Source organism: Galleria mellonella, unplaced genomic scaffold (genome assembly GCF_026898425.1).
Source record: "Galleria mellonella isolate WM207_F2 unplaced genomic scaffold, CSIRO_AGI_GalMel_v1 utg99, whole genome shotgun sequence".
Lineage (NCBI taxonomy): Eukaryota > Metazoa > Arthropoda > Insecta > Lepidoptera > Pyralidae > Galleria > Galleria mellonella.
This window is the reverse complement of record NW_026442184.1, coordinates 4072060-4216238: the sequence shown is the minus strand read 5'-3', so window position 1 is coordinate 4216238 and position 144179 is coordinate 4072060. Positions and strand designations below refer to the sequence as shown.

General features: G+C 33.3%; 1 long non-coding RNA gene across 2 annotated transcripts; it reads left to right on the top strand.

The window, feature by feature from the left end:
- The first annotated feature begins 45777 nt into the window (after positions 1 to 45777).
- LOC128202482 (uncharacterized) lies at positions 45778 to 106105 on the top strand. Of its 2 annotated transcripts, XR_008253807.1 has the most exons (4): positions 45778 to 45994; positions 99078 to 99241; positions 101146 to 101268; positions 105845 to 106105. It is a non-coding gene; the product is annotated as an uncharacterized LOC128202482 (long non-coding RNA). The 2 variants fall into 2 exon arrangements; XR_008253806.1 differs by lacking the exon at positions 101146 to 101268.
- Positions 106106 to 144179: the final 38074 nt, after the last annotated feature.

The window sequence follows — 144179 nt, the reverse complement described above, 5'->3', positions numbered from 1 at the left end:
ATGCTACATTGACTTGTTAATTGAATATAAAGGATGGCGGATTGTATAGCCTTGAACTGCACTCCACAGATGGCGCGTCTACCACTCTCAGTTCTTTGAATGTAACCGAGCCGCGGCGGGCCAAGTGGCGGCGTCTTTGATCTGATAGCGGCACCTGTGAACTCGTCCCGCGTACGCTCCGCCTAACGCACCGTATGGAAGTCTATTTACCCACTCGTGTATGCTAATACGTGTACATAACAGTTCGTAGTGCCAAAAACATCGTTATAGATATAAGCGAGCCTAATGGCGTCGTTGGCTTTCTTGAATAAACAGGGAATTTTTACGATTTCCCAAAACCTATTTGTATGGCATATATCTCAACAAATGCACGTTGTGTGAGCATTTTTCTAGGTTTACTTTTGATTATGTATCTTGGTCAGCGAGAATTTGTCTATATTTACCTACACATAAGATTTCACGAATTTTAATAAACAGAAAATAAGTATTCGTAATGGCTTCGGGCTTGATCGTGTTTGTATAAATAAAAAAAAAAAATCAAAGGAATCACGTATCAATTGAAATTGAGGATAGCTTGACCGTTATGGCTAATTGTTTAAACATTGTAATAGTTTAATTAAAGTTTCAGGAGGTAAAAAGCAAATTGGAATTATAATCAAATTCCATTGTGAAAGTCAGTTGTTTGTCTGTTTTTAGTCGTTACCGTTTTTGGCATATTAACGGCCCACCCAATTATCTTGATATTTAGCATATACCTGCATGGTATTTGGAGAAGAATATAGATTCTTTGATACTGGTCAATTAACATCTTCCAATAGCGAACAATGTCGCGGGTAAAGCTAGTAAATTATACAACTCATAGCGTCCATCGACGACACACGGCAATATTACGAATCCTGTTTCTAGAAACTGCCGTGCAGTAGCAGCAATCATGCGTATTAAATGATAATAGTTCGTGGAAGCAGGCAGCCAATTGAGTGGACTAGATTGTGGTGCTGATGGCGGCACTTTAGACAGATTTGTTCTGAGATACACAATCAGTGAATCCTTACTAACAGTATAAATGCTCATGTAAGTTTGTTTATCTATTTATTTGTTTAATACCACTTAGTTTCTTAACCACTCGAGTAATTGTCATGAAATTTTGTATATACATAGTATTTAAAGTATGAAAAGATTGATGTATGTGAAAGAAGCGAAAGAGGTTTGTTTGAATCGAAACATTTGGCGTTTCATTGTTTTTGCCTACCCTAATGGGAGACAGGCGTGACAGATATGTATGTATATATGTACACAGTATTTGGGATTGAGAATGACATAATGTTACTTTTTATTTTCTCTTGGTCAACCAATATATAGGGTTACGCGTTCAAAGTCGCGGATAAAAACTAGTGTAGATATAAAAGTTTATGGGTAGTGGTTTTTTGGCAATTTTGTTGTCAAAACCGTAATATATGTATAAAGATATTAGGTATACTTGTTGAAAATAGTGAGATTAGATGAAACAGTACAAGAAGTCTTTATTTCTTAGTACCTGAGAATGAAGTGTCAGACATGTTTTTTTTTTATATCTTAGATTACAGAATATTTTAAACATACAATAATCGTTGAACGCGGTTACATGAATTATACTAGCATAGTTCTCAAAAATAAAAAATATATATCTGTATATCTATATATAATAAGACTTGTTCAGACCATCCAGTTTATCAATATGTGTGTAGCTTAAAAGGTTTAGGTTACAATATTTAAATTTTTAAAAATAAAATTTGCTTATTTATATGCTTTTGTACATTCACTTATAATATAGATATTAGGTTATACCAAAAATGTACACAAGTGGATTTATTCCTTAAAGGGATTTCTTCCAGTTTACCTCGAGAACCCGAAAGGAGAAAATATCTATAGGGCTTAGTATATAGCATAGATGCCCAATAAGAATATATTTCCAGAAATATCTATGATGATATTTACCTACCTGTACTGCTAGCGCAGCCACGGTATAGGTAAGTAGTAATGAATTTGAGCCGCAAATGTTTTTTTTAGATTTTATTGCGATTATACGTTGGCTGTGTGGTCCCGACATAGAATAGGCCACCCCTGCCTTTCCCGTGAGTGTCGTAAGAGCCGACTAAGGGAGGGCGAGGGATGGGCAGCAGCGTTCCTCTTAAAATATCTCTAAAGCCCTGACTGTGGTTGTCAGTCCGCCTGTCAAGCGAGGCAACCACTAGTAAAACCCCCCAAGGGGCAGGTTTATGTTCAGCAGTGGACAGTTAAAGGCTGATATGATGATGATGATATTATTTTGAAACTTATATGATTTAGGCATATACGATTTTAACAACAGTTCCACGCTGTGTAAACTACCAATTTTTTGCTCTTCACTATTAAAAAGGCTGCAATCTACATATATACATATCTGTCATGCCTGTTTCCTCAATTAGGGTAAACAGAAACAGTGGAACGCCAAAAGCTTCGATTCAAACAGACCTTTTTCCCTTCCTCCACATCTATCAATCTTTTCAAACATGCTTGCCGTTTACGGGTACTTTCAATTTGGTCCTTCTTCAGCATGTCGCCTATTTGGTGGACATATGTCCATCTAGGGCGGCTTCTATCGATATCTCTATTCATTTGTACTCGATAAATGTCTTAACCCAAGATTCTCTTTTCGATTTTTGTCACTACATCGTCTTTCAGTCCACACTTCACTAATTACACTATTTCTTACTTTATCTTTTAACGTAATACTAATCATACTTTTTGAAACTCTCATCTCTACAGCATTTATCTTGCTTTCATTCTTCTCCAGACTGCAATCTATCCTGTTTAAAGGACTCCAAATAGGTTAACGACTTAGAAGTTGACCAAATTTAGAAACAATAGACTATAAAGGTTCTTTTATTAAAAAAAAAAACATATTTTTTGGCAAAAAGAACATCAGTGACTTCAAGCGTTACAATACATATTTTCGTCGACACATTAGATTGAAAGTGTTATTTAGAACACGGAATTGTGTATTTTTGTATAAACAGATTTTGTTACGTAGTTGACAGACAGATGGTGATAGATGCTGCTGATTACGTATAAGTAGTTTTTTTTAGAAACCAAAAAGTAAATAGTCATAAAATTTATATAATAGGACTAACATGGGAGTAAATATCCACAATTTATTTCGGAATTAAAAAGATCCACAATTTATTTCGGAATTAACGAAGTGATTGCGAAATATAGGCACGAAAAATAAATACAAATAAATTGAAAAAACAAAAAATATTGGGAGCCACTTAATAATTTTTATTTCAGACTATAATTTGGTTCATTTTGTTAGCAAAAAATTCCTTACAATTTATGTTAGTAAAAAGTGAATATAATTAATGCAATTCATTCAGATATAACCCAATCAAACATGACTTAAAAAGCGCGATGTTTTTTTAATGGGAGAAAATGGTATGTTAAATTAATAATCCCGTCTGCTCTATCAGCATACGCAAGCGAGGTACCAGTGAGAGATGATAGATGTGGATGGAAGCAGTTTAGTATGCGCATCGTGCCGATTTCAACAAGAATTAACGACGATTGTTTCTAGGTGAAACCGTGACGAGGTCGACCTAATAGGATGCATTACAAGCAATGGGCCTTTTTGGCCTCATTACTAACAAACCCTTTTTCCTCTATCAGTGGGGTTATACACTTAAATTTTTAAATATCCGTTCATTTTATGAATTAGAGCAGTAAGAAAGGATGTGTCAAAAGATTAGGAGTTGCGAGTGGAGTCGCGTTAAACAGCTAGTGTTCACTAAGATTATTTGCAATTTCAATAATGACCAGGTGTTCAATTGTAATCATAATAAATGTAGTCAAAGATATCGGCGTTACTGCTTCCTATTAGTAATTACATTTGTTCAAATCAAAGTTTATTATTCATAATCATACAAACGGTCATTGTAAATGTCATGAGTCATTTGTTTTGACACAGAGACAAAGAAAATTATTAGTGTCTGCTACATTAAACACAATAATACAACAACTACGAGTACTAGAAGTGTATATACTATGTAGTGTAGTATACTAGTAGTGGAGTTAAGTAAAATGCTATTAAAGCAGTATTAAATAATTTAATTATATATTGCAGTGTACTTTATATATGTATTTGTGTAAAATTTCACAAGTAAACCTGAGTAAGAGTAAAAGGCTTAGAGGGGGAGATGTAAATTTTAAAAACTCATCATCAATCTATCACATATTTGTTATATATATGCAAGTTAGTTATATATGCAAGTGTTACCAAGATGGTACATAATTTGATATGTATTAGTCCCTTTAGATAATAAAAACTGTCTATTGAATAGTATTTTTTATTCAATAGATAATTTCTACTATTATGAGATATATGTAAATGTCAATTAATGTGAATATGGGGGGGGGGGGAAGGGACAGTTAGTAACGAGAATTAAGTGTGCCATTGTTAGTAATATAATCTATTAGACGACTTACATGCGGTTTCCCTCTGAAAATTATTGGTTTCAAGTGACCTGACTTTATTCTCTTATCATTTTCATTATTATACATAATAATTAAAGATTGTGTACCAAAAAAATAAATTAAGTTTAGTTGTGGCAAAATGCACCGCCTATTTAATTTTCTGCTTGCCTCATGGTTGACTAACGGTAACAGTAGAGAACGTCATTAGGTGTTAAGTCCGCCAGATGTACACTTACATATATGTATAATTGTGCATTGAAGTTTAAATAAATAAAGAAAATCAATTATTTTGATTTCAAAGCTAAACTACTGGACCTTTTTTTTGTTAAATAATATTTTGTTTTTGTAAAAAACTTTATGGGACCAATCTGAAAGTATATTCCTATTGTATATCCTTTTAAATAAAAAAAAAAATCAAATGGGTATACACCTGACGGAGATATGAAGTAACAAATAAAAAAAATATATATAACCGAATTGATAATCTCCTTCTATTAAAATTCATTTGGAAACCAATGTGAATGTTCTATTAGCATTATCTCTTAGCATTACAATAGTTTTATGATACCGTGTATACTAAAATCCGTGATTATGAAAATCAATTGTGTGCAATATCGTAAATCTATTGGTAAACTCACCTAAAATGGATAGAGCACGGCGGGTACTTCACAGTATGTCAAGACATGAGATAAATGTAGCTTTAGCGGAGGTTTGGATAACTACTGGTTCCTTGTCGGGCTGCGGGGCAGAGGTCACATCGTGTAATAACAATATCGTCAAAGATCGAATTTAACGTATCTACCTATACTAGTATAAGTTAATCGAGCTAGGGGATATGCAATTGTTTAAAAAGCATTCAAAACGTTGTGTAATTTTATAGATGTATAATATCTAGATGGAGTGCTGTGATAGAAATAGTCAAACTTTTTTTTTAAAAACGTTTTCTTTATACGATTAGTTTCAATTCGCGGCTTCATACGTGTGCCCGAGATAAAAAAATAGTCTATGTTCTTTTCTATCTTCAATAGGGTATACCGGGGGGAAAGGGATTGTTAGTAATGGAGACTAAAAATCCCATTGCTAGCTACACTGCTATATATACCCAACCAGGTCGTCGAGGTTCCTCCTGGAAACTATCATGGTTAATTCCTGATGAATTCATTATGATGGGCTAACTGGCCTGTTTTCATTCTCATCGATGATCACCCTTCACTGGTGCTCCGCCTGCATATCCGGGGGCGAGGGGGTTTCCTATCCATTTTCACCCATAAAAAAAAATAGCGTATACCAGATTTCATGACATTTGGTCGAATTGTTAAGGCAAAGTAACGTAAAAGTTGTTAAGGTTGTGGTAACGAACAAACAAACTTATTTACAAAATTTGAAAGGATTAGATATTTATTATTTTTTATAACTTTTGTTAATTTTTTTAACGATGTCTATACATGTATATGTACGACGGGAATTTTATAAACATATTATATTTGTCATTTTCGACAACTGTTTTGACTTTATCCAGAAGTCTTCTTCAGGGCAAGCACGGCGCTTTCCATCACACCATCTCGCCTCGCACTGCGGTCTGCAGCTCGCAGAGCATGTGAAGATGTCCCCGCCAAAGCGAGCGGGAATGGAGGGGGAGATAGCGGAAGATATTAGATACTTGGTAATTCACTAATTGCAAATTATTATTGATTTCGTGTTAGGTACGACGGCAGTTTAATTGGTAAGTGTACAGGCCTCGCCATGGCGTAGACAGTGCGGCTTTAAATTTAGCCGGTTTTGAAATTTATCAATCACACAACCATTATTAATATTGGTACAATTTTCATATTTTATTAGTATTTCTAAAACTTTTAGTTTTTAAATGGTATGCTTTTTTTTTAATCTATAATTAATATATTACAATAAATATGTTACCAGAGATTGAAAAGAGTAACTGTCGAGTTTCTTGCGGGTTCTTCTCAGCAGATAACAACATTCCGGACCCACCCGTAGATTTAAAAACAAAAATAACGATTTAAAAATGCTTTTAAATAAGTCTATTTGAATAAAGATGATTTGAATTTGAATTGTAAAATCAAGTGTTGTTGAAAAAAGAAACAGTTGAGTATTTTGCCCGTTCTTTTCAGCTGAAACTTTGATCAGAATGGGCGGTAGAATTATAAAAAATGGCTATTTAAAAATGCTTGTAATTAAGTTTGTAAAAAAATTAAATTAACCACGTTTATTAATTACACAGTTAGTCTCCTTTTTACTACACTAATCGTTATTTCATTAATGTTATATTTTCAAGATTAGATTTATTTTATTGAGGAATTCTGACATTAATGTAAACGGTATTGAAATATGGAGATCGCACAATTAAACAAATGGGACTAGAAAAGAACCCGGCTAGTTTTCGAATTTTTTTCAATCATACTTTTATTTTTATATTTCTCTAATAAATTATAGTCATAATAAAGTTGTAGCTAACAGCTATTTTAAAATACAATTAGGCATCCAATGCATTACCACTGCAACGGAGGAGATAAAAATATTATATGATTTAATGATACCACCAAAATGCACCGAATACATCAAAGGCACAAATTTATGTGTACCCACCTTGTTAGAAAATTATATTTAGTTTTTAACGACCACAAAAGAAGGAAGCTAATGGATAACAATTCGTTTTGGATAGCAAATGACATAATAAACATCACAAATGACTTCTAAATATAATCCAAAATGTGTGCTTTATACTGGCAACACGACACGCGCATTATTTCTCTGGGGAAATAAGCGAGTGAGCATTGCCACACCTTGGGTGGTGGTTTGTGGCTATCGGTAATTTATTAACAGGTTAAATTTCTAATTAAACTCCGCCTGTTTTTAATATCTATGTCGGTTGTGGTGTGTAATTTCGCTTTGGCTGTACTGTCGGAGTATTTTGTTGCATTGTAGTGCTATGGGGTCGTTACACCAGTTTGCTTTTTTAATATTATTACAGCGTTAGAACATCGCCCTAATTTTTGAGTTAATTAATTATTATGGTGCAATTTGAATAATAATAAAATAAACCACTGCGGTATTTAATATAGTATTATGTTATGTAACTTCTTTTTTAATCTATAAAATTAATTATTTTCTATTCAATTTTTAAAGAAAAGGTTATTTATTATTTAATCTTTTGAAAGTTATTTAATCATAACTAGGTTGGATGAGTATTTTTTAGTTTATTTGATTCCATTACATTTTTAAGTATATTCGTTTCTTTAAGCGATTTTTTATGTAACGAGATCTTTAATTATTTATTATAAATGAATTAATGTATACAATAATTTTTTTTCTATAAATTAATTTATTTGTTTAATGAAAAATAAAATAAGTAATGTTCCAAGTCAAGAAAAGTGGCAATCGTTGCCTTTAAGAACAATACGTGAACTCCGCTTTAACTATTTTTACACCATTTTTCTTGTGGAGTAGACAGTGAAGAACATGCTAAATGTTAATCAACAATTTTCATCCTCAGTATTCATCAGAACAGAGACTACAAAGTGAAATCAAAATCTAAATCATTGGTATTCTTTTAAGAAATTCAAGTAGAATAAGAATAGAATAGAATAGAAACATTTATTGCCAGTAAACTTACAATATAAAATATAAATGACATATACAAAAAGTGTCCCACACCCGGCAAAAGGAACCGGCTCAGCGGATGCTGTGAGTGTCCCAGCGCAATGTGAACAGCTACACAGCGCTGGTTTTCAACCAGTCCCTCTCTTATAAAACAACCAAAGTGCAGGGTACCACTGTACATTACTTTTTACAAGAATTATTTCTTGATACTAGTTAAAAAAAAATACTAATATATATATACACACACATACATACACACACACATATACATATACATACATACATACACATATACATACACACACACACATACATACACATATACATACACACATAAGTAAAATATCATATTGAGGATCAGATACTACCGATAGTTATGTTCTCCTTTATTTTGTTTCTCCAATAGTACTCGTTTTAGTCTATATTTGAAACAGAGCTGGGACATTTCCTCGTGGAGAGGCGGAGGCAGATCGTTCCAAATTTTAGCCGCGGAGAACTTAAAACTTCCTCTGTTTGCCGACTTCCTATGTATAGGTAATGATAACCCGCTGCCACTCTTGCTACGTGTATTAAGAGGATGTAAATCTCTCATCCAGGTGAGTTTGTTATATAGATACTCTGGTTTCTTTTTTTGTATCACTTTGTACACCAGGCATGCAAGATGTAGATGTCTCCTTAGGTCCATTTTCAATATTCCTTTTTTATTTAAAATAGGAGTTATTCGTGTTCGCCTCGGAATATTGTAGCAGAAACGTGCGCATGCGTTTTGAACCCGTTGCACGGAGTGAGCGGTTCGCGCTAGAAGTCTAGGCCCATACACTGTGTCACAGTAGTTGAAATGTGACAAAACCAGTGTTTCTACAAGTGTCACCCTTACTTTTTCTGACAGGCAGTCCCTCAACCCATAAAGCACTTTCAGTTTATAAAAAGCATTTTTTATTTTCATGTTTACATGTTCCTCGTACCGCAAAGCGCTATCCATCATGAGCCCAAGATTCCTCACAATACTCACTCTTTCCACTGGTTGGCTATCTATCACAATATTAGGATTGTGTTTTATCACCAAGTCACACTGGTGTCGGGGACCCAACACTATATATTGCGATTTCTTAGGATTCAAGTCGCTATTTTTTCGACCGATTTCGAAAAGAAAGAGGGTCTCAATACGGTTGTATTTTTTTTTGTTATATGATAACATTGTCGGTTGTAAATCGATTTGGGAAATTATCTTTTATCTGAAAGTATATATTGGCCCCATAGAAATTTTATTAAATCTCGTTTAGTAAGTTTTTTTTATACAACTTAGAATGGCAAACAAGCTGACGGTCCACCTGATGGAAAGTAGTAACCGTCATCTATACGAGTAGATATGAGCAGTGCTATGGACATAACAGAGTATATTGTTTCGCCCATGATACCTCCCATACATTGCCATTCCTGAGAACTCAGGTGTGTTTAATTTTTAGATTAAAACTACACACTTATACCTTGTTACAATTAAAATTGTTATACTTTTTGTGGGATTCAATTTAGTTAGTTAGTTATATCTATAGTAATATGGCTTGAAAAATGACAAAAAACATTTAATTCTCCCATATTAAAAGATCATGTCTAATCATAAAGTTAGTATTGAACATTTTTATCATTCTTCAGTTTAGGAAAAATATTCTATTTCAATAGTAGAACACGCCCTAAATACTAATGATTTCCTTATCACCCTGTATATATAGAGTTATTCATTATACACATTAATGGAAACAATATTATTAATCGCATATTTTATGGCTACTAATTATCATAACTAATGTTTTTATATGGACTTTTCTGACGTTGGTACACCGGACGGCAGAGTTATGATGTGTTATCGGTACATTCATCTTGCTTAATGTGTAATTACCGGAGTGGGCGATTGTGAGGTACAACTGCGTTAGACTAAGGACCGTAACCTGCGCAAGGGGGAACGCACAGTGAGATAGTTGTACGATAGTCGTGCGTAATCACGAGCGGTTATTGCGCTAATTAATTTATATTAATCACGGGATCAGCCGTGCGATTTGTGCCGTAGATTGAGCCGTGTGGTCTCGGCATAGAATAGGCCACATCTTTTTTCCCGTAGGTGTTGTAAGAGGCGACTAAGGGAGGACGAGGGATGGGCAGCAGCGTCCCTCTTAAAACATCTCTGAAGTCTAACTGCAGTTGCCAATCACTTGCTTTCTGAGTATGTTAAACATGTGTGAAATCCGTGATGCTGTTTGTATGTACATAGGCGATGGTGATCACTTTCTAGCAGGTGGGCTATATGTTTATCTCTTTTCCTCCACTGTATTAATTAATAAATTAATAATGTCGTAACGAAGCCGCTAGACGCGTAATGTGAGTGTTTCTGATTGTTCGAGCTGGAGGGAACACACATATTTTCCTTCACACGCAACGATAATTTGAGTACTTCACTACGCTATACCTATAACGTGCGTGTTAAAATATTCTTCAGTAATTAGGGATGGCAACTGTATATTTATTGTATGCAAATTTGCGGGATATTATTCGATTTTATTTTAATCAGACATCTTCGTAGTGTTCCTATTTTTATGTCACGTACGTGTTACCGTACAATATTGTTAAAATAACATTTCAGCTTGTAATCAATTCTGGCAACCCTAATTTCAAGATATTGTTAGCGTGGTAGTAATAGTTCAGTGCTTATTTGACAACAGGTAAATCATACTTTAATGACAGTAACAGAAAGCGAAGGAAATAGCAGCGTTATGACAACACGCACTTATTTTTATATTTTATTACTAAGTACGGATTAATATCATGTATTCAAAAAGCCTATATATATATATATATATATATATATATATATATATATATATATATATATATATATATATATATATATATATATATATATATATATATATATATATATATATATATATATATATATAGGCATTATCCTATCTATGAATGGACAAATATAAGACAAATACAAACTTGGTCGAAGACTAATTAAGAGAGTTCATAATTGAGAGGGGGAGAAGGGATTGTTAGTAATGGGAATTAGCAACCTTTTTGCTAGCAATAAAGGGTTTATTGCTAGCAATCAGGTCAACCTTCTTGGCGTTTTCCCTGGAAACCATCATGATTGATTTATCGTAAAATTTGTCAGGCTAGGCTAACTTACTTGCTTAATCCTCACCTATCATTCCCCACTGGTGTCCCGCCAGTGTATATTGATAGCGCAGGCCAGGTTACCATTACATTTTCATCAGTTAAAAAAAAAGAATATAGTAACCTTATAATTATCTAACAATTTTCAAAAACAACTGGATATTTTTTAATGTTTCTGATTGATGATTTAAACAGTGATCTGCTAGAAAAATAAAACTTTAATTACGTTGCATATACATTTTTCACTAAACACACTACACACTAACGTCTAAGTATTACATATTCTAGTTTATAGCTAGCACAGAACTTTTTGAAATTAGTCACAAACATTAAAAATTGTTAAATTGTTTTTGAAAATTGTCAAATATTTGCGACGTTGATACACTTCAGTAAATTAAAGCTATAAATGTTCTTAACGATAAAAAAGTTTTTTGCTATATTATTACAGAAATTAGATAATTCAGATACTATTGGACTAATAAAAGAGTTTTATAATTTTGTGATTGGTTATTTATAGTATTAGAAATTTTATCGTGGTTATTTTACAGTGAAAAAGTGATACAACTATACAGCGAAAGATATTTTTTTGCGGTCAATATTGACCTAAGGGGGGGAAAGGGATTGTTAGCAATGGAGTTTAACAGTCCCATTGCTAGCAATATGCCTTATTAGGTCGACCTCCACGTGGTTCCCCCTGGAAACCATCGTGTACAATTCTTGTTGAATTTGTCACGATGGGCTAACTGACCTACTTCATCTTCACCTATCATCCTTCACTGGTGCCCCGCTGGTGTATACCGATAGCATGGGTGGGGTTGCCATTCCATTATCATCCATTAAAAAAAAAATATTGACCTAAGTTTGTGAGCGAAATATTCAAAATGTGACAGTATTAAAAGTGTTTACAAATTATTAACAACTATGCCGTATCGCCGCGTATTTATCTGTGCTATTTTCGACGCGAGATCAAAGGCACGGATGTATTGTATGATTGTAACCTTTAACTAAATTGTGTCTATGACCATTTCTTGCTGATTGCGACTTGTGGGTTGCTACGAGCAATGTCAACAAATGTTGGAATTTCAATATGATAGCAATTTGTAAGTGCTTGTATAGCGTGGGCCGAGTTATTATAAGTTGATTGTAGTGCTGGTTTTGTGTAGGTTTATTACATTTTACCTCTCAGATTTTACCTACATTTCGTGATAGACTAGTTACGTAAGGTGTACATGGTATCATTAACTATTTGATAATAAATAATTAGTAAATTACGTAGTAATGGATTTAATATTACGTACCTCAGCAATAGTAATGTATAAGGTGTACTATGACCGTAATAAATTCAAATCACCTTTGTTTAAATAGACTTGTTTATAAGCACTTTTAAATCGTAATATTTTTTAAATCTACTGTAGGTTTCGGAAAGTTGTTATCTGCTGTGAACCCGTAAGAAACTCAACAGTTACTCTTTTAAATCTCTGTTAACATATTTTTTTTATAAGTACACATATCTTTATTTAAATGTATTATGTTAAAAATTACATTGTCATTAAAAACCCGTGCATCGACTAACACCGTGCACGTTTGCCATTCATATACCTAATCATTTATTGTGTAATAGGTTTTATTCAATAAGTGTTTTTAATACCAGTTTTAAATTTATTAAAAGGTAGATTGAAAATATCCCTTGGTCTTTTAATATAACATTTAATGCCCATTCCCATAGAAGAAAGACCTAATAACTTTTTCTAAACGATACTTCGGGATATCAATAATAGTATATTTTATGATGTCCATGACGCATTTAACTAGTTACTATTTTATAATTGTTTTTTGTAGAGCAAAATTTTGTATTGTCTTTTGTGTTTCTATACCTACTTTCTTTTTGTTTTTTTTAAAAAGATAAAAGTTTTTTATTATTATTGTTTTACATGCCTTTCATTTATTGTAAATAAACAGTTTATGTTTCCATTTACTATTTATTTTTAATTCTTACAATAAGGTTTTGAAAATTAAACACTATTACAATATCATCAGGTTAAATGTAAAGTCAGTAACGTGTTTTTTATAATTTATAGAAATAAGTAGTTGAAAAAAATACACTGATTATTTCTTTTGAATACATTCGTTGAAACGGTTTAATAGATTTGAATGAGATTTAAATAACAAAATGTATTATAAGATTTTTTTATTCTGTTTCTCGCGGCAAAAGAAACGGGATACAATACAATTAATATACATATATCTACATAAAATATAATGGAAGTTAATTAAAATTGTTGTTTACAAAATTATGAATTAAATAAAAAATATTACTACGTACATTGGCGGGCGTTGAGACGCATACGTCGACACTCGACGGCCACCCAAAGTGTGGGCTAATTAAAGAGCATCGGGTGCCATATGCATATGGGGCATATCCCCATTTTTATAGTTCCGTTTTGTTGTGCGTGAGATTTGTTTAGTTATTATAATAGAATGCTAGAACATATTTCTCAAGATGGCGTTAAAATGAGCCAAATTCAGTCAGCCAAACGTAATTTTTGGCTAATTGTCTTATAAGATATCAACGCGTGTCCGTTTTCAGTATTTTAAATAATTCGGCTAAGAATATCCTCGATATTTTCAATTTGAAAAATCTCCCTTTTAAAATATTAATTATTCATTCTGGTATCCTTATTCTTGTACATATGAATAATAATATTTGATCAGCGGGTCTACCATGAAATGAAATTCCGAAATTTCGAACTCAATTTCGTGTTTTTGTTTATATCAAAACCAGACCAATAAATGGAATTTAACATTTCGTTCGTCATACATCCTATCATAAAAATCTAAAGGAACAATTTTTAAAATTTTTAATATTTCCAAACGGCATGTATTATGTAATTTTAACATCAAATTTGTGTTTCGTTTGGCTCCGAAATTTCGGAAAATATTTCATGGTAAGCCCTCTGTTTTTTGGTAAAGCATTTGTTTCAAAACATTCCATGTTTTGAAACATATCCTTATGTTTGTTACCTCATTATTCTGTCAGTTCCTATCGATCTACCAAATTGGCCTCATAGTACTAAACCTATATTTTATCAATATAGGTTTAGTAGGTTAGTTCTTAGATCAAAATAACTAGTTTTCTCATAATTGAAGTCTGTTTTTTATGTGGGACACAATTTTTAATTATTTGTAAGTATTAAATTTTCATCTACAATCATTCGTTCCAGAAGCCCTAGAACGCTATACAAGTCCAGTGCAGCTGGAGGTGGACAGTGATATATGACTTAAACATTGTCTTTCACTAAAATGGTTTTCTAAATCTTGTACTTATAAGAAATATAGGTTTATCATCATTATCATCATATCAGTCTTTAACTGTTCACTGCTGAACAAAAGCATCTCCCTTGGGGGAGTTTTGCCAGTAGTTGTTACGCTTGGCAGGCGGATTGGCAGCAGCACTTAGGCTTTGAAGATGTTTTAAGAGGGACGCTGTTGCCCATCCCTCGCCTTCTCTTAGTCGTCTCTTACGATAGCTACGAGAAGGGGTGACCTATACTATGCCGGGACCACATGGCCAACCTTCACAACTGACGCGACTACAAGTCTGACTGCGCGCATCGGGTCGCTGAGAAAGAAATTATTATTATTACTTAAATAAATCAGTAACCTCTTTGCACGTAGTTTTTTTTTTAATGGATGATAATGGAATGGTAACCCCACCCGCTCTATCGGTATAAACCGACGGTATATACCGATAGATAGTGTAGGATGATAGGTGAGGAGATGAAGTAGGTCAGTTAGCCCATCGTGACGAATTCAACAAGAATTGTTCACGATGGTTTCCAGGGGAAACCACGTGGAGGTCGACCTAATAAGGCATATTGCTAGCAATGGGGCTGTCAAACTCCATTACTAACAATCCCTTTCCCCCTCCCCCCTTTGCACGTAGTCATATCGCGTTACAAAACATGTTACGCATTTGTTGTACGCTAATTGTATTTCTGACGTGGAATAGTTATAAATCATACGTAAGAATAGAAAACGATTAATATCAATAGGCTTAACAATGAACGTGTCAATTGCTGGATTTATGTTCACCACGCTGTGAGTGGGATGTAACCTGTGTTGGCAACCTGACAGCTGTCTTACATCTGAACCGTACTATTATAAATGTGAAAGTAAGTTTGTTTGTTCATTTGCTTGTTGCCTTTACGCGTTTAACTGCTCAACTAAGCGTTATTAAATTTGGTATACACGTAATATTTGGGATGGAGATGATGCGATTGAAGCCGAGGGCATAAACTAGTGGTAGATGGGGAAATGTGATTGTTCCGACATCCTTTCCTAATTCCTTTATCCATTCGTAATAATATATTCCCATTAATTTATTAACAACTCCAATTCAAATTTTCGCGCCGACCGGCGACCTCTGTGTTTCAATGTAAAACAAAAAATATCATTATGGCGGTCGCTAGTACCTGAGCTTGTGTCGCTCATACTCTAAGTGAAAAAAGACTAGAAAATCTATGGAAATTCGCGTGCCTTTTACATGCTAATTGTGAATCTAATCAGTGTTGGTGTGTGGAAAAGGAGTCAAAGCCATAGGGTGCACCCAAGGTCTTCAACTACTCGGCAAGTTAACCCGGTCGGTGAGTCCTACTTTCTCCTTTCTATATCCGTCAATGCATGCTCTTCTGCTGGATTCTAAGGATTCCTAATATATTTTATAGGCAGGTGAATAAAATCCCATAGCTTTGCTCCGAAGTTTATCGTCATAATCTACCAGTGGTCTAGGCATAGAATGAAATAGCACTTTCATTCCAGTAGGTGTCATAAGAGGCGACTAACGGAACTTATTGGTGGAAAGATGGGCAGTAACATCACTAAAGCCTAACTGCGGTTGCTAACTTAACTATTGGCAAAACTCTATAAATAATAATTAAAATTAATCATCATCATTTCAGCCATTATCCGTCCACTGCTGGACATAAGCCTCCCCCATAGACTGCCATAAGGAACGGTCCTGAGCTACCTGCATCTACTGACTCCCTGCAACGCATTTCGTCGTCACTCCATCTAGTGGCGGGTTGTTCTACACTGCGTTTACCCGTACGAGATCGCCACTCAAGAACCTTTCTCTTCTATCGGTTGTCGATTCCTCGAACTACGAGTATGTTTTTTTTTACAACACAGGGGGCAAACGAGCATGCGGCTCACCTGATGGTAAGTGACTACCGCCGCCCATGATCACCCACAACACCAACGGCATTGCAGGTGTGCTGCCGGCCTTTTAAAAAGGAATATGCTCTTTTCTTGAAGGTTACGATGTCATGTCGGTTCGGAAATACTGCTGCTGGAAGTTGATTCCAAAGAACATGTGACCAGCCCATTGCCATAAATAATATAATTATTAAAATAAATATAAGATAAGAATAATAATAATATGGTTACCTGAAAATTTTTAAATTAGATAAAAATTAAATTTCAACTTCCCCGGCCTTAAATTTTATCATGGAAGCTGTGTAGTTAATGTTATCTAAGTCATCTTAGCCAAGCCACGGATTCAAAGTCGGTGTTTTACGATTGTACTGTGTTGTTGTTTACAGCCTTACAGCCGTGTAGGACTGAATTTAATTATTCGGGTGGGTGGCATTCGATTCCTATTTGAGGCTATCGATTGAAGTGTTTATAACGACATGATATGGTGCTACCATTGATATAGTAGCGGTAGATGACGCAAGTGTTACTATTCTGATGAAAATTGTTTCTAACTTTTTTAGCGATGTCAAAGAAAAAAAAGTAACTTGTAATTCGAATTTGTGCGTTTGTTGCGTAATATTTTTACCAATTCTAAACAAATTTTCATAATTTATTTAGTCTTTTTTATTTCTATTTTTTTGTGTAGAACAAAATCTTAATTAACTATTATTATTTATTAACAGATAGTTACCACTGGTAATTCTTTTAAATTTTGTTTCGTCATTTTATATAGGAACTTCAAACTAAATTTATTTATTTATTTAACACTTTATTGCACCAACATTACAGGATTTGTTAAACAATTTTCGATAAGTATAGTGTAGTACAAAAGGCGGTTTTATTGCTAAGCAAATTTAGCCTAAATAGACATTTTTTTAAATTTATTTAGCGCAATAAGAATAGCATAAAAAGCTTAAATATGTTTTGCGACATCTATTTTAAGACATCTCAATGGACGTGTCTTCATATTGATGGCATTGCACGGGCTATATTTATGTAATACAATACTACCATCTATAGTTGAAGATGTTTATAAGGCTCAAACCCCTTTTGGAGAACTATACATAGATAAATATTTAAATGGAATACAGAAAAGTCAACTGACGTTGGATTATGGACATTTTGCTAGAACTGAAATAGGCTTTGTCCACGATGGAGTGTAGAAGTAACGTTCATTTTAATTGCAGGCCGTTATGTCCAAAGATGAGATGCGGGATACAATGATAAGGTACGACAGATGTGGAAATGTATGTTTTTACTAGCTGTGTCTCTCATCTTTGTCCGCGTAGAATAATTTAATTCTTTTCAAGTAATGTTTTATTTGTAGTCATTTATTCCCAAAGAAGGTAACATGCGGGATGAAAGGATAAGGAATCTATTAAAATATTGCAAGATCTTTTTTTTTATATATATGTTTTTAACAGCTGTTTTTCTCGACTTTACCCGCATACAACTATTTTACATATAAGTTGTCAATTATATAAAAAAAGTAATTATTTGATATTAGAATAGAAATAGGTACTTTTTTAGTTTTTGTGTTTATATGGAGATAGATATGTAATACCATCAGCTAGCTATTACCATTGGCTTCTTTCACATGAATTTGTTACCTCCTGTTTTCCTAAAAACCGTTTCTTAGAGATTTTCATAAAAAAAAAAAAACTACCTAATTGTCAACCTTTGAATTTTAAGTAAATAATTAAATTTGGACATTCTTTAGATAATTTTGAATGTTTAATATATGAAGTTGATAGAAAATTGAGGAATAGTTGAAGCTCGTTGACTGCGAAAACAGTAGTGTACCATGTACCTTGTCTTTTCTAGACATTTATGGCTCATTCTGAACAAAGCGAGGGCTCTTAATCTGTCCATCTATTAGTACTGCGGAGTTGCATACATTACCACCGTGTGTGCGCGTATTACTGTGTGGTTAACCACCTCATTGTGTGTTTGAAAGCAACTTAAAAGTCTTGGCTATTAACAAAACATGTAGATAGCTATTACAAATACTACTAGTGAAAGCAGCGTTGCCAGACTCGGCGTTTTTCTCGTATTTTTGGCTAAAAACTGTTTTCTAACTTTTGCAGATGTGAATTTCTTTGATAAATGTTAGGAAAAAATTGAAATGGGCTTGGCGACATTTGAGATTTTTTTCTCTTGGCTAAAAATCTAAATAGCATCTGGCAACCCAGTGAATACCCTTTAGTGTGAAGAGATCCGAGATTTACGTACTTATGTAAAAACTTATAAATTTTCACGGTTGTCGTTACATTGGTTTTTTGTCAATTTTTTTTCTAATTAAAAAAAATCGGGTCTTTGAACTTAAAGCTACCAAATACGCGATCATAATCTGTACCCGTTGTAGGTACTTTAAACACTATATTAATTATCTTGAGCACTCGAACGTGTACTGTCATTTCTAGCATTTAAATTACCTTTTTATTTCTTTAAAAATCTTGATCAGACTATTACGAAAATTTCAACGACAAAATTAAACCTTATTTACTTGTCTCAAATGACGCTTTTACCAACAAATAATATTTAATTTTTATTTATATAAATTACTGTCATTCTCATAAAGTGTAGTTTAACCTATGGCCTATGAGCTTTGCACTTGGTTTATCTATTAAGCTGCCGGGCTTATATATTTTTTTTATTATAATTTATATAAACGTTTCCGTGTTTCTGTCCAGAAGCAGATGTGTTTGTATGGCTGTATTTCGGTTTGAAGTGTGGGATATGGCAGTGAAATTACTGGGTAATACCATAGTCCTCAGAAATTGGAATGCATAGGAGTGACATGGGTATTACTATCCTTTATGGTTATGATGCTGTTCATATGTATAGGCAACGGTAACCATTCTCCATCAAATGTACTGTCAGTATATTTGTCATTTTTTAAATTATAAAGAAAATATACAAGTCTTTATTTAGCGTGCAATGCGGTCAGCCTTGTAGGTAACCTGTTAGTTAGCAGTGATATTAAATAAAATTATTTATTACATGTACAACATTGAAAAAAAAAACAAAATGTATAGGAGCATTATTATATACAAAATATTGCCGTGTGGTCCCGGCATAGAAAGGGTCACCTCTTCCTTTCCCGTGGGTGTCGTAAAAGGCGATTAAGGGAACTTAATCATAGAGGGATAGGCAGCGGCGCTCTCTTAAAATATTACCAAACCCTAACTACGGTGGCCAATCTCCTTGCCAAGCATGGCAACTACAGGCAGAACTTAACTTATGTGGGAGGCTTATGTTCAGCGATGGACAGTTAATGTCTGATATCAAAATAATTATATAATTTCAAAATTAGCGTAATATATGTAAATGGGTAACTCTCCTTGCAATTAAACTTATCGGCATCGTTAGATGCGCTCGCGCAACACCAACGCTATTCTACGAAGGTTATAACTAATCAACTAATGCAAGTATAATTGATACAAATTATAGGTTTACATTGAGACTGCAACTTTTGCATCATATAATTATAATACAAGTACATTTGGCTCGACAAAAAATATTTACTATTAATACATTTTTATTTTAAAACGAATAAAACACATATATGATTGTAAAGATATTTCTTTAGACATATTACTATGTAAATAAAATATTTGAACTTAAAAATGTATATCTAATAGTGGACAGAAAGGTGGGTAAAACGGATTTTTTATACGTTTCAGATTTTTTGTTCTAATTTCAATATACTTACGCTTAATACTTATCACAAAAAAAAATCTATATAAAATTATTCAAAATTTCATGGCCCACTTCCACTTCACACATGAGTCAAAAAACGATAAAAATATTTTGAGACTTTATACTAACTACGTGTGTCCAGTTGTTAGTTAGTATGGAAAACTTGAAGCTTTATGTCGTTTTGGAATCAATAAATTGCAGTCTTAATACATTTTATACCATAGATGGATTCTTAGTTTTAGATACGGTTAACGATTTCTACTTCATTTATACTGGTACATCTTATTTATGATTAAAAAGACATCGGTAGAACACCTTACTCGGCTCAATATTATATCTCACAGAAGAAATCTCCTAAAAAATACAGTAAATTACGTACATTTTTTTTTATTTCAACCATATATTTCTCAATACAAACTTCAAATTAATTACACCGTCCCATTACCGTAAAGTAACGGTTTCTATTTTGAAGTTAATGTAGAGAGAGCTTGTATAGATTGCACGAAAAATTTAAATAAGAGGTGTAATTACGTAACGATGAGAGATTTACCCAATTTAAGGGTAATAAACGGTCATAGGGATCATGGCAATGTGGCACATTTGTTTTATAATTTACCAGCGACTTTGTTCGCATGACGGGGTTATGTTCATTGGTTAAGTTAAAAAGCAGTCTATGTCTTACTACGTGCTATATAGTACATGTATACCTAGTTTTAAATGATTAGTTGTTATAAGCTATAAAAGATGCTAAGACAAACAAACCCACTTTCACATTTATAATAAACTTACCTAAGGATATATTTCTTGTATATATTTGAATAAATATATAATTAAAATAATTCATAATATATGTTTTTTTATACCACTGAGGTGGCAAACAAGCATACGGCCCACCTGATGGTAAATGGATACCGTAGCCTATGAACACCTGCAATACCAGAGGTATAACGTATGCGTTGCCAACTTTGAAGAAACCTCTTTACACCCCTTTTGAAGAACCCCATGCTGTATTTTGGGAAAACCTCGGCAGGGAGCTCATTCCATAATCTGAGTGTTCGTATGTATTCGAATAAGGCGAGCTTATATTTTGATGATAATAAATTTAAATTTTAATATAAGTGGCAAACAATTACACCGATTACTTGGTCCTCTAGGTAGGATATCTTGTATTACGAGGAATCAGGCAATGTGTATCTGAGTGACACATTGAATCCAGAATGTTTATCATATTTGATATTTTCTGTTTATAGTAATAGGTCCCGACACCGACAAATCGTTAATTTTAGACTGTACTGTTACTAGAACGGCTTATAATTAATTAATAATTAATTATAAGCCCGCCAGTATTTAATTTAAATGTGTATGTGTGTGTGTGTGTGTGTGTGTTGTATAGTACATGCGTCCCTTATGCAATATTTTAATTTTATGGATCGATTCCTTATTAATCTGTTAAATGAGAAAGTAAGTTTGTTTATTCCCTCTTGACATTTTTCCGGCTCAATTAATCATAAAATCAAGAATCAAACACGAACAAAACATTACAGGGGACACTTAAAATGTCTGAAATGTCAAAATGAATTCTACGGTACACTTCATGTGTTGCCATTCTTGAAGACTATGGTGTTATTGCCTCTAAACCCTGTAATTTCATTTCCATCTTTCAAACTGAAACACAGCCATGCACTAAATGTTTGACGGCAAAAACAAGAATGAGACAGCAGTACTAATGAAGAATAACTTTTGTACAAAGAACCCCTGGAGAATAAGTATTGGTTAAGGTTTGTATTATTAAGTTAATCATAGATGGTATTACTTTTTGTCTATGTTAACCAAAACATTTATTTAAATAACTTTATTGCCAAAAGTAAATATGGTACAAAGGGCGGATTTAATACTAGTAACAATCTCCACCAGGCAACCTTAGAGATGAACAGTAAATCACGAAAACATCCTGATCTCGTGAACGGAATCGTGCCTAAAGATTTTGGAATAAAATTTCCAACATGTATTTTACCTATACGCTCGAAGATCAATCAATTGACCCGTGTTTATATGCCTATTCTGCATGTTAACACAATGACGACATTGGATTAACATTAAATATGGCTAGTACATACAATAAATAACATTACATACAATAATCTACGTTTAACGAGTAATATACTTTAATGTTCTTATTAATCTCCTTTAATATTGGTCCGCTCTCGTGCAACAAATCATCCGGTTATGATAATACATAGGTTTAACCGGAAAATTACAGTTTAAATTGCCGACAAGGCCAAATCGCTGGTTTAGTGTTACCAACTGTTCTGATGCCATGTAAATTAGACACCTATTATGTATAATTCAAAGTGAAATTAGATAGTACAGTATCAACCGTTGGGCATTCAATTAAAAAAAACTGTGACCGTAATAGTGGTAAATTGCTTTGAAATCGTGAAATATCTTGGACATATTCTATCGGTTATTTATAGAGTAAGTCTTAAAGGTTAAACGCCTCATTATTTTGAAGTCTCGACAGAAATAAATATGACGGCAAGTTTAATAGGGCAAAAACGGCGGCTCCCGAGGCTTGAATGTGCGTAATGGCGTGGCGCATTCTAGGCGCTGGCGCTGGCACAGCGGGAATGCCAGCAGAGATGCCAAAAATGCAAAGACCAGCGACCGAGCACGCAGTTGGATGGTAACTAGTGATTTTATAGTCTCTAATTGCACTATAAAACAGAACGGCAGCCGGGAGCGGCGACACTGTCGACAGAAAAGGTGTGAGAGTTGCTAATCACGCATGCGCGCGCACTTGTACAATCTGTCTTTAGCTATTATGGAAGATGACATGAGTGATGAGACTGGCATTTTAAAGCTATTCATTAAAGCAGCCGCGCTCACACTGTAGCCTTATACATTGAAGACTGAGAAATACTTGAAATTCACGATCAATTTTATTAATAAGAAATAATATTTAAATTCAGAGAATGTTAATAGGCAACTAGTTTGACGACGCATATTATGTCGAAGTTGGTGATTGTAATTTTTATTAAATAAATAATTCGTAGTTGCTGTTGTATTATTAACTAGTGATCTAGTCCTGGCTTTGCATGGGTAGATAGAATTTTCGAAAATAATATATAGCTTATGTTACTCGTTGATAATCTATCAACAGGTGAAAGAATTTTAAGATTGGCTGTTTAGTTTTTGAGTTACATTACATATGAATATACAAACAATCAAAAGTTTTCCTTTTTACAATATTAGCATATATTAAATAATTAAATAGCTAATAAATGTTCCAAATCATTAATTTGCGAAGACACAAAAATACACTTTTTATAGAGACTTTCGATACAGGGTCTTATTTTGAATTTTCTGTTTCTTGAACTGGTAAATCATACTTGTTTCGCTTAATTGCCTCTACGTTATTCTGAAGAAGAAAAGGAATATTCTACTTCGTTAATACATGTAGTGTTGTCACTGAAACAACCTATTACAGTCCCAGTGCTGGGCGTGGGACTCACCTCGAGTGCAGTGAATTAGGTTCACAAGCAAAATATGACGATCGTCCAACCATTACCAAAGTAGCAATTTGCCGTGTTGCCTGAATAACTGAACATCGTTGCATTGGAAATTATTGCGATGTTTAAGTATGTAACAGCCCTAATTTATTGCATCTACTATTGCTTATTAATATTAATTATTTTGTGGCATTTCAAAGGAACAGTCGCTTTGTGAGCTCCGAAGTTATAATTCATGTTGTTCGAACACGGCACTTGAATAATGGTGATTTTGCTGAATCACAAATAGATAATGGTAATGCTGAATGTGTATACTTTAACGTAAATATTTAGCTAGTACTTATTTATTAAACGATTAAAGAAAAAGAAGAGATGTGTCGTGTATATTTTTTATTTTTAACCGACTTTAAAAAGAAGGATTTTTTTGCAACTTAGAATGGCAAACAAGCTGACGGCCCACCTGATGGAAAGTGGTAACCGTTGCCTATAGATATGAGCAGTACCATGGACATAACAGAGTATACTGTTTCGCCCATGATACCTCCCACGCGTTGCCATTCCTGAGGACTCAGGTGTTATTCCTCCGTACCCAGTAAATTCACGCCATATTCCACCCTTTAAACCTAAACACAACTACTTTACGGTTGAAACACGAATGGGACAGAGGTACCCAAGCAATCGACTTTTGTACAAAGTCTCCCTCTGGTAAAGAAGGTCTCAATTCGGTTGTATTTTTTTATGTTTGTCCTTCCGTCATAATTCCGTCTGTTACAAACTAATTTGGAAAATTCTTTTTTATCTAAAAAGATATACGCTGAAATTGGTCCCATAGAAATTTTATCAAAGTCGGTTCAGTAGGTTAGTTTCAAATCAAAATACATAGATTTGGAACAACCGAAATAGTTTTTTTTTTTGGAACACAATCTTATGGATACTCTCTCTCTCTTACTACTACTTTCGCTTGTTAACTACACTCTCAATATATATTGAGATTTGTTAGCCAATTAATATGAATTTTTTTTTAATAGAAAGTGATTTATTTTAGAACAGTTCTATGATAATTTCGTTTGAATTTAAGTCGGTTTTGAAAAAACTTTTTTTTTTTAATTAATAAGGGATTTCAGTGTTTTAATGTGATAAATTAGGATAATTATGATCTGCCAAATTTTATATCAATCTATTCTGCTGTTTCAGACTGTTTTAGAAAAAGACAACTAAACTTCTAAACATCTTTATAAACCTTGACATTACAATAAAAAAAAAAATAAACATTTACATTTAGAATATAAATTCAAATTGGTTATGAGTTTGTATATTGGTTTATTTATTTAGTTTTTTTTTTTATTTGTTTTGAGTTCTTCTGGTCATTAATGACCATCCATTGCGATATCACACATACCAGTCGAATGTCATTCATTATAAGCAAGTTCTTCTTTTCGATATCATATATTGGATAACTGATATCTAATTGTTCTGTTATTAGGCCAATATATGTATAGATATTGTAACTACAATATATAGATATTGCTATATATTATTCAATCTTAGACTAGTAGATAAAAATAGTCTATGGTTTGTAACACAATACGTAGAGTGCATTATACATAGATAATTTAACACGATAGACATTCTTATATTACAGTCTCGGTAATTATGAACAAATATCAAGTATCAGGATGTGAAATTAGAACTTCGTCCAAATGGATAGAGTATGAAATCGAGCATAACTACAGTCTTAACAAAATTAGGAGTTTGGGATGATAGGATATAACATGTTTGAAAATAGGTTGGTGATAGCCAAACATACTTTATTTTGTTTATCCTTTATTAGCTTTTATCCGCGACTTCTTCGCGGCGTATATTGATTGACTTATTTATCTCAAATGGTTTTTTTTTTTTATACAATTTAGAATGGCAAAAAACTGACGGCCCACCTGATGGAAAGTGGTAACCGTCGCCTATAGACATGAGCAGTACCATGGACATAACAGAGTGTACTGTTTCGCCCATGATACCTCCCATGCGTTGCCATTCCTGAGGACTTAGGTTTTATTCCTCTGTAGCCTGTAAATTCACGCCATATCCCACCCTTCAAACCGAAACACATCCATGCAAACACAGTTGCTTTACGGCAGAAACACGATTGGGACAGAGGTACCCAAGCAATCGCCTTTTGTACAAAGTCTCCCTCTGGTAAATTCTGGTACTTTCATATTAAGTTTCATGAATATCGTTAATACTGTTAATGCGTCTAGACGTAACAAACAAACAAATTTATTAGTTAACTACATAATTATGTATTTTCTTATGGTGACCTCACAAACAGAAATATTTGAGTCCCGCTGTTAATTATTAACCTTCTTAAAGTAAGTTAAACTGAACCTTGAATCTGTAGAATGATCAGCAGGGTTCCGCATATCAATTGCAATAAATTTTATTAATTAATTACAAATTTCTATTCATTATAAAGCCATAATCCCAGTAGAGGTACGATTATTATAATGAGAATATGTTAAACATTTGTTAACAATCCAAATGTTCCAACAAACAAACCAAATGTCAATGTCTATTCTGTTTCAATACGAGTAGAACTTTTTTTATACTACAAAGATGACAAATAAGCATACAGCCCATTTTATGGAAAAGTAACTAAGTTTTATTTATTTATTTGTTTAAACTTTAATGCACAGTAAAATTCTATGTACCTACATTTGGCTGAATTAATACCGGACTATGTACTCTACTATTCAACCAAGCAATAGTTGATATATTCATATATATGTTTATAATATATTTAGTCAAATATATATATATATATATATATATATATATATATATATATATATATATATATATATATATATATATATATCAAGTAAAAGGTTTTTTTTTATTTTGTTAAGATTGTAATTGTAACACTTGTAACACTTATAACACTCTGTAAATGAATTTAGTAACATACAATCAATCGATTATGCTTATGAATCGAATGTTACATTCAATCAATTGATTATTCATTTATACTCATACTGTTAGACATTAACAGACTTGTTGTTTCTTTTGGTCGGTTAAATTATTCTTTTGTTTACATTTCCCATTTAGTTTTATTTAAATCAAACGAGTTTGTGTTAATTGTGGTATCTTTTTATTATCATTCGATTTATTTCAATCGTTTTATAAAAGTATCTATTTAGCCTTTAGTGGTATTAAAACTTTAATAGCCGCTCCTCTAGTAGACGACAATTAACACGAAAACTTCTTTAATTAAAAACTAATGATTATATTATTGGGTACACAAATACCCAATTTAGTACCGGATAGATTTACACTAATGAAGCAATCTCATCAATTGTCGTAACCATCAAATTAAATGGAGCATTCTAAAAAGTAGGGTTGTCAATTGATTGGTATCGGGATATTAGATGTTTTTATGATACGATTATTTTCGATTTTTTTATTTAGTTCGATTCGATTTCGATGTTTATATTTAATTTATCTATTTAGTTTTCAATAAGAACTACGCACACTAATATTACTTACTTAATTTACTTACGACACATGTAGGCTCAGAAAATGAATAAATAGTTTGAACGGAACAATCGCTTATGCTAGTTAAAGGTAAGTTTAATATGTAGTTAAAAAAAACTATCAATAGCTATTATTAGTATTAGAAACTATGATCATCATATCAGCTTTTAACTGTCCATTGCTGAACATAGACCGCCTTCTTGGGGGAGTTTTATTACTAGTTGTCACGCTTGGCAGGCGGATCGGCAACTGTAGTCAGGCTTTGGAGATGTTTTAAGAGGGACGCTGTTACCCATGCCTCGCCCTCACTTAGTTGCCTCTTACGACACCCACGGGAAAGGAAGGGATGGCCTCTTTTATGTTGGGACCACACGGAAATTATGCTTAGTACTTTTTTTTTAAAGCAATATGACATAAAAATAATATACGTGTAATGAGTTTAATAAGATTTTGGCATTATTAACGATTTGACTTACTTTACGAATCCTGTGGTGTGACAGCCCTGTATTAGTATGTACAGGATGCGAGGTAATCGGAAATTGTATATCTTTTTGGGACATCGTGAGAGTATTTGGAAGATGTTTCGTAACTGCCCAGCCTGCGGTAATTGTTTTGTTGGACGCTTTATGTTCGATTAGGTATTGTAGCTGCTTAATGTTAATGAAGGTTAGTTAGACAACGTTTATATAAAAAAATATGCACTAAATAATTTGGTGTAAAAATAGTATAAGTTTATGTGAACTAAGTTCCCTATCTAACTTAAATTAACTTTTCATCAGGTGGACGTCAGCTTTTTGTCATTCTAAGTAATATAAAAAAGTAAACACTTTATTGATAAAAGCCTTATGGCAGTCCACCTGATAGAATGTAACAACCGTCGCCAGTAGATATCGCCTCAAAACAACAATCATCATCGTCATCTCAGCGAATACCCGTTCACTGCTAGACATAGGCTTCTCCCATAGCTGGGGGGTTTTGCCAGTAGTTGCCATGCTTGGCAGGTGGCCTTTGTACCATGTAATTTCACTGCCATAACCTACTACACCCTTTAATTCAAAATATAGTCATTTCAGTACAGCGTTAGACATATGAGTGGTATAACAGTAGTAGATACAATAATAATAGCTTCATATTTACAAATGAAAATTCTAAAACATTTTTGATAGAATATCAATGTGGCATAAATGATATGGCAAAATGACGTCACGATTTTGCGATATAATTTAAGCCACAATAATTATGAGTAGTAAATTACTTTAAAATACTCAATTTATGATTCTTATGATTCTTAATAATTCTAGGATTTTTTTTTCAAAAATGCGATCGACTTAGTCGGTGACAAATGGGATGTAGAACCAATATGAGAGCATTTAAAAAAGTATGAGCAAAGTCGAATTGATAAATTCGTCCTTTTTATATCAATTTCAAATATACAAGTCTACTGATGCTAAAAAAGGCTTATAATCCCACATTATCGCAAGTTACGATGTGGTTTTGGCTGATTGAGATCAATTGTTAAGTGTATCTAATTTGCGATGTACATGATTTATTTTGGAGGTATTAAGCGCACGCTGTATAATTTATCAAGATTTATTTCCAAGTCTTCAATTTAAAACGTATCGAATATTGGTAAAAACAACGATTCTAACGTTCTTTTTTTGGAACATAATTCACTTCTTCGGTAGGGTTGTCGATTTTTAATACTACTGTAAAAAAATACAGTGTAACGTTGCTTGATTTTTAAGAACATTTCAATTTATAATGAAATAACACATTTATTCATATAAGATTTGTTAAAAATGATATTTTTTAATATTGTTGTTTGAGAGTTTTTTTTTGTTATAGTATGACATGTGATCATACTGTTGTGAAACAACACTGAAATGTGTGGTCCATGAATCCGAACGAAAAGCGAATTATTTACTCTCTACTGTGTCCCGCATTATTCTGGCTCTCTGAATACTTTTTCACCCTTTATTTGAAGCACTTGACTTTATAGGACAAAGGGAACACGTCACAGGCAACTCTATGCCACATTTATATAAGATGGTAAATAAGCTGATGAAAAGCATTAATCGTTAAACATATGAGTAGACATTAACAATGAATTCTAAGAGAGACGACTCGTTCTGGTTATCTTATAATCTCGGATCTTTCAAATGTAGCGTGAAAAAACACTTAATGAGACATAGAATGTCTAATCGTTGAAATTAGAACATTCTTTTTTCGCTTGATCGCATTTATGGACTATATTAAAAAAAAGACGAACACAATTTCGGCCTCCGGTCAAACTGTTTATAATTACTCCTCTCCATCCAAAGGTTGCCTGGAAGAAATCGCTTCTAGCGATAAGGCCGTCCATTGTTTTCTCAGTGTATTTTTTCTTGTACTTAATTGTTATATTATTTCTTTCAATAAGTTTACTATTGTAATCTTTTGGAGGAAACAATAAAGAGTATCTATCTATCTATATTGCCCTTGTGTTTGCTAAGGATGATGTGGTCACGTGTTATACTATTATACAAAAAATAGTATTATAATATTCCTCATAAATTGCCGCCATTGAAGATTGAGGTTTTGTTAATAGTAATCAAAGATTGCGTTACCTATTTTACATTTCAGAATGAAACGTAAGAATGCATATGTCATTATTACAGCGAATTTATGACTATCATCATCATCATCATATCAGCTGTTAACTACTTAACATAGAATTTATACATATTAATTAATAATTGTTTTTTTTAAAGAAATATTTATTTATTCATACTACACACTATTTTAAAAAGTGCTAGATATAATTAATCGTAGTATGATTAACACAGTTAGCAACCCTAAATCACCCCTACAATTGTTTCCCGTCTCACGCGCGACTTGAGTCGTGACCCTGCGATTGCCCGATGAAGTCATAAATTGTATAATGCATTGGAAATTGTTTCTCGCGGTAGATAGCGGCGCTGGCGCACCTACTAATCGCTTACGGCGCGCCCGGAGCGTCCGCAAAAAAGATTTATTACGGCCGCGATGGTGTTACCAGCTCTAATATTGTAATTTTGGAGATTAGCGTGAAGAAAATAACTTTGGGATAAATTAAACGGAAGCTATCAAATAAAATAAAGTTGAAGTTAGTAATAAAATGATATTAAAATAAGTTTAAGTGGAAAAAAAAGAGAGTGGTTTTAATAAATTTTATTATCTTTCAACAATAAAACAAATGATAACTTTTTAACTCGACAATGCTGTATTACCTGCCAGAACAGCAAGTCATGGTATGCGTCCTTGTAATGGTAAACAATATTCAAAATAAGAATGTAAACTTTACTCGATTAAGACTTTTTAATTATAAAAATTGTTTATTTTTTTATTACGATTGAAGTAGAGACAAATAATAATTAGACATAAAATATATTTTAGTTATAATCGTAGTAACTATCCAATTAAATCTGCAATACTGGCAACACTGAACATAACAGGCCTCGTTTGACTTACTCATCTAACCCTACGTTATTATTGCAAGGGTCTACATAACCTGCTAAACTGATTAAGTGTTCGCTAACTGGTATATTTCCTCGGGGTACGTTGTGATGTTTAATTTCACACACTGCACCTGTCAATTTAGATTAACGTAGGAAATTCCGTATTATTACTCTTACGTTATTACTCTTTCTACATACATACATACATATCTGTCACGCCTGTTTCCCATTAGGGTAGGCAGAAACAATGGAACGCCAAATGCTTCGATTCAAACAAACCTCTTTCGTTTCTTCCACATTCATCAATCTTTTCATACACGCTCGCCGGTTACGGGTACTTACTCTTTCTATTTTAATATTTTTATTTTATTTAATAATAATAATACTACAAATAATATAATAGTATACTGGTAATCATATTAACCGTTAACTGTCCTTTGCTGAACATAATTCTTCCTCAGGGGGGTTTTGCTAGTAGTTGCCAACTTTGGCAGGCGAGTAGGTAGGTAGGCTTTTAGCGATGTTTTAAGAGGGACTTGCTTGTAAATATTTACAAACAAAAAACAGTTGGACTTTAGAACTTCTTGAATAAGATTGTCAATTATTCTGACACTTCGGTAGCCCTAATAATTATAAATAATTATGTAAATCAATTTCGATATATTTTTTTTTAGATTTTAATTAATATAATAATTTTTAATAAGAATTCGAAATTTAATTTTACGATGATTCAATCTTTTCCAAAAAACCGTTTTGTGCGAAGCAAAATCTACTGAAATATATACGATATCCTGTGTTTACAAAACGTTTCTTCGTTTATCATTGTATACCTATGTGTTTTTACGATTGAAGTCAGATAATGTACCTGTCATAATAATTTACAATCGTTATATGAATCAATCAATCGATAATTATATTTGAACGCTTTATTTGTATACCATACTTGTTTTCAAAGATGTGAATTATTTTGATGTATCGCTGCACGCTTAGTCTTTAACAAGTTTACGCCATAGATTCTACGTGGGTGGATGTTCTTATTTGTGTGCCGTGTTCTAACTGCTGTGTTTAGTTATAAATTTAACCCAATTACGTATGCACATTGTAACTATCTGTTAATAAAACTAGATATACATGTTTGTGTTGTAACAACGAGTAACGTTTTTGGTAGTTTTTTTTTGTAAATGAAGTTTTCTATTTATATTTTACTAGCAACCCGCCCCGGCTTCGTACGGTTGCAATGCTGATACTAAATACACTACAGAGTGTTTTAAAAATTAACCTTAATACTGACTAAAGTACGAACATACATTTTCGAAAAAACTGTCGCGCTGAAAAGCAGGATACTATATTATGTATGTATTATATATATATATATATATATATATATATATATATATATATATATATATATATAAACCTTCGTCTTGAATCACTCTATCTATTAAACAAACCGCATCAAAATCCGTTACGTAGTTTTAAAGATCTAAGCATACATAGGGACAAACAGACGGGAAGCGACTTTGTTTTATACTATGTAGTGATAAGATTCTATATTTAAGATAATAACAGCTTTAAAATTAGTAATTTTTAAGTATGTGAAGTATTTTATAAAATTAGGGTATGATGAGGCTGACATATCCTTCCTTATAGGATAAAAGCCTCTAAATAAAAAAGATAAAAAAAAAATTGTAATTTGCACTTAAATATCCTAGGCCAATAACAGTTATATAAGAACATATTACAAGTGTGTATTACAATTGGTTTATACCGACAGACTTCAGAGTGAGGTGTTGTAAAAAAAATTAAAGTGGCAACTAAGTATATGAATAAAATGTATTGATGAGTAAAGAATTTATTTATTTATTTAATTAAATCATTAAGTACACCTACTAGCCAATAATAAAATGAATAGAGACCGTTACCAGAGGGCGACTTTGTACAAAAGTCGTTTGCTTGGGTACCTCTGTCCCATTCGTGTTCCAACCGTAAAGCAGTTGTGCTTGCATAACTGTGTTATAACTCGGTTTTAAAGGTGAGATATGGCATGAATTTACAGGGTACAGAGGAATAACACCTGACTCCTCAGGAATGGCAACGCATGGGGGGTATCATGGGCGAAACAGTATACTCTGTTATGTCCATGGTACTGCTCATGTCTATAGGCGACGGTTACCGCTTTCCATTGTTTGCCATTCTAAGTTGTATAAAAAAAGAAGAATAGGGTGTTGTGAAAAATAAATATAAAAATTAATCATAAATTTGAGAACCTCTGGCATGTAACGATTTTTACACCCAGTGTATAACGTACATTCAGTGTACCTTGAGTTTATAAATAAAAAAATAAATGAATAAAAAAAAAAACTCTTGCTGATCTATTTGGATAGTAATATTGTACAGTATAATTTTAAAACTATAGTGTATTAATAAACTTGATATTATGTTCCAATAAATTAATATTAAAATTGGCCCGATGTATGCACAGATACGTGATCGTATTACGGGTTTAATGTAAAAATTAATATTTGTCGAGCAAGGGTGGCAATAATCGGTCGGAATGAAGCTATAAATTATTATAATAGCTTTTGCAAATTATTTTCGAGGCTTGTTTTTGATTTTCGTTGCACATAAAAATTATCCAGGGCCGGCCGCGGGCGGTGCACGCCTTTTTATTATTTCTGTTGAGTTTTAATAAAAAACAGGACTGAACTTTGACGGATTGGGAACTTGACTTCTGGAGTTACTAATGTTAGTTAGGTTAGTTGATTAGGATTTTTTTGCGTAATTCCATTACTAAATTGCGTTCGACTGTCGACGTTTGAAAATGGGCACTGTCCGCTATGAGTTATTATTTTTACTAGAATTAAAAATGTAAAAGTGAGTTTGTTTGTTAATTTGTTACCTTATAAAGCCTTAACGGTTTAATTAATCACTATATAAGTTGGTATCTTACACGTACTACATGGGATAAAGAAGGCTATTATAGCTTACTTTTTATTTCGGTCAGTAAACATTTCCCGATCACGCAGTCGAAGTCGCGGGTAAAAGCTAGCATTTTATAAAATACTAGCGACCCGCCACGGCTTTGTATTTTTTTTTTAAATAATATATAGTCCATATTTCTAGCTGATAATGTAGCTTTTTCTAGGAGAGATAATTTTTGAAATATTTAAATATTTTTTTACTTCAACCATTATAAACTAAAATCAGTTCTTTTTACTTTACAATATCAGTTTAGATATTAAAGTTGTTACAGGTAGTTCTATAAATAAAATATACACTTTGTTCAAAGTAGTAGAATTATAACCCATTATTGGTTGTAGATATGTATTTAATATTTTTTTTCTAGTTTTCAGAAACTCCTGTATAATGTCATACAAAAATATTGTATATTTTGTATCTCGTACTAATTCCATCTCTGTTACATCGTAAATAACTTAATATTTATTTACCTATACCTTTAAAGGTAAGAATGATATCTGAATATAAATATACCATATAATTAATATTAAAGTTGGTTAAGTTTATACCATTGGAATGTGCGGATGTTTTTGACTCAATTACGTATTTACAGCTGAATGAGTTTTGAGGAAATGTAAGATACAAATGGTTGTTGACACACAAATAATATTTATTAATATAATATTCTAACAAATTTTATGTGAACGTAGTTATTCGCGAATGTTGAACGTCACACTCTGTTTCAATAGAACTAATGAAGAGGTAACCAAGTTTTGTTGATCACAGAAACATTGAAATAAAATTATATTTATGAATAATTGAATGAGTAAAGTTTATATTATATTATTTATATTATACAACTAGCTGTTTCCCGTGGCACTGCCCACGTGAATCGGTATATAAAATATCCTATGAGTTAAAATATGATATATAACCTACTTTCATAAAGTGACAGCCAATTCAACTGTTCGGTTATTTTATATATATATATATGATTTTGCTAAGTAGTGTTTCTATTCACCCAAATTCATTATTTATATAATTAAAGTTATTGAAAAAAGCACCTGCTGAATTTCTTGTCCGTTTTCCTTGACTAAAAATGCGTTTCGAATGGGCGGTAGTAAAAAAAAGACTATTCAAAAATCTTTAAATCGAAGTTTACTTGAATAAAGATATTTCCTTCTTAACTCATCCCAAAATCCCCTTCTTTTTCTCGATCCAGTCCTCCATAGTGATGTCGAACCCAAATAATTAGGATATGGATGAGGATAAGGATTAGGATAAGGGAGGGACGAAGATGACGATGATTGGACGTTAGCGGACTATCTTAGATGGATCAATTATTTATTAGTATACATTTTACCAGAGGGAGACTTTGTACAAAAGTCGATTGCTTGGGTACCACTGTCCCATTCATGTTTCTACCGTGAAGCAGTTGTGTTTGCAGGCCTGTGTTTCGGTTTAAAAGAAGGGATATGGCGTGAATTTACTGGGTACAGAGGAATAACACCTGAGTCCTCAGGAATGGCAACGCATGGGGGTATCATGGGCGAAACAGTATACTCTGTTATGTCCATGGTACTGCTCATGTCTATAGGCAACGGTTACCACTTTCCATCAGGTGGGCTGTTAGCTTGTTTGCCATTCTAAGTTGTATAAAAAAAATTTTGGTTAAGTTTTATTAACAACTTTTGTTTACAGAAGTGTGGCAACGACGCAATTATCTGTCAATTTTCGAAAACAATTTAATATTTTTCATTATTTTTTATTATTATTGATTATTTAAAAAGTGTTCTGTCAACGAATTAGAAAATTTTATAAAATATTGCTACCTATTTTTCATGGCTGTACCCACCCAGGACATTAAATTCGTTCAGCCGTCTAAACATGACTGACTAACAAACTTTCATATTTCTAATATTAGTATATATTCTTGTCACAGCCGCTCATGACTAAGGATCATGAATTGACCCCGAAACTAGTCGAAATTTTTTTCCTCTAATAACATGATACATTACGGTATGGTATAGATGGTAGATATTACATGAAAATCTATACATAAGTTGTAACTATAAATATGTAAAATGTATTTTAACCGCTAATTCCAGCCCTGCCAGTGGGATCGTGTCCGCTCCGGGGTGGTCCGGCCTCCCGAGCACTCCTCTATCGTTAATACACCCATTTATAATAACCCGATACAATGTGGTATTTGCCAACAAAGCCTGATCAGGTATGATAATGCGATTTGTTTCACCATCTTGTATTGTTTGTCCATTTATCATGTATGAGGATGATATATGATCGTTTCATTAATACTGTTAAATGTGATGGTGGCGCCCTCTCGTATTTTTTATGCCACTTAGAATGACAAACAAGCTGACAGTTTATTTGATGAAAAGTGGTAACCATCGTCTATAAACATGAACAGCACATGGTACTTCTTATGGGTTGCCATTTCTAAGGACTATAATTTTTTCGGTGGATAATAATGCAATGGTAATCCCGCCTGCGTTAACGGTATACGCTGGCTGGGCACCAGTGAGAATGAAATGGCAGATCAGTTAATTCATAGTGATCAATACACCTAGAACTCAGCACGATGGTTCCCTGTGGGACCAGGTAGAGGTCGACCTGAAGGGTATATTGTTAGCAATATGACTAGTAGTTCGCATTACTAGCATTCTTTACTTCCAGGATAATGCATTTTTACACATTATAAGGTTTCCCATCCGTCAATCCGCAATACAAACGTTCAAGCAGCGCTGCAACACAAGTGGGAAATAGGTACCCATGTAGACGACTTTTGTATTATACAAAGTTTCTTTCTGCTGTTAAGGATTCCAGAGGCAAATAAACATTAGTAAAGGTTAGAGCAGGAAGTGGCAATGGGGGCGACTCTGTACGCGCAAACGCAATGTAGGACTAGACGGAGTGACGACCTCAAATGCATTGCAGGAAGTCAGCGGATGCAAGTGGCTCAGGATCATTACTTATGGCAGTTTATGAGAGAGGCCTATGTCCATCAGTGGACGGATAATAGCTGAAATAGGCTATGAGTGAAGTAAGGAGTGGTCAGGGCCAAAATTGAAATTATCAGTTATTTGTACAATGGATCGTGCTTAGAGGAATTGTTCAATATGATGCCCACGGCCACTTTCTACTATCGTACGATGACCATCTCGAACGACGAACTCGTCATCGACAGTGAGTTCACCCTTATATCCTACAGCCTAGATGGTCGCGTACAACGCGGTTTCAGAGATGTTTTCTCTCACTAACTCTCAGGTTGTGGAATGAGCTCCCTGCCGAGGTTTTCCCAAGAGACCACAGTATGGGCTTCTTCAAAAGGGGGGTAAAGAGGTTTCTTCAGGGTTGGCAACGTGCGCGTAATACCCGTGGTATAGCAGGCGTTCATAGGCTACGGTAACTGTTTACCATTAGGTGGGCCGTATACTTGTTTGCCACCTCAAAAAAACATAAAAGTATATTATTTACAGGGTATAGTATAATTACAATGAAATATTACAATAATACAATTAACCAGGGTAACGGACGGTGGTTATAAATGTTCATTAAGTTAACTTCAGTGGTGTTACGTTACATTAAAATTATTAATTTAAGCAAGTATAACATTTCTTCAACAGTTTATTATGAAAAACTTGATTTGTTTTTTGTCATGAACAACAAGAATTTGATTACTTGTATGTGATATTTAATGGAAATGTTATGTTAAATGTTATGTTCTTTATGAGGCGAAATATGAGCATGTTGAGTGCCATTATGATAGAGGACGAACCTGTCACCGTCACATGTTCAATACAATTTGGAGTCTTGGTTTATTTCGTATTCCAGATTCTGAAAGGAGACGTCTGAAACTTAAAACCAAATCAACTTTTTAACATTCACGCCTTGATACAGAAAAAAAACATTGGAGACGTTCATTGAAGCAGCATTAGCCATTCTAAGAGAGATATATTTAAAAGAAAAATACTTATAATTAGAGAAATAGATTGCTGTCGACATTTCGAAATTGTTTTTTGTTTATTATAAACGCAAATAGCAGCGATGTAATAGTAAGATGTTAATTATTAAGTCATTACTATATAAAGTCGTTTACACGAGTGAATGGAGATTACGACAGGAGAACATTATAAAAATACTTAGTGCGTTGTAGATTATTGCCTATCTAGTTTTTCATTATTTCTTTTAACAATCTTTAAACGTGTTTCGAATATAACTCAAGTATGATGGAGAAGAAAAGTTATTTTTGGACTAGATTCCTTATGGAGCACCGAGACCCAAAAGACATCATTATTGTAAGGGCTACAATATACAGCCACCATCCTAACAGCTGTTAACTATTGTACTGCTGAACATAGGTCTCCGCCATAAGAGCGAGAGGGGGGGGGGGGTGCCCACTTAGGGCACCTACGAGAACGGATGGGGTGGCCTATTATATATATATATATATATATATATATATATATATATATATATATATAAATTGGCTCAATTACGTATTTTTTTTATACAACTTAGAATGGCAAACAAGCTGACCCACCTGATAGAAAGTGGTAACCGTCGCCTATAGACATGAGCAGTACCATGGACATAACAGTACACACACATACTGTTTCGACCATGATACCCCAATGCGTTGCCATTCCTGAGGATTCAGGTGTTATTCCTCTGTACCTTGTAAATTCACGCCATATCCCACCCTTCAAATCGAAACACAGCTATGCAAACACAACTGCTTCACTGTAGAAACACGAATGGGACAGAGGTACTCAAGCAATCGACTTTTGTAAAGAGTCTCCATCTATTATAAAAAGTTATTAGTAACCTTTAGTTGCGACAGTACCATGTAGATCGTTACAGCATATCAATCAAACAGCGACGCCCCTAAAGGCTGCCCGGCAGACTTCTCGTGACGCTCCAGTGTGAACTAACGACCTAGGCTCGTCATTTATACTATATTATGATTATATATTATAAATGTAATTATATTATGTACAATATATATATATACTAAAAGGAGAAGACTATTTAATTGGACAACTAAAATTGTCGGACCTATGAGTATGACGGACTATTCAATTTGTTAGAAGAGATTGTTTTTTTTTTTAATTATTCCGGTTTGTTATAATCTAGTATAGTATTATATTATCTGTGGTTATAATGGTCCATCGCGGGTGATGCCAGTATCGGTTTTGTGAAATATGTACAATTATATTCTTGCATATTCGGTTGGATTATATAATAAAATTATTTACAATAATGTTGACAATAAAAAAAATGGCCAACAATCACTCCGATATCGCAGATACCATTCCGATATTTATATACCTATTTTTGAATATTTTTTTATTTTTAAAAAGAAAACATGGCGATAACTCCGACCCAGCTTCGCATGAGTAGACATAATTTCAATAAAAAAGTTTCAGCTAATTCGACTGATCGGTTATTATATAACATTTTATATGTGATTATTCAAATTGATATAACTTTTTTATTTATGAACTGATTGAAATAAAATTTACACTAAATATTAAGTGGAGCAAACCGCAACGCATTAGTGAAAACCGTATTCAAATCGTTTAAGCCGTTTCTGAGATTAGCGTGACAAACAGACAAAAGTAACAAAAATCATTGTTTTGGGTTCTATTGTGTTTACAAAGCCCCCTATAATGGTTTTTCTTATATATACTCCATGTACAGACACCGACCAGTTACGATTTTATTATATATATTGGTTATTTTCCATCCCACTATATTTATTATGTATTATATCATCCTATATATTTTTAATTCTCCCTTCCTTTTCTGAAGTAATAATAACTTTTGATTCATTATAAATGAAAAATATCGTTACAATAATAAAATTGCGTTAATTAGTGCATTAACGTCATTATTATAATAAAAAAAGATATAAAAATTAATGATTGACCATTTCTGTTTATCGCGGCAACGTGAAATAATTGTTGGTTTGTGATATTTAGTGTACTGTTACGTTATCTGTGGTGATATCATAAGAATATTTAATCTGGGTAGAAGTGACATCCATTCACTTTCCTTTGTGAGTGCACCGATGCCGACAATATGTACCTCACTTCCTCTCACTTAGATAGGGACAACCCCATCTAAGTGAGAGGAAGTTTTATTTACGGATTACATTTTATTATTTATGACAACAAAAATAATAAAATGTAATCCGTTATCATATTGAAAAAGTTCAAAAAAATTGTAAGTACGACCTTGTACAGACAAATTTCGATATTAAAATTTCCAATAGTATGTCTACTATTGTTGTAATAAAATAGTTATTAGTAAAATTAATAGAGAATTATCTACTTCATAATTAAATAGATCAATAGAAGAACTAAAGGGAAATTACTTATTATTATGAATTAAAAAAAAAAAATGAATTTTAGAAATCACATATATTTTTTATGATTGCTGCTAAATAAATAAATCATCATCATTAATAAAGACAGAGGTAAAAAAAAAAGTGTCATCTAGTAGCTTACTATTAATTATGCACTCTGAGTGGCGGACAACTGCACTGATTAAAAAAATTCGGTCAGAGCGACGAACTTGGTATTATTTGGAATTGGCGGGAGTGTCACTTCTACCCACTCTTTATTCGTATGACACACAAACCTATTTTTTTAAAAATGGCGGGAATTTTCTGTAACCGTCGCGCATAGTAAACATTGTAAGCACACCGTTAAGGTTTAATTTTCTATCACATCCTTAATCTCTTTAATTTTAGATGTAAATATATATAAAAAAAAAGCACCAAAATGCCCATTTGTGGGTGATATTGCCCATGAAAATTAATGAGGCCAATCAAAGGTTCTATAATTTGTATGAAATACTAACTAATACATTTGTTACACGTCATGTGATAAAACTTAAAGGTTATAGCCATGTGGTAATTTGATTTGAATTGAAAAGGGTAATTAAAAGGTGCGTATAGGCCATAAACTGTTTTATGTGCCGTTAAACAATTTTAATTCGGCAAATTTAGCAATTAATCTGATAACAATAGACGCTGTTTATTTTATTTCGTCTTTTCAAAGAATTGATTAATTATTATTTTTTATTATTATTTCAGCCGTTAACTGTCTATTGCTGGACATAAGCCTTCCCCATAAGGAGAGTTTTGCCAGCAGTTGTCATGCTTGGCAGGCGGGTTGCCAACCGCAGTTAGGCTTTTACAGATGTTTAAAGAGGGACGCTGCTGCCCATTCCTCGGCCTCCCTTAGTCGCCTTTGATGACACCTACGGGAAAGGAATGGATGGCCCATTCTATGTCGGAACACACACTGCGAATTGATTAAGTTTAACGATTTTTAGATAGATAAAGCAATGTATTTAGTGTTACTAATATTGGTAACATAATAGTTATATTTATTAGGTATGGTTTGCTCGAGCCATGGTAGAATGTGAAAGTGAGCCAGTGCTATGGCAAAGGGAAGAAACACTATTTGATTTTATGGGAAAGTATCTCACAGAAGCCAATCGGTCCTCTAAAACTAGCTGATATATTACGAAGATTCCCCCAAATTAGAAGGTATTGTACTTATATAATTTAAAAATGTCTACCTTTTCTTGATAATGACATATCTAATGTTTTACACATATTTTTAGGGTTATGTACATCCAAAGAAAAAAAAAACGGAACCCTTATAGGATCACTTCGTTGTCCGTCCGTTCATCTATCAAGACCCTTTTTCTTAGAAATGCGTGGAGGTATCAAGTTGAAATTAATACCATATACTCAGGTCTGCAATCTCTTAAAGCAATGAAAAAATCAAGTTCCTAAATTGATGGAATAAAAAATTGCAGCCGTTTATGTTTCATGTATATTGCATATTTTGACCTTCGCAAAGGGAATCCAAATCTATAGGGTACTTCCTGTTGACTTAGAATCATGAAATTTGGCAAGAAGCAATGTCATGTAGCACAAGTAAAGAAAAATTTGAAAACTGTTAATTTACAGTTTTTTCATAAAAACATATTTAAACACGATGATTTTGTACGGAACCCTTGTTGCGCGAGTCCGAATCGCACTTGATCGGTTTTTTTTAATTGATTGTAAGTTTTATACGTATATACACGATAATGCCGTTAATTATGAGGTGGTTAAATGATTTTTAACAGAAGTGGTTTTAAAAATTACTTCTCATACAAATTTCATCTAGTTTGTATTATTTTTTGTATCTGTAGAACAAAAGATTAACTAATATGTTATGTGAAATATAATTAATACAAAAGGTGTTTTCTTTTTCACAATATTTAAAATTGCAACGTCAACAATCGTTATGATAGAAAATCCGAGAGGGGACGGTTGTCCTCAAGGGTGGTGTGGGAGTGAGATGGCGACACTGTGCAATGTTCATTAGAGAGGGTCAGCGTAGGCCCGGGGGTGTAATGGCCCCCCGCGCCTCTGAAGATTTTGTGGTCGTCTTTTTAATTTGCTCTCAAGTTTCAGGGTTGTCACAATTTGATGGTCAAGTAATTTATTAAAATGCATAACAGAACTCGAAATGAGGTTATGAACTGAAGGATCAAAGGGGCCGCCCATGAGCATGATATAAGGATATACAGTAAAAATAATTTATATATAAATATGTACACATATTTATGTATTCTTAATATTAATAGTTGTAGCACTTCAGCTACCAGCTAACAACATGTTTTCTAACTGCATTGGGTTGACTAGAAGAGATCTCTGTCAGAGATAAGTACACCCTTGCTCACAATATTTATAAATATGTTAACAATGTAATTTACAAGTCCAATAAAGAATATAATAATATAATTGCTCTTTGAAATCTAGTGTGAGCTGAAAAAGATCGAGTTCTCACGTATAGTCGTAGTATTTATTGTAAATTTTCTTGAATTTCCCGTTGGTGGCAGCCCTGTGATCCCGAGACGTAGCCGGGAGGCGCGGCATCTTATCAACGAATTAATTCTAGACTAACGAAGAGAGGGGCCGCCCCGCGATTAACACAACCACCCCTTAAGTGTAGACTTTGAAAACTACTAGAGTTCCTGTAAAACGATATCTTGGAATTATCACAAAAAATGGTATTTAAAGGCTTCGTGTTATTTATACATATTTTAAATACACTATCTGGACTTAACATGATGAAAAATTTGCAAGTAAATAGTACCTACATACCTACTTCTATATTGCCGATTTGCAAACTAGATTATTAGATTAGATTAAAGCTAGATTTTTTTTTTAATTTCTGTAGTAAGAAAAAAGAATGAAATTATAAAATATTATTAATAGGCTATATACAGGTATTACAGGTATATAATACTTGATGTAGTACCTACCTAATGGATAGGTAAACATAAAACACTTTGATCCTTGGTCCATCGTAAAATTGTAAAAACACATAAACGATGATATTTACATGTTGTTAATTACGTATTATTTGAAATGCTAAGCCATAAATTAAGTCTGTTAACCATAAATTACTTTGACATTAAACGTAATGTAAATACTTGAATGTCATCACCATAATTTGAACCTATCGTCCACTGCTCAACAGCTTCCATCACATTTCATTAAAAAGAACACTCTTGAATCATGTATTATTATATATAGGCACATAAATATACATATACATATGTTTTATGTTTTTTTTTATTGCAGTTATTTCCCATTTGTAAGCTTTTGACCTAAACGAATTAAGTTCATATCTATTCATTGAAATTTTTTTTATACAACTTAGAATGGCAAACAAGTTGACGACGGAAATATGTATTAAATTAGGATACATGTGTAACACACGTGTATCAAATTTCATACAAAACGGTTCAGCCGTTTAAACGTATACATCTTAAGATCTTTACATTCGTAGAATGATGAAGATGACAATGGATACTAATTATGGATGTCACATTATTTTTAAAGTATTTACATACTTATAGAATTAAATACATATAATATATACATTGATATCTTATGTTGAAGGCGCTTTTTGCTTTTGACATAATAATGATATGTGACAGGTATTTATTGCCAACATTACGAGTTAGTACTTATTTAATTGACTGTTTATTTTAATAATTGTATTTAGTTTTTAGATATAAATCATTATAACACTATATTTTAAATTGGGAATATATAAGGAGGTAAATTCAATTTATGTGCATAGTTGTATATCAATGACATATGTATGTAGATAGACTTCTCAAACTAATACATATTATGAAGAGGAAAAATGACTATTTGTAATAGATAAATTTAAAAAATTCTTAACCAGTTTTAAATATTTTTTCATATTTTACACACACTTTCCATCAAATGGGTTGTTAGCTTGTTTGCCATTGTAAGTTGCACAAAAAAACATATAGAAAGCTATAACATCAGTGAGAAATATACTTGTAGGCTGTATTTAAAAAAACCGTGCGAAGCCAAGACAGGTTGTTAGTCTTAAATAAAATATTATATTAAAGGTATTGTAGGTTGTTTATGAGTATTTTAGAATGTTATCAAAAGCTGTAACTATAGAAAAATGCAAATTTATTAGTTGTATTATTTACGATTAGATAGGTACCTAGATTTATAGTCTGTTAGCTGGCACATCGAGGGGTAAGTAATATATAGAAATACCTATATATTGTAGTTACAATATATTAAATAGGGGATATATTAAATATCGGTTGTAATATATACAGTATGGAATTGAGTATAGATATTCGACTGACGATATTGAAATGGGTGACGAGTTTTCCCGCCATCAATGTCCAGAAGTACCTAATATATACCTAGATATCACAGCAGTACCGATATTATTCATGCCTACTACACACAAATAATTGATAATACACTTTTTTTTATACAACTTAGAATGACAAACAAGCTGACGGCCCACCTGAGTGAAAGTGTAAACCTAAGACATGAGCAGTGCCATGGACATAATAGAGTATACTGTTTCGCCCGTGATACCTCCCATGCGTTGCCATTCCTGAGGACTCAGGTGTTATTCCTCTGTACCCTGTAAATTCACGCTATATTCTTCAAACCGAAACACAGCCATGCAAATACAACTGCTTTACGATTGAAACACGAATGAGACAGAGTCACCCAAGCAAACGACTTTTGTACAAAGTCTCTCTCTGGTTACACGTTACTAGTTATAAAACAAAGCGATGTTTTCCAACTCAAGTATGATGGTATAATGTTTTTTGAATCAGTAATAACTATCGTTCCAAGAAAATGGATAAGTATGTGTTCAATCGTTTTATTCAAGGACCTATATACTATAACTACGTCATACTAAGCTTTTAAGATATTCTAAGATGTGTCATACGCTATTATGTTATTAAATGTTGTGAGTGATGAAAATGATTGCATAGTTATTTATGTATTTTTTTTTTTATGTTTGTATCCTTTTTTATAATATATTGACATTGAAAACTTTCTTAAGATATAAATCCTTACGACATATACTACTTCTTCTAATACGACATGATAGATTTGTAAAGGAAATGACACAATTAAATTAAACTAGAATAGCGTATCTGTTATAAATTATTCGACAGTTTCTGTTCAATACATAATTAAAGATTTTATCACACAAAAATATCGATTTCAAATTTAATAAAACCAGTTATTTTGATCTAAAAACTAAATTACTGAACAAATTTTGATAAAATTTCTATGAGGATCAATCTCTAAGAATATCTTTTTAAATAAACAAATAATTTTCCAAATCGGTTTAGAACTGACGGAGTTATAAGGTAACAAACATAAACTAAAAACGACCGAATTGAGAACTTCCTTTTATTTAAAGTCGGTTGAAAATAGTAACAGCTCCCTTACACTAGTACATACTTTACTATCTCATTTAAGTGTAAATGTACAGATATAGTAGTTCTTTCACAAGCCGCCCGCTCTATACGTTTCATAATTCAATGCGGCAAGGTCCGAGCGGGTGGCATATTAAGACGAAGTTGGAAGTAAAAAAAGGCGAAAAAGAGTTTTATATTCTCTCTCGAATGGGAAGAAATAGGAGAAATCTTTCTCATTTAACCCACCAGTGCAGGCTGGGGTGTTGTCGGGGACAGACTGCTAGCTTAAGCGGCTCTTTTAATTATATTGTCTATATATAGTCCAATCCAAGTTGGATTATCAAAAGTCTGTAGCAGCTATTGTTGTGGTGGCAATAGTGTGTCAGAATGTGTGTTCAGTTGTAAAGTGCAACGGTTATGACAGCAGGTGTCAGAATAGTCAGTTGGAGTTCAACGCAGACATGTGAAGAGGTACGCGGTGTATAGTTAGATGTCCTTCGTTTTTGTAGGTTATGTTATTATTAGTAGTAGATATACTTGTGTTCTTAGATTATATAGATAGAGCATCGAGCCTTAAAAACGGCTCAACTGTTTTGTCAGCTAATTGACAAATTAGCTGACTCGTTTTTTTTTTTTTTATCAGTATTCTATATATTTACGCATAAAATGTATCTTGACGTATTATTTAATATATAAAACGAGTGTTCATGCATTAAAAAGATACTATAAGACAAAATAAATATAGAAGTTATAAAGAAACTGCTTATTCAATTATTCATCACGTAAAATTGTATGAAATAGTTGACCCGTTTTTCTCGAAGCATTTTTATAGGGACACTCTTATCTATATAATCCAAGCTTGGGTCATATCATCATACAGACAGCTTGAGACAGTTTCTTATGACAGTCCATAGTGGGTCTAACTTTAGCGGTAGACAAATATTGGCTGTAATTATAACGATGATATTTGTATACGGAATAGGCAAATTATTTATTAAAAATAATTAATTAGAAACGCACAAATTTTTTAAAATTGAATTTTGTCTAATACCACTGCGCTTGCACTGACGCAATCATACGAGATTGGCGCTGTAGCATGCACGTATTATTGGAGTTTGTGGACAACGATGATACAGTGAAAGCATCATGTATGAAACTTAGATTATATAGATTAAGCGTTTTCATACAAATACTTCGCCAAAAACAGGTCATCTTCTTTATCTATGTGTGTGTACACCGAGTTACCAGTTTGTAAAGTTAATACTAAGTATATGGGAGAAATTTATATTATTAGAATAAAATGAAAAATAAAAATTAACGACAAAATTCTTACGAATAGATTAAAAAAAACAAGATAAACAGTGCATAATGATTCGTAATGATGTTTACGTTTAGTGAATATTTTGATTTACATCTGAGTATTGATATAGTCATAATATATGTTTTCGTTTCTGAATCATTTAAAATGACCGCCATTTTAATTAATACATGTATATTAATTTAAAAGCAACACGTATATATGTATATTTGTAATTGCATACTCAAATTAAACAATTGACATGATTTGGAAAATGTTTAATCCAATTACTTGCAACACTGAAAAAAGCGCGTTTGTTATAAAAAAAAGGTGCCACCCAAATATCAAATTAATTGACTATATTTTAACACGTTTTTGATACTCTTCACTCTATCTCTGTAATTTAAGGTATGATCTTACTAATCTACTAGAACTAAATACATACAATGAATATTCGTTCTACTTAGGAGTTTTAAAAAAATAATCATTATAATTTTTTTTTATAACACAGAAGGCCAGCAAGCGGCTCACTTGATGGTAAATTATCACCGCCGCCCATTTATGTATATACATACATATATATGTATTTAGTTTACTAAAATTAGAAATATATATCAATGGACACTTCATAGATTGGCTTTGGAATATCCCCTCGTAGATTCCAACACGCACACAAACAAAAAATTCGGGTTATTATTAAAAAGTATTCTGAACAATAATCCGCCCCGGTAAACTGAAGAAGGGTCATATCTACGAGTACGGGACCTTCGTTATCCGCAAAATCTACATACCGGAAAATTTCATTTCAATATCGTCCGATACTTCATTGCAAATAGCTCCAGACCCGGCTTAATATGCAATAAGGGTATTCCCGAATTTTCTTCAGTAAAAATGTATGAGAACAACCCGACCGTAACGTATAAGTGGATTATGTGTTGCCGTCTCGCTTGCGCGTGTTGTTCTGTCTCGCTCTGGCGGATAGCCGAATGACGGGATGAGTTAATATGGAGATAGACGTATTATATTTTATTTTTAACTAGTTTTCCCCGGCGACTTTGTCGCATTTCTAACATTAGTAGTCTTGGCGTTTTAATCGTTCAACCAACTGTCATGAAGTTTGACACATATATTATTGGGGATGAAAAAGGACAAGGGCTACTTTTATCCCGGTCAATCGCAAAAGTTTACGTGGAACCACGTGATTGAAGTCGCGAATAGAAATTAGTTTATAATATTAATATTAACTTATTTATGACTTTGTCAGCATGACCGGGATAAAAAGTCGCCTATGTCGCAAATACTATATTTATGAAAAATTTCTTGGCGATCGGTTGAGCTATTAAGATGCTAAGAAATAATGAACAAATTCACTTTCACATTTACAACATGCACGATCGCTATTACGGATTACACTATGAAACCCATTTTTTATTTATTTATACTTTATTGACTAATAAATGTGGTAAAAAGGCGGGTTTTATGCTAATGACATTAACAAAATAAAAATTAATTAATGACTAATATAGAACGTTATAGAACTTGTGGTAATAAAGATAGTTGTTAATTTTCGAATGTTGGCAGTCGCACGTCTCAAAATGGTTATTATTATTTATAATAATATAACATAAATACCCAACTTCTGTTAATCCATTCACACTTATTTAACTATAGTTTCTTTAGGACTTCCATCAATAATAATTATGATATATTTTATATAATAACCACGTGGTTCACTATACTTGTTCGCTCTTGATACATCAGGGAGCTCTGGTCTGTTCAGCGGTTGGACAAGAAGTATCTCCCCACCCAAATGACAATCTTTTATATCCACACGGACGAATTCGAGTAAACAAGTCAGTGAGACCACGTGTTCTTACAATTTCATTACATTTTATTTAATTATCATGATAATAAATAATTATAAAATCAATTAAAATATAAATTAGTGTTCTATATATCATTACAAGAATAATTTATTACCAAATTCGGTATAATAACAATTTTAATACTTTATTATATTTGAAGTAGTTACTTTGATTTTTATTAATAAATGTAGGTACACATTTTGACACATGATGTTTAAGAAAATTAATATAATTGAAAATAAATATCAAACACGGCCATTCTGAAATGTACTTCGCTCTCGAAGTACATAATATATCACAGTACAATATCTATAAGACTCAATTTACCTTATTTCTTAAGTTTAGAAAACTAATATAATTAAAAAAATATCTAACACACGCATACCTATTAATGGTAGCAGATTTAAAAAAAAATATCAACTAACTAGTTAATGGCATTCTCTCCCAGTCAACTCTTAGTAACTGCAACGTTACTCTATGATAGTTTAGTGTAGAAATAATGAAGTTATATTTCTCAATATGCAAAAATTTTTTAAAAAATAAACAGAAAAAAGAACTTTATGGTATATTGATTGACCGGGATAATAAGCAGCGTATGCCCATCATTATATTATCGTATGGTCCCGACATAGAATGGACCACCCATTCTTTTTTTTATAGAAGTCGTAAGAGGTGACTAAATGAACGTAATGATTTAGGAATGGATAGCAGCGTCTCTTGAAATATTACGGAAAGCCAAACTGTTGTTGATAATCCGTCTGCCAAGGGCGGTAACTACTAGCAAAATCTTCCCAATGGTAAACTGCCTTAAGGAAAGGTCTCGTCACTTATGGCTTAGCTGTGTATAGATACCGATGATCATTATGCAAAATACTACGTACTATATCTTAGTAAGTATTAGTATGATACAAAGTTGCTTTCCATATATTTTAGCTCTGATTGTCATGACCGGAGACAAAGGCTCTGTGATGTAAGCATATTTTTCTGTTAAGTTTCACTGAAATCAATACTTTTGGATGAAAATTTACACTCTTTAAACATCTGAAGCAACATCGAAATAAATGCAACGACGTGAAATAATGTTCTTTTATTATTTTACTTCGAATGTAAGCACTTAATAATGTTTTAGTTGATTATTTCAATCCTTCAATCTTTGTCACTTTTGGAAACCAATGTTTTTTAAGTTGGTAATACATTAGCATTTTAAACAATATTAGAAATATATAACTAGAATAAATAGTTCTGGAAATATTATACTGCACCTTTTTCTAGCCTTGCTTTTGCCTGCGAAAATGTACTGCGGCACAGGGATTAATTTATTTGCCGTAAATGCATTAATGAGGCAAGGGAGCTTATGGTGAAGGGATGTGAAGCAGCATCCCTCTTAAATCATAACCAAAAGCCAAGTTGTCTTTGCCAACACGCTTGCCAAGCGTGGCAACTACTGGCAAACTCCCTCTTATGAGGAAGGCTATGTTCAGCAGTGGACAGTTAATGGGTGATACAACAAATACATAAATAGTAGTTTATATCGTTCTCCATTCCATATAGTATATCTATACAAAATTTCATGACGATTGGTTTAGCAGTTAAGGCGTCAGAATGTTACAAACAAATCAATCACTTTTATATTTATATTATTAGTAAAGAATAGAGGGTCTACTGAGGGTTGTGAAGTCAACTCGAGAGAGTAGCAGACATTTGTGAAAATGTCATCATCATCACCATGTTGAACATAGGTCTCCTCCTATTAGGGAGTGTTGCCAAAAGATGTCATGTAATGTAGACTGCAATTCTGGTTTCTCGGTTGTACCCCCAAATGTCCGTTTTGCCTGATTTTTTAGAACACAGGATATCCTGTGATGGCGAGGCAATTATTATTATAATCCTTAAAAAAAAACTACATATAAATATTTTTATCGAAATGACCGTTTATGCTTTTGACTGAACTCCTTTTCATCATAATAACACCGGTTTCTAAATACAAAAGCCCGCTGTGTACAAATAAAATTAAAAACAAACCGTTTAAAACCAAGACCAATATGGCAGGGGCGAGAACGGACAACTTTCTCATACTTTCCTCTGTATAAGTTCCTGAAATTACTCAAACAATTTAGCTGGCACCAAACAGCGGGCTTTCAGTTGAAAAATGCCCGATGAAAACTTTCCACTTGTTTATTTGTTTTTCATGTGCTTTTAAAAATCTTTTTTGTGTGTATTATTTTTGTAATTGAAATTGCTTATATACGTGTATTGAATGATTGATTAAATTCTTTGAGACTTAATAAAATGCTATACGTTTTATGTTTATATTATATATATAATTCAGTGTTCTTGGAGCCACTGACATTGACAAGATATCTTTGATCTCTGAAATAGACTAGGTACTGATCTAATTTACATTATTAATAATTGTTTAATTATGTACGTTAGGTTTTAGCTTCTAATATAAGCCAAAGTTGAGATTCAGTTAGACAAGTTTTGTCTAACTAAATCTCAACTCTTACTTACTTAACTGTAACTTTTCATTTACAAAAATCAAATAAAATTTTATTGAATTCCGTTAAGCTATTTAGGCGTAAATAAGTAGTAAAAATTTAGACTTATACAATTACAAAATTTGTTAACAATAACAGTTTGTATAGATTAAAGAAATAACAAATTATACGTATTAGGAAATCATTATGATGGTCTGGTCAGTGAAAAAGGAAAGTAAATATACAGTTTTATATTTGCTTCATTTATTTTTTTTGTTTTAAAGTTTTGCTCTATAAACTAAAAATGAAAATATGTTTTTTTTCAGTTATATACGTTAGTTTCATTATATTAAATAATGGTTGCTTAAGTAGGTATATATATTCAATTATCTTTGCATTGAAATGTAATATTATGTATATGGACATCGTTGCAAAAATAAATTATATACGACATAAAGACATTCTCACTTACAAATTAAATTATTATTTTCCCTAGAAGTCTCAAATCCTATGTAATTAGCATACAATGGCGAATACAAAATGGCGGTCATTATCATTGCATAAGTACATCCTGCACTTAAATTTGTCCAGACTGGCCAATGCTAATCGCTTGACGAATATTGAATGATTAAACAATTAAATGAATTATGTTGCATTAGAATTCAACTAGTGATACTCTTGATAGATAGATATACATTGCTTGCATTTTAAATAACAGTGCCAAAGATATTCCCGCCATTTATGAGTTTTTTTTTTTAATGATATAGTACAGTAATTACACTCGTGGATAATTTTTATTTTAAAAACGTCAAAGGTCATAATTTAGTCAGCCAATAACTGACACAATTTTTTTTCAAATAAAAATAATGCTTGCTTTTGTTTGTATTGTAAGTAATTAGATTAAAAATTCCAGATGAGAACGATGTTTTAAATTTTTATTGGGAACTATTCCAATATGAATATAGAACAGAGCGGGAAAAAGTCTATATCCTTTTCCATCCCATAGTGTAAGTTCATACCAAATTTCTTAGTGATTGGATAAATTGTTAAGGCACTAATGGGTAACAAACAAGCAATCTCAATTTTACATTTATAATATTAATTGCATCAACCGTTAACTGCTGAACATAACCTCCCTCATAAGAGTTATTTTCCCAGTAGTTGTCACGCTTAGCAGGCTGTTTGGCAACCGCAGTTAGGATTTGTGGACAGTTAATGGCTTATATGATGATAATGGCCCGCCCTTGAAACCACCGTGGTTAATTTTTTTTATACAACTTAGAATGGCAACAAGCTTACGGTCCACTTGATGGAAAGTGGTAACCGTCACCTATAGACATGAGCAGTACCATGGACATAACAGAGTAAACTGTTTCGTCCATGATACCCCCCATGCGTTGCCATGTTCTTGGTTTGTCATGATTATAATCGTCCTCACTTATCATCCCTCACTGATATCGTGCCGATATATATTGATGGCAGATGTGAGATTACCATTTAATTTTGATTTTATAAAAATGTAGGATTTATTGAACCTTTCCAACTATCAAGGTTTATAGACAAAGACACATCGGGACCGATTCTGAGGTGGCAAATCACTAAATGTTTCTCTTAATTTGATATTTTAATTTGTTAATTTTGTGGAGTTACTGTTTTATATACCATTATAATCTAACGTTATAATAATTTTGATTTAAATCTATTAGAAAATTAGTTTATACTGGCCCTTATAATAAAGATATTAAATTATTTTTTTTATTTTTAGATATAAATTTACAGAAACGACGCTTCAGAATCGACCTCAGTATCAACTTGTTTATTTATGGATGCGGTTTCCACAAAGGTTAGCATAAATACGTAAGGAATTCCCATTAATTGATTTACTTGTTTTATTGCATTTGTGTTTACTGCAACATTGTTGGTTTGGCGTAAAATATTCAATATAATGGCGTAAAATCCTTAAGGTGTTGAGAGAGGTATAATTTTTATAGTGATTATGGATTTTTAATGATACATAAATATCATGGGACTTTTTTGCAGTTTTTAAGCTCGTTACATATAATGCATGGTTAATACCCACGATGTGGATTCCACGCCATAAGTGGTAATTATTGATGGTGTTGTATTCAATACCCATTATTTAGAGTAGAAGAAAAAGTTTAACCTGCTAAAAATTGATTTTTTTTTTAATTTTTTTTTATACAACTTAGAATGGCAAACAAGCTGACGGCCCACCTGATGGAAGGTGGTAACCGTCGCCTATAGACATGAGCAGTACCATGGACATAACAGAGTAAACTGTTTCGTCCATGATACCCCCCATGCGTTGCCATTCCTGAGGACTCAGGTGTTATTCCTCTGTACCCAGTCAATTCACGCCATATCCCACCCTTCAAACCGAAACACAGCCATGCAAACACAACTGCTTCACGGTTGAAACACGAATGGGACAGAGGTACCCAAGCAATCGACTTTTGTACAAAGTTTCCCTCTTGTAAAGCATTCGCTTTATTATTTATATTAATTATATCATCATCATCATCATTTCCGCCATTATCCGTCCACTGCTGGACATAAGCCTCCCCCATAGACTGCCATAAAGAACGGTCCTGAGCCACCTGCATCCACTGACTCCCTGCATCGCATTTCAGGTCGTCACTCCATCTAGTGGCGGTCGTTCTACACTGCGTTATTAATTATATGTTTATAATATATTAATATATTAAGTATTACTTTTTATATTTCCTTATTTAAAAAAAATCTCGGTTTGTCTAATGGTTGACTAGTAAAGAACACCGTTCGTTGTTAACTCCGCTATATGTACATTAAAGCTGTTTCACTGTACATGAAAGTTTAAATAAATAAAAAATATATATAAATATATACATATAAACATTATTGTATATGGTTTGATATTTTGGATTATCCTAAAAATATTTTAATTGTGAAGTTTGGACGTTTATTATCTGCTCAATTACGCTTAAATGTTCTAATGGTACTGAATGAAATTTATAACACAATTTGAGCATATTTAGGATAAACGTATAGAATCATTTTTATCCTAAATCATGCGAGCAAAGCCGCGGCCAGTGGAATTTTGAATGGATTTTGTATTAGTATTATTAACGTATTGTAAACAAAATTTCATTCAAATATGTTTAGTCATTTAAGCGTTATTAAACAACAAACATGCAAACATTCAAATTAGTTATAATTAGTAGAATTTGAACAACGTTTCCTGCAATAACAATTATTTATATTTCCACTAGCTGTACCCGCGACTTTGCCTACGTTACCGGGTAAATAAATATTATATGCATTATATTGGAGAATATAATAAATATAAATTAGTTTATGCCCTATCTATTCTCATAAGTGTTTACAGAATTTGTCATAATGAAGAAGAAACATCGCAGCAATAATTTGTGGCTGTAGTGTCAAAACGCAAGTGTGAAAAGATCGTAGAAAGGTTACAGGTTTTCTGTCTGAAAAAGCCTGTTTCTTAATAATAATAAATAATTTATTCTTATCGCCAGTACTATATGGATGTCAAATTTTATCACGATTAGTTGAGCCGTTAAGACGTAAACAAACACACTCACTATAATTCTTATAATTTGACTGTCAGTCTTTTTATATACCTATTACAGATATAATGTGAAAATAACTAGAAAATCATTGTTATAATAAGCAACGCCGCGGCAAGTGTGTAGCGAGCAAAAGCCGGCGACCGTATATTTCCCTGGAGTGGTTGTGTCGCGGAATATAAAGAAATATCTCTCGGAGTGCGTTTCGTGGCGAACACCTAGTATGACAAGTTTTGATACGTTGAGTTTTAATATATTTTTTTTATGTAAGAAACACACTTCAGTTATGATAAACTTTTAAATCTTTTCGATAAATAATTGAATGATTAAATTTTGTTCGTATTTGTCGAAGATGTCGTGTAACACATTTAAACATAGGTACTCGTATGAACACACGAACATGTACACACATTAAAAATACAGAATCGTAAACCTCCAACTTTTTGATTTTGAATGAACAAAATATTTTTTATTTATTTAGTATAGATTGTCTACCATAACATGGTACGTCCCTCGAAAATCCAAAGAAGAAAAAAATGGACGAGTAAACATATTTACAAAGTTTCGATATACCTAAAAAACATATACCTAATATTCTTCTGGTCAGAGCGCTACTACAGACGATTGTTTACAAACATAAACAGGGTATCATATCTGTATACGGTCGCATACATTGAAGTAAAAAGTTGGAAGGGCTTGCCATGTTGACGTAGACAATCTATAACTATTTTCATTAGGCTCATATTTTAGGTACGATGTTTATTATGCGTACCTTATTAATTTGAGAGATAATGGTAGACTCGTCGCTTGCCAAGTTGGATTAAAATGTTCTTAGTGAATCATGGGGATATTAAGTATCAAGATGGGAATTGGAAATGAAACTTCTTGTTATCCTACCTAGAATTACGGTCGAGAGGATATTTTTTTAATTAATTATTATTCAAAATGTTTGTTGGTTTATTGATTGGAAAATTTTCATATTTAAAGATTATTTTTATTTTTTTGTGGCCAGCAAAGAGCGCGAAGTATTTTCTTAGAGTCTTTCTCATAATGATCAATTTATTCTGTTACTTTCATTTATCACAAAATTATAATGATAACTAACATAACCTCCGCCTATATCATCACGCCTTTTCGCAGTATCTTAATCTTCAGTAAGTCTATAGTTTAAAATATTCGGCTAATGGAACTCGGTGTCTTTGGTTCCACCTTAATATTGGTGCGCATATGGTAGCTCAGTCACGATTTGTCAATTTAAACACAAAATAAAGGGTCCTATACGAATACTGAATGACAAGAGTCAGATTGACTTTGTAAATAAAAAATGATAATTTAATTTTATATATTTTCGTAAAGAGCCAAATTGACTTTAATTTTGAAAATAATTTTATGGGACCAACATGAAAGAATTCGTAAACCTTTTCGATTACCATAAAAATAGATAAATTATGGAGCAACAAATATCTATACATCTATAAATTAAATAAGCAGTAGGATATAGTTTTACATCAAACCATAAATAAATGTAATAACGAAATTCTATATCAAGCAATCTGACTAGTTTATCAATAGCTATATATCTCAATATCTTCCATTCATTAAAGCTTTATCAAACTTACGTAAGGATGGCCACGAATATTATTATTTTACGCTAAAATAAAGTTTATACATTTTACAATGCGACGTGGTTGTAATAATCATTACCACGTGTCAAGAATTACAAAATTGTTGACACAAAAATTGCTATAACATCCATCACTTTAACACTATATATGTATTGAAAGGAGCTGCATATATTTAGTGTCCGAGAAAACATATTCGTGGACAAGCGTGAACTTATTTAACTGCTACAGATGTCAATAACCAGTTTTTGTGCAGTGAGATGAAAATGAATATCTCAAGTTACAAAGATACAATGTATTGAGATCATTAAGAGTAATATCAGATGCCTGAGAAGTTTTCGAGAAAAAAAGACGAATATATTTGAACAAATGTTTAAATTTAAAGATTTATGTTACATTTATGGGGGAAAGTATAGTTTTTGGGCATTATCGTTTACCATGTTTGGTACGGCGGTAGCTTTCTTACGAGATAATCTACAAGAAGTGGAGTGGGACCTAATAAATATTGAAAGCTATAAAATAATTTGTACAGAATTGTTCGGCAGTATCATTTTACAAATAAGGATAGTGTTAATGGTAAAGGAGGTAGAAATGTTAGTTGCAACTAAATATTCAGTACTTTGCCGATCTGAAACTTGTTTTCATTGAGAAATATGATAGTGTACAGTACAAATTGGACTATTGTTTAAATTTTGTCGGTATTACTAAAGTTTAATTATTCATTGTAAAATTTGGTTTATATGCTACGTTGTTTTTGATCTAAGTATTATAAAAATAAAATGTAATATTGGCAAAGGAATATGCTATTTCTTATATTAGGTACGCAGACGAATTCGCGGGCATAATTAGTACGTAATATTGTGGCGGTGTTATATATGATTATATATAGATATTGCCGACACGTGTTCGTTTAGTGTTACAAAATATTTTCGTATTTGAAAATATTTGTTATTCGTTGTGCGTTCCAACCGAAGTCAGTTTCATAAACACGTTTCATTGTATACCAGTTTATGATAAAAGAAAATATTATTAATAGCAAGTAGTTAGGGAAAATTCATAAAAATTACTGTAAAATTTTGTATGTATAATAAAATCGTTATCACAAGTTTTTCTAATCTATTATGTGTGATACTCCAAAATTAAGGTGAATTTAACGACATTCTAATTTCAATAAAATCTATTGAATTGTTCAGTAAACACATTGTGCCGTAGTTTATTCTTTTTTGGCAGTTTTGTAACAAAATTAATCTATATTTTTTGATAAATAATGTATTATTTTAATAGTTCAAAAAGTATAGTGACCAATTTAATTGTACGTCGAAAAAAAAATCTTTTTGACAACTACCAAGACTTGTTATACGTCATATATTAGAAAAAATCCATTTCAGCTGAGCCAAGAAACGTTATAAGTAGGATTTGGCGCTTGGAAATCCAGAGAGAGGGATAACAGATGTGCCAGAAAGGGATGAGAGATGTCAAGTAAATGAAATGCATGTACATAAGCGACTATCTTTGTATATAGATTGAGCATTAAATACAAGTGGTCCGTAGATACGGAACTCCGAGTGAGTGAGACAGGCGTTGGAAAAATAACCAAGTTAGGTTTCATCCATGAATACAAATGCGCTTTTCTTGTGGCTCACACTCGGTTTGGCTTGTTTGTCTTTATTTAGATTGCTCTAAGTGGATTGAAACTATTCACGCTCTTTTTAGGAGCATTGAAAATGGTTTCCATACTATTACTAAAACAAAATTGATGATATTGACTCACAGACTTGAATAGAGTTGACGATGTCTATACCTACTTCAGTCCATGTGGAAACTAAATCTACATTTTCTCAACTACTTGTTTGTGCAGCTTAAACTTCATATAATAAATAGAGGAAAATTTTGATTCGATCTTTTTAACGAATTTTGATCGAATTATTTGTCAATTACGATCTATTCGATTATTCGGATGTGATGTTTGTGGTGTGTGATTCTCCATTTTAGGCAATAGGTAATTGCAGCTCATTGTATGTTTCCTTCATTTTTTTTTAGAAATTTTTTTTTCACTGTTTTTCTTTTTTATACACTTTGACATACACATGAAAGTACATGTAGCCCGTTATTTTAATAATTCTTGCTTGCTACAAAATTTGTGGATGTAAAAAAATATGTTAAGAGCCTCTTCTAAGACTTTGATATGAGCCTCAGGGTGATGAAAAGTTTGTGGCTTCCTCTTAACTTTATAATCATAATCTGTTTATTTTTTATACTTGGTAAGTATATTTAGCAAAGAATAATGCTATTTTTTTGTTTAATTAAATTATCTCTTTAAAAATAAAACAATTGTAGTATATACAATATTATGTATTATATTATAAAAAGGAAGGATTTGATTGTATGTTTCTTTGTAATGGATAAATAAAAAACTACTCAACCGGTTTTATAAATTCTTTAATCTATTAAAAACTATATGAACAGTCTGTAACATAGGTTTTATATAAAGTTCGTAAATTTTAACTATCCGTGCGAAGTAGGGCTAGATCTCTAGTAAACAATATATACGTATATATCTATGTTTATATAAATATGTGTATACCTATCTATTTTTATTATTTACTTATAGTTTCGAGTTACAATGATTCATTATGATAGTAAAACTTATTGTCAGGTGTTACAGTTGTTACTAATGCTAAACTGTTACTAACTATATAACTACTAATAATATAATTATTTATAGTATTATTTTTGCACTATATATGATATATTTTATATATAAACACTATAGATATTTTCTCTTTTTGGCTTCTGAAGGTTGACTGGAAAAAATCTGTTTAAGAGATAATTTCGCCTGTGTACATTTTTTTTTAACAACTTAGAATGGCAAACAAGCTTTGATGGAAAGTGGTAACTCTTTTTGGACATAACAGAGTATATTTCTTCGCCCATGATATCCCCATGCGTTGCCATTCTTGAGAACTCAGGTGTTTTTCCTCTGTACCCAGTAAATTCACGCCATATCCCACCCTTCAAACCGAAACATAGCTATGCAAACACAACTGCTTCACGGTAGAAACACGAATGGGACAGAGGTGTAATCGATTTTTACAAATTTAGGAATATTACCAAAATATATATATATATTTAGGAATAATTTTAATAATAATATGGGACAGATAAAGAAACACTAGGTATCGTGTCGTATAGGGAGGTCAATGATATGGCGTAGGATAGAGCGGGTTGAAAGAGAATGTTCAAATTGGTGGCACCGACAAGTAGAAACTCTTAAATGAAAAGAGAAGACATGTTTATTGTAATCTAATATCTATATTAAAAGAGAATGTATAAAAACATATAAATAAATAAATAAGTAAAAGAGCTTATTCCTTCTTATAAGGCTGGCAACATACTTGCAATTTGTCTGATGTTGCGGGTGCTTATGGGTGACGATAATTACTTACTATCAAGTGAACCGCAAGCTCGTTGCCTCCTATGCTATAAAAAAATGGAACCAAGCTTTGTTAAAAATAATCTTAACGAAACTGGGACACAGAAATGCTCTCTAAATAACATTAGAATTGTTCGGATTGATACCTGCTACTGATTTTCACCACCATACAACCCGCCATAAACTAAAGTTTCATCGCACTATCTAGACGAGTGCCTCGAAAAACACACGGTGGAAGACCCACCGTGTGTTTCTTCCACGCACAACCACTCTTTGGAATCAACTTCCAGCAGCAGTATTTCCGAACCGATACGACAACATAATCTTGAAGAAAAGAGCATATTCCTTTTTAAAAGGCCGGCAGCACACCTGCAATGCCGTAGGTGTAATGGGTGACCATGGCGGCGGTAGTCACTACCATCAGGTGAGCCACATGCTCGTTTGCCCCCTGTGTTGTAAAAAAAAAACCATCAGGTGAGCCGCATGCTAGTTTGTCCCCTGTGTTGTAAAAAAAATTGTACCAATCGATCGAAACATTTCACTAACTAATCGTTTTATGATTTATATTGACTATTGGATATAATATTGATTTATTTACATTTTCATTAAATTGTATTAAAACAAACTATAGTAAAGTACAAACATTTAATAACTAGGCAAGTGCAGTTTGCCACAGTTCAGAAGTTGGAACAATCTATTCTGACCCCTTATTATTTTCAGAATATTATTGTAGTATATAAATCAATTAACGTAATATTTTATTTTATTGTATTAATTTGTAATTTTTTTGCTAAATTAAATATAAAAATTATTTTTTGGAGCTACCCTCATAAGATTCATATTTTTAACGAGACAAACATAGAGCCATTTGTTACAACCTTAAAAGGTTATAGTAATTTAACTCCTGTAACTATTTACTTAGTAGCTCTATAAAGAGGCGAGTTCGCGAGTTTCGCGTACATAAAGAGTCAGTCAGAAAGGAGTGCCGACGCAAACAAAAGACGGTCGACTTGGGTAGCCATTAATAAAAAGTTGGTGCCGGCGCAACTTTAGCAATATCGCGATAGTCTGGCATTCCTACAACCTTCATTCATATCAAGTCACGGGTACTAAGTTTGTAATTTTTTTGCACTCTCCCATCGAATATTTTATGAAAGTACCGGCGCTATTCGTGTAATCTCCATGTTTTAGTTGTACAGCCACTTTTTAATGTTTTGCTTGTTAACCCGTAGCACCGACTGCGAGTGATTTAATATTTTTTAATATCTGTTGAGTTGAAAGTTTTTGTATCTTTTATCGTGCGTATAGTTTTCATTTCAATGCTAAGCACGTCTATATAATCAATGAAAAGGAGTAGCCTAAAAATAATGTATGATATATGTCATTAAAAATATGGTGTTATCTGAGGATTTTAAGGTGCTATTTTTCCATTCAGATGCCAATTGCCAATATTTCACCATTCACGTTTGTGCACTGTTAAGGGCAAAAAGAAACCTTAACAATTTTTTTTATATTTAATTAATAATATATATATATATTAAACAATGGTAGTAATCTCTACTAGTTTCTAATATAATATTGTCTAACATTTCTTCCCCAGAAATCATTGATACTTAGAAATAATACCATCCATTTTTACTTTTATCCTGCTTCTTGTAATGTTATTTTTGATCATTTATTTAAAAAGCTGAAGAATTTTCACTCATTCCTTTAATATTATCCTTTATAAAAATATTAACAATTTAACTATTCTTATTATTAATATTGACAAAATATTTTGGCAATCAGTCAACGCAACGGAGCTATCCACTCCGCCCAAGAGGGGCATTCCTATAAAAGCATTCGAACGTTATCCGTCACACGTCTTATCCACACATGCCGCGCCTCCTCCCAACTCTTTCTCGGTGCGGGGCTATTTTCCCCCATTTTACCCATTTTTCCGATAGCGGAATTCGCCAATAGTACGTACGTGTGTGAGGGGGAGGCGTGGCTTAAGCAACTTTATTGCGAATTCTTTCTTTGAGATGTGAGATTCTCGTACTAAATTGTACATACCTTAGTGTGGTATGCTGAATTTGTTCTATCTTATCTACTGCTGTTTGACTTTTAGTCTTTTAATAAAATTATTTGATGCATGCATGAGCGAGTAAATGGCGACATTACTAGATTAGTTCGCACTACACGATGCCTGCGGCTTTGTCTGTGTGAAATATTTAACGACGTCATTCTATGGCATTATCACTCTTTACGGATAGTCTACTAATAAGTACGTATATATGCAAAATTTTAAATCTTGATATTACATGTAATAATTCTATTTAACGATTTAAAAAATTAACAATTTTGGATCAATAATGATGTCTACAGGGCATAAAAAAGGGCGAGACCACATTTGAATTCTGTTTTCATTCTTAAGGTTTTATTTAGTTGGCATAGTGAGAGTTTAGTCAAGTTGAAGGAGCATTGAACAAGCAAGTAGGTGAGTAGGTATAGAGGAAAGGTATTAATTCAGATAGTATGAAAGTAAATCTGAGAGCATTGTCTAGTGTTATAGATATAAAGATATAGAGTATCACCTTATTCAATTTAATTATAAAGATGACGTGTAATTTATAATTAATTTTAATTAAAATTCTAACTAAATTTTATTATTAAGTGGGCTTATATAAAATTTGTACAGTAGTTTCGCAAAAGTTGTTATTAGTTTAGAAGAAATTCAGCAGTTCCTTTTTACAGCAGTTATAATTGCGAATCGATATATACAAAGACGGTCATGTGTCTGAGCATATTGCTATCACCTTTCTTCGCTGAACTTATGAGAAATTCTTTCTTTGACGTCGCCCGACGCAAATTGATTCTGGTACGCGTAAACTTCCAAGCTTCAGATATTGGCTCGTATTAAGGTGCGTTTACACCTCATGAAGATAATATAAAAAAAGCGCTGGATAAATTACACAGCGCCATCTAGTGCCAATTCCCTAATTACGCGGATCTTTTAATAAATTTCATACAAAATAGATATCATTCATTCAAATAAATAAAGGTTATAGTTAACCATTACTCACTGAATGTACTACATATTAATTAATCTGTGATGGTCCATGAGGTTCTTAGGAGGTGGAATAGCTACTAGTCAGTCAGACTGTGGCTCTAAATCCTAAGGTTGAATTCCAGTCAATCTCTGAATTTTTTATTCATGTTTGGATAACCGAAAATGATTCTCATTCGCTTTTATCCAAATATTTTGTAGGATATATAAAAGTCATTTTTGAGTAAGCCACGTGGAAAAGCTAAAAGCCTTTATGACACCAGATGGCGCCACTCTCATGTAAGTATAGTAGTAGTAGACGTGGTGATTCTCCAGAAGGTACAAGTGTGTAAGCAGCTTTACATATTCGCACACAGCAAAATATTCAGCATACAATTTACCTCAATTTATAAGTTAGGTCCAAATTAAAAAGTTCACTTGTTAGTTGTTAATCTTCAAATGAAATTTCGTGGATTTTGAAGATTTCATGTACCATTGATTTTCACAACTATTTTATTTTATAAAGTTGTCACTAGGCTGGTCACATAGCTCGAAGAACCGATAATCAATGAAGAAAAGTTCTTAAGTGGCGACTCTGTACGGGAAACGTAGTAGTATAGGTCGTCAGGCCACTAAATGGGGTGACGACCTTAAATATATTGCAGGGAGTCAGTGGATGCAAGTGGCTCAGGACCGTTCTTTATAACAGTCTATGGGGAAGGCCTATGTTCAACAGTGGACGGATAATGGCTGAGATGATGATGATATAAGGGTATAAGGGTTTTGCCGGTATATACTAATACTACTCTATTTTTATCCTATTAAAAAATTGCTGGACAGAGTTATTATTTCAAATCATATTATTTATTTAACTTCATGTACGGGTATATGATACTTAACAGATATGTTTGGTGGTGGTACTTATATTATAAACTCAAAATTTAACTTAATAATATATTTTTATCTTTCCGTGTGTGTCCCGGCTAGAATAGGCCACCCCTTCCTTTTCCTTGGGTGTTTTTTTTAAAGAATGATAATGGAATGGTAGCCTGCGCTATGGGTATACACTGGCGGGGTACCAGTGAGAGATGAGAGATGAGGATGAAGACAGGTCAGTTTGCCCATTGTGACGAATTCAACGATAAATTAGTCACGATGGTTTCCAGGGGGAACCGCGTGGAGGTCTACCTGATAGTGTATTGATAGCAATGGGGATTAACCTCTCCATTACTAACAATCCCTTCCCCCTTTTTCTTGGGTGTTGTAAGACGCAACTTAAAGAAGGGCGAGGGATAGGCAGCAGCATCCCTTTTAAAATATCTCTAAAAGCCTAAGTGCGGTTGCCAACACTCCTACCATGCATGGCAAACTATCCAGCAGTAGACAGTTATCGCCTGAAATAATAATAATATCTTTTTTTAATTGATGACTGCGAAATTTCAGCAAATCCTTGGTTTAATGCTCGTAATCAACTACTTATTGTGCTACCCGCTTTTGTTTACCGAGCCGCCCGTTTCACACCTCTATATATGGGAGATAGTAATAGGTATTCAACCGTTATTTAGTGGATTGTAAGCAACACTAACTGCCTGAATATGGTTCCACGTGTTCCGAAGGCACATTTCATTTATACAGATTTCCTGGTACCGGTAATTAGGTGCCGCGAAACTCAAGAGTATGAAATAGCTACGCAGCGCGGTAGTGAGTTAAGGGCAAGTTTATTTGATTTAAGTTTACTGCTTAGTAATAATGATAAGTTATATTAGATTCTATTATATTATTTACAGGCTACGGAGGTATAAAATGTAGTTCTCAGAGGGCCTACCATGAAATGTTTTTCGAAATTTCGGAGCCAAATGAAACACAAATTTGATGTTAAAATTACATAATACATGCCATTTGGAAATATCAAAAATATTAAAATATTGTTCCTTTGGATTTTTATGATAGGATGTATGACGAACGAAATGTTAAACTCCATTTATTGGTCCGATTTTGGTATAAACAAAAACACGAAATTGAGTCTGAAATTTCGGAATTTCATTTCATGGTAGACCCGCAGGAATGGCAACGATTGTGAAGTACCATGAGTCTCAAAGTGTACTCTGTTATGTCCATACTGCTATTGTTCATGTCTATAAGCGACAGTTACCGTTTTCTATCTAGTGGCCCTTCACAATTATTGTCATTTTAAGCTTAAAAACAAATGAAAGTAATAATAACGCGACAATTTTTTCGAAATTATTTGTTCGTACTTTAGTTGGTATTAAGGTTAATTTTTAAACGTGTCTCTAGTATATTTATTATCAGCACTGTACCCGTGCGAAGCCGGGGCGGGTCGCTAGTAAATAATAAATTGCAGCGTTGCCATACTTCGTTACGAGCGCTCATAATGATATTCGTAGAATACTGCATCCTGTATCGTTATATAGAGTAATCGTTGTTAAAGAATAATCAATGGCTAGCAATTTCCATATGAAAATATAATGTTATTATTCGAATTTCAAAAAGAAACTAATAAATTAATTTATTATTAAGATAAGATTGTAAATTTTATGACTTAAAAATAAAATATAAAATTTTAGTTTCAAAGTTTAAAGTATCTTATCTTATTAATATTATATTAATTACAATAAAATTGTTTTGTGTTTTATCTTGATGAATGTTTATATAAACTATGTATTTTGATATCTGATAAATAATACATGCAAAGATTTGTATACTATTGAATTTTGCCGGAACAATTTTGCCTCTATCCCATTCGTGTTTCTACCGTGAAGCAATTGTGTTTGCATGGCTGTGTTTCGGTTTGAAGGGTGGGATATGGTGTAAATTTACTGGGTACAGTGAATTTACTGGGCAAACAAGCTGACGGCCCACCTGATGGAAAGTGGTAACCGTCACCTATAGACATGAGCAGTACCATAGACATAACAGAGTGTACTGTTTCGCCCATGATACCCCCCATGCGTTGCCATTCCTGAGGACTCAGGTGTTATTCCAGTGTACCCTGTAAATTCACGCCATATCTCACCCTTCAAACCGAAACAGAGCCATGCAAACACAACTGCTTCACGGTAGAAACACGAACGGGACAGAGGTACCCAAGCAATCGACTTTTGTACAAAGTCTCTCTCTGGTGATTATTGTTGATATGCCATTTAAAAGTGGTTAATTTAATTGTATTTCTTCATTAAATCCATGCGTACGAAGTAACTAGCAATAAGCTAGTAGAGAATATCTTGTATATAAAATATCTTGTACTCACGTAATATGAAATTATAGAAGGGAATGCAGAACCCTCAATTAACAGTCATTTATCAAAATGCTCATGAATTAAATGATAATACCCATATTTAATGAGTTATAATATGAACTGGTGTCATTAACATAACTAAACGATTAGTTTCAGACTCTGGTGCGCATATTTTACGTTTAGTACCATCATATTTAGCAGTTAGCGTCTCATATTTGACAGTAAATACTTGTTGGATGGTTTCTTGCGGGCTTCTGAATGTGACTAATAGGTTTGTGTAGTCTAACTGTATGAATTATTTTCAATACGATTCAATAATATACCATGTGTCAATAGTTTGAAAACAGAGGGTCTACTATGAAACGTTTTCCGAAATTTCGAGATCGAACGAAGTACAAATTTAATGTTAAAAGTATCCACATGATATATATCGTTTAAAAATAATGTTAAAATATCGTTTCTTTGGACTTTTATGGTACGATTTATGACGAACGAAATGTTAAGCTCAATTTATTGAACAGATTTCGGCATGTACAAAAACACGAAATTCGGAATTTCATTTCATGGTTCTTCCAGATTCTAATTGACTTACAGGATACAATCTATATCTACACTTATAATAAATCTGTAGAGAGTTCAATTCTGTACATGCAATATATTTCCAAAATAACTATCAGGGGGTGATTAGAGATCGATACTGATGCCAAAAATGCAATCAGCAAATTTTTTTACTGTCTGTCTGTATGTTCGTTATAGAAACAAAATACAATTATTCTTTATACTCCTGGGCAGGTTATAGTATACTTTTCATCACGCTACGATCAATAGGAGCAGAGCAGTGAAGGGAAATGTTAAAAATGTCCACCCGTGCGACGCCGGGACGGGCCGCTAGTTCTTCATATGACGGCAAATGTATATGACGGGTGTAGGTTGTGATTTTAGAACGCTGCGGGTTTACCATGAAACATTTAGTTATCAGATCGAGATTTAATTTATTTATTTACTAAACTTTAATACACCTATATCATGTAAATGGCAGACTTAACACCATATGGCGTTATCTACCAGTCGACTGTAGAGAGGAATAACAGAGAATACAATTGACGGAATTGACTAGATGGAGTGTCGACCTGAAATGCATTGCAGGGAGTCAGTGTATGCAGGTGGTTTAGGACCGTTCTTTATGGCAGTCTATGGGGGAGGCTTATGTCCAACAGTGGACGGATGAAATGATGATGATGATAATTGACGATGCAACGTAATGAACAATATAATAATATAACAATATAATTAATGTGTCTGACGAAAGCTGTTTTTATCGAAATCAGATTCGTAGACGGATAGTGATATATTGTTGATTACGGGCTGATTGATGAAGGGCTTTCTTGAAATAATAATTAAATATTTTAGTGATATTAAATTTCTGTTTCTTTCGGTTCCAAAATTTCGAATTTAACATCAAGATGTAGGATGGAGTGTCAAAAACGTCTTAAAAACGGCCAGCCAACTGTTAATTTTAACGCGTATTTTTTGTTGTTAATACGAAATAAACCTTTATCAAGATGTCAGTATACACACACTGACGAATTGCGTAAGTCTATATGTGGTCTATACAAATACGTTTAATTCTACGTGTGTGTGACACAAATTCACACACACAAGAACAATTTATTGTTGATTGATTATTATCATACCATAATTATACCCATAACATGTATAATAGCACGTGGTAATCTTGTGGCAAATTACTTATTTAAATTTATAATTTTGATTTATGATGGAATTATGACATTATCAAAATAAAAGTGTAAAATCGAGTAAGTTAACTAGTAATTTATAAAATGGTACAAAAACTATATTTTTTTTTAATAACATGGGGTAAATGAGCTCGCGGCTTATCTGATGGTAAGTGACTATCGCCGCCAATGAGCACCTGCAACACTAGAGGAATTGCGAATGTGCTGCCGGCCCTTTAAAATGGAAAATGCTTTTTTCTTGAATGTTACGATATCGTATCAGTTAGGAAATACTGCTGCTGGAAGTTGATTCCAAAGCGTGGTTGTGCACGGAAGAAAGTGTCATGAAAAACGCTAGTTATCAGTATAAATGTTATAATTTCTTCCCCTTAATTTATACTATATTGTTCAACGCATTTGCACTAGAGGTACCTCATTAGACCATACCGGGTTTATATTTGATTTACTATAGTCTTTAATTATTTATTTACATTACAAAAATGTTTGCAACAATTTTTTTACTTTTTAAAAGTCACGTCTGTGCTCATGTAAATCAGTATGTTTGTAAATATCGCATATGATTTATCTATGTACATATATATTAAAATTCTTTAAAATCTTTTCACTCATTTAAGAGTGTTTGAGTAACATTAAAAAATTTTTTACAAACTTTCATACTGTATAATGTTACGTCATTCTGTAAGCCAGGATTAATTGAGATAAAACTAGTCCATTTCATTCTTCTTTCACAATTAATTGAACGGTTTTTAAACCGTTTGGTATTTATACCAAGAGTTGACGTAGAAACAAATTGTCTTTCAAATATTTAATGTAAATATAGTAAGTAGGATTTAAGTAAAGATTTTAAAATTATTTGAGAAATATGTTTCTTAAATCCATAAAAAAAGAGAAATATGTATTTAAACATCCATTAAATACTTTTTGTTTGTATATTTTATCAAAATATAAATTGTTCAATCATGATAGAATCAACATAATGGGTAAACCTTATCGAAGGCAAAATTAATTATTAAAATCGGTCTAAAATAAATGAAAATGTCTTTTTTTTATACAACTTAAAATGGCAAACAAGCTGACGGTCCACCTGATGGAAAGTGGTAACCGTCGCCTATAGGCATGAGCAGTACCATGGACATAACAGAGTATACTGTTTCGCCCATGATACCCCCATGCGTTGCCATTCCTGAGGACTCAGGTGTTATTCCTCCGTACCCAGTAAATTCACGCCATATCCCACCCTTCAAAACCGAAACACAGCCATGCAAACATAATTGCTTCACGGTAGAAACACGAATGGGACAGAGGTGCCCAAGCAATCGACTTTTGTACAAAGTCTCCCTCTGGTATTGTCTTGTAACATTACATAAAAAACTCATATAATATTACTACATCTTGAGAACGAAAGTGGCGCATTGTATTCTCATTACTTCATCGTACGCAGATTATTAGAAAAATAACTATTTGAAATAACTGCTAACATAAAATCCGTCTGTAAGTATGCCTGTTTCATTACGACGCAGATGTTAGACGTACTGGATTTGTAGATAAATGTTTGATATTTACGTCGCAAATAATTGACGAAACACTGACGAAACTGGAAAATGTTGGACTTAATAGAGCAATGTGATATAATTGTGTGAGTACATATTAATATTATTCATATACAGGTAATCACATACCGCCACAAATATATATACAAACCCACACAAAGATTTATCAACTAATTGAAATTAAAAAATATTACGTCAATTTTATTTTATATAATACATACGTAAGATTAAGTAATTATATTCCTGAATGATAATTTATTTATATTTATTTATTTATTAACATTATTTAATTATAATATCGTTTCTTTATTATTATCTGAGATAATTTAGATGTATTTTTAAATTTGAATGTAATATTGATTTATATGATATTTTACTTGTATGTATAATTTTGAATTGTCTGTATACTTAACATATATATTTTTGGATGTGTTGCCTAAACATGTCGATCAAAATTATACTGTTAATATTTTCATTTATTTACACACATGATTGATGAAAAATCTATCATTATATAATGAATAGATAATGAAATATCTTTAGATATTTCATTATCATTAATACCTATTTAAAAAAAATACGTAGAAAGTTACTAAAGTGTATAATATAGTACAGTAGTTTGTCAAGATATAAATACCTTGATATTTTATGATGTCATGTGAAGACAATGATATATCCTATATATATATATATATATATATATATATATATATGTATGAAGGTATCTATATCTATAATTAAATACTAAACGAACAAAGTAATCAGCATAGTAAAATTCTATCAAGAAGTCTCTACATAAATAGTGAATTTATTTTTTATACCTGTTGTTCAATTTTAAATGTAAGGAAAATCTTTATACCCCTTTATTTTTATACCCCTTACACGTTTCTCCTTGATATTTTTACCTGAATATTAAATTTTCTTAAAATCATGCCATTGAGGTATGATAATACTGAGCTAGCGTAGTATAAATACATGCAAACATATTTTTCTATGTCTCTGATTATTCATGACTCATTAGAAGATTATACGTGCAAACAGTCTCACGGCCCCGATTGATTCCATATTACACGCAATAATTTGAAGACGCATGTCTGTTTATAAAGTTGAGAGAAATTTGTTTTCGGTACAGTCAGAAAAAAAATCGTATAGTCTAGATTAATAATACTATAAGTATTATTGGCACTTAAGCGCTCGCTGACAGGTAACTTGCAGTCAAAACCAGTTTAGAGTAAGGCAGCATGAAATTGTGTACTTTTTCTTTGTATGTTGGGGTATTTTTCGTAAAGTAGGTGAGCACTAAGAAGAGTTTTTCCGGAATCCCTATAGAAACGACAATCAGATTGGGCGCGCAAAGCCCTTATGTGCATTTTCAACTTTATTTGATTAGCATATTAATGAACAGCATTTTTTTTTTTTGTATAGATTTTGGTAACATATAATATCTAAGATAATAGATTATAATAATATGCAATATTATTTTTAAAGCTTATATTCATTTTTTTATCCGATGTTTATATACTTATGTAATGGGACATGAAGGAGCTCACTGTTGATGCCGCGACATTGGAACTTTCGAGAAAAGAGAGAAACTTCTTCTTAAAAGGCCTATAACACACCTGCAATTTTTCTGATGTAACGGGCGCATATATGCGGTGTTCGTCCCTATGTGGTAAAAAAACATGATGTTTTTATGCAACTTAGAATGGCAAACAAATTGACGGCCCACCAAACGGAAAGTGGTAACCGTCGCCTATAGACATGAGCAGTACCATGAACAACAAAGTATACTGTTTCGCCCATGATACCTGCCATGCGTTGCCATTTCTGAGGACTTAGGTGTTATTCCTCTGTACCCGGTAAATTTACTGTCAAATCCTATCCTTCAAACCGAAACACAGCCATGCAAATACAACTGCTTCACGGTAGAAACACGAATGGGGCAGAGGTACCCAAACAAACGACTTTTATTCAAAGTTTCCCTCTGGAAAATTATATTAATAATAATAAATATTACATAATAATAAATATTACAGTAATATTTTAATATATAATAAACTATGGAGGTCGACAGTGCTGCTGACCATACTAAGTTTAAAACGAGCAACGGTCTCGAGCTTACTCGTGAGTGTATTGACCGTACAATACTCATATTTGCACACTCCTTAGCTACCGCATTCCGCTTACAACAAACAATGTAAAGTGGGCTTTATGTCTTTTATTACACATCTTTTCTGCTGTCTGTACTCGGCTTAGTGAATATGCCGAAATTAAACAGATATCTACGTATGTTCATACATATTTGGTAAATATCAATAATTCTATACAATGTACAGTGATTAGTTATTGGTCGTGATGAAAGATTTGTTTTAAAAAAAAAAAAATATAGATTTTAATTTACTGAAACAAAAATATAAAAAAATAAAAAAATAAATAAATCAAAACTCTTAATTCCACGAATTACGAGCCTGATCTACTTGAACTCGTTTTGAAATAGTCCTTTTTTAAAAAACAGACCTGTATCCATATCAAAATTAAAATTCCGTTCTATCGATTAGTCGTGAAAACCGTACTCACATATAACATTAATAAGAAGATGTATTTACATCAAAACGTCATTCGATATCTAATTGAAAATTCAGCACTGGCAACCCTGACCTACCCTAAAATCGATTGACTCGAATCTAATTACTGATAGGCGTAAATTTAGAACGCCCTCGTATTGATTATTAGCGACCTTGGTGAAAAAAATTAAGTCAAAGACTGACCCAATTTCGCCGAGTCTCCCCCAGTTAGCACACCGTTCATTGCCAAGTTTACATTATAGAAACCGACGGCGATGCCCATTAAGTTGCGAATGAAACCGGCGTCGCGTATTTGAGAAAAAGCTCTTTAATGAGACAGAGGAAGCTGGGGCGTTTAAGATTTGTTCAAGGGATGCACAGTCTTGATACTTGGTATTGCAGACATTATTATAATTCTTGCTTTCATCCGCGATTTCTTCAGCGTAACAGAGATGTTAATTAATCATGATAAAATGTAGACTATGTCCTTCTTCATCCTATATAGGAACTGTATCTTAAATTTCATAGATATTAATTAACCCTTTAAGGCCCAAAGAGGAAACAAACACACTTTCACATTTCTAATGTTAGTAAGGATTAATAATTGTAATATATGATAGTATTCAATATCAAACCCATTATCATATGCTGAGTTATATATACATCATTCATGGAGATAAAGTTATGATATAATAATGATATATAAATTTATACAATATATTCATCTTTATGAATAATGCACCTAATACAAACATAGTTTTTATTCGGGTTCAGTATTCAGAAAATGTTTTTTCACTTAATAATATCCAATCATAGAAGCAAGTCATTACTGATGTTTTAAGTTATTGTATTTAATTAAAATATTTACGAACGATTTTAAGAAAACGATATATTTTATTCAATAGTCTCAATACTATTTAGTCGTAGTATAATTAATAAAAAGGAATTAAAAAGGAGTTCGAATCAACGGTTGCGTGCCCCGGAGGCCAATGTCCTTTAGACAAGATCGCCCCCTCGATAGCCCTGTCCCACTCCAATTAACCATTTAATCCATATCGTTGTCCTTCTCTCCCCGAGGGATGCTAATATCGTATTACTTAATATCCTACTGGGATATTGTTCAGATAATAAATTTGGGAATATTGTTATACAGCTTTCGTAATTTTCTGAAATAACATATTATTTGATTGTTGCTTGTTTTAGATACTTATTAGCGGCAAATAATTCTCATGTATTACTTTTTCCTCGTGAAAATAATTTATAATATATTCAGAGGAATAACATTCTTTTTGATATACGACAAACGGGTATCCGATATCAGAGCCGTGAGTTAGCAATAAAAGTAAAGCATGTCGAAAAATATCGTTAAGTAGCACACCGCCCCTTAATATCTTCCACGCGGCCGCACCCGGCGCTCCGTATCGGAGAATTTTCATCTGAATATTTTCCTTTCTCATTGTCGTTATCTAAAAAATATGTTTTTCGTACGGTCCATGCTCACTCCGCACTCGGCGGGGGGAAATCGTACTTTGGAGCACGCATCCCAAAGTATCAAGAGCCATAGACCAAATTCTTCCAAATTCAAATGTGTCCCTTTGAATTCAAAGTTCGAATTCTTTCTTCGCGAAGAACTGTCACGTTGCTCTTGGAGGTAAAAGAAAAATAGTAAGTATGAAACACTTTAAATTGTGTTGTACCAATAAGCAATAGAGACTATATTCGCTTGCGAATATTAGAACGCGACGGGTGGTAGGCGGAATATGGAAACCGGAAGAGGGTGGAGGGTGGAGAGGCAAATGGACGGAAGAGAAGCGAAGGCAAATAACTTCGCCCTTCTGTACACATGTATAGGGAAGCGCTAAGGGCGCACAAAAATGCTCACAGCGCCGTTCCCAAGTTTCACAATGAAACGTTGAGTATTTTTGTCATTTGTCGTCATAAAATCTTTCATCTAAAGAAAAATTCTCGCATAAATATTATCGTGTACTCCAGTAACGGAGAATATGTTAAAAGAGTTTCTAGAGAAAGTAGCGAAGAACTGAGTGCATATTAATGTCATTTCGCGTTAGCTATTTGGAATGTTTTCGTAAAAGCAATACTTACTTTTATCCAAACAATAAATTTAGGGATCGAAACAACCTTGATCCATTAGAAATTTCCACGAATAAAAACCTGTAATTCGAGATCAATTGAGGGTTTGAGAAGTTTATAATACTTGGAATTAAATGAGTACAAATAGGATCGCATGTAACCGAGTAATTTGTGAACAGTCGGTCCGAACCAATTGCCTTTAAAGGGCTAGTAGCGAGCTCTTGGAAACCGCTTTATCGTCCGTTAAATCTTTACAAGTAAATAATTATTGGTACAGCTCGAGTATTAAGTTGGAAATTAAATACTTTGCACAATATCGAAATCCTTTGTGGCCGCGGAAATTCTTTGCGAACACGAAAATCAAAGCAGCGAATAGCGAAAGTTGGGTGCCCTTTGAACAGTCCCGTTATTATTTTCTCGAGAACCTCTTTTATATAAAAGAACGCTTCAGATAGCGAGGGTGGTAAAGGGAAAAATATGAGTGGCATTGCGTCTGTCTTTTTCCCTCGTGGCAGGTTGGAGCGAGAGAGGCCGGGGTGATGTCGAGTGGCTTTCGTTTTGAGAGTCTTCATACACTGGTTACTCGTTACGTCATAGCCCCAGGCTTCAGCCCGAGACATCGTATGGGAGGCATTTGTATAAGTATTTTATGAAAAATGTAACCGCCTTTGTGACAATGCTAGAAGCATTTTGAGCAATGCAACCGTTGTAAACAGTAATGAGATGAAAGTTGCTACTGGTATTACTGTGGCGAAAGCGCATACCGAGATTTGGTGCTTGTGTGGGTTCAGAGCTGTCATCCACCCACACATTTGAATATTGTTGTTGAAATATTCATTTTAGTGATATATAATCGGTATTAAACTAACTTATAGTGTATTTGTAAGTTTAAAGTTCAAAACAATTTTGAGCAAAGTGGTAAAAATAAAAATCAACTAACAATTGGCAAAGATATTACCTAATTGAAGACTATCTTCTTTAAAGTTAGTTGGAACCAAAGTAAATAGTCGATTCAGAGTTCTTAATGTGTAAATTATTCGACGTAATTACAATATTACGTATATGTGTTTGGCGACTGATTTATCAATAATATTACAATATCTTCTTGTCTCTACTTTGGTATTATCTCGAGGTAATGTTTTATTCAAAGCGAATGGCCCGTTATTGCTAGTTTTGATGCTTTGTTAACTCTGTTCTTGTAGCTCACAAGATATATAGGGATAAGGGGATAAGGGAATAAATTTATATCATTTGTATGTACAATCATCATATATATTGCCATGTGTGGAGAAGAAATGTCTGAAGTTAAGTATACAGGAACGCACAGCATATTTTTGTTCCTCTAAAAAAAAAATCAATCGTGGCACAATCAGTTTTGTTATTTCAAAACCGCTGAACCAATTTTGATGAAATATCTATGCATTCAATAGGAAAATATATATCCTTTCAAATATAAAAAATAATTTTCCAAACGGGTTTATTATTGATAGAGTTCTGAGGCGACAAACTAAAAAAATATAACCTACATTTCTTAAGTTCTTAATTAACATCTATATAAACATTTAGATATGATTTAAGAACCTCCTTTTTTTGAAGTCGATTAAAAATATTCAATATTTCTTTTCAATCCCAGTAGCTCGTAAGTGGCATTTGCGCTGGTGCAGTGTGTTTTGTTGCTACAAAGCTTTAATTATCACATAAGAATGAGACGAACGCGTTATAAAAATTGGTCCGGAATTGACGAAGCAATCACGTAACAGGCGAATTTAGAAACTTCTTTTGGAAGGTTCGTAAAAAAAAAGGAAAATTTCTAGATTTATGGACTACATTAGTTTCTATAATGAAATTTGAAAATACTATGGGTATGCTAACATTAATCTTAGGATAGTTGCTAGCTTATCGTGCTATTATTGTCGTACCTGCTATTTATTAATGGTCGATGTCTTTCTTGTGGCAGTTGTTCATAAATAAGATGTGATTTTTAACTGCTACATGTATTGGATTTATGAGGTTATGGTAATTATTCTCTTTAGCAAAAGAAACAAAAACAAAGGTGATATAATCAAGCAATAACAATAAATTAACATGTTACCTAATAATTTTGGTATGCAAGTATCAAGTCACTTTCAACCGACTTCGCAAAGGAGGTTTTTTAATACGGTTGTATTTATGTTTGTTACTTCAAAACTCTGTCAGTTCTAAATCGATTTGGAAATTTCTTTTTTTATCTGAAGGAATATATTTACAGATTGGTCTCATAGAAATTTTATCAAAATTAGTTTAAAAGTTTTGTTTTTAGATCAAAATATTGGGTTTTGCCACAATTTAAGTACGGTTTTTTTTTTTTGTGGGACACAATTTTTAATTATTATGAGATGAAGGTTGAATGGCAATCCCGCCAGTGCTATTAGTATACGCTGGTACGGTACTCGTGAGGATTGCTAGGTGATGATGATGTCAGTCACCAGGAATTAACCTCAATTGTTCCAAGATGGTAGTAATTGTTCATATGGGTCAATGTGATATTGTTACCAATGGGGCTGTTAGCTCCCGTTATTAATAATTCTCTTTCCCCCTTGAGTACCAGGCTACCAGGGGACACGAGGAGGTTATATTTGACTCTAATAATCTCATATTTGTTACATATAAGTATAGGTATACATATTAGTAGGATTGCGTTCTTATCCAGATTTTCTTTATATCGAACATTTTCCTCTCTGAATATTACTCGCGCGTCTCTCTCATTACGAGGCAAATCATTACTGGGTGAAATCGTACGGAATGGCAAAGGAGGGATTGTTAAAATCAAATATTGTAAAGTTAACTCTATTACATTACGATAGGGCATATATTCGATTGCGTATTACACAAGATTATGATTCGTTGTGATATGTCACCAGCGGTATGAAAAATATGAGTATTGAAAATAAAATCACTTCGATATCGTTGAGAGGTTTTTAATATCGTCTCATGGATATGAAGTGTATTGTACGTACTTTATATTATTATTGCGATTTATATATTTTTATTTTTGCTTCGTTTCCATGACTGTATTACGTAGAATCTTAACAAAATTATAACACTGGTTATTTGATTAGAAACGTTTTGTTTAATTCCGCTGCCATTAGTATGTGTGTGACTGTCAACACTCGAAGATTGACCACCACTATTAGTACCAGAAGTTTTGTAACCTTCCAAATTAGCTATTTATCTCCGACTGCCATTTTGTTCGCGCACATTTTGCGACACGTGTTTCACCTTTAAACGAGGCATCTTCAAGTAAATTATTAGATTGCTGCTCGGAGTCTAGTTCTGTTCGGCGCCCAAATTGCGAATTATAACATTTTACGCTGATTATACTATATTAAAATACAACTAAAATTATTTTCAGACACAGTGGTGGGCTCGTTTCCGTTTACTGCCATTGGATTCAAATATGCTCGGTGAATTGTTGGTGTGGTGAGAGGTATATTTGTGGTGAATTACATACTGGCATGTTGTGGTAACACCTTTAACTTGGTGAAGGAATTATTATTGTTAGACCGATTTGTACGTAGTCACTCCTGGAAATTCACCAGAGGGAGACTTTGTACAAAAGTCGATTGCTTGGGTACATCTTTCCCATTCGTGTTTCAACCGTGAAGCAGCTGTGTTTGCATGGCTGTGTTTCTGTTTGAAGGGTAGGGATATGGCCTAAATTTACTGGGTACAGAGGAATAACACCTGAGTCCTCAGGAATGGCAACGCTCGGGGGGTATCATGGGCGAAACAATATACTCTGTTATGTCCATGGTACTGCTCATGTCTATAGGCATATTCTAAGTTGTATAAAAAAAAAAAACTTCGTGTTAATCTTCGTGTGTGTATGACGACAGGATGGGCTAACTGACTTGTATTCGTCCTTATCATTTGTCTTGTAATTGTGCTTTGTCATTACATACTGTTAGCCTAGACTATTAATATTCAATAACTTCATCCATTAAGAAAATCTACAATCCAATAAAATACAAATGGGATAAAAATCATTTAGAGAATATTTTATATTTTATTTTTTACTTTGTAACTCTAACAACGTCCTAAAACTACAAACTTGCCTTTCTGTGCACACATTTTATTTTAAGTTAAAAAAAAAAAAAACTGTTTAATCAAAGCAAAATCATTAAAGCTGATTGATTATCGAAAGCAATTTTTTTTTATACTCAATTAAAACGTATTTAAATTAAATATTACCTATTGTCCAACGAATTTGTCCACTTGGACTATGCCAAAAATACATTATATTATGTTAATACTCGTATAAACAGATATAACAGATATTGGAAATTTTTTGCAAATTTTATATGTAACCTAAGTAATATATGTATATTTAGTTTATTATATATATATATATATATATATATCCTTCTCCATCTCATATAATACGTGTATACTAAATTTTATAGTGCTTGGTTAAGCCATAAAGGCGCTATAAGATATCAAACAAACAGTCTTACTTTCACATTTATAATATTAGTAAGGATAACTGATATAAACATATTTTCCATTATTTCTTAAGAAGGCAACTTACATATCCACCAATAGCAGTTAAGGTATTTAGAAAAATCATGAATTTTCTTCCTGCCACCCGCCTCTTCACATCCCTTTAATATACGCATTTCCTATCATACATTACATATGTGATTCAGTATAAAAAGACCTATTTGTAATACTACAACGATGAAAAATCATCTCTATTATTATTCCATTACGATAGAATATCGAATAATGAATCTTATTTCCACGTTATTAATATAAATTTTTTATTTGAGATCTTCGGTAATGGGGTTCGGGTATACTCGTAGATAGAGGCAATTTACAGAACTTTCTATATTAAGTTGATGGTAACACACAAGTACTGTATATTCGAATCCAAATAGGTAAAGGATAAGCCTACCATTGTGCCGTCTGGTCCCGGCATAGAATAGGCCACCCCTTTCGTGGGTGTCGTAAGAACTGACGAAGGGAGGGCGAGGGATGAGCAGCATTCTAAAGCCTAACTGCGGTTGCCAATTCGCCTGCCAAGCATGACAACTATTGGCAAAATCTTTCAAGGGGGAGGTTTATGTTCAGCAGTGGACAGTTAAAGGCTGATATGATGATGGGATGAAGCATACCACTGTTTCTTGAGATGCAACTAGTTGCTGATGGAATAGTTTAGGAAATAATTGTCTCATTTTTTGGTCAGCCAGTAGTTTTGAGTTACTTTTTTACTGTACTATTAGATTGGCCCTATTTAAATCCTGTTTCGATTCAAGTTAATTTGTTGTGGAACAAAATAAAAAAAAGGAGCAGTTTCTTAATACAGCTAGTAATACTAGTATTAGGGGAGAAAGGGATTGTTAGTAATGGAGACTGAGAATCCCATTGCTAGCAATATATCCAACCAGGTCGAGCTCCTCGCAGTTCTCCCTGGAAACTATAATGGATAATTCCTGATGAATTAATCATGATAGGCTAACTGGCCTATTTTCACTTTCATCTATCACCTTTCACTGGTGCTCCGCCAGGGTATCCCGTTAGCGCAGGCGGGGTTACAATACCATTTTCACCTATAAAAAAAATACTAGTATTAATAAATTTGTCGCTCGATTAAATGAAACTAAAGGTTTTGAATTTAAGGTACAATATCCATTATCTCTCACACCGTTGCTTCATCCCATTGATCAATAAATACAATCAACGAACATTTACTAGTACATTTACGTGAATGCAGGTAATTGTGAAAGTAATAAAAATATAAAAGAAGTTAAGGCGTTTCGTTACAAGTGAGTTGGAATAGCCGACAACTCAATTAGACGGTTGTATTAATATTTCAGAACGCGAACTCCGTTGACCACTGCTCGGGGCGGATGGATACGGCATTAATTCACTAATACACATTATTATAATGTTTTAAATATAATAATAATACATAATTATTGGGTTTATCATAATTTGCATAAGGAATATAAGGTTAGTTACGACGTGAGTGTGTTTTGTATGTTAATTTAATGAAAATACAGCAATTATTCGTAACATATTAAAAGTATATGATATACTTATGAGGTTGTAAACATTGCTCTATGGGCAATAACTGTTTAGAAAGTATTTATAATGAGAAATAATTATAATAGACTCTTTATTGCGCATTAAAAATAATATATAGAGGACATTTTGGAGAATGTGTTTTACAAATGGTAGTCTTAAATAACAATTAACAGCAATTCGTATACAATTGTAAATTATAGAGAGTCATTGTATATTTTTATATCAATAGTAAAAAAGAGATCTTAAGTTTAAGTTTTTTCCATAAGATTTGCTGTAGATTCGATAGTTTTTGTTTTTTTTTTTGAAAATTTTAGAAAATTTTATGTCAATAGAAAAAAAGAGATTTTAAGTATACTAGTAGCTTTTCCTATAACATTTGTTGAAGATTGCGACATTTTTTATTTTCATCATTGTAAATTTTAGCTATTGAATATTTATCGTAAAATTGAGAAGTCCGTCATACTTCTCAACAAGATTAACATGGTCGCTAACTCTTTATAAGATTTGTGATTTTCAAATTAGGGGGTTGTTTTAAAAAAATATTGCAATGCAAAATTATCATAATCATTTTAACATAGTCATATATAAATCACTCTATTCTAATGATTTATAACGACTTTACTCATTTCACTCACACTAGTTATTAATTAAAAATATTTTTTCACAAAAAAAAAATACAGCGCTTATTTCGCGATAAAATTAATATGCGATAAACATCTTATCGAATATTAAAATAATTTTATCAAAACCGGTTCAGAATATGTAAAATGTAGTGTATGTATACACAAATAAAAAATTTAGAACATCTCATTTTTGAAGACTTAAAAAAACTACGTAACAACGCACTCTTGGCTTGATTCACATATTTATTTTTAGAGTAATTATGTCATATAATATCTTCGCTAATTGAGAATATATTGTAATTGTGATTTTATTAATGAACAATTCTTATTTTCTTAATATTATTATATACAACAATTCTTATTATATAATATCTTATTCTTTATAATTATTACTATTTCATATCGAAGAGAACAACTCGTCTTCGTAGCTTGTTGTAGCATCGATTTCCCTAATGAACATTCGCGTTGAACTTGAACTGAGTGTGACCCCATAATGTTTATCGCCAATATAGCTCTGTAATGCCCTGTTGTAGGTTGTAATTCGTTGTCATACATTAACAAAGCGTGTCGCATCATACGTTGCTTCGAATAAGCGTTAACGTGCAAGTTTTGATCCTCGAAAATAAAAGTAGACTGTAATGATAAAATTAATGATATTATTGTATAATTGTTTTTTAGATAAATTACTATAATCTTACACAGAGTACTCACTACGTTATTTATAAGTCGGCACTGCCCTTATATTGACAAAATTCGATAATGAATCTATGTAACTATCCACGAGTACGGATATAATAACTTAAAATTACATTCGTAAATACATTAATATTTTGTTGTTTAAAATTAACAAATTAAACTTTTGAAGAAACGGAGGTCTGTAATACCCGTATATATATATATATATATATATATATATATATATATATATATATATATATATATATATATTTTTTTTTTTTTTTAAATAATAAGGAAGTAATAATAAGTACATTTATTTTAAAAGGAATTAAACGGATTATGAATATTGATTAGTTTTTAATAAATGTTTAGACGTCTTACTACGAACGCGTGATTAACATTTGTGTATGTTTAAACAAAAGAACGTTTATATATTACTGAAAATGACAAGAGTTTAAAGTAATAAATTTTATTTTGATAATTTATAAACTTTGGTACATAAAATTACAAATAAATATTACACTGACTAAATATTATGGATGAGTAATATATTGCAATATCTATATCTTTTATACAATATCTTACAATATCTATATATCGATCCATAAAAGAATACGTAAAAAGCTTGTTATAAAAAAAATTGGATAAGAGACTTTTACCAGCCTTTACTTTTGCCAGACTATCGATCACCGACGGTCATCACCGATTTCGATATCGCCTACCTTCTTTTCCATTATCAATATTCACAGTGTATATATATATGTATATGTATATATCGGATCGGTATTAATATTATTCGTGCCTACTAAATATATTAAACACTCTAGGTAGAGAGTGTTTTAAATTATTTTTGTGGTAAGATCGTTGAAGTTTGGTGTCATTATATTATTATAATGATAATAAAAATTTACATATAAATAAGAAAGCCTACTTCGCGCATGTGTCGAGATTACTACAAGGGGTAGGTTACGGAAGAAAAAGTGCCGTCTCGCCCCGCCCACACGTCACGGTGACATGTGGAGTCACCCTTTCTGCCAATCGTGGATTTTTCCCATATTCGCACAAGACTGGCCTATCGAAGTAGCGATTTTTCCACGAATACAGTATTGGCTCTGAGGGGGATTGTTTGCTTTACTACGAACTAAGTAATTCATTAATACTGATTTATATATATATTTTTAAAATTCCTGATATAATAAAATATTAAATGTCAAAATTCGACAATGTTAAATCTATAAATTCAAACAATCAATAACCTCATTAATTAGCGATCAAATAAATTAAATATACGATTGGTATCTTTATTATTGATTGATGAATCATCATCAATAATAATAAAATATATGATTTATATGCTTTTTAATTTGAAATGTTCTTAATCTGAAATAGAATTCTAAAAATAAAATTCGAATAATTGTTGACAAAATGAAACAAAAACCGCAAATTGTGGATAGAGGGTTCTTTCTATTCTTTGTCTATGCGTTAGACTAAGTTGTGCTGAAATATTACAAGGTTGATTAAATGTAAAATGTAAGCGTAATTAAATGTTAAATAGTTAATGCAATTAATGATTCAAGAGGCAACACTTAATTAAAACTCAGAATTGGCAACACTTGAGAACGACGTGGGTATTGTAGTCTATAATGTATAGATAGTAAGGTCGTAGAATCTTTGATATTATTGAGTGTGATTGAAAACATTTCATAATTTGAGTGTCCATAGTCTATACTACTCGTAACTAACAGCAGGGCGAGTCGTGTTAGTTTGGTTAATTTTTTGTGTTTTTTTTATCCATTTCATAGGTATAGAGGCATAACGCCTTAGTCGTCAGGATTGGCAGTGAATGAAGGGTATTATGGGCGACACAGTATACTCTCTTATTTCCATAAAACTGTTATCTCTATAGGCGATGGTAACAACTTTCCATTGGGTAGGCCATCAACCTCTTTGACTTCTAAGTTATATTAAAAAATGTTTCTTTGTTATATATATATATATATATATATATATATATATATATATATATATATATATATATATAAAAACTAAAGAAGAAAAAAACTTATGTTGACAGAGCTTCCATAGTTATATCCAATTTGAAATGAATATATAAACCAAAGACTTGTTGTAAATTCCTTGCTTAGTTACTGGATTATTAGACAGTTAATTCCTAAATTCCAAGTACTCAATTTATGACGCCACGTTAGTTCTGTTCAGTAGCTAACGTCTGATTTATAGACAGGAGAGCTTTTAAAATTAACAAGTAAAATATGTTTAGTCAAATTTATGAGTTGGTACTAAATCGTATCATTACGCTAAACACAGTTTAGTTTTGAATGAACTTTTTGGGATGTAACACGAATTATTTTCTGATAACTATTATTTTTTAGCGTTTACAGTATTTTTAGTTGTTTTTTGACATCGATTTTAAGTAGATTATTGATTGATCTTTTGATTGATAATTTTTTTAAGAGTTTATGAAAGTTGTCAGTCCTTTTTTGTTTTTAGCTAACACTATTTAAAAAAAAACCTGCTCTAATGAGTTCATTACAAGTAAAAATAGAATAGAATAGTTATTACGTTTGCGCTATTGGCACAGCCATTCATATATGCTGTAATAATAATAAATGTGAAGGAAATCAAGGTAAGTCGGTTTATTGTGGCTAATTTTTCAGGAATTAATTAATTTAAATAGAAATACAAATAGCTTTATATTGTTTGAAAAATGGTATAAAAGATGGTATATAATATTTAAATATTGTTCACATTTTTCCCCAGAATCTGGCATACAAAATTTATTTAATTGTGCTACTATACTATGTTAAAAATATAATATTTTGTTCCTCACAGATCATATTTTGGAAAAATACTAAAGCATGTTTCGGATTTTACGAAAACTAAATTTGGAAAGCTATTTTTGTTTGGAGTTTTAGACTATTTTAGTGATTTAGTCAAATGCCGATTGATAAGCATGACTAACTAACAATATTTTAATCCATTAATTATGCTGAATTATTCGTCACTTTAATAAATTAATAACGAAGTCCTAATTAGGCTTTTAGTAGAATATACATCTGATGCAAATAATGTCTAGCAGCTTCTTCAGACAAGAGATCGTTTAAATTTAGAACGTATATATTTACAATGCTATTATCGATCGATTAACTTAACAATAGTCTATAATCGAGTCAACAGTAGTGTTGTGCAATGTTATGTCGTCCGCATCCACGGTTTGACATTATACAGGCTCACGCCAACACAAACCCGTAGGTGCGTTCACATCGTATCGAGTAACACTACTTTGTCATTCTAAATTTAGTGTTAGTATTCATTATTGTATATTATAAATCCATTTATCATAAATAATAAAATATCAGACGTAGGTTGTAATTGTAAAGATGGTACGTTTATTACAATATTAATATGACCGAAATCTGTTTAGTTTGAGACTAAACGATGCTTCGTGTTATATCCAGGGTTATTATTATTTATTATCTATTGTATGACATTTCATCTAAAGACCTACTTGAGTTTTTTGTATGTTTGTTTGTACACTCAAAAACTACTTGGTTTTACAAATTGTACATTATCAGCGAATAAAATGTGCTGTATTTTACTCGAATAAAAAAAAATAAAATAGAAAACTACTTACAAATGAGTAACATGTTTTTTCTAGATTTTTAAGAATGGAATTATTAAATATATAGTCATATTAGTGCTTAACAGTCAATTATTAGCTGTAAATAAAGCTTTAAAGTAATTCTAATTAATAAAAATATTTTGGTCCATATCCTGAAACGGTAAATAAAGCAAAAATGTGGATCCAGTAGTATTCGGAGGGAGATAAATATCGTGTTCTGTACTTACTAGTATATGTGTAGAACAAAATATTAATCTCTGCCTGAGATCTGAATACAAATTGTCGTAGCCAACAGTTATTCGACCACTTGACCGTAAAAGCAGTTAGTAACTCGAATGATTTAGTCGACTAAACGAATCATTGACAGTGTGAAGGACTTAAAACCGATTATCGTGACGTGGGCGCGACTCGAATCGGATACGCTTATCGATGTGCCGAACATTCACACCCGTAGTTGACGAGTATTTCGCAACTCTATACTGTTAGATTAGAAACGCTTGTATTTATGTTCATCCGATAATCTTGTGAACTCGAATAGGTTAGTATCATTTAGTATTAAGTCGATCCAAGAGTTAGATATGTTATTATTTAGTTTACTGCGACACAGTACAGGTAAGCGTGTTTAGAACACATAACTGAATGAAAAGTAATTTGTTTTGGGAAAAAACGACACCAATTCCAATTTGGCATTGATTTTGATGGTTCTTTTTGAAGTCGACAGAGTTTATTCTTGTATTGGTTCCGATTTTTTTTCGATGGGAGTTCTTAGGATTTCTAAGATAATTTAGGGAACAAAATACTGGTATGCACTAGTGTAAGAGAAAGAAATCTTAAAATTACTAATTAGACCAGTATTGACAGATTGTGTATCGTTTCAATAACATTTTTTTGTGTGGGCGAAATTATTGGAGAAACGAAGTACGAGTAGCTACAAATGAAATGGGTACGGAGATATTTGGGCAATTTATTTGACAGTACATATAAATTAAAAATACCAATGAAGGTAGTAAGATAATGCGATAAAGTCAGCTTAGAAAACGGCGTTTTACTTTATCTTTCATATTTGAGTAGAAATCATAAACTGCATCTGGTAACACTGCGCCTGACCAACGTAGTAGATTTTGTATCTTTTTTTTTATATCACAGGAGGCAAATGAGCATACGGTTCATCTGATGTTAAATGAATACGGTCGGAGGAAAGGAATTGTTAGTAATGAGAATCTAACAGCTCCATTGCTAGGAAAATATCTATCAGGGTGACCTTCGTGCAGTTCCTATTGGAAACCATCTTGGTTAATTATTTACGAATTTATCACGATTGGCCAACTGATCTGTTTTTATCTTTATCTAATTACCTCTCATTGGTGCCCAGCCAGCACATACTGATAGTGCAAGCGGGGTTACCATTCTAATATCATTAACACCGGTATAACATTTTAGTTCGGTAGCAGAGCACTTTTTAAATAATCATTTATAAATATTGTTGTTTTTAAAATTGACTGTTAATTGTGTCATTGCCATACTTTAAAACGCTCTTAATGGGTTTCCAAAGTGTAGTAAGGTATTTGTTGTATATACAACTTAGTAAATAAATAGGTGCAGTAGACAGCAGCTTTATCATTTATAGATTTAGAACTCACTAAACAAGAAGTTATAGGAAATAATTCGTGATGCAGTAACGAGATGCCTACGCCTACACTAAGACACTATTCATAATAAATCATTGCACCGTGAGAATCGAATCCGTTACTATATACATACAAATTAAATATGATTTTAAACTTTAACCTTTTGGCAATAAGATTGTAATTTGAGACGTAAATAAAAGGTTTCATCAGAAGAAATATACGATATACCGAAAATCTTGTTCCCGGATTGTAAAATATAAATCAGTTATGTATTAATTGTCGAATTCATTCGAATACCACAGACCGCCTGTGGATATGTTCGCATGAATTTCCAATTACGTGATTTCATAATTACACACTCGTATTTATTAGCAATTTCATCTTATAAGTTATTCAAATCGAATGCTATTCAACTTTTCTATTGTAGAAAGGCATATATTTTATATATTTTTAGACATTTTTATTACGATGAACGTAGTAATATATTCACAAATGCATCTAATCCAATATAAATATGTAGACACATAAATATAAAAAGTCACAAAGTTCATTATACTTAAAAAAAAAACATGAAAGTTTCGTATTTATGAAAGTTGGTAGATTTAAATAAATAATTATATCGAATAGGTAGTATGGTTTGGAATAACAGATATAAAATAGTTTAATTAATAACTTTTTCCAGTTTTGAAGTTGTTTAACCAACTTTTGTCCAGTTTTGCTTTTAAAATATCCCTTTAAAAGGATGATATATTTGTATGGTCATTTGTATGTCTTCATGGATTCTTGTATGGTTAAGAGATGTTTTTTATGTAACTTAGAAGAGTAAACAAGCTGACGGTTCACCTGATGAAAAGTGGTAACCGTCGCCTATAGATATGAACAGTACCATGGACATTGTACCATTACTGTTGCCCATTATATCTCTCATACGTTGCCATTCTTAAGGAATGAGGTATTATGTCTCTGTACCCTGTCATTTCACTGCCATATCTCATACCTAAAACCGAAATATAGCCATACAAACACAACTGCTTCACGGTAGAAACACGTATGGGACAGACGTGCCCAAGCTTTTTTTTTTATTTATAGAAGTTTGTTTTCACATCTACTTATTATTAACTGAACAATATGTATCTCTGTATTAGATTTATAGTAAAGTGTGTTATCTAATTTAAAAAAAAAATATCTTGCTTTTATTAAATTTGAAATTGCTGTTAATATAATGTACTTAATACTTATTTATTTATTTAAAATTCAATGTATGTACAATTGCATGTACCTACATTTGACGGACTTAAGACCGGATGGTGTTCTCTAACAGTTTACCATTAAGCAAACAGAGAAATATGTTAAGCAGGCGGTGAATTCGAGAATTGAGGAAACATAAACCAGTAATTAACATATATATACATTCTAAACAGATAATTAGACTAATATTAACATATACAAAATACGCAACAAAAATAAATATACACAAATAAATACACATAAATATTCTCAAGATTATTTTCGGTAAAAGGCCGATTGGGATTCGCTGAGTTTTAGAACGAAAATTAGAAAACATGCACTATCTACTGATCGGACGGCGGAGAGGTTTCGGTGTCGCCTCGAGAACCCTACAGAGATGTACGAGGTCTGTCCGGAAAGTTCGTATAAAAGTGTTCTGGAATGCGAGAAAGAGGAGTGGGGAGACCAGGTAAGCGCAGGACCCCTTCCTTATGTCCCTAACAATGCTTCAGTTCTGGTCTGACCGCCGTGCGGTGCGAACTGGCTTGTCACGCCATCTGTGAAGTTACCTCTTAACGAAACCCCGTCGGATCAAAAATCACGAAGAGTTGCTTGCTGTGAGGACTGGTTGGAAGCCGAAGAGAATGGTGACTTTTTGAACCGAGTCATCATTGGAGATGAGTCTTGGTTCTACGAATTTGATGTCGAATTAAAATCCCAAAGCAAAGAGTGGAAGACATCCGGGGAACCACGAACAAAAAAATCAAGAAAATCCCGCTCAAATGTCAAGACAATGTTGATTGTTTTTTTCGATGTTCGGGGGATTGTCCATCAAGAATTCGTCCCTCCAGGCCAGACAGTTGATGGAAAATTCTACGTCGATGTGCTCAGACGCCTCAAAGCTCGTGCGGCACGAGTTCGTCCAGAATTGGCGCGAGAGGGGCGTTGGATTCTTCACCACGACAATGCCCCTGCCCACACCTCTCTTGTTGTCCGTGAGTTTTTGAGTAAAAATTCCATTACGGTGACCGAACACCCCCCCCCTATTCGCCGGATTTGGCCCCGTGTGACTTCTTCTTGTTCCCAAAAACCAAATTGGTACTTCGGGGGCGGCATTTGGGGGACATAAATGAGATAAAAAAAGCTACGACGGGGCAGCTGAGAAACCTACAACCAGAGGACTTTCAAGGAGCCTTCTCACAGTGGAAACGGCGTTGGCACAAGTGCATTATGTCACAGGGGGAGTACTTTGAAGGGGATAAAATTGATTTACCTGAATAATTGTAAAATAAAATTTTTAAAAAACTTTTATACGTACTTTCCGGACAAACCTCGTACTTCAAAGTCACAGACCTACACAGGCATAGATGACGCAAGTACCATAATTTATATATTAAATGCACTCTATACATTATGGCAAACTAGCTTTTATCCGCGACTTCGTCCGCGTGACCGGGATATTTTATTTATTTATTTCTGTGGTACATCAACAGATTATAAACAAAACTTTTGCCAATAGAATAGCATTATAAGTTTTCAATCCAATTATAGTTGTACTTAACATTTACAGAGTTTTACAACATTTATAATTACAACATTACATGTACATGTCATAAAATGTAGCTTATGTCTTCTTTAATCCCATATAGTACATGATACATAAATTTACACAGTGATCGATTGAGTTGCTAAGAGATACTCGTATGAACAAACTTATTATCAGATTTATAATATTAGTAAGGACTCCGGATAAAAGCTGATTTTTTAATAGTTTTTATTGTAAAAGAGTTATATTGATTGAGATTTTTGTGATTAAAAATGTAACATCTTCAATTAAGTTACTTATTTCTTATTATTCCAGTTACACAGTTAACATTTATCTCTTCTAGATTTCACAAAAACAAATAAATAAATAAGAACAACGGTAACAACGATAATTCCTATAGTATGGGTACCTCTGTCCCATTCGTGTTTCAACCGTGAAGCAGTTGTGTTTGCACGGCTGTGTTTCAGTTTGAAGGATGGGATATGCCGTGAATTTACTGGGTACAGAGGAATAACACCTGAGTCCTCAGGAATGGTAACGCATGGGGGGTATCATGGGCGAAACAGTATACTCTGTTATGTCCATGGTACTGCTCATGTCTATAGCCGACCGTTACCACTTTACATCAGGTGGGCCGTCAGCTTGTTTACCATTCTAAGTTGTATAAAAAAAAAGTGCGAAAATTATAAATAATATTACGTGATTTTATGTGAATATAAAAACAAAATATTTAACAAATAGCTAGTTTTTAACTAGCTAGTAAAATAACTAGTTTTTAATATTTGAGTAGTTTTAGGACTCTTATACTGAAATTACTCAAGTAGTAGTCTCAACACTAGCTGTGAGTTTCCAGTATGTATGTACGGACACAGGCCGAGGGCCGAAAGCCGAGAGCGGTCGAGTATACCCAAGAGCCCTTCAGTAACGTACCACGATAGAGACGGTACTACATTTTTGAGTATCTTGAGAAACATGACATAAGTATTTTTGAACGGTACTCTAATGTAAGTTACACTAATATCATTACTAAAAAGCTTTTAAATAATATTGAATAAATATTATTTTTAGGTTGGTGACGCTAAAAAACGGTTGTCTTATAATCTGTCAAAATATAGTTTTTCAAAATAACAAATGTAATCTTAACAAAATATATACATATATATGTATGTTTCGTAAATATATTTTTTTATACCACTTAGAATAGCAAACAAACTGACGGCCCACCTGATGGAAAGTGGTAACCGTCGCCTATAGACATGAGCAGTATCATGGACATAACAGAGTATACTGTTTTGCCCATGATACCCCCCATGCGTTGCCATTTCTGAGGATTCAGGTGTTATTCCTCTGTACCCAGTAAATTCACGCCATATCCCACCCTTCAAACCAAAACACAGCCGTGCAAACACAACTGCTTCACGGTTGAAACACGAATGGGACAGAGGTACCCAAGCAATCACGACCCAAGTATCTTCATCATACCAGTCGTTAACAGTCTATTGCTTAACATAAGCTTCTTCCATAAGGTAGATATTGCCAGTTGCCAATAGTTGTTACGCTTGGTAGGTGATAACTGGAGTTAGATTTTGGTGATGTTTTAAGAGGGACGCTTTTGCCCATCCCTCGACAATTAAGTTCCCTTAGTCGCCTCAGAGGAAGAGGAAGACCGAGAAATAACTACATGGGACAGATAAAGGAAACACTAGGCGTCATGACGTATAGGGAGGTAAAGGATATGGCCTGGGATAGAGCTGGCTGGAGGAAGACGCATGAATTTGTTGCACCGACAAGAGGAAATTCTTAAATGAAAAAAAGTCGCCTCTTACGATACTCATATAAAAGGAGGAGGTAACCTAGTCTACGCCGTTACTACACATGTTTATTACATATTAAGAGCATTCACTCCGAAGTATTTTTTTAATGGGTTATAATGGAGTGGTAAACCCGCCTGCGCTATCGATATACGCTGGCGGGGCATCTGCGAGTGATAATAGGTGACAATGAAAGCAGGTCAGTTAGTCCATCGTGACAAATTCCTCTAGAATTTACCACGATGGTTTTCAGGGGGAACCGCATGGAGGTTGACCTGACAGGGTGTATTGCTAGCAATAGGTCAGGTTAGACCCCATTACCAACAATCCCACCCCCCCCCCCCTCATTACGAAGTATAGATAAGCTATAAATGAATGATGAATGAGAGCGTCTCTTATAAAACATCGCCAAAACCTAACTGTTGTTGCCAACCTTCCAACCTAGCGTGGCAACTACTCATAAAACCCTCCTAATAAGGAAGGCCTATGTTTAGCATTGGACAGTTAACGGCTGATATGATGATGATGATGATGATGATGATGATAGTAGATTCTATTCAACCCTATCGATTGTATTAGCTTTCAAATTCTTTTCACAATTGGCAACGCAACTGATAAGCAGATGAGTTGAAAACTTTTGTAATCATTTGGAGAGAAAAATAAACAGTATTTTATCTATCTTTCCCCTTTTAGAAATACTTAAAAAGGGATAAATACTTTGCTATAGTCATAAAGACAATATTTATAAATCACTTGCCGTTTGAACTTAATTTTGCTGGTTATTCTGTTTGAGTCACAGATTGCTATTTGCTCTTCTATTCCAGTTAATTGTTTTATGTAGTAATATTTTACTTATTTATTTAAGTATGTATTTATTATATGTATATATTTATTTATTTATTTAATATATTATGTGTATGTTTATATTAATCGAATTATATGTTTGTATTATATGAATATATCAAGTATTACTTTATTTTTTCTTTATTCAATAATGCACCGCCTACTTATTTCTCTGTTTGCCCAATGGTTGACTGGTAGAGAACACCGTCCGGCGTTAAGTCCGCCAAATGTACTAATTTTACTGTGCATTAAAGTTTAGATAAATAAATAAATATATTTATCAGCCGATTTCAAAAAGAGAAAGGTTCGGTTGTATATCTTCTTAATGTTTGTTATCTCTCTATCTCCGTCAGCTCTAAACCGATTTGGGTAATTCTTTTGTTATCTAAAAGAATGTACATACAGATAATAATAACTTAGAGATATTATCAAAATCGATTTTGTAGTTTAGTTTTTAAATCAAAATAACATGGTTTTGTCATAATTGTAGTTGGTGTTTTTTGTAGGACAAAATCTAGTAAATAATATAAGAATAATAATAATGAAAGTGTAAATTATTATAGGTACATAACATTTGCTTGTCCATCATCATTATCTCAGCCATTATTTGTCCACTACTGAATATAGGCCTCCCCCATAAACTGCCATAAAGCACCATAAGGTGCTTGAGCCACTTGCATCCACTGACTCCCTGCAATCCATTTGAGGTCGTCACTTTATCTAGGGGGGGGGTCGTTCTACACTGCGTTTGTTCATACAGGGTTGTCACTCAAGAATTCCGTATTCCGTATTGGTTGTCGCTATGTGATCAGTCCATTGTCATTTCAGCTTGCCTATTCTTCGGGTCATGTCGATCTCTTTGGTCCTTTTGCGGATATCCTCATTTCGGATTTGCATGCCCATATATACATGTTTTGTATATATTATATATATGTAACATCTTGTCACATGTTTTAGGTAAATAATAAATAAATATAAAGAATATTATATAAACTCACGTAATTATGTATTAACGTATGCTCCATTCGGGGCCTGATCTCAAAAATGGCAAACAAGAGCACGATGCGCTGAGGGTAGATTGGTCATTTCCCGATGCGAGGTCACGACCGTGCCTGACTCCGCACTCGTGGGGAAAACGAGCCCAGCCTCCCCCACCCGGGTACGTCGCGTCGCCCACTTCAAATTATAGCGGTGGCGGACCAAGAAATGTTTTGAAGGTGGTATTCTGCTGTAGTACCTAATAGGTATATACGTATATAGAGTGAGGTCAAAATCATTACCATAACAACTTCGGTAGTATAACTGTAATTTCAATGATCGCGCGTTCGATTCCCGCATAATACAAACATTTGAATTAATGAATATGTCTGTTTGTATTGGTCTGGATTTATTTTTATACGTAATTTGTGTTTTATTTATAAAATATACATATGTTTGAGGATTACTATCAGTCATCTAGTACGTACGTAGTAACATTTTACTTAATTTGAGACCAGATGACGTTGCGTTGTCCAGCTATATTTATTTTATTACTTTATTTATTAGTATCATTTTATGGAAGTCTTCCATTAGTGAAACCGAATATTTGTTTCAAAAGAATATGGATTAATAGTCCAAAAATAACTCTAATTATCTAATTTGGGATTGCAGCTATAATAATTTTTATTGTATATTTGTACATTTGTGTATATTTGTACATCTGCTGTAGTACCTAATAGGTATATATGTATATGTATATAGAGTAAGGTCAAATTCAATATATTATTAATGTAAATAACATTGCTGGGTATCTTTCACATTTCATGACTTTTGAGGTCTACAAGTGTGATTAGTATACTACTGGGCCACATTTCTTTCTTTTTTTATACCACAGAGATGGCAGACAAGCATATGGCCCACCACATGATACCCACCTCTGTTCCATTCGTGTTTCAACCGTAAAGCAGTTGAGTTTGCATGGCTGTGTTTCGGTTTGAAGGGTGGGATATGGCGTGAATTTACTGGGTACAGAGGAATAACATCTGAGTCCTCAGGAATGGCAACGCATGGGCGGTATCATAGACGAAACAGTATACGAGGTTTGTCCGGAAAGTACGTATAAAAGTTTTTTAAAAATTTTATTTTACAATTATTCAGGTAAATCAATTTTATCCCCTTCAAAGTACTCCCCCTGTGACATAATGCACTTGTGACAACGCCGTTTCCACTGTGAGAAGGCTCTGAAAGTTCTGGTTGTAGGTTTCTCAGCTGCCCCGTCGTAGCTTTTTTTATCTCATTTATGTCCCCCAAATGCGTACCAATTTGGTTTTTGGGAACAAGAAGAAGTCACACGGGGCCAAATCCGGCGAGTTTCGGTCACCGTAATGGAATTTTTACAAAAACTCACGGACTGTGTTGGTGAAGAATCCAACGGCGCCAATTCTGACGAGGGAGCTGGAGCATCGACGTGGTCTGGCCTGGAGGGACGAATTGGACAATCCCCCGAACATCGAACTCTTTCTCGGCCCTCTCTGAATCTTTTTAGCCACTTGTGGACGGTTGTTGCCTTCACAGCTTCATCCCCATCTGTTCTGAGATCGGCAAAAATTTCACGGCATTCTTGCCGAGTTTCGAGAGAAACACGCGCTGCTCTTCAACGGAAGCGGGCTCCATGCCGACGGGGTTTCGTTATGGGCGTGACAACAGTATACGGCGGTCAGACCAGAACTCATTGTTAGGGACATAAGGAAGGGGTCCATGGTACTGCATTCAGAACACTTTTATACGAACTTTCTATATGTCCATGGTACTGTTCATGTCTAAAGGTGACGTTTACCACTTTCCATCAGGTGGGCCGTCAGCTTGTTTGCTATTCTAAGTTGTATAAAAAAAAGCGGTTTCCATAGCCAATAAGTGCCTCAATGCTTTCTCAATCTCTTGGAAAAAAACCACGATAGAGAGCTAAAAAAAGAATACTTCGAATATAATACGTTTATATTAGCTTACTAAGAAATAATTTTGTGTAATAATACCTCATGTACTACTAACACTAAACAAAGTTAATTCAAAACATCGGAAATACCTATCATCATAGATAATTATACCGACTTATATGACTAATCGGTTAAATTATACCCAATAATTTATGGAAGTTAAAATTAATCGAATACAGTGTTAGAAATGAGATGAGTTATATCGCTCGATTACAGACATGATTTCGTATGAATTATAATCGAATAATCTATTTAAAAGTGGATAGACCGTTACTGATTGGAGTTTTTAACATACATTCAATTATGTATTAACTTTTTTTTTGATAATACTTCAGATAAATGTAGAGGAAGGTGGGAGATATCGGATAGTTAAGCTTAAAACATAATATTTGATCTAATTATTGGAATTAGAGTAAATATATCAAGCAAAAACTACTGTACGTATTTGAATGAAATTGAGTACATAAATAGGTTACGTCCTAATTTAAGATATATAGGATACTTTATATATTGATTTACGCTAATTTAACATATAGGATATTTCATATATGGATTTACGCAGATGAAGACATGGGATATATCTAGTATTATATACACTGGTATGATATCTGTTATTTCTTAAGCTAGCAGGGACTATATGATCCATGAATGCGATCAACCGAAATGAGAATAATGTATTCTGAATGGTTGATGTGCACTATAATTAGAGTAAATATAGTACAAAAAAAATAACGATTCTAAATATCCAAATGATTCCCCCATTTTTTTTACAACAATCCAATAAACTTTTACGACCTCTCCACGCAAAAAATATTCCTTCATCCGTAGACATGCCGAAACATTTTGAGGTGGGGTGGGAGCAAGGGGTAAGGCTACCCTCTTTTGTAATACACGCGAGTACTTGACGATTTTTCTTCTCCTATGTACGTAGCTGAAAAAAATCTCTAATCCTGCTGACATGACAGTAAGATTTGTCGGGGATTTGATGCATTACTCTTGAAATGAAGTATGATTGAAGATGAAAAGTAACAGATTACTTGTACATTCTATACAAATTTTGTTGAGATAAATTGTGTTTAAAGAAAATTGTGTTTACTATATTTTTTTTATGCAACTTAGAATGGCAAACAAGCTGACGGCTCACCTAATGGAAAGTGGTAACTGTCGCCTATAGATATGAGCAGTACCATGGACATAACAGAGTATATCGTTTCGCTCATGATACCTAACATGCGTTACTATTTCTGAGGATTCAGGTGTTATTCGTCTTTAATTTCATATCTTCAAACCGAAACAGTCATGCAAATATAATTGCTTTATGGTAGAAATGTGAATGGGACAGAGGTGCCCAAGCAAACTATTTTTGTTCAAAGTCTCCATCTGGTAAATTTGAAGGGAACAATAAAATTTTTTTTATTTATTTATCCATTCCGCAGTTCAAAAATAGTCAATAACAAATTTTAAAGCGTGTCGCAACATTTTTAATGCGTAGGTATCTCCTACTTGTATATCTAAAGTCGTTTTTGGATCGACTTTACTTATTTAAGTACTTATCTCATTTATGCAAATGCTAAAAGTATTTGTTCATCTTCGCTTCATTAATGTTATTAGTAGGTAATGATAAATTTGCATAATTCATTCACACTTTCTTGCAAATATGAGGAAGTATAAAGAAGTTAATGAATGATGAATTGCAAATGTATTGTAAATATAATTATTTAACTAATAGGTAAGTTTTAAAAATATTTACACGTTTCCATGTTGGCTATTCAGCAATGACGTTTAAAAACTGAATGGATTAAAATGATATTTCGTATTTTTATATATATATATATATATATATATATATATATATATATATATATATATATATATATATATATATATATATATATATATATAAATGAGAAAGTGAGTTTTTTTTTTTTTTTTATTTAATGGATAGGAATGAAATCGTAACAGTGAAGGATCATAGGTTAAAAGGAAAAGGCAGGCTAATTAGCCCATTGTAATGAATACATATGGAATTCAACACGATGGTTTCCAAGGAAAACCTCTCCTTCCTTTGCCGTGAGTGTCGTAAGAGGCGACTAAGGGAGCTTATGGTGGAGGGATGGGCAGCAGTGTTCCTCTTAAAAAAACACCAAGCTTAACTGCGGTTGTAAACCCCCCTGCCAAGCGTGGCAACTATTGGGGGTTATTGGCTGATATGGATACTATACTAAACAGATCTTTTTGAGGATCGATTATTCTTATTACTGTTGAAAATGGATTTCAACCGACTTCATGAAAGAAGGAGGTTCTCATTTACTTTGTACTTTTGTTTGTTACCTCTGAACTCCGTCACTTGTGAATCGATTTGAAATTTCTTTTTCAATAGAAATTTTATCAAAGTTGGTTTAGTAGTTCAGTTTTAACATAAAAATAATCAGTTTTGCCATTATCAGAATGCTAGTTGGATATATTTGTTTACGGGATCTCTCAGATTCATTGGAGTATTTAGAGTTATTAAGGCATCTACTAATTCTTTTATGTCAGAGGGAATCATTGTATATAACTTGTTTGTATGGGCACCACTGTCCCATGTGTATTTTTGCCACCAGATATCTATATATATGTTTCTGTTTTCGCTTGAAAGAGGCATAAAATCTTAGTCCTCAGGAATGGCAAGGCATTAATTATTTTTTATTTTTTTATTTACATTAAAATTTACATCATGACGTATCCTACAATATTGAGTGGTGTTGTTCATATCCATTGATGATAGTTTGGGGTTTCCTTTAAGTGGGTCGTCAGCTTGTTAACAATTTTAAAAAGCATGTATATGCTTTTTTTACGCAACTTAAAATATACTTGAATTATTCGAGGTTCTTATTCATTTGTACAACAATGGGTTACTAAGTGTAAAAAATCCCCCTTTTGAATAATGTATGTGGGTGTCTTCAAAAAATTTAAATGTGCAAATATTGAAATTGTCATCCTTGCAGTCCACAAGCATCTGCATTTTTAAAGAGGCGCAAATGAGAGGGTTTTGCTTACAAGGGAAATATGTCCTTTGTTTTTGGCTACCTTAACGTCCAACCATAATGACTTGACCTGCCTTGTGCAATAATGTTTAAGCTTATTTTTATGGTAGCAGTTTTTGCTGTGTGTAAGTAGAGAGCTCTTTGTAAAATGGATACCTAATATCAGAGTGGAAACTAAATAACTTAAAAAGAATATTATTGCCATGAAAAAGGAAATGGATGCGGCGAATGTTACAGACGCCGAGTTTCTCGTGTGTATTTTATATTCTTTATTTTTTAACTGCCCGCAAAATAATGGAAAATTTATTAACAAAAAAGTACATATAATGGATCAAAGTAATGGATATTTTAAAGAATAAGCAATCTCTCGTTTGTCCGCTCATATTTATTTAGGGAAAACAAACAATTTCACTAGTAGATAATATTCTTTTGGTCTGAATGAGAATTCAATATTAAACTATATTGAGAGTTTATTTATTCGACTACATTAAAAAATATTTTGTACAGAAAGCGGACTTAATTCTATATAGCATTATTTCTTTGTTAATCTTTGGGATAGAATAGAAATGTAATTATGCAGTGAAAATTAATGAAAATTGTTGATAAATAGTTATAAATTGTATTGACTATATTTTAGGTTTGTATCTCAACAGTAATTCAACACAAGGCAGTGTAATGGATCAAACCAGGTTTTATATCCCCCTCTTCCCTCTCCCAATATATCGAATCATATATATAAATAAATATTATATTTTAGTCATAAAGGGTATATGAAACCAGTGTTTGTATTTATATAACTGAACATCTATTTCCGAGGATGAAATTTGAAATCTCAAAATAATTTTCGAAATTTGCAAGTGATGAATGATTAGTTAAAAAGCAACTTTTAAATTTTGATCATATTTCACGTGGTAAATTGTTTAATTTCATTAATATTATATTTTTATTATTAAAATGCTTGTTACAGGAAGTAATATTGAAAGAAATTTCGAGATTATGAAACGCCCCGACCACTCGCGTGCAGACGAAAAGGGAAAGCCAAAAACACGAGACAACTTCAGACGTGTTAAAAAAGAAAGAAAACGGGAAAAGACTCTATGGTAACGATGGCGCCAAGTAGAGGCATAAAGGGTTTGTTTTAATTTTTCTTTACATGTCGAAAGTCTCTTATGAGCAGACGCTTTTAGATACGACTCTAGACGAGATTTTTTTTGTGTGCATGTATATTTTCTATTGCTGTAGTGAAACAGCAATGCGTACTCTGCTGCGTTTTAAATAAAAGTGGGAGTAAACTACATGAAATATTACTAATAGAAGCTTCCATACGATAAGTCAATAATTTAAGATTTAATTTCATAAAAAATAAGCCGACTTCAGTTGTGGTAAAAGTGGTACCAGCTTTTTTTTTATTTAGAAACAAAACTACTAAACCGATTTTAATAAAATTTATATGAGATTAATCTAAAAGTTTATCTTTTCAGATAAAGAAAGAGTTTTTATAATTTGGTTTATTGGTAACAGAGTTCTGAGGTAACAAACATAAAAAATACAATCGAATTGAAAAGCTTCTCTTTTTGTTTGTCAGTCGGTTGAAAATAAAGGAATTCAAAATTACCTGTCATTTAATTTGGTTAACAAAGTTATTAGGATCGTTTCATAGATCATCCGATTATAGTCCCACTACTGGAAATTGGTGGATTCATAACTCCGTTAGTTGTAAACCTATTTGAAAAATAATTTTTTTATTTGAAAGATATACTTACAAATTTGTATTAGAGAAATTTTATCAAAATAGGTTTAGTAGATAGATAGACACTTTTTATTGTTTCCTCCAAAAGATTACAGTAGCAAACTTATTATAGATACAAACAATTACAAGAAATGTTCACACTGAGAAAACAATGGGTGGCCTTATCGCTAAAAGTGACCTCTTCCAGGCAACCTTTGGATGGGGAAGAGTACTTATAAACAGTTTTATCGGAGGCACGATGAAAATTTTGTAATTTTAAATACATATAGAGTTAAAATAAATTCAACAATATAAATGTATATTTCTAGTTTCTATTAAATATACATATCTATATATCTAGTAGTTTAGTTTTTAGCTCAAAATAACTTGTTTTACCGCAATTGAAATTGTTTTTTTTTAAACAATTTAACTTAATGGTCAGTCGTGTAAAAGTCTGTTAGTGTCACAACTAATTATTATTTATTATTCAAGAACTTGAAACACTGAAGCGCCAGAAACCATTTAGTTCACTACTTTACATAAACATAACATCATTTCCTTATTTGTGCAATTGTTTTACAATACAACATACAGCTTTTACCTCTGCATGCAAAATACACAAGAAAACTGCATTAGATGCCTACGTTACGTTGTGTGCAGTGGTTTCACCGTGCGTCCGTAATGTATGCAGAAAGTTGACGTTTTTAGATCTTCGGTTGTCTGACTGTTTGTAATGTCCATTTGACTATGTACAGACCATTCCATGACAGACTAGGTACTTGATTTATAGAAATGTGGTTTCTTCTAATAAATATGGTAGTTTCAGATTTACGTTCATGTTGAATGACAGAGTTGTAATTATAGTAAAACTAGGGTTTACCCATGAATGTGTACCTGAGACCGGGATATGTTTACTGACCAGGATAAAAAGGAGCCTATATCCTTTTCCATTCCATATAGTACATGTGTATCAAATTTCATAGTAATTGGTTAACAAATAAACTTACTTTTTTTACGATTGAAAGGTCCCACGTTTGATACGATCTCACCTAATGGAAAACAATGATTTGATTTAAGATGGAGCTCGCGTGGCCATTTTCATGTTAATAATATTAGAAATGATAAATATTAATGAGAATAAAAAAAAGTAGGTATGCGTATAGATGAACAATAATTAAATAAATGCTAAAAATCACTTATTTTGAACTTAAATTTTAATTTTAAACTTTCGTGTTGTTTACACATATTTTAAATACACAATCGAGTTTTAACCTCCCACTGTCCTATACATTTTTGATCACAATAGTGACGGTGTGAGGTTACCCGAAGAGACTACGCAAGTTGCCAGATGAAGACGCCGCTCACTTCAGTCCTGTCATGACCATGACATGGTGCAATCCACGTCCAAAGCTCGGCAATAAAGAAGCAGGTATGAAAGTACTATTTTTTTTTGGTGAGTGAAAATGGAATGGTAACCCTGCCTGCGCTAACGGGATACGCTGGCGGAGCACCAGTGAAGGGTGATCGATGAGAATGAAAACAGTCCAGTTAGCCCATCATGATGAATTCATCAGGAATTAACAATGATAGTTTCCAGGGGGAACCACGAGGAGGTCGACCTGGTTGGGTATATTGCTAGCAATGGGATTTTTAGTCTCCATTACTAACAATCCCTTTCCCCCCTGAAAGTACTATTTACCTGTTAAGGTTTTTTCATCACGTCAAGTCCCGATTGTGTATTTAAAATAAAAAAAAATCAATCAATTAATCATATCTACGGTGTTCCACTGATGGGCAAAGGTCGTCCCCTTACTACTTTCATCTTGTACGACCGCTGGCCAAGCTAATAAATATGAACATAAAAAAAATATTTCTGATGTTAGATTCCGTCCCATTGAATTTCCATAATATTATGTAAATTTAAAAGTTTTACTGTTAGTAAGCAATAATAAAATATTGGAATTCAAGTACGGTTGATGTAGCATGGCCCTGATCATCTCGATTTATGGTATTCTATAGCCGACATTTTAGCCTTGTATGTTGGTACCCTTACTTATTTGTTGAGTACTGTGTATTCAATTCAGTGGCAATTCCATCATCATCATATCAACCTTTAACTGTCCACTGCTGAACATAAGCCTCCCTCTAAGAGGGGGCTTGCTAGTAGTTGCCACGCTTGGCAGGCGAATTGTCAACCGCAATCAGGCTTTAGAGATGTTTTAAGAGGGATGCTGCTGATCATCCCTTGTCCTCCCTTAGTCGGTGGGGGGAAAGGGATTGTTAGTAGTGGAGACTGAGAATCCCATTGCTAGCAATATACCCAACCAGGTCGACCTCCTCGCGGTTCTCCCTGGAAACTATCATGGTTAATTCCTGATGAATTCACCATGATGGACTAACTGGCCTGTTTTCATTCTTATCTATCACCCTTCACTGATGCTCCGCCAGCATATCCCATTAGCGCAGGTGGGGTTACCATATCATTTTCACCCATCAAAATAAATCTCTTAGTCGGTTCTTAAGACACCCACGAGAAAGGAAGGGGTGGCCTATTCTATGCTGGGACCACACGGCCAGTAGCTATAATACTCCCATTTAAAGATGATAAGTTTTTATATCTATGACTTACGTCTATTCCCTACAAGTCACTCTTTTATATAATGGGATAGTTTTGTTTAGATGTAATTAAATGAGACTACGTTTAGACTTTTATCATCGCACTGCTCGTCATCAACAGGAAAATCATGTGAAGATGACATTCCCGTTGATGGCGAAATGCTTGAACCTAAATGGTCACGTACAGTGCGGTTTCAAATGAGTTTTCTCTTGCTAACGCTCAGGCTGTGGTATAATAATGGACTGAAAGTGATAATGGAATGAAATGGAATCTCGCCTGCATGGTGTAGGCGGGGTACCATTCCATTGTCATCCATAAAAGTATCCCTCATATGGTACCATTACTGGGAACTACGGTGATCTGTTTCAGTGTTATCTCTCAGATAAATTATTATTAAATATATTTGTAGAGTTCAACGACAACAAACAAAAGATGGAGTGACTACCTCAAATGCGTTGTGTAAAATCAGTGGATGCAGGTGGCTCAGGACCGTTCCTTAGTTCTGGCAGTCTATGAGGAAGGCCTATGTTCAGCAGTGGACAGATAAAGGCTGATATGATGAAGATGACGGTGACAGTTGTAGAGTAGAATGATTCGCATTTATACAGATGTTTTTATGTTAACAAACTGTATTGTTAGCAATATGAGACTTTTGAAAACCACCTCTTAAAACTGTCGTAATTAAATGCGATGGGTTCGTTCGATGTCGTTACGATGGGTTTACTGATTTGATTTATACTACAATGGTTTTTTTATACAACTTAGAATAGCAAACAAGCTGACGGCCCACCTGATGGAAAGTGGTAACCGTCGCCTATAGACATGAGCAATACCATGGACATAACAGAGTAAGTAATACAAATATAAAAATTATACATAACTAAAAAAAGAATATTATTTTCTGACTTGATAACGCAGTATATAAACTAAAATTACTATTAATGAGTTTTTGTAAAATATAAATGCTGTGACATTGACTTAGTTGAAATTTAAATTGTAATTTTAATTTTATTTGACATTTTTATCATTTTATTATTTGTAGTAGCTTTATTGACTGTTTGTAATGCATGACCAAAGTGACACTTCGTACTAATAGTGATTTATTGTATATGTAATTGAAAATTAAATATATGATGTACCTGTATAAAATAGAAAATGGATAAATTCAATAATTAATATTTGCATGCCATTTGATGTGGCGAAACATAATGGACATCTTATAAACTTCACAAATGCAACACCTTTTCTACAATGTTTCTAGCAAATAAATTTCATTTCATTTCATTTCATAAAAAAATGTCTTTTTTATATAACTTAGAATGGCAAACAAGCTAACGGCCCACCTGATGGTAAGTGGTAACCGTTGCCTATAGACATGAGCAGTACCATGGACATAACAGAGTATATTGTTTTGCCCATGATACCCCCTATGTGTTGCCATTCCGAGGACTCAGATGTTATTCCTCTGTACCCAGTAAATACATGCCATATCTCACCCTTCAAACCGAAACACAGTCATGCAAACACAACTGCTTCACGGTTGAAATGGGAATCGGGAACACGAATGGGACAGAGGTATCCAAGCAATCGACTTTTGTTCAAAGTCTCCCTCTATCACTATACCAGCACAATTTTCACTCACTTATAATCCTTACTAATATTATAAATGTGAAAGTGAGTTTGTTTGTTACCTTATAGCGCCTTAACGATTTAACTAATCACTGTGAAATTTGGTATACACGTACTACTCGTATATGGAATGGCGACGGATACAGGCTACTTTTTATGCCGGTCAGTAAACATATCCCGATCATGCGAACTCGCGGGTAGAAGCCAGTAATTTAATACGTAGTTTTCACTTGTATACAGAGGGCCTACCATGAAATGTTTTTCGAAATTTCGGAGCCCAACGAAACAGAAATTTGATGTTAAAATTACATAATACATGCCGTTTGGAAATATTAAAAATGTTAAAATATTGTTACTTTTGACTTTTATGATAATGATATGGATGTATGACGAAAGAAATGTTATACTCCATTTATTGGTCCGATTTTGGTATAAACAAAAACACGAAATTGAGTCCGATTGACATCATTAGCATCCTTTTTAGGATGCCTTCTGTCAGTGAAACGAAATTATTTTCTCTAATTTTGTTCATTGTGATAAACAAAAACAAAATTATGAGCTTTCTTCAGTTTTAGAATATTTGATTCAAAAATGTTTGTTCTATTTTTAAATTCTTGAGCCACGAAATTATTTGTTTCTATATTTTTATGGCATAGATGGAAATAGATGGTTAACGACTGAACATATTGTTTCGATTATAAAATCTATACATTTTTATTAGTCAACATATTTCACCAGCGACAATCAAACACAGTTTGAGTTCCATTCATAGACAATGCACAATCAAACGATTATAAACTTTATGTATATATAAATAAGCACCAATATTTAATAGCTTTTTGAATTCAAAATCACAATGAGAAGTTCGTTAGAGAACGCGCCGGGAATTGAACCATGGACAATAGACCGCGGCGGGTGTCGAGAATGCCTATTGTGTACTGTTTGTTGGTATACGAATAAAGCTGTTTGCACTGGGTTTTTCAAGTATGAGACGCTGTCTGTGTATTATGGGTTTACTCATAAAATAATGTATAAATTATTTGTTAATGATATCCGTATAAATGGACGAAAATGGAATGGATTCTACCTGCGCCATTGGTTTACGTTAAGGGGGAACCAGTGAAAGATAGGTGAAGATGAATACATAATATAACTAGTTTTTTTATTGAATAATAATGAAATGGTAATCCCACCTGCGCTATCGGGAAACACTGGCTAGGGACCAGTGAGGGATAATAGGTGAGGATGAAAAGGCAGGTCATTTAGCCCATCGTGACGAATTCCACTAGAATTAACGATGGTTTCAAGGGGGAACCGTGTGGAGGTCGACCTGATAGGGAATATTGCTAGCAATAGGTCAATTAGACCCATTACTAACAATCCCTTTCCCTCCCAATATAACTAGTAGTTCAGGTTAGTGGGCCTACTGTGATAAATTCATCAGGAATTAACTATGACGGTCTCTAGGGAAACTACGTGGAGGGCGGGCAGAGAGACCCATTATTATCACTTCTCGGCTTTTTGGCTAAAACTAAAATGTAGTTTCTATTATTTTAATATTGTGTTACATACGAGTAGAAAACATCCAGACTCAGAATACAAGCAGTAATATTTTTAAATCTTTTTATTGTTTTGGGATGGAACCTGTAACTAACTATAGGAATGTGTGGTAGTGTAAACTACTACACTGCCAAGGTCGTCCTCAATATGGTAAGTGAAATCTATCAGGGAATTAAATATTTAACTGGTTTTGTTGCAGATATGGACTACAAAAGGTGCCGCCTAACTATGGGCCGAAGAAACGAGAGGAAGCCATTTAATATGTTTTTTGTTTAATTGAAAATATGTTTCTTTTATATAGTTTTATCTTTTATATATTTATATAACATTTTAAGTATTTTCTTTATTTTATGTGTTTGCTTTTCATAAACTACTCAAGCTGTGCACATATTGTGATTGAATTATAACCTAGCCGAATCACAAATGTAACTATTATTTAAGTTTGTGATCTGTTTTATGTGCCAATAAAATAATATATATATATATATATATATATATATATATATATATATATATATATATATATATATATATATATATATTGTATGAAAATGAAGTCGAGTGGAGTCGATTCCGAAGCACCGTTCTCCATCTCTAAAATAAAAATTTCAATTTAATATAATTAATTATTCAAAGGAATTTTACTAAAAATGTAACTAGTTTTTCGTAAAATTAACTGTAATGTTGTAATAGGAAATTGTAATGTAATAGTAAAGTAATAAACATATGAAAACACAAATAAATAATTAATAATGTATACTTATTCATTCATTCAATAGTTTTGCTACAGTATCAAATTAAATATTTTCTTCCTGTGGGCATCCTAAGAGGCAACTAAGGGAACTTAATGGTTCAGGCATTGTCAGGAACGCTCCACTTTAAACATCACCAAAGCCTAACTGCGGTTGCCTCCTATCAAGCGTGGCAACTACTGCCAAAACCCCCTAGGAGAAGGTCTACGTTCAGCTGTGGACGGTTAATGGCTGATATGATGATGATCACCAAATTTAAATACAAATTTGTTAATGCTCTTGTTACATACACATCTTGGATATTCTAATTGGAGCAAAGGGCGCGTTGATGTGCTATATATTATTATCAGTATATGTAAGTATATCTCTCTCTTCAGTCGTACACTCTTGACAGAGTGGTCATGGTTTTTACAATGACAGTGGATCGTCGATGAGGCTCTCCTTCGCGATTGAAGTCCTTGCAATATGTCTCCATCTATTTCTGTTCACAGCCGAGCGAGAGCATTCCACAATAGACTGCTATGTGGCCGTTTTGATGAGGTCAGTCCATCGCGTTGGTGATCTACCCCGAGAACGTTTGCCTTGTACCGCTCCTTGGACAATTAGACGTTCTATACAATCTTTATTCCGGATGATATAGCCGAAGTACTTGAGAATTTGTATACGAACAGTCGACGACAATCTCTCTCCGATTTTCAGTTCTTTCAGAATGGAAACGTTAGTTCGAAAGGCAGTTTAAGGTATTTGCAGCCATCGTCGCCAGCACCATATCTCTAGAGCATCAATTTTTCGGTAATATATGCGATAAATGTAAGTATATGCGGATATAATTACAGATTACGGAACCACATAGAACTATGAGTTACATACGCAATTAACTCTAGAAATCAAATGATACCATAGATGTAGAATTATCTCTGACATAATTATATAGCATTACTAACATAGATCAGATATTACCATAAAACATTTATTTTGGATAAAAATTGAGACATTTCCGATGATAATTACAAACTACGGTCACAACACACATGTGTCTTGAATGTGTAATTAAGTAGTTCGCAATTATACAACAAAATAAAAAAGGCAATTTAAAAGCGGTTTCGAAAAGGAGGAGATACTTAATTGGTAAGTTATAGTATTTTTTTCCTTAAAAAAAAAAAAAAAACTTTCTTAATTCTCCTGTATTGTAATTTTGTGCATTTATTTATTTATTTAAAGTAAACAGATAGCCTTTATAGTACTGATGATAATTACAGAATCAAATATTTCACTAATCAAGAAATTACAAACTTTTAGATAATTTTTTTTATTCAACTTAGAATAGCAAATAAGCTGATGGACCATTTGATGGAAAGTGGTAATCGTCACCTATAGATATGAGCACTACCATGCACATAATTGAGTATACTGTTTCGCCCATGATAGCCCCCTTTGCGTTGCTATTTCTGAGGACTCAGGTTTTATGGCTCTATACTCTGTAAATTCACTGCCATATCCTACCTTTCAAATCGAAACACAGCCATACAAACACAACTGCTTCATGGTTGAAACACGAATGAGACAGAGGTGCCCAAGCAATCGACTTTTGTATAAGGTCTCCCTCTGGTAAATCTGGTACTATGCCTAACATGGCCATTAAAAAGCCCGTGCATGATCGACTAACACCATGCACGTTTAATAGCAATGTTAGGGGGAAAAGGATTGTTAGTAATGGAGACTGAGAATCCCATTGCTAGCAATATACCCAAACAGGTCGACCTCTTCGCGGTTCTCTCTGGAAACTGTCATGGTTAATTACTGATGAATTCATCATGATGGGCTAACTGGCCTGTTTTCATTCTCATCTCTCACCCTTCACTGGTGCTCCGCCTGCGTATCCCGTTAGCGTAGGCGGGGTTACCATTCCATTTTCACTCGTCAAAAAAAAATAGCAATGTTAAGTTTTAATAGGCATTTTTTCCGTTTAAACCCGCGACGTATGGCAATCCCATTATGTACATAATAATAGTACAGTTTTCTGTTTCCAGTTTGCATCCACGCTTCTGGATTTTGAGTTTGAGCGAGTGGTAATTGGTTAAAAGGCCCATCGCAATCACGCCGCGCGTCCTGCGAAATATTATGGGTGGTTTTATAATTATTTTACATAAATGTTAACATGTTAAAAACTGAAATGTTAATATTTTAATTAAAATTTTATTACGTGCTTCTCTATATCGAGCTAGAGATGAGTGTTTGATCAACAGATAGAAAGAATCAAAGGCGACGATAAGGAAAACTTACTGTGTGAAACAAAAATAATTAGTATACCATTAGAAAGTCAAGGAAGTGTTCTGCTACTAAAACTGATATTTTTTTCTAAAGAAACGACAAAATGTTGTTGTCGACACGCCAGATTACTTATTGGGCGGATGGCAAACAAGCATACGGTCCACTTGATGGTAAACGGTTATCGTAGCCCATGAACGCCTGCAATATCAGGGGAATTACGCGCACGTTGCCGACCCTGAAGAATCCTCTTTGTCCTTTTTTTGAAGAGCCCCATGTTGTTGTACTCTTTTGGAAAAACTTTGACAGGGAGCTCAGTCTGTTTGTTTGTTACTTTATAGCGCCATTATTTAATTTACTAACCAATCACTATGAAATTTAGTATATATATTTTATAATGAATTGAGAAGATTACAGGCTATTCTTTATCCCGGTAAAAATATTTCCTTCACATGGACGAAGTCGCGGGTGAAAGCTAGTAAAGAATAAATAAATAAATAATGGTGATATTGGTTGCCTTACGGTGTGCGCCCTCTTAAGGTCAATACCACCGCAACTCGTGTGATTGTTTCTATGAATACAAGAAACGTATTTCTTAGAACTGACAGCTGGTTTTAAAGATCGTGCACACTAGCCCTAGTTGACGTTAATTTCTTGGAATTTTTAATTAGAAACCGTAGTTATCTCAATAATGTGGTAGGACTGTTTTACTGGTTAAACTCTGTAGTACTTATTTAGTGGTTTAGTTTGTTTACTATAAAAAAAAAGCGTCTTGAACAAGTTACTTTTAAAAATAATACTGACGAGTATATATTCAGTCTTCTACGAAATTTATATTAAACCCAGAACACATGGACATGAAAGCTTCTCGTGATGAGTGGACAAAAATGTTTCAAGGAGGTGATAAAATAAAAATAAAAAAAACAAAATTGTCAAAAAATAAAAAAAAATTAAGGGTGGATTACCCTTATCATTGAGGGGTATGAAAAATAGATATTGGCCGATTCTCAGACCTACCCAATATGTGTACAAAATTTCATAAAAATCGGTAAAGCCGTTTCGGAGGAGTTTGGTAACAAACACCGCGACACAAGAATTTTATATATAAGATAAACTATAATATATAACATTATAGCAACAATAATGGTATTATTATATCATCATACCAGTCGTTGCCTGTCCACTGCTGGTCTTGTCCACATAGGTCTCTTATTAATAGAGGGTTTTGCCCGTAGTTGTCATACTTAGCATGCGGGTTGGTAAACGTAGTTTGACTTTTGAAGATGTTTTAAGAGGGACGTTGCTGCCCATCCCTCGATTATTTAGTTTTCTTAGACGCCTCTCACGAGACACGGGAAAGGAAGGGGTGGCCCATTCTATGCCGAAACCACACGAGCTCTGTAATAATGATGTTGATATATTACAATATCAACATTTAGAATTATCGTTTTATTAAAGGATACAATGAAATATTGAGAAATTATAACAACTATAAAAAATAATAACAAGATTTAGATAATAACTTTTAGGTATCGAAATTCTTAATTTTAAGTTGATCTGATGGAAAGTGGTCTGATCTATAAGGAGGGGGGGGGGGGGGATTGTTTGTATTGTGACCATTGCTAGTAGTATACCCTGTTAGGTCGATCTCCACATCGTTCCCTCTAGAATAGTTACTATTCCATTATCATCCTTAAAAAAACCGTCGTCTATGGACGTCAACAGCGCCATGGACATTACAGAATATATTGGATGGATGTAAATGTAAGATCCTCATAAAGAGGTAACTACAAACAAACAACAGTTCAATCTCATTGTGTAACAATTTATTTTTAATTACACACGTAAATCAAATTGAATCATCTAGCTGTCAATGGATAATTACACACAGTGTAAAAAAAAACAATTCTAGTCTATTATTAAAGGGTGGTGTTACTATAATGCAAAACATTTTAGTATACAAAGTTAATGTAAAGTATACATTATTCACTTAAATACGAGCAATCAAACTCTTGAAACAGCTACGCTACCACGACGGAACATGCTTTTGTCCGGTTTTTTAAGTTTGCCCTTCAATTTATTGTCAGAAAATGCACCTTGCTCATGAGTTTTCTATTTCGTTTAACAATTGATAGGTGCTTAGCAACAAAGTACTGGGCGAGAACTGTGGTTACCAACAAATTGCAATGTGTTTTTGCTTATTTCCAATTAATTACTAAAAGTTGTATTGAACACGCCACCAAAAAGGACTCAGCGACTAAATGGTTAAAACTCAAAATCATTTGACGTGAAACATCAACATCGTCATCGTGTCGCTACAGTCTTTTCCCACGACGATTACCCATGTGTGGCTGTCGTCTTTCAAGAAAAACCTTGCCATTTTAAATTCTCTGTCGTGGGGCGTAAAGTTGAGAATTGGGAGGGTAGTTCTCATATGGACCGGGCTACATTGGTTATTTCTCGAAGGCAGTAGAGAAGCTCTAGGGCCCTTGTATGGTAGTATGTAATTAATGGTTTGCAGTGTTCTGCTCTGGCATTTCATGGTTGGTTGCATGAGAAGTTTCTAAGGAAACTGTCACGTCTCTTTATGAAAAAGTTGTAAAGTGTTTTGTTGGCGATGCGTTAGGACGGTGACAGTACTTATTTGTATAGTGGATGTAAATTTATAGAAGTTAGAATGGGTATGAGGAGGCATGTTTTGTTGCGCATCCCATATTGGTAGCGGTCGATTTTTGTTCGTTACGACCACCCGGGATGGTGTAAATGGATTCGTCGATGTCATTAGTAGATTGACCACTAATAAATTATTTGTCGAGCGTTTACTTTGTATATTTGATAGGTTCCGTACACTATTTTCTTTAATTGTCTAAATTATTGACATCCCACTTTAAAAAAATGTAAAATAATTGAATTTTGATTCCATACTGATGTAACTAACCATAATTTATTTTTGTGTGTTTTTTTTAGAAGTTCTTTTTTAATGGGTGATAATGGAATGATTCCCCCTTGCGTTATCGGTATACACTGGCGAGCTACCAGTAAGGGATGTTAGATAATGATGAAGCAGATCGGTTGGCCTATCGTGACGAATTAAACATCTATACCTTATAGAATGTATTTCTAGCAATGGGATTGCTAATCTCCATTACTTATTAGTAATAGAGATTAGTCCTTATCTCTCTCAGTAATTTCTCTGTGATAGTAACCAGATAATTATTACCTGTCTAGTGTACTTCGCCGTGAATGCTCCGGCATAGAATGGACCACCCCTTCTTTTCCCATGGGTGTCGTAAAAGGCGACTAAGACAGGGCGAGGGATAAGCCTAACTGCGGTTGCCAACCCGCCTGCCAAGCGTGGTAAAACTCCTCTTACGGGGCAGGCTTATGTCCAGCAGTGGACAGTTAACGGCTGAGATAATAATAATAGTACTTCATATAACTTTAAACTATAACAATCATGATAGTTGCAAGTAAAGAAAGAAAGAAAGAGATAATTTAATCTAAGAAGCATGCGGCCCACACAGTAGCGCACAAAACAAGAACAAAAGAAATCAAAACAAAACAAACAACAACAAGAAAATAATAATTGTATACAAATAGAAAGTACAGTGTTTATACATAATTAGCAGACTAGATTGCTAAATTGCTATTTCTAGAAAGGTCTTTTTAAATTCAAACCAGTCGAATAAGTCTTCAATCAATCTGCATTAAATTCTCGAACAAGTGCAATGTATGGTTTAAAACATGTAAGTGATATTGAATGGATCTTAAGGGCAGTACCCGCTTATCGTTGGCTCTCAGTACGTAATCCTAAGTTATTGAGTAAGCACCCCGCTGGTACAAAGTGATGGATAAGTGTGTGAAGGGATTTGATAGTTTGACGTTCACTTCAATCATGGTAAGGCGAATTCTGTGTAAAGTCGTTGAAATCCAAATTCGGGGGCTATGGGTATTTTTGCGTATTAGGAAATTTGAAATTTTGTATTTTGTTATAGAATTTAGAACAGCGTTTTTTAATAGATAACGATGGAATGGTACACCCGTCAAGGTTAACAATGTCAGAGTACCAGGATAGCATAAAATGATGTGGACAAAGTCAGATCAGTGACTAATTTACTAATAACTAACTACGGTGGTATTCAAAAGGCATCGGATGGAGGTCGCCCTGACAGTGTATGTTACCAACATGAGGACTAACCTCTCTTAATTAACAGTCCTTTTTCCTACTTGTAATATTTTGTCATACTTGTAATTGTTTATCATGAATAACGCTATGGATATTACAGAATACATTGTAATGCTCATGATACTATCCATGTGTTAATTCTTGAGGAATAAGGTATTATGCGCCCATATCCTGTAATTTAACTTCCACCCTTTAAACGGAAATTAAATGTACTTATATTACATTAAGTACAGTACATAGTATTATGCCCTCTTTATACCTAATGCAAGATCTTTTGAAAAAAGAACGTACTGCGTTCATACATATACATACTTTTACCGATAGATTTTTTTAATGGGTGATAATGGAATGGTAACCCCATCTGCGCTATCGGTATACACCGGCGGGACACCAGTGGAGGATAATAGGTGAAGATGAAGCAGATCAGTTAACCTATCGTGACGAATTCAACAAGAATTGTTCACGATGGTTTCCAGGGGGAACCACGCGAAGGTCGACCTAATAGGGCGACCTAATATTGCTAGTAATGGGGCTGTCAAACTCCACTGCCAATAATCCCTTTCCCCCTACCAATAGATGTAGCATGGATCATGCCATTTTATAAAAAGTCTTCTATATGATGAAAGTAATAATAATAAATGCATAGATTCGTACCAGTCGGCTAATCCTTAAACTAGGATACTCCGTATTATGGAGAATCAGGTAATTTACATCTGGGAGCATATGCAAAACATCGAGATCGGAGCCATTTCAGGAAAGTGCATTTCTTGCATTGGCTAGACCAGGAAACGAAATCTGGACCTCATTTACGCAAAGCAATGTAACCATCACTGCGACTCGGAGGTCGTCAAGAGTAGATATTAAGGATGGGTAATATATAGCAATATCCATATATTGTAGTTACAATATCTATGTATATATTGGCCCAATAACAAATGTAATAATTATCGGTTATCCAACATATAATATCGAAAAGAAGAACACGTTCATAATAAATAGAGTTATCCACTGGTATGGGCGATATTGCTTTGAATGGTTATCAATGTCCAGATGGACTTAATATATAGATATCGGATATTGCCTATCTCTAGAAGCTACGAGCAATCAAGCATACGATAACACTTTAGGTTGAGCACCCACTGTAAATAAATTTATGCAATGTCTTGAAATTGCAAAAGAAGTACATAAGTCAGTTGCTTCGTAGCAGAAAGACGATAATTGTCTTCGTATAGTCAATTTATTTTTATTTTTAAAAGAAGAAAATAATGTCTAGAACAAGATAAGAGCCAGAAAGTACTTTCTGATTCTTATTCTTATTTTTTGTCTTCTTTTTAACTTCGTTTTAGTAATCTGAGTACTTTTGACTTTATATTTACGTCATATTTTCGCCAATTCTGAATACATTTGGATAATTATTTTTTTGTTGTGGACAGAGCCTAATCCCGTCTTGGTACCTTATAATTACTCGCTAACTTTATAATTCTCATAATTGACGTCCTTGTTTTTGTTTCGAGTCAAATATACTTGATTAAAATCAACATGTGTGGTCTTCAATCTCGAAGGCAAGAATTCAAATAACGAAACAACCACACAAGCCAAAACATAAAAAAAACGTTTCCCAAATTGCCGTCCGAGAATCGTCCAAATAGCGATCGATAACAATAATAGGAGGTAAGTAATTTGTAACAACATGATAATTCTATAGAAGTCATCAAAGCCATCAATATATGAACACAGTCGCCGGGTGTACAAATTTCAACATCTTAAGGATTGCATCGTAACGCAGTTATTGTAAATATTAAATGGCCTACAGGTGATGGCTCCACATAACACTGGTTAGAATTGTTTTGTTTAATTCTGCTACCATAAGCACCCGTGCGACTGCCAATATTTGAGTATTGATTACTATTATTATTAGAAGTATTACGACTTTCCCTATTGGTCATCAATCTTTGACCATTGATCAATCTACACACATGTTGGGACACGTGTTTTTATCACTAAACATGGCATCTTCAGGTTATTAACAGAGTGCTGCTCGGAGTTTAGTGTCAACTGTTCAACGCCCAGATTTTGAAATTCGCAGTTTACTTCTAATCAATTAACTACTGCCAAGGATTTTCATAAAATAAAACTTAATTCCGTAAAATGTCTCCACATAAATTAGGGATAGAGAGATTTCTCCAAATTTTTGCAACTTTAAAGGGTCTTGAAAGGATCAAACACTAGTACATTTTATTTTATAAGACAGGAATCATTATTAAGTAAATTAATTGTGATAATTTATACGAATTATGAAAGAGCATATTAAAGAGTGTTAAGAGAAAAGGGGTTGATCATAAAAATGCTTGATATTGTAGTTCTCTTTATCTCGTCTTCATCAGTAGGAAAACATAAAGACTATCTATGTTTCAATTAAGTTGCACGGGCCTTGTTCGCGAGTAGACTGAATGTGAGAGAAACTGAGAGAGAACAGGTGGTCTACCATGAAATGAAATTCCGAAATTTCGGGCTCAATTTCGTATTTTTGTTCATATCAAAATCGACCCAGTAAATGAAGTTTAACATTTCATTCGTCATAAATCCTATTCTAATAGTCCAAAGGAGCGATATTTTATCCTTTTTAATCATTTTAAACAGCATGTATTATGTAATTTTAACATCAAATTTCTGTTTCGTTCGTCCCCGAAATTTTGGGAAATACTTCATGGCACTATCATGTCTCCGCTACCGAGGTGGAAGTATTTGTTCCCAGTTACTATCCTACATCACACTAATCGTGTCACTATACTAAGGATCTCTGGACATAACACTGACCGTGCCATTATTCGATACATTTATCAACTGGATACTAATCGTATATTATGGTATAGTAACCTGGTCGAAATGTGTCGAGGTAATTCAGATAAATTATTACAGTTTACTTAAACGATTGCGTTCTTTCATTATTCTTTTATTAACGATAAAAATGCAGGACGAAAATCTTTAACCAAATAGTACATTTTGATCTTTACAAAAATCGACTTTAATATTGAACACATACATTATATACATCTGTGATACATATCGATTAACGACGATATGTTTAAAACTAGGTTTTGCTTTGCAAGAAGCAGTTGCAAAAAGCAACTGTACAATCTCAAAATTTATATAGGAACAATTGGAGAGAGAAATCCTATCCTACCCTTTGGTTTTACTATAAATATCTGTAGGCACTTATTGTGAAAATAAAGAGTTTTTCTTAATTCATTAGAGTCTAAGGCTGTAGGTGGGTCATGACCGTTCCTTGTGGCAGTCTATGAGAAAGGCCTATGTTCAACAGTAGACAGATCGGGGGGAAGGGATTGTTGGTAATTGGGAGGTTAGTCCTCATTGCTATCAATATACCCTACCAGGTCGACCTCCACGCGGTTCCCCCTGGAAACCATCGTAACTAATTTATCGATGAATTCGTCACGATGGGCTAACTGACCTGCCAATTCATCTTCACCAATCATCTCTCACTGGTGCCCCGCTAGTGTATACCGATAGCACAGGCGGGGTCATCATTCCATTATCATCCATTAAAAAAAACAGTAGACAGATCACCGCTGATATTGTGATGATGAAAGCATTATTCTATTTATCCTTCTATACAAATAAATGGAGTTTTGTTATCATTAGTTATTGACGGTTATCGTAATATGTAGTAAGTAGGCGCCTTTGTTTATTTAACGGGCCAAGTCTTAAGAAAGTATTTATTCAATATTAAACTATTTACTCATGTTAATAGTGTTCCGTTTGCTATATAAACGAATCGTTAATACTTGTTTGGAGATCGTTGAATTAATAATTAATACTTATTTGAATATTGACACCTGCATGCACTTTGCATATATAATTTTGAAATATAACATCAATAGTGTTACGAGAAAAATAATTTAAAACACTGTCTATCTGTAAGTATGTATGTAATGTTTATTTGTTATTTTATTTATTTGTGTCAAAATCTATAAACTTTTGTAATGAAATTTATTACTTCAATTTTTAATACGATTGATTGAGACTTTTTTGTTCTTATAGAAAGACATCTAAACATTTTTTTTTAATAAATGATAATAGAATGGTAACCCCGCTTGCGCTAACAGTATACGCTGGCGGGGCATCAGTGAGCAGTTAAATAAAAAAGGCAGGCCAGCCCATCGTGATGAATGTACCTGGAATTAAGCACGATGGTTTCCAATATTTACCACGATTGGTGGGTGAATTGACAACTGTAGTTAGGCTATTGGTAATGTTTTAAAAGGGACACTGCGGTCTATCTCTCGACCATTAAAATCGCCATTTACAACATTTACAAGAAAGAAAAGGGTAGCCCATTCTATGCCTAGAGCACACGGCAATTTGTTTGTTTGTAATGGATAAAATCAAAAACTAGTCAACCGATTTTAAAAACTCTTTTACTTGTATATAATCAGCATGTGATATAGGCTATTTTTAGCTTAGAAATATATTGCGTTAGCCTGTAAGAACTGTCATTTGAAAGTCATTCGTGTTTCTATCGTGAAGCAGTTGTGTTTGCATGGTGGTGTTTCGGCTGAAGGGTGAGATATGGCATGAATTTACAGGGTTCACGGGAATAACACCTGAGTCCTCAGGAATGGCAACACATGGGGGGTATCATGGGTAACAAACAATATATTCAGAACAGGAAACAGTATATTCTGATATGTCCATGGTACTGCTCATGTCTATAGGCGACGGTTACCACTTTCCATCAGGTGGGCCGTCAGCTTGTTAGATATTTTGCTAAGTTGCATAAAAAAACTCTTCCATTGATTGTCAGGCCTTTGATTCTTGTAGGAAGTATGTTTATATTACATAACACTAAAATTAATATCATGTCAACAAATTCCATAGAGAATAGAAAGTGCATTCCAAATTCAAAGTTCGATTGTGTATTCAAATTCGGAATATAGATTTCCATTTCCTGCTTATGAATCATCGCACGGACGAAATGAGGGATAAAATAAATAAAAAACTGTCGCTGAGCGCGTAGCAAATAAATGGGTAGTAACATGAGACTATGCGGTGCCTCTCTTGTTACGGACCACAGCTCGGGGGTACGATTCTATAGGCTTTAAGTTACCATTTTTTGGTATTTTTTTGGATTTATTATACCCATACTTTTTTTAGGTCAATGAATGGATTACGGTGACTGTTTCAAGAGTAAATTGATACTATGTACGTATGTGTGTATATGGAAAAATTTACTTTCGTTGTATATGGTATACGAGTACTAATACCATAATAACTGAAAAATGGTTACAATTTTATCAAATTTCTAGGTTTTTCTTAAATGCCCATAATTTTCAAACTGCATGGGATAGATTTTTTTCTGATTTTTCTATGATGTTCACAATCAACCTTGTCACTTCGTTTCGGCTTGACGTTGAGTTCTGGGACATCCTGTATGTAGTAATTGTATGTTGTTTCTATTTATATGCACCAAATGTCAAAATTGAATAAGTGAGTCATCAGCAATTTTGGATTTTTTTATTCAGGATGAAAGAAGGTCAGTTGGCTCACTGTGACAATTCCTCAAGAATTAGCTACGATGTTTTGTTTCCAAGGGGGAACGTGTGGAGGTCGACCTGACACTACTGTGTCAGGTCGACAGCATACTTGCTGTCAGCAATAGAGCCGTTAGTTCTCTTTACTAACAAACTCCTCTCTAAATCATGTCGTTTAGCTTCGATCGTGCGGGCAACTTCATCATGGGCGTCAGTTTGAAGTCTAGAAGCGCACCCGAATTACTGAGGTGAGCGGCGTTGATTGAAAACCGTAAGGTGAGACACACCACACAAAGGGATTAGGTTGCGACACGTAGTATACAAGAAATATACAGATAATATTACATTTTTGACAGTTTATCTACTGTATTAGTTACAGTATACGGTACATCTGCAACTTCTTACTATAACAGAGCAAAAAAATTGGAAAGTAAATATTAAAGTTAAGAAAATAATTATGTTATTAATAGCTAATTAGCTAGCAGCTTTGCCCGCGCGATATTTATACCATGTATGTATTAATAATATTTTTTTTACATTTTACATTACTATCTGTTTACTGCTACTTTATTCACGTAAAATACATTATCAACGTGAAAATTTTCTAAAATATCCTATATATTAAGTTAGAATATAATCTACCGGGATACCAAATTTCATTCAAATCCGTTTAGTCGTTTAAGCGACCAGAGGGAGACTTTGTACAAAAGTTGATTGCTTGGGTACCTCTGTCCCATTTGTGTTTCAACCGTGAAGCAGTTGTGTTTGTATGGCTGTGTTTCGATTTGAATGGTGGGATATGGCGTGAATTTACTGGGTACAGAGGAATAACACCTGAGTCCTCAGGAATGGCAACGCATGGGGGGGGGGGGTATCATGGGCGAAACAGTATACTCTGTTATGTCCATGGTACTGCTCATGTCTATAGGCGACGGTTACCACTTTCCATCAGGTGGGCCATCAGTTTGTTTGCCATTCTAAGTTGTATAAAAAAAAATCAAATTCCGACTGCCATTCCGTATACGCACGTTTTGCGACACGTGTTTCACCTCTAAAGGAGGCATCTTCAAGCAAATTATTACATCGCTACGGCTGAGTGTTTGGTGCTCAAACTGCAAAGAACAGTGCTTTATTACGAGTAGTCTTGTACCTGTTTTATTTCTAAATGTAAAATTCCATAAAGACATGCTAAAAGTGTTTACTAATACTGTCAAGTGCTGAATTTACTTATCAAGTGCTGAACAACTGTTGAATTTATTAGAATGGACGCATATAGACCCAGTACTATGTGAGAGTTAGTGTTATCACATATAATAAAATTAATTCTTATCGGAATAAATTAGTAACACATTAGTTCTAATACATACTAGCATTTCAATATACTTAATAAGATAAGGCACTTAAAATCCATAACTTGGATTTATGTTAAGTCTAAGCTATTACTGCATAATCCGAGATAATCCGTGGGGCACGAAGCGCGTTCGCCCGTCGGTACGGTCAGTGACAAAAGTGTCCATACAATTCTGAATTCTATCCCGTTATGTTAGGGCTCATTATTTAAGCACTATATTCAATTACTACTGTCGTCGAATTCACCTATCAGCACTAATCGATTTTGTGTCTATTACAATTACCATCTAGATACTAGGCTTATTCGATTACTAATTATCTATCAAGCATTTGAATACTTAGGGGATTAAGCTTAAAACTGAGAAGTAACAGCGTATGTTGCTGAGCAAGAAATTTTAAAACATATTCGTTGTAGTTAAGGTACGTCATCATCATTATTATATCAGCTATTAATTGTCCACTTCTGAGCATAAGCCTCTTATTTGCGGGGTTTTGCCAGTAGTTGCCATGCTTGGCAGGCGGGTTGGCAACCGCAGTCAGGTTTGAGATGTTTTAAGAGAGCCGCTGCCGCCAATCCCTCGCCTTATCTTAGTCGACTCTTAAGACATCCACGGAAAGAAATGGGTGGCGTATTCTATACCGGGACTACGCGGCCAGTTAAGGTATGTACAGAACATAAATTTTGTTTAAGTTGTTTTACGAATTTATCTTGTTCATTCATCAACATCGTCATATTAGCAGTTAAGTGTTCACTGCTGAACATAGGCTTCCCCCATAAGGGGGGTTTTGCCAGTAGTTGCCTAATTTTACTCCTTTTTTTTAAGGAACTCATACTGTAGTCCCTTGGAAAAATCTCGACATCCCGGGAGGTCGGTGGGGAGGAGTTGTTAGAAATAAGGTATAACAGCTCCATTGTTAGCAATGTCTATCAGGTTGACTTCCACGCGGTTTCCCCTAGAAACCATCGTGGTTAATTCTCATGGAATTTTTCACGATGGGCTAATTGATCTGCTTTCATCCTCACTTATCATCTCCCACTGGTGCCCTGTCAGCTTATACCGATAGCACAGGCAAGGTTACAATTTCATTATCACCCATTAAAAAAAAACTTAGACATTCCTGTCCTGCTTATTCCATAACCGGAGCGTTCGTAGGAGGAAATATTTCTGAATGTTCATACAACGCTAGATAAATATTTTAGCCCATTTATAGAAATAAATATTTATGGAAATATTTAGAAATAGGTCCCGCTCGCTTGGTCTAACCTCTTCTCAACAAGTTCAATTCTATACAGCGGAGGGAAAGGAATTGTTAGTATTGGGGATCTAACAACCTCATAGCTAGCAATATACCCTATCAGGTCGGCCTCCACGCGGTTTCCCCTGGAAACCATCTTGATTAATTCTTTATGAATTCGCCACTATGGGCCAACTGACCTGTTTCATCCTCATCTATCATCCCTCACTGGTGCCCCTCTAGTATATACCGATAGCGGAGGCGGGGTTACCATTCCATTATCACTCATTAAATAAAAATCCTATACAGCATTGAACTATTGCATAATCGATAAAACTATGTCATAAACTTTAAAGAGTTAATAGCGGATATATGTCATTACGCTTAAAAGTGCTTGTAAACAAGTCTATTTGATACATGGACGTAGTATAACGTACAGATTTAAATAAAGATTATTCTATCTAGTTATTCTATCACGCTGTAACGGTCTTGGACCCATTTGGTTTATAAATATTGCCCCGCGTCCTTGTTTTAACAAGGACACGGGGCAATACAAAATTATTTTGAAGTGTTTATAAATACAGTATACTCTGTTATGTCCATGGTATTGCTCATGTATATAGGCGACGGTTACCACTTCCCATTAGGTGGGTCGTCAGCTTATTTGCCATTCTAAGTTGTATAAAAAATATAGAAACAATTTTTCCATCATGTCAAATCATCATCTTCATTATATCAGCCGTTAATTGTCCTCTGATGAACATAAGGGGAGTTTCGCGAAAAGGGGAGTTTTGTTAGTAGTTGCCACGCTTGACAAGCGGGTTGGCAACCGCAGTTAGGGTTTTAGTGATTTAAGATGGACGTCTGTGCTCATCCTTCTACCATTATGTTTCCCTTAGTGGCCTCTTACGACATTCACGGGAAAAGAACGGATGGCCAATCCTGTGTCGGGATTTACACAGCAAAATTTTAGACATAATACATTTAAATAAACACACATATTGTTAACATAGATTGAAAAGAATATCTGTTCAGATTCATGCAAGTTTTTTTACCAGATAACGACATTCCGAAGCTAGCAGTGGAATTATAAAAGATGACGATTTAAAAGAGTCTGTAAACAATCTTTTTTCTCAATGTACTCTACCCACAGGTTGTCTGGAAAAGGTTGCATAGCGATAACCCCGCCTTTTGTATCACTTTTCATTAAAATTTACTGTAGTTATTATTTTTATAAATAGTGCAATAAAGTGTAAATATATAAAATAAATAAATCTTTTTGAATAAAGGTGATTTGAATTTGAATTCAAAATATAACATTCTCGTAAATTTTCGATCTGCCAACACGGTTCGTTGTTGTAGATTAATTTTTTTAAGGCAAATATAGATATTACAGTTCACTAAACAAGTGAGCTGAGCGAATGTGAAGTTTGCGGTGACCGCGGCCGTAAAAACCTCAAACGCTGTTTATAACTCAACACCTTATAATTTTGAAATGTTAATTACAAGTAATTGTAGGTAAGACTCAAGGGCAACGTCTCAAAACATTATATTGCTATTAATTATAGCATTATTTTTCAGTCACGTTTATTGGTACTTAAAAATTTTCTCATTTTGGAAATTTGGAATGGTTGGCAAGTTGTACTTAATTTTTCCATCAGATAAAAAACGATAACTTTAAAGATAAAGTCCGTACAAAAAAACTGAAAGTATGGGTATATCCAGACAAATTCGAACGGATGGTAATCCTACTCGGATGGCAACAATTAAAGGGCTCACAAAAACCTGTCGGTGAAGTGCTGCACACGATACGTCGTTCCTTTATATCTTGGTTTGCGGTCGTGGAACAAAGCAACAAAGAGTCAAGGACAGTCCTTTAACTGATCATAATCTTTGACATTTGCGGCAAATGTCCGAGTGTCGAGTTTAGTGTGGTTTTTACATTATCTGCTATCAAAAATCCAATAGTGCAAGTAACCTCTATGTCATTTAAGACTCGGTAGTATTCTTAATTTGATGAAACTAGAGAATGATTTTATGCAACCACCTAGAAGTATCAATGCTATAAAATTAATATTCATATTATTGCACAATTATTTATAATATTTCTCTGTCTAAAATATCGATGTTATATCTTAGAAAGGTATCTTAGAATTGGAGAGAGTACTTAGAATATTTAGCTGATTTTGTAGGGGAAAATTTTTAAACTCTATAGACTAGCTGCATAGATTTCATACAAACGTTTTTTGTTAGAAGTGACGTGGGACTGGCTATTCTAAATAGGTAGAATTTAAAACAACCCAGTGTTCCAATTATAATAAAAAATAAAATGGTTTTCACATAATAGATTGAAGTAAGGCATCTATGTAAATTATGTGCTGTTAATATTTGCACATGATTTATTCATAGCTATACGATATTTTATATAGTAATTACTTAAGTAAACTTTATTTATTACTTACAATGATCACGCTATATGCGCGTGTTGGAGAGACTTTAAAAATTGGTTAAGTGCGAATAGCAATTTCGCTTTGAGGGTTCAGTGCTTTAATAAATTATTTAAATACGCATACGATGTTATTTAAACAGATATTATTATAACGTACGTTTTACACTTGTACACTTATTTCACAATTGCTACCTAACTCTTTCTTCGTGGAAAGAAAAATTTGGAAAAAAATGGATAATAAATGTCTACGTAAAATTGTTTGACTGAAATGATAAAGATGCTGTTTGGGGTAATGATCTGTACATTTTTCTTATGTAGCCTGTTACCATAAGACCATTATTTTTTGTTTAAATTTCAATAGTAGAATTAATTGAATAATATTCACATGCAAATGACTCTACAGCTTTCATTTTCCATCAGACTTTCTGTTCACAAATTTGTCAAATTAACGTGGTCAAGCAGAGTTCCTGCGGTGCCTTTAGCTTTACAAAAACGACCACGTTAAAATATTTCCAGAAGAAATACGCTCCGGGCAATTTGTTAGCAAGCAATTGGACATTTCACCACTTGGAGACCTAATTGAAGATTTTTTATGGGCATAAGACCTGAAGAATGCCATTTTGATTGTATCTTACTCCAATTGTTACTGTGTTTAGAAGTTGGAATATTTTCTTGAGCTACTTATTTCAAAAAGTAAGATACAAAATATTTGTCTTTTAAGCGCATTTTACCAGTCACTCTGCACTTCGTTCAAGAAATCACCAATATATACATATATATATATATATAAAAAAAATAGCTTCAAACAAGCATCAAGAAATATACAATCATTTAGAAGTATCAACACAATAAAACAAATTAATATTTATAGTATTGTATTACGATCAAATCAAATTATCGATGTCAATAGGTATTTTAAAAGACGTAATTATTTTTTGGGTAAATTTTCCCTATTCACTTAGTAAGTAAGTTAAGTGCATTTGGTTGGTTGCATAAATTTCTTGCGAACTTTTTTGTTTGAAGTGACACTGGCCTGGACAGGAGTTTATTTGAAATTGAACCATTGTCCTCACAGAAGTAAGTGTATTTCGTATTAACCTCTAAAATCATTACAGAGAACCAATCAGTGCTGTAAATGCGCGCAAAAAGGCTAGCCAATTTGAGAATATCCCAGTGAAGAGGGATTCATCAAAAATCGATTACTTACAACAAATTACAGTTTAACAACCGGCTACAAACCCTTTGTTGGACGTTGGATTGTTGTAAACGCTGGGATTTGTTCAGGACTGTGATGGACCTAAAAAAAAGATCGAAATAATAAATGGATATTTGATAGATATTACTTTGAACTAGCGATTAGAGGGACATTTTATGCAAAAGACTTCTATTTCAGTACCACTTGTGTTTCAGTAGTCAACCAGCTTTGCTTGTTTGACAATTTCAGTTTGATGGAGAGCGGTGATGGAATTATAGGGTATAGAGGCAAAAATAATATTTTAGTTCTTAGAAATAGTTAATTATGTTATTGTTCATACCTATAAGTGACGGTTACCTGCCACTTTTAACCAAATTGTACGAAAAAATAGTTTTATTTATATACAACTATTTTTTTATGTAATTAAATAATATATGAAATTATAATTAAGTCTCCATATAAAGAAGTTTGCCACTGCTAGTTGGCTATAAAATACATATAACTAAAATAACAGATAATTGAATGAAACCCCGAACGTTTTAACTGTTTTCTCTTCTATTTTTTCTTTCTTATTAACATCAATGACGTTGTATCATTTTTGTTTTTCTATCTTATCCTCCATCAGTTGTAAACTGATCTGGAAAATTCTGATAGACTTTTATCAAAATCGGTTAATTTGTTTAGTTTTTTAAATAAAAATAAAATAAAAAATTTTGCCATGATTACAGTCGATACTTTTTATGAATTGTTTTGTCATTATTATGGACGTCTAAAAACTTACCATCTCTAATATATGTAATATTCGAATTATCCTCATTTATCGATGGTGTTGTTCATATAACGGTTACCATTTTAGTCACAGGGCTTTGAGCTAGTTTGTTATTTAAAGTTGCAAAAAAAAAAAATTAATTTTAAGCTAGTTCTGTATCTGTGTATTTTTTTAAGTAATTTATGTAAATATTATTAATATACAAATAGTTAAACAAGATTTATTGGTAACAATTTTGTATCTTGCTTGTAATTATGACGAAAATAGCATTATGAAAAAGGTTTTTAAACAACTTAATCACTTTTCGAACAACTTATAATTATGTTAAGACAAATAGTCTTTTTTTTTATTTAAAATAAACGTAGGTATCTATCGTAATTTCGTCGAGCCGAAACTTTGGATAATAATTTACGAGCAAACTTAATGTCGTTTGATTAATTACTTTCTCGTTTTAAATATAAATTGGGAACATCGAGTGATAATGAATGAACAGAAAATGGTTTGCTGGTAGTAATTGTGTTCGCCTTAGGCGTATCAATTTTTTAACGAAATATTTAAAATCCGATGTACCCACGCTTCGGGCTAAAGTTATTCGTGTTATCTATATATTAATACGTGAAGCAAAAACTTTGTATCCCTTTTTATGAAAATTGCGCGGACGGAGGAGTATGAAATTTAGCACACTTATAGTTTATATAGAGACGAAGTGCAGAATGCTAATATTTTTTTTTTAATTATTTATAATAAATACATTAAATCAATAATAAAGACATTATACACACTATCATGTATTCGACACACACACGCATATGAACTCTTTTGTTTATTATTAAAATTTGTGGTCAAATTGAGAATAGATTAATATTTATATATCTCTTTAATATTATTTGTCTATAGTCCTACTGAATGTCAAATGTAACAATTATAATATCATTTATTACAATATATGTTATGGTCGAATTTCGACCACTGGACGATCATTAGTTAAGTGACTCTGTCTCGTTCATGTTTCAACCATGAAGCAGTTAAGTTTGCACGATATGGCAGTGAATTTACAGGGTACAGTGTAATAACACTAGAGTCCTCAGGAACGGCAACGCATGGAGGGTATCATGGGCGAAACAGTATACTGTGCTATGTCGATGGTACTGCTCATGTCTATAGGCGACGGTTACCACTTTCCATCAGGTGGGCCGTCAGCTTGTTTCCATTCTAAGATGCATAAAAAAAAAGTAAAATTAAGAGTTATCGGCTCTTGGACTACTCCGACATAGTGTCAGTTACGGATGCTTTTTACAAAAGAACCCGTGGTATTTGTCACATGTCAAACCGATTTTTTTTATAGTAACCAACCCGATCCAATTAATTGATTATTCGATAATTAAGCCGATCGATTTAATTTTATGGAAATGTCATCGAGTCATAATGATACTAATGATGTTTAATTGACTACGCAAAAGGGTCGTAGGACGTACACTTAGTTAATTAGTATTATTGCATATTGTTAGTAATGACTAGTGTATAATTCACTTGCTTGTATTTAGAGCTTAATCTATTTTTTTTTAATGATTGATAATAGAATGGTAACCCCGCCCGCGCTATCGTTATACACTGGCGGGGCACCAGTGAGGGATGATAGGTGAGAACGAATGCAGGTCAGTTGGCTCACTATGATGAATTCGACAAAAATTAACCATGATGGTTTCCAGGGGAAACCGCGTGGAGGTCGACCTAAGAGGGTATATTGCTAGTAATGAGGCTATTAGACCTCATTACTAACAATCCCTTTCCCCCAGCTTAATCTATTAAACTTGTCGCATCTATTATCTTAGTCTTATAGTTAGTTTCTTCAATATTAATCACTGTTGAAAGTTTCACGAAAAAGCAGGTCAGTTATCCCATTGTGACGAATTCAACGATAAATTAATCACTATAGTTTCCAGGGTGAACCGTGTAGATGTCGACCTGATAAGGTATATTTATAGCAATAGGGATTAAACTTCCTATTACTAACAATCCCTTTCCATCACATAGACGACGATTACCACTTTCCATCAGGTGGGTCGTCAGCTTGTTTGCTATTCTAAGTTGTATAAAAAAATAGGAAACGGTCCTGAGCCATCTGCATCCACTGACTTCCCACAATGCCTTTCATTTTCTACAATCTAGTAGTGGCTATGTGATTAGCCCATTGCCACCTCAGCTTGCTTATTCTTCGGGCTATGTCGTTTACTTTGGTTCTTTGGCGAATATCCTCATTTCTGATTCTGTCACGCAAAGAAACACCAAGCATAGGTCTCTCCATATCTCGCTGAGTAATTTGCTCTGTAGAACCATATGTAGGATTTTATAATCGTAATATAATGTAGACTAAATACAGTTTAACATTTGTATACCTCTGCGGGGTGCTGCATGTTATGTGCCTGTATATGTAACTTCTTATTGTACCACTTGTCATCACTGGCTACACGCACTGATTAAAGTCCTTCGACTCCCAACTTTGAGGTATTTTGGATGAGACGTGGCGTAGTTTTCCGAACGTTGCCCAGCCGAGTTGAGTTCGTCGTTTGACCTCTCGGTCAAAGTTGACATTACCTATTCGGATAAATTGTCCCACGTACACATACACGTCGACAACCTCGTTCGTCGACAACAATATCAATTGTCTAGTTTAGTCCAATCTCTGTTTAGTTTGGTACAAGGTGGTAGCGTGTGGTACTTATTTATCAATTTAACGTTGACAGAACGTAAAGCAATAGGCTATTTAAATCAGATTATAATTAGTATAGCAGCGCATCAGTTGAACAGAAGGTCGCGGCAATTGCGCCGGCGCCGGGTTGGTTGATGTCATTGCTCAGTGTAATTATGCCACCGGCCCAACCGGATTAATTGTTAGGCCCAACGGACACTATGAGCTATTATTTAGCAATCTTAAAAAAAATATTAATTAGCTTTATCTTTTTACTACTGTAATGTCTCTAATAGTTTTCTACAAAAATGGCGCTAAATTGCATGATGTTTTAGATTTTACATTACAAGTATTAAGTTTAAAATTTGCGTTAAATTAATTGGTTTCATTTCTATATTATAATTTTTAATTTGCTACGATGTACACTGCCTGATCTCGACTCCATAATTACCTGAAACATCTTCAGAAACTATGTTCGAGGAGGTTAGTTAACTTGGTTTTGGTCTGAGGGACCAAACTATCTGATTGTTCCTGGATTTAGGTTTTGTAATAAATACAAAGTTATTTCCTTAGTTCAATGAACGTCAGCCCTGAGATTCTGTGAAGTGAATTGAACTAATCCATTACTGTGTTGATGACCCCGACAAATTGCAGTGAGCCAAATGAGCGTTGTTATTGAGACGCCAAATGTATTTGCGCCAATTCAATTAAAAACACTCTCGACTGTGGTCTTTATTTCGAGGGCAATAAGACTGTAAACAGATGTTTAATTTGGTTTCGGACGGTTAAACCGTGTTGGAGGATTTACGCAGGCCAGCGTGTTAGCACCAAATAGTTTTATGTTGATGCGAAGCACAATAAGTTGTCACGCGAGTATTTAAACTTTTTTGTTGTAAGGTTAATTCGATACATTTTACCAATCAAATAATCGTTTTTTAAACAAACCTATGAGGTAACTTTTAATATAATCCCATTAGGCAATCGCAAAAAAATGTTAATAAAATGTCAAACAAAATTCATGAACGAAATTTACGAATCTATTATGAGTAGGTAGAATGGGTCTTTTAAACTGAGTGATTTTTTGAATAAAAAAGAAATACGATATTTATATATATATATTGTAGACAGGTACTATGCTTAATTTATAATAAATATACAGAAAATAATATCTGACAAATAACCCATCTCTAGTATATATATTTTACTCTTAAAATTTTCTATGACATACAAAAAGACATATGAGTGACAATGGGAGGCACTAAAAGAATAAGTTTTTATTTATTTAGAGTAGTATCTGCAGCGACACAATCATAGACAATACGACATAATAATATTAAAGATACGCCTTGAAACATGTTTCATTTTGATCCCTCCTTTGGTCCTTTATTATCTGCTGGGAAATTCGCGAATAACTACACTCGGCACTAAAAATCTAAAATTAGATCTCAGCATTCGCTATTAATGTGTACGTTATGGAGATTTAATTTTAGATTTCCAACATTTATACTTAGGTCAGGTGGTAGACTTTTTTAATAATTGAAGATGGAGTGAAACTCCTCTCTATACTAATTGCATAACATTAACATAGACAGGAGTTTAACTGGCATAGATATAGATATATGCAAACTCCTAACGGAAACTTCAACAATCTATAGGATTTTAACAAATTTCTACTCAACTACCCATGCTGAATACAAATTGACAAGTGAAAGTGCATAACATTAACATAGACAAATACGTATAATTTATAGCAAAATGTCTCGGAAAATGTGGAGTTTAACTGGCATAGATATAGATATATGCATTGGCAGGGCACTGATGGAAGATGAAGTGATGAGGAAGAAGTCTAAAGTATAAAATCAAAAAATTAATTCAGGTGGCTCAACGTAGCAAATTCACTTGAAAATCACGATGATTTCCAAGAAAATCTCATGGGATTTAAATAAACTGGACATATTGCTAATAATGGGACCATCGTTCGTTGTTGACAATCCTTTTCCTAATAATTTGATAAATTGGACATGTGCTACGGTACATATAAGCATATAACAAACAGCCATACTGGACGTATGGCTGTTTGTTCTACATAAAATTCAAGTTAAAAAAAAAGTGCAAACAAATTGTATTTTCGAAATGGTATGTGCAGAAGAGCGTCTGATATCAGTAAATAACTTTTGTGATTTTAGGAAGTTTTTTTTAATGGACAATAATAGAATGGTATTGTAGGAAGTCAGTGGATGCAGGTGGCTCAGTACCGTTTCTTATGGGAGTCTATAGGGGAGGCTTATGTTTAACAGTGGACAGATAATGGCTGATATGATGATGATGATGAGAATGATGAATGGAATGGTAACTGCCTGTACAATCGATGAATGCTAACAGGGCACCAGTGGGATATGATATGGTGAGAATGAAAGTAGGAGAGTTAACTCATTATGACGAAATTGACAAGAATTAAGGATGAAGACTTCTAGAAGGATCCGCGCGGCAGTTAATTGCTAGCAATGGGGCTGTTAGACCTCCATTACTAGCAATCTCTGTCCTCCTAATTCTGTGACCGTTATAAATTGGCAATTCGTATGAGAAACTCTTAGAAACACACAACCGTCTGAAAGTATCTCGGGAGATTTTTTAATGATACGGGCCCTTTAAAGACCAGTTAAGCCAATTCCGGCCCCTATAATAATGTTTGACCCGTCGTCGCCTGTGCGGCAATCAACGTAATAGCACACTGTCATTTGACCCCGACTTGAAATCCATTTAGTATAAGTGGACAGGTTCAGATAATTCACTATAGTGACGGTGATGTTCATTTGTTTTTGTGTCGGACGGCCGTAACTATATTTGCACTCGAAATAAAATTGTTTTTTACCTTAAACACTAGTGTTCGCCCGTAACTTTGTCCGCGTGAATAGATTATGTTGATTCAAATGAAAATTAAGTTAAATATCTTAAAATGAAATTGGTTCATATCAAATATTATTAGCATCCCCAATTTTTGGAAGACTTACTATTCGTTTTATAATTAAAATGGTAACCGTAATGGCAAGTCGTCGACAACCATGAAAATATTACACCATATAACATAACGTAACAGCGCAATGAACTTTACGTTGTTACCATGGTATATTTCATGAATTTTCATTTCTGAAACTTATCAACTTTAATAATATAATACACGGTTACACAGATTAGAAATACAGGAAATATGGTAATGCCACTATTTTCCTTGCAACCTGTATTTTTATTTTTGCAAAGCAATTTGACTTAAAATTTAGTAAAACTAATACAATAAAAAAATTTAAAATAGTTTACGTAATTCAACTATGCCCCACAAAAAATAACCGATTTTATCACAATTGAACTAAACTAGTTATTTTGTTTTAAAAACTAAACTACTAAATCGATTTTGATAAAATTTCTATGGAACCAATTTGTAATTATATCCTATTAGATAAAAAAAGAATTTTCCAAATCAGCTTAAAATTAACGGAGTTATGAAGCAACAAACATAACAAAAAATTACAACCGAATTAAGAACTTCATTGTTTTTGGAGTCTCTTGTAATTATCCTCGACTAGTGCATATAGGTAGTCTATCAAATATGTCCATAGTATAAAAACGCACTATACCATAAAGATTATAAATACATCACGTGGCAAGTCCAGCAAACATGATAGCTACTGTTGTATGTCCATAGCCAATATTCAAATTATATTTCTTACGGCTTATATTTATTGGGTTGAAATTGGCGGAGCACTTTGAATAGAGCATTATGGTTGTTAATTTATGGATTAGAACAATTGCAGGAAGTGCACGGGTGTTGATAAGTCGACGGCCCTCAATTGAGATTGATTAAAACCACTATTTTTGATGCGAGCAAATATTATAACGGTTATTTTCAGAATACACACGATTCGTTAGTGTTTACGACTGTTTTTAGCCGGTTACATATTCGTTTGAAGTATTTTGAAACAGTTTATGTGTTTGCTTTAATGGAAAGATACGAAAAAAATGTAATGTTGTAGAAAACAAACTCATTTCTTATGAGGTATCATGGAAAGGTGTGTATTTATATATGTATTATTTTATAAAATTCTAAGAGAAAAAGTAGGATGAGTGTTTGTTTCTCACTGTTTACATTGGTATGTTTAGGATCATTTCTAAGGAGTCTTGGGCCTTTAAAATAGGGTTCTGTAGTTATGCTTTTAAATTGTGACTTCCGTTTGAGGTATTTGGCTATGCAGCGTTGAAAAAATTATAGTACTAAAAAAATATCTTTTTTTTTTATCACGTTGAGCAAACAGACATACGACTCATATGACGATAAGCGGTTACCGTTGTCTATAAACGCCTGCTATACCAGGGGTACTACGTGCGCGTTTTCGGCTCTGCAGAAACCTCTTTATCCCTTTTTTGAAGAACTCCGTGCTGTAGTCTCTTGGAAAAACCTCAACAGGGAGCTCATTCCATAACATAAGCATTCGTGGGAGAAAATATCTCTAAAACCGCGCTGTTCGCGACCATCAAGGCTCTAAGACGGTGAACTTTCTGTCTATGGCAAGCTGTACGATGGCAAAGGTGGCCATGGGCATAACATTGAACAATTCCTCTGAGCACAGTCCATTGTACAAGCGGTAGAATACGCACAGTGATATACACATAGTGAGACAAAATCTCTCCTAAGACTTAAGACTTCTATATCGTTTGTAAGCCTGGGATCATCGACGATTCTCATAGCTCGTCGTTGTATTGAATCAAAGGGTCCAAACTGGTATCTAGGTGCTCTCGCCCATAAGTGACAGCAATGAACCGGCGTGAAGTATTGCTTCGCTCTATTAAGCACACCGAGTTTTTTAAATAGCAGCTTCACCTTATCTTCTAGGTGACCACGGAACTGATCGTTACTAGAGATATCGACACCAATGCTTTTAAAGAGGTCAAGAGACGTGACCTTGAATTGTGAAGTCACAATACATTGATCTGTATGTATCTTGCATCCAATTAGTATTCAGCAAACAAAAAAAATATGAAAACAGTTAATCAAAAAAGTATTAGAATTATAAGTTATTGTATTGATCCCTACGTAATTATTGCAGTGTTTACTGTACTTTTTGTTTTTTTTTTGGTAGTGGGATAGGTACTTAGGCAACAAACGGGATGAGGGAATTGAGGATAGGTTTTTTAGTGAGCATATATATATATATATATATATATATATATATATATATATATATATATATATATATATATATATATATATATATATATATATATATATATATATATATATATATATATATGTATATTTTTATACTATTATTCCTACTATTATACTTTAGTTACTAAAGTTTAGTTCTATTACTTATACTGTGGCTTACAGTGTACCCGCCATTCTCGCCAAGGCTATATTTTTAAATGTTTGACAAGAGATGTTTAAGAATACAACCTATACAGCCATACGTGAGTGAAATATTTACACTTAATAAATATTTTCAACGCTTTACAAATCGTAACATTGTTGCATTATTGATACGGTCGCACTGTTTATAACTCAAATGCAATTAGTTATCTTATTTTCCTTTTTAAGAGTGACAGAAGGACAGACCGTTACTCAAGTGGTGTGGCATATAAATATATTGCTGAATACATTTAAAACTGCATTTGTACCTAATATGTTAATTCTATTAATGTTTATAAAATGTAAGATGGAAGTTTAACCGAATTTATTAATATTATAAATATGAAAGTGAGTTTGTTTACTACAATTTTACGTCGTAACATTTCAAACGATCGCCATGTAATTTGGCCGTGTGGTCCTAGCATAGAATGAGCCATGTTTTCTTTTTCTGTAGTTGTCGTAAGAGGTGAGTAAGAGAACTTAAAAATAGAGGTATTGGCTTTTCAAATAAATTTTAAGAAATTGACTTGATCTAGAAAATTTTTAATCAATTACTTGCAACACTGAAAAAATGGTGCTCTTAAAAAATATGTGTAAAATTGAGCCAGCCAAATGTTGTATGTTAATTTAGCTGACTGAATGTTGACGTTTTTGATACTGGATGCTCTATCTATGTAATGTAAGATTCTGGCTAAATCTCTAAAATATAACTTATACCACAGATTATACTTATACTATATCGCCCTCGACACTCGTCATTCGTTTCTACCAAGCATTACGGTATTGGCTCTTTTGTAAATTGACACTAATGAGTAATCTGTGGTTTTGAGATAGTGACTGTAGCGGTTATTACCATAGATTATCTTAATTTAAAGTCATTCAAATCAAGTCATTGAGTCAAGTTAAATCAGTAAAATTATCCTTTAACGCACGCACACAATGTCGCCTAATCCTAATCTATCTCCGGGGACACGTCCCTTCACTTTGGAGATTGGTCAAGGACTTTATTCAAACAGGCATCGATTAAAAACATTAGCATTGGACCAAGGAATTTACGGAATATAATATATTACTTATTGAATTAGGCTTCCTTGAAATGAACTGGAAAGAACGAAAACTATTCGAATTCTGAGCGCTCCAAAGTTGTCAATATTTTTTTTATGTGGCTCAAACTAAAAGAGTTGCCATCCTTATTAAAAAAAGAAAACTTTTTTAATGGAGATGGCAACTCTTTTTAGCTAGATCATTTATAACACCTTTTTTCGTAATAAATACTTGTTTAACATCGTGAATATTATTTTGTTTTATAGTGTCGATACTTCCATGTGGTTGCATAAATCATATTCCAATTTCCTCAATATTCGGATGGTGCTGACTCTTAAATAAAATCATATCACTATTATGTTTGTTTGTTAGTATTTATTATTATTATTTTCAAATCAGTAATGTTATTTTTTTAATCGATAGAATCCGACACGGAGCGATACTGTTAAGTCTACAAAATTTAATAATTAAAATCATTAAACGAAATTTCTAATGTAAGTAGTATATTCATTTATTTTAACATTTATTATATAAGTACGTAGATATTATATGTATTTATAGTGTATGTATTTATGTAATATTTTATTATATATTTTAATATTTTATTTAGCTGTATATTTGTTTATGTATTGTTGTAGCACTTCAGCTGCCCGCTAACGAAATGCTTTCTTACTGTACTGGGTTGACTGAAACAAACACCCTTGCTCACAATATTTATAAATACATTACTTTATATGTAACTTATAAGTGAAAATATATATATATATATATATTTTCTTTAATAAAGAATATATATATATATATATATATATATATATATATATATATATATATATATATATATATATATATGTATATATATATATATATATATATACACACTATTTATTCGACTGAGCAATTTGAATGATTTGGAAATCATTCGAATACTAATTTTATTCATTCGACTAATAATTTCACTATACTTTTTATTTTATTTATTATACGCTATACGCTTTTACTAATCGCTAAAATCAATCATTAGTAATTATTCATATATAAGTCAGTACAAACGTAGCCGAGTCGACCCGATCGCGGTTGTTGTCAGTGTAATATGCAATTTAGTAATATGAGCAATTTTCATTTATGAAATGAGTAGTAAAGTAAATTTATATTTATTAATTGCTATTTCTATTTGAAACGAATGTAGCTGAGCGGTTTTTTTTTTGTGTTCGTATATCACTGTCACTTATTGTTACGGCAAATAGCGAATTAAAATATCGGATTTTTCATTATTAGCGGTTTAGATCGAATTACTAATTAGTAAAATAATTCGAATAGAAAATGTAGTACATTACTAATTTAGTAGTCGAATTATAAAATTAGTAATTACTAATTATTCGAATAACAAGATAATTAGGTTTCGCGCATCGTTATTATAATGTACAAAACAATGACAGTCTGCGCGTAATAAAAAAAAAAGCTAAAAGCATTTCTCGGAAGACTATTTACTCTGTGATCTGGATTTACATATATAGTCTAAGATATATTAAAAAAAAATGCAAACGAAACTGCAATAGGCGGTAGGTAGCCTGTTTATATTATAGTAAACAACTATTTGAAATATGCAAAATTGCAGATAAACTTAAGAGTATTTCACTTACCAGTAAAATGAATTTCAAAAAGCTCGTTAAAGTGGACACATGTCGTATAAATATATGCATATATCGGTAGCCGGTAGTCATATGACAGGCAATAATTTTCCTATGCATAAACGATTTTAGTAGCCACACTCGACTTTATTTACATAGTAATACGAAATTAATTTAGCATACCCATAAAACAAAATGCCGCGATGGTTGTAAGAAGGAGGTACGTTGTCGGTACCCACTAGTATGAGTATATAATAACATATTATTATTATGTCCTGTAGTAGGTAATTAGATTACATACATTAAATAATGAGTATCAGAAACATGTAAAAAATTTGTCAGCTTATTTGACGTTTCGCTGACAATTGTTTTTTGGTGAGGATGAAGCAGGTCAGTTAGCCCATCGTGACGAATTCAAAAAGAATTGTTCACGATGGTTTCCAGGGGGAATCACGTGGAGGTCGACCTGATAGGGCATATTACTAGCAATGGGGCTTTAGGTTAAACTCCATTGCTAACAATCCCTTTCCTCCCATATCTATATATTAGCCCAATAACGGATGTATTAAATTACGGTTTCTCAATACGTAATATTGAAATGAAGAATTCTATCGAAATTAATATTGATATCCGACTATTATGAATGATACTGATGTTAGTAATCTCCTTTTTTCCGCCATCAATGTTTAGAAAAACCCAATACCTATATATTGGGTTTTTCTAAACAATAATGGCGGAAAAAAGGAGATTACTTTTTTCCGCCATCAATGATATCAGATTGGTTTTGATATTACTCATGACTCAGTATTGTTATTGGTACGTATGATTAACTATTAGTTGTGTAATATTCTTTTTTTACTTTATCTTAGATTATATAGATAAAGCATCGAGCCTCAAAAATGGGTCAACTTTTTGTCAGCTAATTGTCGAATTGGTTGACTCAGAATTATGTAGACAGAGCCTCAAAAACGTGTCACCTTTTTGTCAGCTAATTTGATTCGTTTTTTTATCAGTGTTCTGTATATTTACGCATAAAATGTATCTTGACGTATTACTTAATAAATAAAAGGAGTGTTCACGCATTAAATAGATGCAGAAATTATGAGACAAAATAAATATAGACGTTATAAAGGAATCACTCATAACTACTTATCACGCAAAATTGTATGAAAAACTTGACCAGTTTTTCTCGAAGCATTTCTATGGTGACACACTAGCTATATAATCTAAGATTTTAAACAATTTAGTCATATTTAAATGACAATAGGTTAGTGTTAACAGGTTTCAACTGGCCGGATTTAACAATGGTTTATAAACTGCAACAGACATTAGTTCGCTATTGTGATCTACGAGTGTACAAAACAAACTAATATCGGCTATCATACAGTATTTACGAATAAATCTTCCACTCTATTACGTTGGACTAAGGTCTTAAATCATATCAAAGTGATCCATAGTACACAATGCAAAGCAGCTGTTAAAATAAACAGACGCGCAGTAGTTAAATTTGATTTGAAAAATCTATACACTTTGTTTAATTAATATAATTTGCCAGTAGGTAAAACTGTATTTACCAAATGATTTTGGAATTTCGATCTACCGTATATATCTATGTATTGAACTTAGATAAGAAAGTTTTTTTTTAATGGATGATAATGGAATGATTTCTCCGCCTGCGCTACTGTATACGCTGGTGGGGCACCAATGGGGGATAATAGGTGGGATGAAAAGGCAGGCCAGTTAGTACCTGATGAATACGCCAGAAATTCAACATGATGATTTCCAGGGGGGACCACGTGGAGGTCGACCTGACAGGATATATTGGTAGCAATGGAACTGATAGTCCGCATCCCCAAGTTTTACTTATATTGTGTGCAAGGAATGATATGAAGACAGGAAAACAAACAGTGGTCAGCAGTAGTATATTATAGGAAGGTAAGACAAACACTAAGACAATGAGCAGTAGAAAAAATGTGACTTTTTAGAAAAAAAGAATAAAATTTAAATTAAGAACAAACAATATATAAAGCCATGAAGTACCGGACCTAGACTGAGTCAACCCTTCCTTTTTCGTGGGTGTCGTAAGAGGCGACTAAGAGAACTTAATTGTCGAGGGATGAACAGCAGTGTGCCTCTTAAAATATCACCAAAGCTTAATTGCAGTTGCCAACATGCCTGCTAAGTGTTACAACTACTGACAAAGCCTAATCCAGGGGAAGGCCTATGGTCAGCAGTGGACAGATAAAGGCTGATATGATAGATGGTGAAAAAGAGTCATTAGTCTAAATAGGAAAAGTATAGTATGGAACTTTAAAATTTTGAAAACATCGAGAAAACGATGAAGAATTAATTGAAAATCAATCACTTGAGTGAAGTTGAGATACTGAGGTGGTCATTTGAGCCGTGAAGCAAGGTTGCTACTAAATTAGGGACGGTATAAATACGTGCATTAGTCATGTCAGCCGAACAAGTTCCTGGTTTGCTTTAGGTTTACAATAACAGTAATGACGCTGCACGCGGCTGCAATGTTGTTGCACTCAGCGTTGCGTACGAAATTCAAATTGCGATTGTCAGAACAAAGGCATTAATGTTATACTGCCAAAATGTTATCTGTGTAATGTAATGTTTCAATTTTTATTGTAACATCAAATGAATGCTTTATTATGGTATTACCCTGACTCATTTTTGGTGTCATAACTAACGGATTTGCGCAGATTTACTTTACTGCTCATTTATTCTAGAAGGGAACTCAGTTGAAAAAATTATGTCTCTATACTATGTGTATTGCAGCACAAAAATAGATAAATAAAAAAAAATTGGGCTATATATTTGATCGTGAGAAGGAACGTATTTTTTTTTATTGTTGAGAAGGCAAACGAGCAGACGGTCCACCTATTGGGAAGCGGCTCCCATTGCCCAAGAATACTTGCAACACGAGGGCAATTGCTTGTGCACTGCTAGCTCTTTAAAAGTTTGTAAGCACATGTTAATATTAATTATGATTTTTAGATTAAATAAGACTCCAAAAAAAAAAATCATTCACAAGGCTCAGAATTTTCGTTTGTTTGTTGATTAGTCAATAATTTTTTTCATGTATATAAATTATTTACTTGTCTAACTTATATTCTACCAAGGATCTAGAGCACTAACTTTTAATAGCATATTTCGTCCAAGTTCGCTCTCGTAATAAAATATAATCAGCTAAAAGGTTTGTTTGGTATAGTTAATTTTAGAATTCCCGGTTCAATACATAATTAATGTAAAATACTGAGAATTACCAAATGGAATAAAAGAAAATTATAGAAATAAAGGAAATATTATTATGTTCTATACAAAGTATTATTAATAATTAATGTAGTATATTCTAAGATTTTGTGTCTGAGGTTGGCAACATTATAAATGTAACACGTCTCTTCTCTCTGTCATGGCGTCCTAAAGTAAAGTGCATTTTTATTTATAAAGCAAAGTACATTCAATGTTTTGCAATATTATAATTTATAAAATAAAAAAGCTTTTTAATTATTATTAATCCAGAAATATAAATAATAAGAAATATAAATAATTAAATTATGTTCAATTGTGCAAAACCAGTTATTTTGATATAAAAACTAAATTACTAAACCGTTTTTGATAAAATTTCTATGGGACCAACCTGTAATTATATCCTTTCAAATAAAAAAAGAATTTTCCAAATCGGGTGACAATTGACGGAGTTATCAGGTAACAAACATAGAGAAAACTTATGACCGATTTCTTTTTAAATTAGACTATTACTTCTTGGTTTTTTAATGGCTTAACCGATTGTCGTGAAATTTGATATACATGTAGTATTAGGGAGGAGATAGGATAATTTTTATTCTGGTTAATCAATGTATTCCGATCGTGCGGACGATGTCGCCGTTAAAAATTAGTAGTATATATTTGTAAACAATGGTTGCCAACATGAATTTATGAGGGTGGGGAAAGGGATTGTTAGTAATGGGGATTAGCAACCTTATTACTAGTAATATACCTTATAAGGTCGACCTCCTCGCGGTAACCTCTGGCAAGCATCGTGATTGGTGAATTCGTTACGATAGGCTAACTGGCCTGAATCATTTTCATTTATCCTTCCTCACTGGTGTCCCGCCAGCCTATGCTCGTACCGATAGCGCAGGCTGGGTTACTATTTCTTCATCATCATTAAAAAAAAAACAATAATTTATGACTGTGAGACGGCCATTATTACTTTTTCAAACATAAATACTGTATCACACCCGCACACATGTAATTAAACAGTCCATAAAGTACCATAAACTGGACGTTGATGATTATTTTGTATGTAATTGGCAAATAATACGACTCGTAACGAGTAGTTTCCGACCATGTAGCAAATACAATTAAAAAAGTAGAAATTTATTAGCAATACGAAATCAACCTTAAACTAGCTAATATTAAAGTTGAATTCTGAATTTTTTTCTACGCCATTGTTTTCAAAACGGTGTAGCAAAATGGTAATAAATAAGTCATTAACCAAATGTATAACAATGGTATAAACATATGTACGAGTGTATTGTGTGTATTTTATATTTGTAGTGTTTAATTCTATTTTTACGAGAATACAAAGGAAAATATTTGTTAATGAGAATTTTTTTAACCGATTTCGAAAAAGGTGAAGGTTTTTGTATGTTATAACCTCATAATTCCTTAAGTTATAAATTGATTTGGAAAATTATTTTTTTTTCTATCAAAATTTGTTCAATAAATTAGTTTTTAAATTGCCACAATTGAGGTCGGTGTTTTCTGTAGAACACAAACTATTAATTTTTTTAAAGAACGACTAGGAAAATTGATAATGTTTGTTTTATGGTTTAATTTTTTAACATAAATTGTGATTCTGAATAAAGTAATAATGGCAAAAAAAAAATTGTTTGAAAACAGCCAATAATTGAGATATCTTTAAAAATATTTCCAAATTTAAATCATCTTTATTCAAAGAGACTTCTTTACAAGGTCTTTTAAATCCTTTATGGTTCCACTGTTGGGGTTCAGAATATAATTAGGAGAAATTGCAAGAATTTAATAGTTACTTCTTTTAAATAAATTAATAATAATAATTTTATTGTGCATTAAAGAATAAATAAATAAATTCCTTGTCCAAGGTCGACGCTGACTGTACAAAACAATTTAGCTGTCAAATAGCGAGTGACGCAGTTTACGTTCTTGACTTTATGCCTATTGTACTGGAGCGATTGCATTGAAATAACTACAGCCATTAAACGAATTATCCACTTTTTCCTATAACTTACTGCCTTGCAGGAAATGTGGATGGATGGATACGGTTTACTTGTCGGCTTTTGTTTGTTTAATGCTTCAATTGAATGTATTTGATTCAATGAATTATAATGACTGTTATTTGATTGTTATGTTTAAATCCACACAATAAATTGTATAAGAACCGGACTGTAAATGGCAATAAATATGGACTAAATTAGCCACTCACTGACTACTACGATACAGCCCTGCGAGCCTAGTGTAGTAATCACTATTTAATAAATTGTGTACCCGCACTATAGTTAAAAAAAATATCGTAAGCTTAATCTTGGAAATGTGATTGCTCATCATATTTTTTATACAACTTAGAATGGCAAACAAGCTGACGGTCCACCTGAGGGAAAGTGGTAACCGTCGCCTATAGACATGAGCAGTACCATGAACATAACAGAGTATACATGATACCCATGATACCCCCCATGCGTTGCCATTCCTGAGGACTCAGGTGTTATTCCTCTGTACCCTGTAAATTCACGCCATATCCCACCGTTAAAACCGAAACACAGCCATGCAAACACAACTGCTTCACGGTAGCGTGTTCCTACCTTTATGGTTATGGGAATTTTCATATTAGTTCCTAATAAAGAATACATGTAGACTTTTCCTTCATCATATCAGCTATAAACTGCCCATTGTTGAATATAGATAGGCTTTCCCCTTGGGAAGTTTTGTCAATAGTTATTATGCTTGGCAGGCGGGTGAGCAACCGCAGTTAGGCCTTCGTGACATTTCAAGCCTATCCCTCGACGTTAAATTGTCTTAGTCGTCTCTTATGACACTCACAGGAAAAAAAAGGGGACTTTTCCTAATTTTAAGGGAAAAGTGTTCGATTATATGTATTAAATATAACCAGCATTATACACAAAGTATAGTGTATTGGTGTAATAGATGTATTCTGGTATTAAGACCGTGTATCGGCAAGCGTAGTGCGACGTGAGACTAGGCGGAGCGACGATATAAGTAGGATTATGGGTAATAAATAACTGATAGCGAAAATTTAAAAATTGTATTAAGTAGCATGCCTTGGAAGAAGCCCACATTCAGCAGTGGCACAGATATAATACTATGGCAGTGGAGTTTTTTTTATGGATGAAAATGGTATGGTAACGGTAACTCCGCCTGCGCTAATGGAATACGCTGGCGGAGCACCAGTGAAGGGTGATAATTGAGAATGAAAACAGGCCAGTTAGCCCATCATGATTAATTCATCAGGAATTAACCATGATAGTTTCCAGGGGGACCCGCGAGGAGGTCAACCTGGTTGGGTATATTGCTAGCAATGGGATTCTCAGTCTCCATTACTAACAATCCCTTTTCCCCCATATGGCAGTGGACTACAGTAGTCCGATTGTGGTGATGTTGTGACTATTATTATATTATTATACCATCCGTTAACTGTCCACTGTGGGGGGAAAAGGATTGTTAGCAATGGAGTTTGACAGCCCCATTGCTAGTAATATTCCTTATAAGGTTGACCTCCACGTGGTTCCCCCTGGAAACCATCGTGAAAAATTCTTGTTGAATTCGTCACGATGGGCTAACTAACCTACTTCATCTTCACCTATCATTCTTCACTGGTGCCCCGCCGACTCGGCAGGGTATATTGCTAGCAATGGGACTGGTAGTTCGCATTACTAACAATCCCTTCTCCCCATAAGGGGTTTTTCCAGGATCCGCTGTGATCCCGTGGTTTGGAGCCAAAGGCTAACGGGATACAACACACCCATAAAGGGGGGAAGGGATTGTTAATAATGGGATCTAACAGCTCATAGATCAGGTCGACCTCCACGTGGTTCCCCCTGGAAACCATCGTGGTTAATTCTTGTGAAATTCGTTACGATGGGCTAACTGACTTGCTTTCATCCTCATCTGTCACATATCACTGGTGCCCCGCCAGCGTATACCGATAGCGCAGGCGCGGTTACCATACCATTATCATCCATTAAAAAAAAACACCCATAAAGGGGGTTTACCAGTACTTGCCACGCTTGACAGGCGGTTTAGTAATCGCAGTTAGGCATTGGTGATATTTTAAGGGGAAACCCACGGGAAAGTAAAGTGTGGCCCATTTTATACCGGGACCACACGGCTGATGTGATTATATAGTCGAAACTATTATAGCTATACGTAGACGTAATACTTTAAATACGAACATGAGAACTCACCATTTCCTAACAAACTAATGTGAGGTATATACTCGTATATTATTACCTACTACGTGCTATATGAAACCGTAACAAACCGCAAGTTGGGAAGTTATAGCGGTTAGTTTAACTTGAAGCTTAACCGCCTCACGGGAAGGTCAGAGCCACGTGGGAAACTTAAAAGGCACAACAAATTGATTATATTAACGTTATTAATAGTTATCAAGTAGTGTTCCGTGAACCCGGCTGTCGTATGACGAGTAATGATTACTTGCGAAGTGAGCGGATCGTCGTACTAGGTCGACGTACTGAGATGTGTTCCATAGAACTGTTTAAATGACTTTTAAAAGATTTAAGGAGATTTTTAAACGCTAACGGTCCTTTTGGTATTCTATACAAAATCGCTAAAAATCTATCTGGTAGTCTATACAAAAAAAAAAGTTCAATACGCAGAAAATTTCCAAACCAATACAAACAGATACGCTTATTAATATAAATATTTGTGCAGAGATCGATCCCATAACCTTTGAAAACACCCACCGACGGCGTCATTTA